The sequence below is a fragment of the Zosterops lateralis genome (assembly GCF_965231275.1).
Source record: "Zosterops lateralis genome assembly, chromosome: W".
NCBI classification, from domain to species: Eukaryota; Metazoa; Chordata; class Aves; order Passeriformes; family Zosteropidae; genus Zosterops; species Zosterops lateralis.
The window spans coordinates 5,397,989-5,540,542 of record NC_139801.1 but is presented as its reverse complement, the minus strand read 5'-3'; the positions used below and the strand labels follow the sequence as shown (position 1 = coordinate 5,540,542).

Here is a 142,554-nt window from a genome sequence, read left to right as displayed (position 1 = left end):
GCAGGCCCCACGAATGGGCGCCAATCTGTTGCTTCGCGTATCTGTCTCTCAGGTCAGCTCAGCGCCAGCTGGGCCACCCTGCTAGCTGTGATACGCCCGACAGTACCTTCGCGTGGGTTTTTGGCTCCGCAGCCCCTTTGCCTTAGCTGTCTCGGCCGTGGTTTGAAAGAGGGGACACTCCGGAGGCTCAGGGAGAAAAGGTTTTATTCGGGTAACTCAGGGGGCAGCCCCTGGTTCCAGGCCTGTACCTCTGGGGAGTGACCCCGGGCCTCGGTTACAGGGGGTTTTTGTTCCCCCAAAATCTCAGGGGTGGACACAAGTTACAGAGACCAATCACACAAAGCCAGGTGGGTAAGGTCAAAATGCAATACACAACATTAACAAATCAGGTGGATTTGGGATGTGGCCCTGGGAGACTCACCAATCCCTGTCAGACACCTCTCCTGAAGGTCTGGGGTCTGGGGGATGGTGGACATGTGGGGGAGAAGTACAATGGGATGGGGGAAAACACAATAGGACGATCGAAACCCAGGGCAGAGGATTAGAGTTGTCTTGGCAACTCTTATCAACCTCTGATAAGCACAATCCAAGACAGGAACTTTACCTGGCTAGGGTTAAAGTCCAAATCACATCAAACCTACAACTAAGAAACTTATGATACTATTCCAGCACCCCCACACCCGCATATCCAGCATATCTGATTCCATTTTCCACGAAGCTGCTTCCATCTGTGAAGAGTTCCCATTCTGGTTTTTCTAGAGGGATGTCTTTCAGGTCTGCTCTTGCTGCATAGGTGTACTCGATTACCTCCACACAGTCATGTTCTAGTGGACCTTCCTCAGCTGTGGTACCTAGAAACAAGGCTGGATTCAAAGGTTAGTGGTTTTCAGAGTCACGTCATCCTGCTCAGTCAGGGTTACCTGGAATCTCATCATCCTGCTTGGAGAGAGCCAGTGGCCCCCTTTTTGCTCCAAAACCATGGTTATCATATGCGGCACGAAGACATCTATGTGTCTTTGCATCATGAGCTCCCTGGCTTCTTGTATCAGCAGCACAGTAGCTGCCACTGCCCATGGACATGAAGGCCATCCAGCACTTACGTTGTCGAGTTGTTTGGAAAAGTAACCCACCGGCCTTTTCCAGCTTCCCAGTCGTTGGGTCAGGGCTCCCAGTGCCAGTTGCTGCCTTTCATGTACATACAGCTGAAAGTCTTTGGATAGATCAGGTAACCCTAGAGCAGGAGCAGTTGTCAGTGCTACCTTCAATTTCTGGAAGGCCTCTCTCTGTGGTTTTCCCCAGGTGAATGACTGCATCTTCTGAGCCTTGTACAAAGATTTCGCAATCAGTCCATAGTCCATGATCCACAGGTGACACCACCCAGTCATCCCAGGGAAAATCCGCAGCTCATGTAGATTCTGGGGTTCTGGAATGGCACAAAGAGCTTGGATACAATTAGTACCTAGTTTTCTTTGCCCTTGTGAGATTTTGCATCCCAAATAGATCACAGTCTGTTGGGCAATTTGTGCTTTTTCTCTGGACACCTTATATCCTCCCATTCCCAATGAATTTAAAATCTCCGTTGTTACCTTTATGCAAGTTGCTTCTTCCTCAGTTGCAATCAAAATTTCATATACATACTGAAGTATTAGGTATTGGTCTCTTGGCACCTGTCCTTTAGTCCAGATTTCCAGTTCCTTCTCCAATTGACTCCCAAATAGGGTGGGGGAGTTCTTGTACTTCATTGGTAATTGAGTCCAGGTGAGCTGGGTCTTTCTTCCACTTTTCTGGATGTTCCCACCCAAAGGCAAATAGTTTCCTACTAGCTTGGTCAAGGGGTATGCAGAAAAAGGCATATTTTAAATCAATTACAGTAAACCATTTGTATGTCTCTTTCACAGATGCTAGCAATGTATAAGGATTAGCAACTACTAGATGAATGTCTTTTTAGTTATCTCATTTATGCCCCTTAAATCTTGTACAAGTCTATACTCACCATTAGATTTCTTTACTGGGAATATTGCAGTATTGTATTTTAATTCACATTCTTCTGGAATTTGGTACTTTAGGAATTTATCAATGATTTTTGCTATTCCCTGTCGTGCTTCTGTCTTGATAGGATATTGTTTAATTTGCATGGCACTTGCTCCTTTCTTCAATTCTACCTGTATTGGCTGTGCCAATTTAGATTTCCTTAGTATATCCATTTCCCACACAGAGGGAATCACTGTTGCTTCTACTTCTTTAGGAATATTGGGAGTTGGTTTCTCTTTTACCATTAAAATCTTTCCTGCTTCAGACTCAGGTATCCTCATTACAAGTTCACCATTCTCAAAAGTAATCACTGCCTCTAGAGCTGCCAGAAAATCACACCCCAAGAGCAGAGCTGAACACCCAGGTATATATAAAATTCATGTGTTAAAGTTTTATTTCCAAAGCTTAGATCTAGAGGTTGCAGGAATGGCCGTATCTCCTCCTTCCCTGTGGCTCCAATAATTACAATCAATTTCTCCCCAATCTGCCCTTCTACATAATTTAATATGGAATATCTACAAGAAAAGTGACATCTTTCCCTTCTAAGAGCAGAGTGACCATCTGTTCCTTTGATCCTGGCTTCCCCTCACAGATCCATGACTCTGGCTATGCTATCCAACTGAGGCTGAACATACTGACTAAACCAGTTTGGGCACTCTCACTTTCAATGTCCTTCTAATTTATTTATTCTTAATACTCCACAGCCTCTGCCAAAACCACCTCTATTACTGTCCCGACCGGTTCTGCCACCACGTCATCGCCACCTCTAAAAGCTTGTCCAAACTTCTTAACTTTCCGCTTTCCAGTTTCTGTAACTTTTTCTAATGTCCTCCTGTGACTGGTCTAGAAAAATAAAGACGAGCTGAATCCTTGCTTGCTCACTATCTATCTGAAGACCAATATATTTCCTGGCTGCATCTGAGCTATCCTCTCCACTATCACTGCTTTCCGTTCTGTCCCTTCTGCATCTCCCTCCCCTTCATCCTCGCCCCACAGTCAAATCCTGATCGTTGTCAAGGATAGAAGCAGTGCGCAACTTGGGCAGAAGAAGATAGAGGGGACAGGAGCCGATGATATAGGCGTAGGTGGGAGAGGAGAGTCGGTAGAGGGATAAATCTTTGAGCAAGTGTCAGCAGAGAAGGGGGATAGCCAGGAGAAGCATTTTGGATAGGTGCAAGCAGGGGAGAGGAAACAGAATCTGGTGGGGTGAGAGTAAGTGGAGTGGAACTTAATGCTGAGGGAGCGTTGGTAGGGGCAGTGGGTCCTACAAATAAATCAGCTTCCAAATCATCTCCCCCCTTTTTTCCCAAAACCAGGTGTTCTACACAACACTTATCTTGGACGCAAGCCAAACAATGATTATTTTCTAAGACCAGTGCTTGTATTCTACATTCCACCAACCATGCCTGTTTCTCTTTTAAATAAAAGAAAAGATCTACGTATGGCAATTCATCAAGTTTTGATTCTCGTTTACAATTTGTCATCAGTTCTGATATAAGTTCCGATTGTAAAGACCCATTTTCTGGCCATCTCTGGTTATCAGGCAAAATGTACTCAAGCCACCACACAGTACAATAATCAATCAACTTATCCTTATGTCACTCTTGACCAAAGTTTCCTTCCTTCCAATGTGCCAACAAACAACCCAATGGAGAAGCATGTGGGATGGGGGCATTGCCGCCCAAAACCCTTTTAATCCTCTTAGCTTCTCCGTTATAACTACATAAAACCACCACCGCCGAACCTGCAATGCTTTCGCAATTGACTGATGGACGGCTGCCTAGGCAATACCAGGAATTCCTTAGCCCAACCACGCGCAGCTTTCGCCGCGTCTAACAGGCAGGCACCCATACCAAACCAAATAATAAAGCACCTTACCTCTTTCCCAGGGGACGTTGTGAGCGGCAGGGGGTCCCGGCGCGATGGGCTCCCCGAGAATCCCTCGGTGCCGGCTGGAGCGTGATCGGGTTGGGAGGTCCTCAGCAGCACTCACAAGGTCCCATCTTGGGTCGCCAAAATGTTAGCCGAGGAAAGGACACACAATCGCGAAATTGTATGCGGTGCTTTATTTCAGAGCTCTGGAAGCCGGGGGTCCAGACCCAGATCTCGGCTTGTCCAACATGCTTTATGGTTACAGTTTTATACTTTTCTTGTTACATAAGGATTCATGTTAATCATTAAACCCCATTGTTCCATTGATTCCATCCCGAGGAACAATAGTCTGTGTGATTCTTGCTCAAGATTCTGGTTGGAGAAAATAATCATATTTAGTTACCAAACTGATATTACAATTGACAATTCTGGCATGCGTCTTGCTAATGATTATATCGGTACAGATCCTCCTGACCTAACTTTATTCTTTTAGGGCCTATGCATTCTACCAAGGTTCCCCCTTTCTCTCCCCCTACCACCTGTGCAAAGTTATGCTTTATACTTCATTTAATTAGAACAATAGCACGGAATAACATCCTGGTCACAAGTGGAACCGATCCCTGTTTTTGGGCCCTTGCTATTTTAGAAATCAATTTAACCCTATGTTATCACCTCCACCCCCCTTTATTCCTTCTGCTTTTTTCACAGTGATTGGAAAATTCACCCCTGGAGTGTCACAGACAATCCCCACATCAATCCCCATGGATGACCTCAGCTGGCAGCTGCTGCAGGCATCAGCCCCTTTTCCAGAGCAAGGAAATGGCAAAGCCAGCACTCCTGGAGCTGAGCCTTTGGAAGAGCTCCCTGAAATTCCCTGCTCCCGGCAGCCTCCAGCACCAGGCACAGCAGCAGGGAAAGCAGTGAGGAGGATTTTTCATAGCAAGAGAAGATGGGGAAGGTGGGAAGATGCCAGTTTGGGGTTTTTTTCTGTTTTGTCTCCTAAAGTGTCCTCGATAATTCTACTTGCAGGTTCTCTCCCAGAGATCTGCTCTGCCAGCTGAGAAATGCTCCTTGTGCTACCACCTCACATGGAATATCAGTGCTTGGACCTTCCCTCTGAGGGTGGGAAACCATATCCATGCCAATCTCAAACTGAAGCTCATTAGCCTCAAACAAATAAGTAGATTTCAGTAATGGATACAACGTGGAGGTTTCCTGGAGGAGTCAATATCTGAATTCTTCACAGCTGCATCTCTGTCTTTTGCTGGGTGGGTTGTTTTTGGTTTTTTTTCTCTTTAGCCTGAAGTGTTCCCAATTGCCTCATGCAATGTGGCTGCTTCTTATTTGCATCCCAGACCTGATTCATAGCCCTGCACTGATATAAAATATATCAGATATAAAATACTCATTGAGGTGAGGGGAGTCCCTTCTGCAGTGCTGAGGACACCGATCCAATGGGAAGGGGATGCTGCTCCAGCTCCACCATCTTTGTGGCTGTAAGTGGAGCCCCCAGCGCAGAGCAGGGGCCCCAAGGCCTCCATCAAGTGAAAAACACAAAATAAAACAAAAAAAGGGAATGGAAACAATCACAAGGAATGGGCTTATTGTAGGAGAGAGCAAGTAAAAGAGGTCGTTTGGGGACAGGGAGGAAAATGCCAGATAGGAAAGAAATAGAGCTCTGAAAAGAGACAATGGAGAGCTGGAGTGAAACAAGTGAAGTCCCATGTGGACAGGGAGCAGGGAGATCACGGAGCACGGGTGAGCAGCTTTTCCCTAAGGTGCCTCAGCTTCCAGCACTCTCAGCCCAGGGATGGGCATCAAACCTTCCGTGCACAGGGCTGAGGGAAATTTTGGTGCCAATGTGAAGGGAAAAGGATTTTCACTCCCTAAAAGTGAAGTGGGGGAAGTTAAAACAAGTGCAGCAGCCAGAAAAACAAGTGAACCTGTGGGAAGGTAGGAAACCTGCTCCAAGTGCCCAGCAGGAAGGAAACAGCCCAAACAAAGGGATGAGCATCACATTACACCTGACACAATAATATTTCAGGTTTTATCAGTCCTTCACTGCTGAGGGTTCACCTGAAGCTCTCCTGGATATGCCCTTCAGAAAAAATTAAAAAAGAGATCAGCATTTCAGCGTTTCAGCAACTGAACTCAGCCTTTTGTCTGATGGAAAAAAAAAATCAATTCCAAATGTGGAGATTTCAACACTGGCTGTAATTTTGTTACAATTCAGTTTTATTCTGCTTGCTTTCTTTCTTTCTTTTTTTTTTTTTTTTTTTTTTTTTTTTTTTTTTTTTTTGTCCTTTTCCTCCTCTCTGTTCTCCTCTAGACATTGGCTCTGGTGCCTGTTCTGCTCTCCAAAAATCTTTCTCAGATGAATTCCATGCAGGGAAATGAGCCCCTGCCCAGCCCAGGGAGTGAAATTCCCTCTTTGGGATAAAAACCACAGGATTCAGGTGCTTCTGCAGCATCCTGGAAATGTTCTCTTCATGAAGAGCAGCAAGAGAGCACATCAGAGTTGGTTTGTTAAACAGCTTCACTCCGATTTATAAGAGCCTTATAAATGAACTTATTTTGGCTTCCTCCTTTCATCACCAGAGCAAGGATGATCATCTCCAGCTCTAACATATTTAAATGATGATTGTTTTGATTTCTGAGGCTCCAGTTCCTTGGAACTGTGAGCACATTCCCAGGTAAGCAGACCTGACCCAGTCATGGTGTCACTGTGACCGGGTCAGCTGGAGAACTGTCTCCATACCCATCTGGGAGCAGCTCTGCTCCTGAGCTTTCCCACTGCTGATACGGCTGCTGCACCTTCCCTGGGCTCTGGAGATGCTGCAACACCAGGGAGCGAGGCAGGATGAGCTCCATCCCACAAGGAGATCCTGTTTTCCCCAGCTGAACGTTCTGCTCTGGAGCAGAAGCCCCAGTAGGTGCTACATTACTTTCCAAGGCCTCTGCTTGAGCCTGCCCATTTTCAAAAAATTCTCAATTTCTCGAGGCACAGAGTTCTTCAGCCTGTTTGGATTTGGGTTTGGTTTTTTTCTTGTTTGCTTCTTGGTTTGGGGCAAGAGTTATAGATTTATAGCTAAACAGAGCCAGTGATTGGAACTGGACTGAAATTAGATGTTTGATTCCTATCAGGGTCCTTGCTGAATAAATTGAAGAGAAATGGAGCAGAAAGACCTTGCAGAAGGTGGGAGAGACCAGGCAGGTGTTCCACAGCCTTCTCCTCACGTAGTGGTGACAGCAGCTCCAGACTGGGGCTGAGACAAGTGAGGAACAATTTCCCTACTCCAGGTTTTTACCATTTACAGGTATCCAGTGGCAAGGTGGGAGCTCCAGCCCTCCCTACTGCACAGGAGAGGGATGAGGGTGAGCTCAGCTTTTCCTCCCTGCTCACAGAAAGATCTTCAGTGGGCCAGGGTTTAATTCCCGTTTCCAAACAGCCCTTGTTGTGCTTGCAACCTTCAGGATGGGGCAGAGGGAGGTGTGGAAGCAGCTCGAGGTCACAATATGCAGTGTTTGCTGATGGGCTCTGCCACATAATGAGTTAAGGAATCATAAACCAGGTGTTCCCCAGCACTGAACTTCATCCCTCTCCACCTCCAGCAGCCATAAACACCAGCAGTGTTTGTTGTGGGCTGCAGAGGGCTTTTGGTTTGGTTTTTATGGTGACTTTGTTCCAGCAGGTTTGTGGATTCAGGGCTGATGTTCAGTGGGATTTTATGGGAGCAGATCTGTGCCAGGAGTTCTTGGTTTGGAGTGAGGGTTCTTGGGAGGTTCTGGGTCCTGCTTGGAGAAAGAAGCACAGACAGCAAAATGTGGTGTCCACCTGCCTCTCCATCCCCTGCCAGGCTTCCCTGCCAGTCCATGCTGGCCTGTCCATATGGATGCCAAGCACCTGTATTTTCTTCTTAATACATCTCTTTTTTTGCTATAAAGCACCACCAGAACTGAACCAGGACTGAAAACCACTGAAAGGGCAGAGAGTTCTGTGAATATTACTGAACCCAGAAGAAAATCTCCAAACTTGGTGTAATTTCTTCAATTAAAATGACACCAATTTTAGTGACTGGTCACTGGTGCTGGTACCACCCTGTGCCTCTGCCAGTGTCACCTGTTTGTTTAGTGGGTGTTTAATAACCCTAAATAATTTCTGCTGGTGTTGATTCACTTCTGTGGTTCAACATCAAAGAAACAGCAGTTGGATGGGGCTTGGAACAACTTGGGGTAGTGGAAGGTGTCCTTGCCAATGGCAGGAGTGGAACTGGATGGGCTTTAAGGTCCCTTCTCACCCAAACCATCCCGGTGTTATAAATACATATTGTTATAAATGGGCGGAGATAATATTTTTCTCCTTAAAATGCCTTTATTAATCAGCTCTTACAATGGTGGCTTCAAGGGGTTTTGGCAGCCCGGTTCGCCTTTGAGGAGGAGGGTGCTGGTCAGCTCTGCAGCAGGAAGTTCAGCAGGGCTGGAGAACTTTTCCCTCGCTGGGAGTGTCCTCGGAGTTCTGAATTCTGTTTGTTTGCCTCGGGGTCTCACTCCTGGTTTGGTACTTTTAAGTTACAGTGAGTTACAAAAACTGGAAAAATCAGTTCCACTGTTGCTCTAGGGTACACACGGCCTAGTATTGGTTCTTGTGGGTTTAAATTTTACTTAGGTTTATTTTTATAAGGGGTTTTTGGTGTTAAAAGGGTCCCGAGATGCACCTGGGATTTTTAATTTGCATGTACGGGGTCGCTCTGGGGGCGCAGGGGCTGCAGGCTCTAACAGCCTCATGGCAGTTTCACTGGGGCGGGCGTCCCGTCGGCAGAGACATGCTACCACGGCGGCGGTTCGGTGGCCCGGTGGCGGCCCGGGGCCGCGGCTCTTTTTACGGGAGCCTGGGGACGCGCCGTCTTGTCAGCAGAGCCGCAGCGGCCGCGACCGCCCGGGGCGGAAGCCGCGCCGGGGCAGGGCGGCTCGGCAGCCCCGTCGGTCTGCAGCGGCAGCTGGCTGCCCGGCGGCCGCTCGGGAGCGGTTTGGGAGCCGGGGTCGGTGGCGACCGCGGGAGCACACAGCATTGCTCTAGCAGCGGCGATCTGGCAGCTGCCCGGCTGGTTGCGCCACGTGGTTTTGCGGGCTTTGGGGTTTTCCGCGCCGGGCTCGGGCCGGGGCGTGATGGGGCCGGCTGGCCCGTTGGTCCGCAGCGGCGGCCGGCCGCCCGGCAGCGGCGGCAGCGGCGGGGAGTCCGGCGGGAGCACGGCCCCAGCGGCGGTGGCGAGCAGGGGTCGGGGCCGGGGCGGCCCCGCTCACTCTCGGCTTCCTCGGCGGCAGTCCGGCGGGAGTGCCCGGCCCCGCGGCTGTGGTGGGGACGGAGCGTGGCGGGCTGGGCGCGGAGGAGGCGCGGGGCCATGCGGCCGGGCTTCTTTGAAGGGAGCGGGCGAGCCCGCTCCTGGGGTCTGTTGTAAGGTGGTCTGGGGTCTGGGGGGGTGCAAGCTCTCTCTCTCTTTTAAGGCGGCAGGCAGTTCACTCTGGGGTCGGAGGGAGGAGGCCTGCGGGCGGCTTCTAAGCGACTAGGCAACCCCCCCTTTCACTGCCCCCCGGGGGGGGGACCCCCGAGGTGGCTTTTTACTGTTACATTACAAAATAAACATTCAAGATATTAATACACTTATTACATAACAATCAAGGGTTTCAATTCTCTAAATTTCATTTCTTTCACATATTATATGATTGGCTTTTGCAAATATTAAAATTAATATTATGTGTGTTATGTTAGAAAGTTACTCTGTATTAATATAGTCTCTTTCAGTAGTGTGATAAATATAGTTATTAGGCTATATCATATGCTTTTTGTACCTAGTTCAAAGAGAAGTGGGAGAGGCAATTAAGAAATTCCTCACACCATCCTATCTGGATGAGATAACCGCAAGGACACCAAGAAACTCCAGAAGGAATAATTTATTGCCTCCATTATCAAGGGACTTGCAACTTTGTAGAGCCACTGGAAAGATTTATTTGCAAGAAAGTGGTGGGAAAGAAAAGTTACAGTCAAACAGAAACACTTAAAGTCCAAAGAAATGCTTAAATCATGTCCAAAATAGATGAATATGCAATAACCTATGATATTTAAAGGAAAGATCCTTTGTTAGCTGGTGTGCCTTGTTGTGTAATGCTAGGTACCCAGACGTCTGTAAACTTTTTGCTCTATATGTCTCTTATTGTCTTATTTTTTATTATTCAACTTTTAAAATTTTAACAAGAGTGAACCGTGTTTTTCACACCAGGATTCTGTGATTCCGTGGAACAGGGATGGGGATGAGGGCACATGGAGAGGAGCAGGTGTGTGACCTTTGAGGAAAACCCCCTCTCCTAATACCCTCCAGGCTTTCCCCATTGTGCTGCTCTCCAAACCCACAGCCCAGAGTGCTGGTTTGCTCCCTATGGAGCAGATCCCATAGCTGGAGAAAACACTCCTGTTGTGGTGTGCATTTTGGGTTTTCTAATTTCTGTATAATTTTTGCATCCCAGTTTCTGTAAGTGTTCATCTACCCCCACCCCGCTTTCCTTAATCATTGTTGTTAACCTCATAATAGCCTTGGCTCCCTCCATTGTATCTCCTTAATAGCCCTGGCTCAGGCTATCTATACCTATTGTATCTTATCTGTGAACACACCCAGGGTACTTGATGGCTGTAGACGAACCAGGTGGGTTGGCCAAGGCTTCAGGTATCCCCATACCCCTTTTACCCCTAAATGGCAATGTCAATGCCCCCTCTACCTTTGTCACTCCCCCTCATTTCCATGAGTAACGCCCTGGTACTTAAGGGCAAGCAAGAGCCAAGATACTCACTCACGCATTGAACACCTGGGCCTTCGCCCTGAATAAACACTTTCTTTACCACCAAGTGTGAGCCGCTCCTTTCCTCCAAGTAAGCACGCTTCTGCATGAAATCCGGACCTGCCTAAAACTTCATCATATCACGACAGAGCATAGCTAGCTGGTTGGCAGCTCTGAGTGAATTATTTAAAAACTGTGGATATTGATCTAATACCAATATCCAACTATGACGGACAAAGACTCTCTAACAGTTTAAAGTTAGAAAGTGTATGTTTATTACGATGCTGGGCAGCGTGAGGGATCGCTCCCAAATACACACGCGCAATTTACAGATCATCACAGGGTCTTTTATGTACAGGAGTATTGAATACCCAAAACACAAATGCATATTCATAACTCTGGTACATCCCATTCCCCGCTTCATATGGTAATTAGCCAAAAAGCCATTAAGCATGCGTAGTTTGTTCTTTGAAATGGGTCGGTGGTCTTTTTTATGGGCTGGGGTCCCAAAATGATGAAGAAAGATGGGTCTTGCTCTCTTTGACTTTTTAACCTTTAGTGTTACGTGACAGCTGAATCCTGTTTTTTCAGGACTGTTTGATTTATGATTGCATTGTATTCATGGGGTCTATTGATTATTCAGGATGCAAAAGCCTAGTTTGACAGGTTCCATGATTTATCAGTTCCTTCCATGATTTATCAGTTCCTTCAATCCGGCTTCTGTTAACAAAAGGGAAGCTTAGCTACCTTAATTCAGCAATATCTATTTTAACTAAAGTCTTTAATTCTTCTAAATCAATGCTTCATTACCACTTCTTTAAAGTGAGTAAATTCTTTTACTCAAAAGAGTCTTCCTCATCAATCTAATCTGTACAGCTAGTGTCTCTCAAGACCAAGCCATACGCCTTTGATAGTGAAGTTAAGGCTGCTACTCGTTGTAGCATCCTCCAATTCCAAACAAGTATCACAACAGATAAAACTAAACTTATACTAACCAAAATAAGCAACACAACTATAGGGTGGGATAAGGCTTTTAGTATACCGGTTGCTGTTGGAGACCACCCGAAAAGCACATCCCACCAATGATGAGACAAATGTTCCTCAAGCCTCTTAAATACTCCTTTGATGGTCTCTGTGCCATGGTGTATTGTAATTAATGTCCTTCTTCCCCCTTCCCTAATTTCCTTTAAGATTTCTCTCAATCTGGGATATTTCATCAATTGAGCGACTAAAGTCAAATTCATTCCTATGGGCACAGGCAGTATCTTCTGCACAGTGGTTAGGTTTGCCTTTATATATTGATGTGATATTACAAGTGCCCGGTAGGAAAAATCACATCCCTTAATTCTAACAAAATTGCAAACACACAAATTGAATTTGGTCTCATTTACAATTTGGTTGTCTATCCTTATGATGGGGCATGCTGTCCTTAGACAGTCACAACCTTGCCCTGTATACACCAGTGAAGTTTTCTGTTTGCCTGGATGCGTTTCAAAGTGACAGATATTCTGGTCCGTATCCAAACAAGTGTCTTTGTCACCTTCTAATGTCCCTTCACATATGTATCCTAACTGTCTTTTCACAGTACAGGGCTCTAGATTAACAGTTTGCCATTTTCCTTTAATTTCTCATGCCCACATCCTATGTTCAGAAGGGTACAATACAGTTCCCTCATGATTTAATCCTAAGGGGACTATTGGATGTATTAGGTCCACTGAGGCACCATGTATAGTTAAAACAAAGGCTGTCACTACACTAGTCACAAGGTTATAGGTGAAATTGACCAGCACCCACCAAGACTGGAGCTCCTTCTCCATATCAGAGGCATCGTCCCAAAAAATTTTGCGAATTTCAGCAGGGAATGTTCCCTCTCCGCCTTCTCTGATAACTGTGGCAGCCACTGATTGCATCCACAATTGTGCCTGAGTACACCCTAGAGCCAGAGAAATGTTTTCACTAGCTGTACCTAGTGCATTAATTATTACCTCATGATCTCGCTCTTCTGTGTTTTCCCATTCTGGTAGTATTTGGGTCAATTTCCAATGATTGTTACCCAATGCAAGTAGAGAGGATTGCAAAGGTTGCTGTAGGTAGACTAAATCATTCCCTACTGAGGCTAATTTATTCATCAGTACCTCTGAATCTATTGTATTTAGTACTCCCAACCCTGTTCCTAGCACCCCAGTGAGATCTCTCTTACTTCTAAAATTAGGAGGCATACTTCTTTGGAGCCAAGTGGTCCAGTCCATAAAGGGTTTTTTGAGAAATGGAGCACATTCTGGACGAGCGTGAGAAGCATTTACCTGTACTCCCATTTCTACTCGTTTTAAAGACCACTTTGGGTTAATTATCAGCTTCTGAACTCCTGTCTTTTTAATAGCATATGGCCCAATTTTGGTAATTACAGGAGTTATTTGTTCTTCTACTTCTGGGATAGCTGGCACCTGGGGGATCACAGCCTTTCTTGGCACTGGTGGAATCATCTTGGTTTGGTCCTTATGGAGCTCAGTACATACTTGAGTAATGTTAAAGTTGATGTCATACCCTCTTATTGCACACCCCTCTATTTTGAGTCTAAATTGAGGACATTTACTCAAGCATTTGTCACAGCATTCAGGACTAATCCGGATGGGTCTCATGGGCGGGTGGTAAGCCTCGTGGAACCCGTCCTGTACGAATGCATACTTACATCCCCAAACATTTCTTCCTTCCCATAAGCTTGCATTCGTAACTCTTAGCATCTTATTTAAAGCCTTATGAGAGTAAGCATCATAAGCTTTTCCTTGGCACCTGTTTATCTCAGTCACATTGTACCTACGTGGCATTGTGTTGACCCTTGATACAGTTAAGGTAATTACTGCAATAATTACAACTTTCCACATAATATCCATAATAACTATTAGTCCATCTATTCGTGGTTCCGAGTGAGCTTCAGTTTCAGTTCGTCATTGCCTGGTGTGATCTTCCAGATTCCTTCTGGGGCTTTCTTCACTCGGGAGTGATGGATCCAAGCCTTTTGTTCTTTGATCTTGATTGCAGTGAAGGTGGTGAGAAGCATCTGGAATGGTCCTTTCCACTGTGGTTCCAAGGTCTTTTCTGCAAAAGACTTAACATATACATAATCCCCAGGTTGTATATCATGTACTGGCCCATCTAATTCCCTGTTTTGAGCTCCAGCCACATATTTCTCAATTTCTCTAAGTTGTCTATTTAGGGCCACCATATACTTATGTAAGGTTTCCTCCCCTACTTGCATGGGTGCTGTTCCATTTTGAACTGCATACAGCCTTCCGTACAATATTTCAAAAGGACTTAGTTTCTCTTTCGCCCTTGGTTTTGTCCGAATTCATAATAATGCCAATGGGAGAGCCTGGGGCCAGGGCAAATTAACTTCTTGTCCCAACCTCACAATTTGTAGTTTAATCAAATGGTTCATTTTTTTCCACTTGGCCACTAGATTGAGGGTGGTATGGAGTATGCAATTCCCAGTCTATTCCCAGGTGGTTACTTATTTGTTGTACAATTTTTGAAACAAAGTGTGGCCCCCTATCTGAGGATATGGTGGCTGGAACTCCAAACCTCAGTATTATTTCTTGCAACAGTGCTTTGGTTACCTCTCGGGCCTTAGCTGTCCTGGCAGGAAAGGCTTCCGGCTATCCTGAAAAGGTATCAGTTAACACCAATAGATAACGATATCCTCCCTTCCTGGGCAGCTCTGTAAAATCAATTTGCCATTGTTGCCCAGGTCCACAGCCTTTCCCAATTTGTCCCATTTTAGGCTTTGGGGTATTTTTGGGATTAGTTCGGAGGCAAAGACTACACTGACGGGTTACCTGTATCACTGTACCTTGTAACTTTCTGGCCATAATTCTTTCCTTCAAATAGCTATACAAGGCGTCTATTCCCCAGTGTGTTTTCTCATGTTCCCTTTGCACTAATGACCATAACAAATAGGAGGGTACTACAAGCTTCCCTTCCTCTGTCACAGCCCACCCTTCCTGATTATAATTTGCTTTCTCTGCTTTAATAAGTTTCTTATCCTTCTTATTGTATACTGGCTTACCTTCAATTGAAATTTTTCCATCTGGAATAAGTGCTGCCTCAATTGTCTCATCAGGTACCTCACCTTTAGCTGCATCTTTTGCCTCTCTGTCCGCCAGCATGTTCCCTTCTTCCAATTCAGAGCTCACTTTTTGATGCGATCTGATGTGCATGATTGCTATCCTCTCAGGTAGCTGCACAGCATCTAGCAGCTTTAGGATTTCTTGTGAATGCCTAATGCTTTTCCCATGTGAATTTAATAGTCCTCTCTCCTTCCAAATGGCTCCGTGTGCATGGACTACCCCAAACGCATATATTGAATCCGTATAGATGGTAATTTCTTTCCCTTTTGCCAGCTCTAAGGCTCAGATCAAAGCGATGATTTCAGCCTTCTGTGCAGAGGTGTTGGTGGGCAATGGTCCAGACTCTATTACCGCTCTGCTGATGGTAACTGCATACCCAGCATGCCGCTTTCCACTGACAATGTAGCTGCTTCCATCAGTAAACCAGGTCTCAGCATCCTCAGTCAGAGTATCCTTCAGATCTGGGTGACTGGAGTAGGTGGCTTCGATGGTCTCCAGGCAGTCGTGGATCACTGGTTCTCCCATACTCCCGCTGAGGAAGGAAGCTGGGTTCACAATGTTAGTTACCACAATCTCAACATCATCTTGTTCTACCAGTATAGCTTGGTACTTTAGGAATCTCTGTGGGGAGAGCCAATGCCCCCCTTTTGCTTCAAGGACTGCAGACACCATATGGGACACTAGCACAGTCATCTTCTGGCCTAGGGTGAACTTGCGTGCTTCCTGGATGTTCACTGCCACTACTGCAACAGCTCTGAGGCACCCTGGCCATCCTTTAGCAGCCGTGTCCAGTTGTTTGGAAAGACAGGCCACTGCCCTCCGATATGGGCCAAGGTTCTGTGCTAATATTCCCAAGGCGATCCCTTGCTTTTCGTGAGAGAACAAGAAGAATGGTTTGCTCACATCTGGAAGTCCTAGGGCTGGAGCTGACATGAGGGCTTGCTTTAGCTGGTCAAAGGCTCGAGTAGCTTCCTTTGTCCACTGAAGTTCTCTGATTCCATCCATGATCAAGGCATATAGAGGTTTAACAAGCAATCCATAATTATAGATCCACAGTCTACACCACCCTGTCATGCCCAAAAGGGTTCTAAGTTCTTTCACTGTTTGAGGCTTTGGAGTCTGGCATATTGCCTCTTTGCGATCCTGCCCCAAAGTCCTTTGTCCAGCGCTCACTTCGTAACCCAGGTAAATGACTGTTTGCCTCACCAGCTGGGCTTTCTTTTGGGATACTCGATACCCCTGTAGGCCCGAGAAGTTTAGGAGGCTTACCGTCCAGTCCACACATGTCTCCTGGGTCCATGTGGCTATCAGTAGGTCATCCATGTACTGGAGTAGCTGTCCTTCTCCTGGTGGGGGTTCTCAAGACTCCAAATCTTTTGCAAGCTGTTCCCCAAATATGGTGGGGGAGTTCTTGTAACCTTGGGGAAGAACGCACCATGTGAGCTGAGTTCTTCATCCAGTTTTGGGGTTTTTCCACTCAAATGCAAAAATTTTCTGGCTGGCTTCATGGAGAGGGAGGCAAAAGAAGGCATCCTTCAAATCTAAAACGGTAAACCAGGTTAACTCAGGTGTTAAGCGAGTCAGCAGTGTATAAGGATTGGCAACTACTGGGTACAGATCTTCAGTTATTTTGTTGACAGCTCTTAAGTCCTGTACTAGCCTGTATGACCTGTCAGGCTTCTTCACTGGCAAGATAGGAGAGTTGAAATCAGACTGACACTCCCTCAATAGTCCTATCTTCAAAAAATTTTCAATAATTGGACTAATCCCTCTCCTATCTTCTTTTTTTTAGGGGGTATTGTTTAACCCTTACTGGCTGCAATCCTTCCTTAAGTTTGATCTGTACTGGTAGTGCATTCTTTGCCCTGCCTGGTATGTCAGAGGCCCACACTCCCGGAAACACCTGATCTATTATTTTACTGAAATTCTCTTCTTTGTTTGCAACTTTGATTTCCTTGGTTATCATCATTAAACTTAATAGTTCTACATATTGTTGATCCTTTACCTCCAAAATAATTTCCCCATTCTTAAATATTATTTTTGCTTCCAGCTGCTCTAGCAGATCTCTGCCCAAAAGTGCAGATGGAGCATTAGGCATATATAAAAATCGATGAATTCCCCATTGTTTCCCCAATTTAAACTTCAATGGTTTGCAAAAGTAAGCCCTCTCAGATTGGCCAGTCGCTCCTTTTACCATAACATAGTCATTGGTTACAGGTATTAGGGCCTTATCCAGCACTGAAAATGTTGCCCCTGTGTCTATTAAGAACTTCACCTCCTTTTCTCTGTTCCCTAGTTTGACTATAACCAGAGGGTCCCCTAGGGTGGGGCCCTCCGGTCCTCCTCAGTCCTCTTTGACATGAGCAACCACCTTTTCCCCTTTTTGACCACCTTTTCTATGTTCATCACCCTTTCCTAATTCTGGGCACTGGTTCTTCCAGTGCCCAGTTTTCCTGCAGAAGGTGCACTGGTCCTTTCCCAGTCGCGGTGGTCCCTGTTTCGGTGGGCCATGTCCATGTTTTCCTTTTTCCCTCTCTTTTGCTTCTGCTACTAATTTCTTCATCCCTTGTTTATATCCTTCTTCCCGGTTACTAAAAACTCTCCAGGCCTCATCCAGTAAAGCTTCTAAATTCCGGCTGTCTGGACCCCGGATCTTCTGGAGTTTCCACCTGATGTCTCCTGTAGACTGTCCTAAAAATAAATTTATTAATTGCCGTGTCCCTTCATTAGATCCAGGATCCAGGGTGGTGTGTCGGCGCATTGCGTCTCGCAGGTGATCTAGAAATTCAGAAGGTGTTTGGGAGGGGCCTTGTTTGACAGCATATAGGGCTGACCAATTTATGGTTTTGGGGATGGCTCTTTCTAGCCCCTTTACTATCAATTCCTGGTATCTCCTTAACCGTCCCAGCCCCTCATCCTTATTAGGATCCCAGCTTGGGTCCTGCAGGGGAAATACACCTTTGACATCTTCCTGTGTTGTTCTACAATCATCCTCGTCTAGATCCTTAGCTACTTTCAAAACTAATTGCTTTTCAGTCTCTGTTAAGGCATCAAGCAGTAATTGGAGGTCTGCCCAATCAAGTAAATGCTGCTTGATTATAAACTTCATTTTCTTAACAACCCCTATTGGATCACTTTGATAGCCCTTAGCACCCTTTTCCCAAATCTCTAAATCAATTGAGGAAAAGGGGACCTTAATCAGTTTTGTCTCTCCATCAGAGGTCATTGCTTGTCTTAGAGGTGCTTGTATGACCCCTCTGGTTTGTTTTCGGGTCCTTGATGCTATAGGCCCTTGTGGGGGAAGTTTGGGGGCTGACGGGGGAGGTTCAGGTTCATCCCACTCACTGTCACTACTAGGTAGTGGTGGATATAGTTCAGTTGCTGTCCTTCTAATGGAAGATGAAGTGGGGGAGGTTGTAGTCAATGGTGGTTCTGAATCTGCATTTTCCACCACCCTCCTCCTTTCCTGTCTTTTTGGGGGTGGTTTAAGTATGTCTGCTGTCTCTTGTTCCAAAGCCTCTACTTGGTATACCTTGTCGGGATGTGTGCACCTCTGATTTATCAAGCAGGTGCTGCAACACCGTTTCGGCTTCCCTTTAGTAGCTTTATTGTCCTTTTCAACGGCCAATACTAAAGGATCAGATGGTGGTCTCATTCCACAATCCCTTTGCCACTCAGGGTGATTTCGGAGGCTGAAAAACATATCTGCATAAGTCACCTCTGACCACTTTTGTTCTTGCCGGAGGAAAAGCATTAACTGTAATAGTGTCTCATAGTCCAGTGTACGATTCTCTGGCCACTTCACTCCCTCATCAAGTTTATAAAGTGGCCACCACTGTGTACATAACTTAACCAGCTCCCTCTTGGTTTCTGTACCATCATAGCCCGCCAGCTCTTTCCAGTGTGTTAAAATGCATCCCAAAGGGCTCCCTTTAGGGACCTCTCTACTCTAATTTGCCCCCATGCTTAGAGTGATTTTTTTTTTAAAAGTTTTCTTTAAGGTTTCTGAAATTCTGTCCCTGGGCAGTGGGAACTCTTCTGAACCAGCTTTTCAATTCTTGTGCCTCCTATTCCTGGGCATATAGTTTACCAGAAAAAGGGAAAAAACAGCTTGTTAATCTTAAAAAAGAAAAAAAGTTAGCAATATGTATTCTTTAAAACAAGGCTCGAAGCATCAGCTATTGAAGAAAGAATTTATGGTTACATAAAAAAGGGAAAAATCCTTTTTATTCAAAAGAAAAACCTCACACAATTACCCAGACACTTTATCCAAATTACTGGTTATTAATCACTCATTAAACTAATTTTTTTTTTTTTTTTTTTATGTTTTGCTCTGGGTATATTGCTACCAAAATACATTTGAAAATTGCAATCAACTTCACATAGCAATTTTCAAGTTCACAAAACAACGGGTTTTTGACAACTTCAAACCCACTCAGCTAAAGATCTTAACACAGTGTCCCCGATCAAAAACACTCCACAAATTTTTCTGCACTGAGGAAAAAGGGGGGGGGGGGGTCCCGATCAGGCAGTTCTGGCTCTTTTTACAATTAAAACTGCATTCCACAAACAAACAACAGTTAAAACAAACACATCAGGCTTTTTCAGAATTTCAAAGACACAGCCTGAGGCTACAAATCCTGGGTCCTTGCCGGTTACCGGGACAACTCAGATTCCTGCCCGATCACTGTGGTATGTTGGGAATAGACTTGCAAAAAGCAAAAAAGAACACCGAAAACTCTTTACCCTTGCTTGCTTTTCTTATAAACAATAAACAGTTTATTCACCCACTGATCTTTTTCTACTGCACAACACACTGTTTAAAATCACACTATCAGTTATGCAGTCAGAAATTACAGCGCTCTCCGTGACACCCTCCAGTCACGGCGTAAGCGCTCCGAATCCCTCCGCTTTTTCAGACAGAGATATCCTTCCGCGGATCGGCGGGAGTTTTAAAATCTCTTACAACTTTAAATTTACAACCCTTACAAGGGTTAGTAACAAGTTTTAAAATCACACAAACCAAAACGCCTACAACACAAACCTTAACAATCCACATCACATACAGTCACTTAAGCACACAACCAAAAAAAAAAAAAAAAAACCCAAACAGACACAAATTCATACGTAATACACACACAGCCGGTGCGCGGGACCGTGACCAAGACGGGACTCTCCGCGTCTCAAAACTCGGGCTAGTCTCTCAGATTATGGATTACCAAAGTGCACTTTTAAAATACAAACCGAAATTGGAGCCACTACACTCCTATAACCAAGACCAGCAGCTCTGCTGCCGCCGCTGCCTCCCCCACTCAGGATGCAGCCAACAGTGACCAGCTTTACCTGGAACACAACAACTATTACAACACTCCGCCGAGATTCCAAAACCCAGTCAGGCCTCTGCTTTGCATAAGACGTCTCTTATGACTTATAAGCTGCCTCTATTCAAAGGTACCTGCATTCAATACGTTTTTCTTTAAACAGACCTTTTGTCCGAATTTCCAGGAGATTCTGGTCTTTTCCCTGGGTGGACAGCAGGGTCGTAGGAGCCCTCAGCCCGAAAACTCCAGGTGGGCGCCCTGAGGCGGTAAAGACCCCACCGACCCCGCGGCCAGAAAGAGCAGCTCCTGCCTGGCTCACCAAATGATTTATTAAAAAACTATGGATATTGATCTAATACCAATATCCAACTATGAGGGACAAAGACTCTCTAACAGTTTAAAGTTAGAAAGTGTATGTTTATTACGACGCCGGGCAGCGTGCGGGATCGCTCCCAAATACACACGCGCAATTTACAGATCATCACAGGGTCTTTTATGTACAGGAGTATTGAATACACAAAACACAAATGCATATTCATAACTCTGGTACATCCCATTCCCCGCTTCATATGGTAATTAGCCAAAAAGCCATTAAGCATGTGTAGTTTGTTCTTTGAAATGGGTCGGTGGTCTTTTTTATGGGCTGGGGTCCCAAAATGATGAAGAAAGATGGGTCTTGCTCTCTTTGACTTTTTAACCTTTAGTGTTCGTGACAGCTAAATCCTGTTTTTTCAGGACTGTTTGATTTATGATTGCATTGTATTCATGGGGTCTATTGATTATTCAGGATGTAAAAGCCTAATTTGACAGGTTCCATGATTTATCAGTTCCTTCAATCCGGCTTCTGTTAACAAAAGGGAAGCTTAGCTACCTTAACTCAGCAATATCTATTTTAACTATAGTTTTTAATTCTTCTAAATCAATGCTTCAGTGGAGTGTGAGCAGGTTTGAGATCTTTCATCCCGAGGCTCATTGGAAACGAGCTGTGACTCCAGAAGTTTCTCCACCACTTTGCTGGAATGACCTTGTTAGGATATAAGATTCATTTTAAATGGAAATTTAAGGAGAAAAAAAATTGATTTAAGGAAAGGCTGGGGGGAAAGAAAAATAATTTTTCTGCACTGTGTTATTACCTACAAAGGAATTCTTGTCCTTGTCAAAGCTGGGGGGTCCAGGAGCTTTCAGTGAAAAGAATGCTCAGCATTCCCTCCCAAGGACCTCCTTTATTCTGGATATCAGGCACGGGACATCACCACGGGTGATCACAACCACCACTAGTCACAGTTTGTGAGGTTTAGCTGGCAATGGATAAATACCAAGCCTGGGAAGTCAAAACAGTCCTTGAATCTCTGCTTTCAGTGTCAAAGTTCATTATCCCATCTGATGGGTCACTTTCAGGAGATCTCCCAGAAATTAAGCCCAAGTATTTCACTTCAGAATGAAATCTCCTGGGCACTGCAGATTAGGAGTTCTGTGGAGTTCTAAGATTCCTGAGATGGAGTGCTGAAGATTCCAGGAATTCTCTCAAAGGTGAAATTAGTAACCAACTTTTTGTTCCTAAAGAAGGTCTGCACTCATTGAGTCCTGTGCTGGTCTGGTCTTCCACCTTTCCTGAGGTGTTCCCAGACTTAAATGGGAGCTGGAATTAAAAAATTCCATTTGGGGTTGTCATTGAAATTCAGAGTTTAATATCAGGGACAAAAGCATGGTGATGTAGAGAATAAATTGTTAGAAAGTTGATTCAAAGTTAAGTTATGAGTTAATAAGGATGGTGGGTTGTTGGTTGAATGAGTTGTGTAAATTCCCTTACCATCGGGTATGGCCCCTGCTGCTCCACTCTCCTCTGAGACAGTGAACCACTCAAGACCATGAGAAGGAAGATGACATCACCTAGTATTCAAATGTCAGATTCCCATGGGACTTAGGGGAGAGGGAATTCATCTACTGGAGACCCCTAAAAACAACAAGCCATGACCCCTGTGCAGGTAAAGAGCTGAAGTAACACTTCTAACCAGAAGAGACATCGGACGACATCAAAGCTCTAGTCAGGATCCCTCACCTTCGTCACCCTAACCAAAGTGAGCCAGGAGTGACATGGGGACCCTGAACCTGAAACCAGCAGGTGTCTTCATGTGAACTCTCATGAGGAAGGAAGGCCCAGATCTGCCAGATGACAGAGCTGACGTCCTCCTCCTCCACGCCATATCGGGAGCAGCAGCTGTGTGGGCGCACCCCACGGGCCCCCTTCCCAGACTGTTCCAAATAAAGCAGAAATCACTAAGGAGCTGGTCTCCTAGCATTCATAATACTGAGACTGAAAACAAAGGAGCAGATTATTTTTTCCCCTAAATTTTTGTCTGAAGGTCTCAATCTACTTTATAGGCAAATTTATAGGTTCTTATCAACCATAATAAAACATGGGATGTGCTGATCCACACTATTCCACAGGGAAAAAAATCAGGCCAGGAGTCACATGTGCAGGAAAACTTGTGGAAGGGGTAGAAAGAAGAGGAAATTTCAGTGCAGAGATTTTTTCCAATTATCTTGTTAAGAGGAAAAGGTTTCTCCTGCCTTTTCCACCTTGAATCTTCCATGGATTCACCTACAAAAATTTGCTTTTCAGATGCAACAGATTTTATGTTCTTTCACTGTTTGCTCCCAATTAGCAGGGAATATATTCATCATTTTATGGGCCTGTACGAGTAAAATTAATGATAAAGTTACTCTGAGAGTTGTTTTGGCCTTTATTTAACAAGGTAACCTATTAATTGCTTTAAAATTCAGCAGCCACCACCACTTCTGGCCTTTCTTACCAGGGCCTGCTTGTTTAAAAAGATGGATGTGAATTTATTTTAGTCCTGTCAGGCACAGGGTGTTCGTTCTGGCAAATCAATCCCTTCCACCAGTCTCCAGAGAGAAATTCTCTGACATTAAAGAACAATTTGATCATAAAATTTTCTATATTCATTATGAACATGTAGTGGTGTGGATTTGGTTTTCATGAACACATCTAAGACCAATTTGGGGGTAAACACAAGCCTATTCATTTTAAAAGGTTAGTCTTTCTATGTCTATTATATAGAATATATATACACATTTATTATATTGCATATAAATGTTGTGTGACCTTTTTCTGCTGTGATCCACAGTTTAGTGGGGCTTATATAAAAGCACAGCTGTCACATTTATTTTAGACCCACATGGAGCTGAATTCCACACAGAATATCTCTGAAATCGCTGCTTTAAGCAAGTTTGAGGCACATGTTTTAAAACACGTTAATAGAAATACATTGATGTAAACTGCCTGGTGGAAATTAGGTGAAGAGTGTAAGATTTATTGGTACATTATTTGCCAGGAAAAAAAATGGATGTTCCAGAGGGGCTCTGCAGCCCAGGAGGGTTTTTTTCAGCCTCTGCCCTTGATCCTCTTTGCAGCAGGGCTTGGGATGCTCCAAGGCTGAACATGGGAATGGAGCTGCCTGTCAGGATACACAGGATCATGGAATAACAGGAATATTCAGGTTGGAAAAGGCCCCCAAGACCACTGAGTCCAACCATTCCCCAGCACTGCCAAGGCCACTATTAACCCAAGTGCCACATCCACAGGGATCTTAAATCCCTCCAGGGATGGGGACTCCTCCTCAAGGATGGGGTCTCTGTGCAGGATGGGTGCCCTGGACAGCCTGTGCCAGTGGTGGACAACATTTTCCATGAAGAAATTTTCCTTAATATCCAACTTAACCTCCCCTGGCACAACCAGTGATTAAACCTCTCCTTCCTCCTCTTGTTGCCCACTCAGTCAGGATCATCCCCTCACTTTCATGCTGTCACCATTAAAGCTTTTTGTGTTATGACACAGTTTTAGGGTCAGGTACGCGCTGTGACCTCCCAAATTGTGGGGTGGAATGTACAAAGTGGGAAACCCCCCCACTCATCCTTGTCGTGGCACGGGGGTGGGAGTGGGGGGGGAACGGAGACTGGAGACCCCCGAGGGGGCCGGGACACGGTTTGGTGACACAGGTGGAGCACTGGGGTGACTGTGGGGTGACAAACAGTGCCTGGGGGTGATATTGCCCAAGGGAGACAGTGACCAGGGGACAGTGTCCAGGGGTGACAGTGCAGTGCCTGAGGGAGACAGACAGTGAGCAGGGCAACAGACAGTGCCTAAGGGACAGTACTCAGAGGTGACGGGCAGTTCCCAGGGGTGGCGGGCGGTGTCCGGGTGGGACAGACAGTGCCCAGACAGGTCACCCGCACCCAGGTGCCACCACCCCGGCCCGTCATGGCCGCCCCCCCGCGCAGCTTTCGGCGGGCGCGGGTGTCCAGGAGCCACGGATCCGCGCCGGCTGTGGTTGGCGCGCCTGCCTGCCCCTGGCTAGCGGTGGCTGGGTGGCGCAGGCGCGATGCGCGCATTCCATGATGGCGGCGGGCGCTGAGGCAGTGGAGCCCCCGGGGCACACGGTCAGTGCCGGGGGGAGCGCTGGGGTACTGCCGGGGGCCGCTCCCCGGGGCCTTTTCCCCGGGCTCCGCTGCTCCCGCGGGCGGCGTAGAGCGGCGATGCCCAGCCGGGGTGCGGTGGGCAGTGCCGGGAGCGGAGCCCCGCGGAGCGGAGGGCGGGAGGCGGCGAGGAGCCGGGCGGAGGCGGCTGGAGGGACAGGCGGGACCTCGAGGACGGGAAGGGTGTTCTGAGGTGGGGGATAGCCCGGGCTATGGGGCAGGTTCGGGGGTGGACGTGGCGCACGGGGCAGGTGGGGGCAGGATTCAAGGGGATCCGATATCCCGGGACATGGGGTGGGATGGGGCGACTGAGATGGGATGGCATGAGGTGCCCGGGATGGGTTGGAGTGCCTAAAGCGCATGAGGTGCCCGGCGTGCGGGGCAGTCAGGGTTCAGGGTGTCCGGAACAGACGGCCAGGATCTGTCCGGGTGCGCTGCCCTATGGAGCGCGGGCATCCCCCCAGGAGACCCGGCGGGTTCGGGGACAGGGGTTCTGGGGAGCCGCTCCTAAAGAGAGTCCCGATGCTGGGGGGGGCCGGACCGGGCCGGGCAGGGGCTCCCGGCTGAGCCTGCCCGGATGGGGTTAATGCCAGCCCCTGCCGCGGGTCGCGCTTCCCCCCTCCTGTTCCCGCTCTACTCCCCAGCGCACAGATTCTCCGTCTCCTTCTTTCCCTTTCCTCTCCTTATCCTTCTGTTTCGCGGGGCAGGAGGGACTGCGATGTGCAGTCGTCCCCCCTAGGTCCTCCCTGGCTGCCCCCCCCGCGCTCCCTCCCCAGCAGCCGCTGCCTGCGAATGCCACGTAGCCTTGTAGTTGTTCCCCTTGGCTGCTCCGCAGCTCCGGTCCCAGACACCTCCCCCGCGTCCTCCTGGGCTCGGGGCAGGGGGAGGTCACTCCTGTCAGCCCCTGCCTGGCTGGTGACCATCTTTTGCCCTCTCAATTCCCCCTGGGTCCCCCTCTCCGCCTTGGGGCAGCAGCAGTGGGGACCCCACTGGGGCCACTCTGCCCACTCCTATTTATGTGTTTCACAAAGAGCTGGGGACTTAAGCAGCAGATGCTTCCTTTCGGGGACAGTCTCCAGGGATTCTTTGCTTCCAGACTCAGCAGCTCCTCTGCCACCTCAAATATGATGTGTTTTGTGTGATAATCTCTGGAAACAGGGCAATGATGCATTGCTGGCAGGTGTGTTTGCTCCCTTCAGCAGCTTGCCCAGCTGGTTTCTGAGTTTCGTTTCTGTTCAAAACGTGGTTGGAATGATGGAAATTTTCTGTAATGAATAATTGAGGTTTCAGTTTCTGTCCGTTCTGCTGACACTGTATGTCTTCTCTCTGTCCCATGCTAGTTAAATTTTTTCACACTGGGAGCCCTTTCTTGCTTTCCCTGCTGCCCGATTGGGAATATTTGACACACAGATAAGTTCCCCAACAGAGTCCGTTCCACGTATGGCTGTGCCCTGTGATTCCTGATGTTTTCCTAATGTATTTATCTTTGCAACACTCCGTTTGATAGGGAAATACTGTCTCAGTCACAGATGGAAAGACTGAGGCACTGAAATATTTATGGCCCAAGGTTGCACAGGAAGTATGTGGTGAGGCAGGGAATTGAATCTAGATTTCCTGAGCCTCAGATTAGCATTTGAACCAGGGAAGCATCCTCTCTGTATTTTAAGCCAATAAATTGAGCTTGGAGTTAAGATCCAGTGTAGAAGAAAGTACTTTGTGTTTGGTTCAGTATCTGTGTGAGTAAGAAGCAAAGCCTGAGTTGCTTCCCACACTCCATTCTTTTCCTTGGTTTATGTAATTTGTGAAAAATGATAAGGTGGTAAAATGGGAAAGATGTTGACTTTCTCAGGGCTCTGTGTGTGATCATGGGTGTTGAAAAACAGCCACCTATTACACTCTCCTCTCTTTTCACACTTTTTACCTTCCTGTTTCCAAATCTTGGAAAGTTTTGGAGCACTGTTGTTGCCTGGGAATCATTTGTTCTCAGCTGGGATCAAACAAATCTCATTTTCTAGAGAGCTGAACTAATTCACTGGATCCCAGATCTCAGTTTGGGATCCTTCATGGAGCAGCCTGTGGATAAACAGGGCTGGGACTGATGGCTCACACACCTCCCGGAGCAAGCTCCTACAAGTTATTCCTTCAGCTGTAGCTCAGGATTGTTGCAGCAAGTTTTTGGAAAACTTGGCTCTAGCTGGAATGAAGCAGCACTTTGACAGTGCACTGGAATAATTTCAGCTCCTTGGGCTGGGGATGTGCACAAATACCACCTTTCCCTGCTCTTCTCTTGGGACAGCTGATATTTTTGGTGATTTGGTCGTTCATTTTCTTCAGTGGTTTTGAGGAATTGGATGTTAGAATGGTTTAAAACAATAACTCCTGGTGGATTCACCCTGAGAGAGAATAAAGATAACTGTCTACACAAATCCATTTCCTGCCACAAGCCTTGATCACAAACTGCATCTCTCTGATGTTGCACTGACACCAAATCTGGATATAAATGTTCTGTATAACTTTTCATGACCTTTTGGTTGTCATTTTTGGAGGTTGGTATTGGCATCCTGTTAACTGTGGGGCTTGTCCCACCCCTGCCAACAATTGTCATCTTTTATGGTTATTTTTAGGAAAGGTTTAGTGAGTCCTCAAAAAACAGTATTTCATATGGATTGTGCAGACAGGAAAAATTCCAGTATTCTGCTCCCATTCTGCCTGGCCTTAGGTGAATTTCATGCAAATTAAAATTTATCTTTAAAGCTTGAAAGAGTGGCAATTTTATTTGGTGACTTGCTATTTCCACAATTGGGAAACTTGTCAGATTTAGAAGGAAATACATGACTGGAAGACATAATATTGTTCATCAAAGTCAGGAGCTGGTATGAAATATTGTAAGAATTCTTTCCCTAGTTCCATATTTTCTTAATTTCCTGTCATGATTTCATTGAATTGGAGAATAATTTTAAAATTATCTCTGAAAGCAGATGAGAAAACCTCAGTATTAGTCCTGCAACAGGCAAGAGGCTTGAGGGAAAAATTACATTTCTCACTTCTAATTTTGGTCTGAAAGCATCAGGTCTGAACTCTCAGTATTTAAACCTAGGGTTGCTCAAGGCTGGGGGATGTGGGAGCAGGAACCTGTGCATTTTTTCACCTGTTTTTAGCACATTGTCATGAAGCTTCCCAAGGTCAAGATGGTTAATTTTCAGCTGTTATCTTTGCTGCAAGCCAGACCTTCACTGAAAAGTTTTGGATTCCTGAGTGAGGAGCACACACTGAACTCTTTATTGCATTCTTGAAGAGCTTATTGTAAAAGCAGCGATAATTTATTCTTTCAGTGGTGCTAACACAATCCTTTCTGTGTATTGACCAGCACAGACAGACCACTGGCTCCCAGCCCTTTGGCCCTTTCAATCCTAATGTAAATCTCCCCTTGTTCCCAGGATCTTGATTGATATGGAAAATGCCTCCTTTTGCCCAAGATTCACTCTGGGGCCTGATGCTTTATATTCAATATTTTTCCAGTGTCTCATTTAAAGTAGCTCAGGAGGAACATTTGTTAGATTGTGACTTCAGAAGCATCTTCAGTGATGTCATCAGTGTGACTTGAAGACAGTATCACCTTTTTGGTGACAATGCCAATGGATTACTGTGTGGGAGCTTCTCCAGGCAGTCTGAGGAGCCACCAGGACTGAGATTTCTTGGAGTGTTCCAGTAAAACTGCAGAACACACTGCACCTGCCTGCACCTTATCTTTAGGGATTCAGGAGGAATTTCTTTCTGGAAAGGGTGGCCAGGCATTGGAAGGGGCTGCCCAGGGAGGTTTGGAGTGCCCATCCCTGGAGGTGTCCAAGGAATGACTGGAGGTGGCACTCAGTGCTCTGGGCTGCTGACAAGGTGGGGTCAGGCACAGGTTGGAATTGATGATCTTGGAGACCTTTTCCAACCTTAATAGTTCTGTGAAAAACAATATTGGGGATTGACTAATCCCTGCAAAAACTTCCTGTGTTTGGAGGGCCAAAAGAGGGCTCAGTGTGCAAATATTTTAGGAAGTGTTTTTATGCTGAATGCAGTTTGAGAAAGGTAGTGATTTTTACATTACTAAATACAACATCTGAAGTGGTTTAACGACTCTGGAGCTGTTAATTTCCTTCCGCTGGAGCATCTTTAGTGGAGCACTTTCTAGAATAAAACTGTGCTGCCCCATAACAGCAAACTGGGATTGTATTTCCAGCTTTATGTACAATTTATGGCTTTTTATGTCCCTTATCAGAAGGGAAATGTGTGCATGACAATTTAAATTTGGGTATGTTTGGAACCTCATTTTTCTGTTTTTATTGCCATGTAGAGGAGTACAACAGGTATAGAGTAGGTAACTAAATAAATCCAGCTATATCCAAAGAACTCCAGTGGAGTTACCACTGCCTGTCCCTTCCTGGCTTCTGCTCTTTCCATAAATCTCTGGTGTTCCCTGCAGCTTGTTTTTCTTCAGATTTCATGTTTGCCAAGGCACTAACATGAAAATGTGGGGGTTTTTGCCTGCAGAAAGAAGCTTGAGGACAGCACACATTGCTCACTCTGCAGCAGGCACTGGAACACTCACCAGGAAGAATTCCAAGTCAGGAAAGTGACAACGGTAATTATACAGCATTTAGGATTCTCCCAGATTTTATGAAGTGTTCATTTTCTCATTAAGTCTCTAAGTAACACTAACTTGAAATGAATGTATTTGACAGACCTCTAAACTTAGGACTTTTTTTTCTGTAAGAAAGTTCTGGACAACTTCTTATCAAATGGAAAAAATGAATTAGGGAAGGAAGAACTGATTGAGTTCCTGAGGTAAGAAGAGTTTCAGGTTCCACAGGAACATTACTGATTTCGTAAGGTGGCAGCCTTATCTTTATTTTCACATTTCTTACTCTTTTTTCTCCCTTTACCCACTTAGCTGGAAGTTTTCTCTGGGAGAGAATTGCATGATTAGCTTTGGATAATGAAAGTCAATTCTGTTTTTAGCCAAATGCATTTCCTGTGTAGAGAACAGCTGGAATGGGTGACAGCATTCTGGTAGTGCCTTGCTCAGATCCTTTGGTTTTAGTTGGAGATCATGGAACTGGTCAGGTCAGGGAACTGATCTGTTAGAAAAGCAGAAAGGAATTTGTCAAAAACTTGGAGAGGAATGTTGGAAAGCAAAACACAATCAGCAGATGGATTTCATACAAGAGATAAAGAAAGAAGTGATAATCATGCTGCATTCCCTGGATCTGTACAGGTGTTTTGGGAGGAGCATTTTACCAGGTTAAATCCAGGTTTATAAATTCAGATGATGTTTTTTTCATCTGCTGTTCCATGCCCTTTATTAAATAACTTCAGCATTAATATCTCTTCCATGGGAGTCAGTTGCTTTCAGTTCTGCTGAGTGAGGTATTAAAGTGACCACTGATGTGTCATTTGGGTTTGTCATCTCCAGTCACTTGCAGGAGTGAAGGCAGTTTAATGATTGCATGGGAGGAGTTTTATGCTCCTGAAGGACTTGCAAGATGTTCATGTTGGTTTTAAGCAGATTCTGCTTAAAAAAACCTATAATCTGATCACCCAGGTGTGTATTTTTGTCCATTTCAATGTGAGGAGTAAGAATTATTTAGAGGAACTATTAAGATTTGGAAGATTTTATGTAAACAGCCTTTTCGGGTATTGTAAATTGTCATTTTGCTTTTTAATGCCTGGATTTTTTAAAATATAAACTTAATAAAAACTTACATAAACTTTCATCCTTAGGTTCTTCAAAACTGATAATTTCTACTTAGGCAGTTACATAAAAATCCCCAAACTTTCAGCAGGTTCGTTGATTTGCAAGTAAATATTCAAAGCTCAGATACAGAAGCAAATTATTTCAGTGTTGGCAGCCATCAGCTGAGCTGTGGCTGTGGTTCTGTGCTGCTCCTGGTCAGTCACCCAGACTGAGGGAAGTGTTCCTGCTCCAGCCTCATGGGGATGACCTCACACTTGCATTTTCCCCCTGCATTTTCCATGAACTAAAAAAATGCACATGGTCTGATGCCATGAGACTGCTCAGCTGTGGTAATTGCAGTCATTTATTGGTGTGTTTTAGCCCTGGGTTTAAGCGTAACCTGTTCTAACCAGCCTAATTTGACCCATTGCTCAGCTAAAGTGTTACAGCCCCAACCTCTGGTGTTGTGCAAGGAAAAGTCTTCAGCTGCTGTATCAAAATAATTCCTCCTTGCTCAGTTTTCTTAATCTGCTCCAATTTGAAGAAATCCTTTGCTTTTGCTGGGTTTTTCTGCTTGGTTTTGAAGCCCTGGTTTAAGAGGGTTGTTGAAAGAGAGGCCTGTTTGTGTTGCATCCAACACTGGTGATTTGCAGATCAGAGCTGGTGGAAAATCAACCTTTGCTTCCTTAGAGCCTGCAAAAACCTGGGAGCAAACTCCTGTTTGTTCCACCTGTGAAATCCTGATTTTCCTCCTGTTTTTTTTGGATTAGACAGCAGCTGACTGCTCTGAGCTGTCTCATGGTAGGGAGCCTTTCCTGGAAGTGGCCTAGTTGCTGTTGGTTTTCATAATCTGCATGATTGCCCTCCGAGTTGAGTTTAAAGTAAATAAATTGGTGGAGATGCGGAATGCAAGCATTTGGGGAAGATTTTGGATCATCTCTGTCTCATACCAGCTGTATGTGTCTGCCATCCCATAATGCTCCCCAAATTCATGGAGGTATCACTCAGCTCTGGCACTAAAAAGGACTCAGTTTTGATGCTTTCCTGGCTCAATCCCAGGAGGTTTCATCCACGTTTGGACACACATGGCATAGGACAAAGCAGAGCAGCCAAGCTCAGGGTGCACTTTAATTCCCCACTTTTCCTGGTCCTCACTGGAAGATTCTAAAAAAAGCTTTTAAAAATACTTTAATATTTATTCCTTGCCATGAGCTGGATGTTCCTGGCTGGGGGGAGGGACTGGAATGAACAAGATGCTGTGGAATGATGTGTTCCTGTTGGAGGGAACGTGTCTGCACATACAACAGCCATTCCTTTGGGTTGCTTCCAGGCTTTCAAACAGATTTTTTCCCCTGGAATCTGGTAAATGGGCAGAACTTTTTTTTATTTTCAGGGGAAAAATTATCATAAAATTCCTTCAGTTTTACCTTCCACTTCAAGACAAATTTGTCCCATGGAGAATAGCTGTGCTCAGTTATGCAGATCATTCTCCTGAATTTCAGAGCCTTGGGAGCAGGTGCAGCTCCCTGTAGGAACTTGCAGTTCCCAGCTGGCAAACCTTGGCACACTTGGAATCTCTTTGTTTCATCTGCCCAGCTCTGTGGTGCTTCCAGGTGGGAATTCCAGCTGCCTTTTTGCTGACCAGTTCAGGCCCAAGAGAGAATTCCAGGCACAAACAAGGGCTTGTGCTCTGTCTTGTGCCTCTGGGCAGAAGATTTTTGGGATTTCTTTTCCATGGACTGTGGTGTCTGTTACTTCCATAGCTTCCAAGTGATTGAGAGAACCATTTGGATATAGAATTTCCATAGTATATAGTTAATGTGTAAATAAACTGGTTTGCTTCAAGACCTAAAAAAAACAGAATAATGTGGTTTTAAATTCACAGTTTTACACTTGGAAAATAATATTTAAAACAAGTCCATTGTTAAATTGCATTTAATAAAGGCTTTTTCATCTAAGCTTGAAATTTTTTGCTTTGTGTAGCATTAAGACATTAAAATGAGCACTTTGGCTTATTCCAGAAAGTGTCACCTTTCTAACAGGTGGAAAAAAGGTAGTTTTGCATTTAATTTTTTTTTTTTTTTTGTAACAACATTTTTGCCACTAGGAAATTCCTTAATCCCTTTAGTTTTTAAGCTGAAGTAAGAATGAAGCACCTTAATGGCTCAGTCCTTTCAGGTGCTCAGTTCTCTGAACATTTGCAGAAGCAGGACTGGGATTAGGACAGGAATAGGACCTTTCAGGAACTCCTGGATTTTGGTTTATGGGACTGGTCACTTAAGAAGCAGCACACAAGTGCTCAGGATTCAACTCTGCTTTTCTGGCAATAAGAGAAAAGCCATAAAAGAACTGAAACAACAAAGGAAAAGATTTATCTAAAAGTTATGTCATGTATGAATTATAGAAACTGTTATTGCAAACTTTACAGACCTCCTAAATGAATAATGCTGAGGGCAGGCATGGCCTTAATGTGAGCATAATATTAAATAACAGCTCAAATCAAATTAATGCACTCTGGGCACTGACAGAGCTTTTCTGCCCAGCTCTTCCCAGTGGAGTTTCTTTTGGGAAGAGCAGCAGGAAGTTGTGTAGCCCCTAGAAAAATGTCTGTAAGCCTGGAGGATGGGCACTGGCCTTGTCTGTCCTCTGAAATCCTGAGGGATGGAGTTTCAGGCTGGAAAACAATCCTGGAGTGCTGGGGAGTTGCTGTGGGAGGCTGCAGGGGACAATCGTTTGATGGCTTTCCTGGCACACTCCCTCAGGAACCCGATCCAGAGGGATGAGGGAAGGTGAAAGTTGCTCCCGTGGCCTTGGTGTGTTGGATCTGCTGTTTATGGGTGTTTTTAGGGATTTTGATGTCTGGGAAATGAGAGCTTCCATCCCAATCTTAATCCTCCTCCAGGGAGAATTTTAGGAGCATTGAGGTCTCGTGGTGGCCTGAGGGATGAGCATTAATACTAAATTAAAAATCCTTCTGTAATTTGGTCAGTGCTAAATGCAAACACTTGGAGCAGAGTGTGGAAGCCTTGTCCTGTGTGTGTGGAGCTGGGGTGGAATTTTGTTGAGTTTTTTTTGGTTTCCTGGGATCACAGACCTCACCTAGGTCAAAGCCACCCCTGGATCAGGCTCTGAATAGTCACAATATTTGAGCCCATTTCTTGAATAAATCATGAGGAACATTTTCAGGCAGGCTCCCTCAATATTGAGAGTATTTGAGCCCATTTGTTGGGTAAATCACAAGGAACATTTTCAGGCTCAAGGTTGTGTTGCCCTCCTGACTGGAAGCCAAACTTCCCACAAGATGCTGCGGCCTAATTCCCTTGGGGGCCGTTATAAATGATTTCCAGGATTTTAATCAAAACATGGATTTAGTGGGGAACAGATGACTTATGGAGCAGGGATGGTCCCTCCAGAGCTCAGGTTGTAACTGAGCTTCTGTTAAATCTCTCTTTGCCTTAATCTTGCTCAGAGTAAACCCAGTCCACCCAGCAGGTCTCACGTGTGGTCCTGGGGCACAAACTATTTTAAGATTGGGATGGTACCTTCAACATCTTTTTAATGCTGTTTATTGGAAAAATATGGGTGGGAGAGGGCAGCTTGGGTCTTATTTCCCCAGTTTTTCCTGTTTTAGAATTGCATGGGGCATATCTGGGTTTTTTAGGAGTCATAATTAAGGTTGGATCTTTTTGACAAGATTATTCCTTAGCCTGAGGTTGAGGATGGCTTTGGGATGGCTCTGTGGTTGTTCTCTTTAACAGCCTTTGGAGATGAGTGATGGAAAATTGAACTGACAGTGGAGTATAAAATACTCAGAGTTTCAGTTTGCAGGTGATCTGGATTTTAAGGCATGGCAGTAACAAATAATGTTCTTTATCAGAGAACATGGGGTTTTCCCCCTGCTCAGAGAAAATATATTTGCTATACTTTTATATATTATATAATATTTATAATACTAATTAGTAATTCTGCCAGTATAAAAAGGTGTAAGTAAAGCTTTAGGTGTTTATACAATACTGCTTTTAGTAAAGAGCAATATTAGAGTAGTTTACTTCCTGCAATAAATAAAAAAATTAGGATCAGGCTGGCAGGTTGCATAAGGCACTGAACATGGAAATCAGGGAGTCTCTGCTGAATTTCAGGCTCTCCTTCCTGGATACATTCTTCTTTCTAACTCAGGCATGCTGTATTTTTTAAAAAATAAAGTCTCCATTTAAGTAATAAGCTCCTTGGAATAGGAACTTTCTCATCTTAATCCCAGCACTTACTGTAATGAAAATCCAGTCTTTGGGACAGCTTCTGTCTGGGGTTATAAGCTTATTTTTCACTGTTTATAAAATCTGTTTGGTTTCTTCTCTGGACAGTGGAATGAAGCTGATCCATGCCTGTCTGCAGTGTTCCTCCCATTTAGTCTGTGTGAGATCTTTCTGGAGAAAAATTTTTAATGTTATAGGAAAATACTTTAATGTGAGACAACAGGAACTTTGAAACTTGCTAAATCCATAATACTGCAACACATTTCCACAATAGATAATCTCACAATAGATAATGTGACGAGGATACAATTCCAGTGAAAAAGTTATTTTTTCAGTTTATTAATTTTTTCTTATTTTTTTATATTACAATTAAGAAATACACAACCTTTTTGTTCTTACATGTCCTGCACTAAATACCAGCAAATTCATTGTCAGTGCCTAAAGAGAAACACGTCTGTAAATTGTAGATTGTAAATTAGTGGTGACTGCTCCAAAAACTCTTGACAAAACAGGAATGATGTGTTTATCCAGGAAGATTCTTCTGGCCAGAACCTTTCTTCCAGATGTTGCTGTGACAATTTTGAAGTTGTTTTTCCTGTGTCATTCAGGTGAAAGTGACAGAGCTGACGTGGTGATTCATCCTGAGCTGCATGTTGGAAATGGCTAAAGGAGGGTCAGGAATGCTGGGAGTTCTTCCCAGGAGTTTACAAAACATTTATGGGGTCATTATGGTTGGAAAAGACCTCTAAGATCCCAAACTCCAACCACTTGTCTGTAACTGCCCCCATGCCCTGGAATTGCTCATTATTCCCCTTTGGATCCAAACCATCCAAGACAATTTTCACATTTCTGACTGTCTTGTGTGAATCCCTGACGTTTTCCAGGCTTGAGGCGGGATGATCCCGCATCAGACAGCCCTCCCGAGCTCCCTTTGCTCCGCTCCATCCGTCAGGGAGCCGCGGAGCTGTTTTCCATGGAAATCCGAGCCCGGAATCAATGAGCGCTGAGCGGCTCCTCGGGAGCTGGCCGGGCTCCAGCAGCTCTGCCGGGGAGGAATTTGGGCTGGAGCGCCGGGGAGGCCGATCCGGAGCCTTGCGGAGCTCGGCGTTTTCACTGTGGCAGGAAGTGAGGTCAGGCCCAGCCGCTAAGGACGGGAATTGTTTGCTGGAAGGGCAGTGCTGGAGCTTTTCTGTTTTTCTTAGAAGCCTTTGTAGGCTGAGAGCATCCCTGGAAAACGTTGCCTTCTTTTGAATATGGAAACATGACCATGTTGCATGAGATTGTTGAATTAGTCCAGAACACATCTCAGGGCCCGTTTTTACAATATTGATTGGGTTTATTTAGTTTAAAATACATTTTATTTTGAAAAATTACTGTATTTCGGCTTTTTAGATGTTGAATAATCTTTGAAAACAAAAGCTCAAGCTATTGAACTTAGAAATGTGCTACCCACTATCACTTCTTCCACCTTAAGGTTTTTTGTTGAGATGATTAATGCCAATTATTTTATTTTTTTGTGTCTCTGTGGGCTGAATTCATCCCTCAGCTCAACCCAGGTTTGGGAATGATTTTTAGCTGATGTGTAATAGAAACCACTGCAAAAAAAAAATTAATCAGGCCAGAAATGCCCTTGCAAAATATAACCTTTCTAAAATTTAATCTATTTAATTCCATACTTAATCAAAAATCTCCAGGACAGAGTGACAAAGCTGTAGAGACACCTCTACAAGTTCTGCTGTTGATTCCTATTTAATGACTCACTAAACTTCAGTTTATTCCTATAAATTACAAAATTTGCCTGGTCTTTAATGCTTCCAGATGGGATTTTTCTTGCTTATTTTTAGTCTAGAATTTAAGATTTAGTGTATTAGCTCATCTTTAATGTCAGTGCAGCCTGTGAATTCCCAGGACTGTACTTTTTTCCTTTTTTTTTCTTTTTTTTCTTGACCACTTGAATAGTTCCTAAGGTTGATAAATCCCTCACTGCCAAGAACAGACCATGGTAAAAGCAATTTGAGCTGCTCTTCCTGAGATTTGCTGGAATAAAGTGGCTTTAAGGACCAAGCAGCTCTTTGCTGCAGTTCTCCCTGTGAGTGGGTCCATGAACACACCCCCCCAGCTGGATTTGCCTCTCCAAGCTGACTTGGTTCGGGGTAAATCCAAGGGTTTAGAGGAAACCTGGAATCACTGACAGAGTTTTAGGGATGATGTGAAACTTGGGAGTGTTGGTGCAGGAGAGGCTGGACATGCCCTGGCCCCCAGAACTCCCTGATTCCAGGGTTTGTTCCCAGCATGGGCAGGAGGAAGGGGGGGAATTCTGCCCCACTCAGGTGAGACCCCACCTGCAGAGCTGCCTCCAGCCCTGGGCTCCCAGCACAGGAAGGACGTGGAGCTGCTGGAGAGAGTCCACAGGAGGCCACAGAGCTGCTCCAAGGGCTGGAGCTCCTCTGCTCTGGGGCCAGGCTGGGAGAGCTGGGGGTGTTCACCTGGAGAAGAAAAGGCTCCAGGGAGACCTCAGAGCCCCTTCCAGAGCCTAAAGGGGCTCCAGGAGAGCTGGAGAGGGACTTGGGACAAGGGGTGGAGGGACAGGACAAGGGGGAATGGCTTCCCACTCCCAGAGGGCAGGGTTAGATGGGATATTGGGAAGGAATTCCTGGCTGTGAGGGTGGGGAGGCCCTGGCACAGGTTGCCCAGAGAAGCTGTGGCTGCCCCATCCCTGGAAGTGTCCAAGGCTGGGTTGGATGGGGCTTGGAGCAACCTGGGATAGGGGAAGGTGTCCCCATCCATGGCAGGGAATGGCACTGGATGAGCTTTAAGGTCCCTTCCAACCCAAACCATGCTGGGATTCCATGATGCCTGAGTGTGGGAGTGTGGATGAAGGTGGGTTCAGGATCCTGGAATCTCCTCTCTGCCCCTGTGCTGATTGTCCTCCACCTTTCCCTTGGGAGCAGCCTTGCCCTGCAGGGAGGGCCAAGCAGGACTGGATTCCCACTCCAGCCCAGCTGTGGGAGGGTGTTGGGAAATGGGTTTTCAAGATAGAGCTCTGTCTTTGTTTTGTTTTGCAGGAAATTGTGCTGAGTATGTAATAACTTTGCAGAAATTATCTTTTTATTTACCCAAATACCACCTACTTCCTCAAGTGAAATGGAGACTTTGGGGAGGTGAATCCGTGGATTTATTTCCCTGGAAAAGTTTTACCTGTTGAAGTGGGGAGGGGTTGAGTCCCACATTCACTGACTGTGTTCCCTTGGAGGGCAGGGTGTTTTTGCTGCTCTTATCAGTGTTTTCAAGGAATGAAGCAGTGCTCAAAAGCCAAAATAACTTGGTTTTTTTCCAATTTTTCAGGACATCCCTCTTTGTCCTCAGTGTTCTGCCACTTGCAGCCACCCCAGCCCAGCTGCACAGGGAAATATCAACATTCTGAGCCAGGTCAAACTGCCCCAAAACCTCTTTAGATGGTTTTGTCCCTGTCAATACTTCTGTTTTCTCTGACCATATGGCCATTGCTACTAAGACACGAAATTGGCTATTTTTGGAGTTTTTCATTAACAGTTTAAAACCAATTATTTCCTGATACTCCAAATATTAAATTCTTCCTTGGAGAAATTAAGTTACAGCACTAAGCAGAAAGTGTGTGGAGGTGTCCATGTAAACCAAATCCTCCCTGTGTCATTAGGCAGGAGATGAAGGGTTCTAAAAACCATGGGGATGTTGGGGCTCTCTCTACAATTTGTCCTAAAGAGAGAATTAAATTCAGCCAAGGCGAGGGATGAGCAGAGAAACTCTGAACCTTTATTTGAAGTTGCAAGTGCCTTTGGGCCCTGTTTCAGAACATGTTTTTCTGCAGCTGCTTATTTGGGATAGTTGAATTTCAATGCAGATGGAGTTGCCTCTTGGTAAAGGGGTTTTCCCTTTATTTTAAGTACTAATTTCTGATTTCTTTGATGCATATATAAAATAAAGAATTTTCATTTTGCCTGTGTACAGTGAATTCCTGTTATGGCTCTTAATGCTTAGATCCAACCTCAAAAAATGGGAGAGATGTAGAGGAAGAAACATTTGCCTGAATTTTACTGTTCCAGGCAGGGGTTTTTAAGTGGAATAGTTTAAATTTGCATCCTTGGCAGAGGCAATTCCAAACCTGACAAAAAGGAGATTATTTTATTCAGGAAATAAATCCCATGCTAAGGAAGTTTAGTGTATTTATTATGTGTATTTAGGCCAAACGATGCAAATTTGGTCTTTGAGGTCCTATCCAGCCCTTGCACCTTGCAGTGATGTTTGACTTCTTAAAATTGTTACTGGAGCAGCCCCAGAAAATAATTTCCTTGTGAAAGGAGCTGGATTTTGGGAAGTCTTGAGGAGTTTGTTGTGCTGCATTTTGTGGCTGTGTGATTTCATCTCTGATTTTGAGATGCTTTTGCAAAGGAGGAATGGGGGTTTTATCAGTGGATTCCACCAGCTCCTTTACCTTGTCTTGATAACACAGGAAAAATCTTTGTAATTTCAGCTTATTACAGATTTTTCTGTACAAAATCAGTTAAAACCAGAAGAAATTACATTAATTATATGATATTTCTCCTACTGTTGCTAATCTGCTGGAAATGCAGTCCCACAGGTACAGAATTAATCAGTTTTTGTCTTTTTTCTTCCCCAAATATAGCCCTTTCCATGCTGCTTGTGGAGAACTGAAGAAGGATTTGACACTTTCAAACAGCCTGACTTGATTTAGGGGAGTGTTTTGTGGTTTGCCTTTTTTTTTTTTTAAGGAATTGGACTCTCCTAACCACGTTTTGCCTTCTGGTTTATGGGAGGCAATGGGAGAGGAGAAGGAAGTGTCAGCATTTCCTGTATCCTGTTATCTTGTGCGTTTTATGGATGGTGGATTAACTATACACTGAGAATTCCCAACCACTGGGAGCTTGCAGCGTGACTCGCTCTAATTGCTATAATTAATTTGTATCATGTGTATTTTGACTTGCTCTAATTACAGATTATTCCCTGGAAGCCCCCAACTCTGCAGCAGTTTTCTATTCACATTTCCCCATGGGTCTCAGTCAAAAATTTTGGGAAAAAGTGGGATTGTGTTGTCTTAAGCTTTGTTTTCACCCTGTTAGATTTTGTATTGGAGAAATTGCATGGTTTGGGTTTTTTTTTTTTTTTTTTTTTTTTTTTGTCATCACTAAAATGTAAATGTGGTATGTGCATTATTTAGCCTGAAGCTTGGGGTCTGAAGTGGAAGCAATTTAGGAATTTGAAGTGCAAATTTAGGAATCAATTGCTGTATAAATGTAAATTCTTCTACTGCGTAATTGCTGCACTGAGGTACCAATGCCAGCACTCATGGCTGAATATTCCTGGTAATTAAAGGGGAGAATTTTGGGAAAAGGTCATTTATTGCATTCATGAAAAGAGTTAAAAGTGAAAAACAGAATAATATTGGACTGTTTGGGTGCACTGGGAATATTCTGAGTTGGCAGGGCCCCACAAGTTGAGTTTGTCAAACAAACACAATGTTTTAAGGAAGGGAGAGCCAGATCTGACTTCATCCCTGTTTTTTCTTGGAGCAGGTGGTCGAGGTGAGCACGTGTCCATGAATGATCCCAAGAAATGATGGCTGACCAGCTGCCCCCCCTGGAAGCCACACCTCTGCTGAATGAAGTGCCACTTCTACCTCACATGGTCAACGGGGACAGCATCCAACAGGCAAGTGAGCCCTGAACTGGGAGCGACTGGGAACAACTGGGATGGTGGCTCCACAAAAACCAGGCAGCTCTGCCACTGATCTGCAGAGCCGAGGAAGGATGTGGTTGTGAGCACTGACGTCAGGAATTAAACAGAAGTGCAAATGGAGAGAGGAAAAAATCATTCCACTCCCAGCCAGTGGACAGGTGTGAAAAAGGGGCTTTAAAATGGAGCTGCAAACTCCAAAAATCAAAGGAAAAATTGGGAGGTTAATAAAAGTTTTGAAACTCCTGTGAAATAATGAATAAAGATTAGCAAGGTATTGCAGAGGAAATCTATTACAGGAAAATGAAAGGAAAGACCTTGGCTTCCTGGATTTAAGTGTCTTCATTAATAATTACAGTGCAGTGGTGAAACCTGAGTGTGTTTAGTTGAAACTTTAGAGCTTTATTGGACACAACCCTTCAGAATCCCTGGTAGGATTAGAAATACAGGTAAAAGTGGCAGCAGAACAATTTTGAAGCCCAAGTATGTGTAAATTGTCAGTAAATGGGAATTTAGTGTTCAGTAGAAAGAGCTGAGTGCTTTGTACTACAAATACTGGGAACTCTTTCCATTTGTTGAGGTCTGGTAGGCCATAAATGCTGAACGTTTATATGAGATCTTTTATAATTTGTCATTGTTGCATATAAGAAGGAGAAATCTGTGTTGTTTCAGTTGTATACTTGGAAAAAATGGGCTTTATTAAAGAAAAAGTCATTTTCCCTTTCTGCCTCAGACCCTGTAGGTGGAAGTACAATGAGTGTGTCTGGAAATGAGCAAAGTCTCCAAGATATTTCTGAAGTTCTGGCAGTAGAAGGTGAAATTTCAGCCCTGCCCAGCTGGGAGGTGGCTCAGGTGGTTCAGGTTTCATGAGGAAAAGAGATGAAGTAGATTTAATTGGCCCCTGTCCCCAGAGCTGTGTGTGGGGGACATGGAGGTGACAGTCACTGACATTTTTAGGACCTAGCGGAGACTTTGCAATCAGGTGAGATTAAAAAAAAAAAAAAAAAAAAAAAAAAAGGAAAATAATAGAGTTGTATTGTGGAGATGCATCTGAAAAGCAGATTTGAAGTTTAAATAGAATCTTTTAAAGAGAATCTTGACTTAGAATCTTTATTAATGCAGAGGATTTTTAATTATTTCTCTGCCAGTGCTGTGGAGCACAGTGCAAATACTTAATTATTGTAGAGTCATTTGTTTCTAGAAATCAAACCTGTGCATTTGGCCAATTCCAGTTAATCCATTAGTTCCATTTCACTTAAAGCAAAAGTTGGAAGTTTTCTGGAAGGGTTTCTGGATCCAAAGGTGTGTGAATAAGGGATAAAACCAGAGCTGTGGCTGAACAGCTTTGGCTGTGCTGGTGCCACCAGCCCTGGAGGGGTGCTCAGGACACCTGGAGGCATTGGCAGCTCCTGGGCTCAGCACTCCCCATGTCTCACTTGGCTCAGATCCACCCCTCAGCATAGCTCCAGCTTCCTGGAATTTTTTCTTGTTGGAAGCTGGCTGGGACTACATTTGCTTCATTAATTCCAGTGAGTCAGTTTGCTAAGACTTGGTTTGTGCATTCCTGGAATTCCAGGCTCCCAACTGCTGCAACCCTGTGATTAAAGCACTCGATTGGAATCCTTCCCTCATTTTTCTTGAGCTGATTCTGAGAACTGGAGTTCATGGAAGCCTGTTCTGAAGATGTGCCACTCTCAGAGGCTCTGAATCTCTCAAAGTATCCCTTTCTTGCCTCTGAGTTTTGCCCTCCAAGATGAGCCTTTTCCTGAGGTCAGTCCCTGCCTCTGGAATCCTGGATCCACAGCAAATCTTTTTCCTGTTTCTTGTGCTCTGGCAACCCCCCAGTCCATTATTGTCAGTTTTCTTTAAACAATTAACACCACTTCTCTCCCTTTACTCCAAGAAATTTATTAGCATTGATGTCATGCAAATGCATGACTTGCATTCCAAAGTGACAAATCTGCATAAATTCCATTATTAATGCAAATTATGCCACGTTTAAAGGCATTGTCTGCCATCTCTCCCTCTCTTGGAACCAATAATATTACTGAGTGCCTAAATGGCCTTTTCAGGGATTTTGGTGGCTTACTTATATCCAGAAACAACTCATCCACCCAAAGTAAAATTCTCCTGTACAAGGGAGGTTATGAAAAATAAAATCAAAGATTAATACACCAATATGCAGAAGCTGCAAAACTAGTGTTAAAATAGCATTTATCATTTATCCTTGGAGTCTGTAGTGATGAGAACAATGAAACTGGTGCCTGGGGAGTTCAGGGAGCTCTAGCACTGAAAATGTGACAGCACAGAAAAATTCATTCATTAATGTCATGTGTAGCTCATTTTACAAGGAATTAAATGACCAGGTGATTTCTTCAGGTCCCATCTACCTGGTTCAAATGTCACTCCATGAATAGTGCAAAAATATTTTATACAAGTTGAATGGAAGAAAATTATACTGATTCTCACACCTGCTTTAACAAATACATTTTATTTCAATTTTTACATCAGCACCAGCTGTCACCAGGGTGGAATTTTAATTGTGTACCTGCAGTTCTTACCTGGCCAAACCCCCCTTTTATTAAAGGATTAGCTGTGGAATATCATAGATGTTACAATAAAGTGCAGCTGCCAAAATTCCCCTGAGGCTGGGGCGGGATGAGGGGATGTTTTGGGATCCCAGCACTGCCTAAGGAGTGATCCTGGCCCAGCTCCACGTGGATTTGTGTGCAAGAGAACATGGCCATGTCCAAAGGGACCTGCAGGATGTCACTGGGGCTTGGATTCCTTCCACAAGGAAAACATACCTGGGCTCACAGGAACTGCAGGGCAGAGGTGGGAAAAGCCTGGAATGCAATGTGAATCTCAGGTCATTATTGCCTCAGTAGAAGCAGAAAAGGCAGTGTGAAACTTGAAATTAAAAGCTTTTTTTCCTGTGTATCTGGTGATGCACTTCTGGGAGTATCCACAGAAAAAATACAAGGATTTTATGTCAAAGTAGGAAGAAATATTTTCATTCTACCCATCATTCTACCCATTTTTCTTTTTTACTCCAAGGTTGCCAAAGCTCTGTTGTTGTTTGTCTCTAAAGAGAAGGGGTTTTCCCCCAGAGAATTTCTAAAATTTAAAAAGCCCCCAACCCCTCTTTTGTGTTTTGTTTCCTGCAGGTGATTCTTGTCCAGGTAAACCCAGGTGAAACATTTACAATTACAACTGAAGATGGACACATTCAGTGCATTCAAGGTAAAGGGAAGCTCAAGTCCTGAATCCAAATATTTTGGTTCTAGGGTTATTCCACTGGGTTTTTTCTGTGATGTCAGATGTGTTTTCTGCACTGGAATAAATCAAATTTTTCAGTTTGTGTCCAAGCACAAATGAGGAAACACTGGGAAGCTGCCAGGATTCCCTGCATCCTGCAGATTTTTATTCCCAAAGATGGGTTTGCAGTGATCCTTGACTAAGTGTCTTCCCAGGATCTTAACACGTGATTTCTGTGGCATTTAATCCACAATAATTTAAAGAACTTTAATGGGCACTGGGACCTCCCTGTGCTGTGAGATGAGGGAATCATTGTTTCACTCTGTACCTGCAAATTCCTTTTTACCTTCTGATTAAGTGACAGAAAATCCAAGTCAGGGCAAAATATCTCCTGTAAGTCAAGTTGAATTTATCAGTATTTCCATTTTTGGAGTATTTGTCACCATTTTACATGATATTATATAAAATGTGTCCATTCTGCTTTCATCAAATCCCCTACAGGAATACTTCCCTTGAGCTTAACATAAAAAATGATGTATTAAAATTTATTTTTTAAAGTTCCTACATCAGCTTTACCCCAATACCTGCATTTGCCTTCATTACTACAGACTTTCAGCTGTCACAAATTAAGAGCTAAAAATATTTATAGAGTTTTGTGCAATTAAAAAGACTGTTGGCCAAAGCGTGGTGGTTGGGATAATGCCAGTAATCAAACAGAGAATGGGATGCAATTCCTGATGTTTCAGGCTCCAGGGTGAGCTCCCACCTTTGGAAAAAGAGGTCTCTGGATGGGAAAAGCCTTGGTTTTTAAAAAGTGACCCCTTGTCCTCACCAGGTCCAGCACATGTCCCTATGATGTCACCAAACGGTTCCATGCCGCCGATTTTTGTGCCGCCTGGTTACGTATCTCAGGTACATTTATTTCTCCTTCTCTTGCAGTGTGGTTTTTGGGGAAATTTTAATAATTTTTTTATTATTTGTTGGTGATTTTAGCTGTGAAAAAGGCTAATTTTTCTATTGAACTTACCAACTGTTTCACTTTATTGTAGGCTTTGTCCCCTCTGTTACTGAGTAATGTCTAATCTGATGTCTTGGTTTAGATAGACAGGTATCTGCCAGGGAAAATTGGAGTCTCCCTTGGAATGGAGAATGTAAGCCCCCCCCCCTCCCCCCTTCCCCTTTCCAAATTATTATAAATTTGCAATTAAAAGGCTGTCAGGCAAAGATTTTGGGAATAGGTATAGCGGTTCTTTACTAGGGATATTAAAAATACAAATGTTGTAATACAAAAGAATAAACAAACAAACAAGGAATCCCAGAAAACCCTGACAGAGTCAGAAATACAACCTGATGCCCTGTTAGTCAGGGCGTTGGAAACAGTGCAAAGTCAGTCCTCCTGGAGTGGCAGATGTGGTCCTGTTGGAAGCAGAGATGGTCCTGTGGAGCCAGGGGTCCAGAGTTGGGTCCGGTCTTCCTTTGGGAGTCCTGTGGGAACACCGGAGTGCCTGATGACACTTGTGGCTCCTTTTTATCTAGGTGGAAATGATTTGGCTCCTTCTCCCTGGGTGGAGCATCTCACAATGGGATGATGAAATGTGTCATGTCATTGGTGAGCTTTAATGGTCCATTAACAGAAGATATTCTCATGGGGGTAGTGGAAGACTGAGCAGAGATAAGAAGCACTACTCCATCTGGTTTTAACAGCTGGCTTGGGAGGCAGTGGAAGACTGAGCAGAGATAAGAAACAATACCCCACCCGGTTTTTAACAGCTGGCTTGTTATCAGAAAGGCAGTCACCCCCTCCCTTCTGGAGTTACAACAGATAAAGAAAAAACACCTCCCAAAACAGGTTTCAACAGATGGAATAGAATAAACTTTTTTTTTTTTGTTATATAACCCAAGACATCTGATTTCCAGGATTTTTTTAATCCTACTCCCAGCAGTTAAAGATACTTTTTGTAACAAGGACAGCTCTGAATTGGCTGTTTGAGTTCCATGAACAGGATCCACATGTTTATTTTTCATCAGTCCTGTTTGCAGGGCGAAGCTGGGTCATGTGAAGAGTCCCAACTGGCTGCAGGTTTTCTATTTTAATATAAAAATTTATCCAAATTTTCAGTGCCCCTTTCTTTACCAGCCCTGATCTGAAATTCCAGCAAAGCAGCACTGCTAGAGCAGAGTGTGCAGAACGTGGTGGTGATGCAAACATTGATTCCAGTGACATGTTTGGGAAATGAGCAGGGCTCTGCCAGCTTTGCTTTTCCACTGCCATGGATTTTCTACTCCTGGATGTTGTTTGGGTCAGACCTGTGTGTTGTTACCAGAGATACTCCCAGTTCCCAGTTTGATTTATTTCTAAATTAATGCGTTTTAAAAGGAAATAATTAAAACCAAATGTGGAAACAGAACTCGTGTTGTAGTAAATGTTGGAAATCAGGAGTGTTCTGAGTAGGTTTGAAACCTATGAGTTCTTGGGTTCTCCAGCAGTTTCTTTTTGCACACAGGTGCATTTTGGGCTTCTGCTGTTCTTCAGCTCTGCAGACCTTGAGGAAAGATTCCCCCAGACAATTTCTGATCCCTGTGAAATGGATCCCAGGGCAAACAGTGGGCAAAGCTCTGGCAGCACTGAGCTGCTCAGCCTGAAAAACACATTTATTTGTTCTGTGTTTGCTGTCACCTGAAACCAGCAGGGTTGGGTTGTTTTCCTTTGGTTGTTGTGGCAGGGATTGACAAGTTGGAAAGCAGCTTTAAATCAGAGCTTGAGTTACCTGGACTGTTCTTGTCAGATGAGGTGATAACTTTGTGTTCTCTGGAGGAGCCCAGGGCTGGGTTCTCTTGGATTCTGCCAAAGTGGAGTGAAATAATTCAAAAGTGAACAGGTTGTAGACTCTCATCCCTGGAAGTGTTCCAGTACAGGCTGGATGGGGCTTGGAGCAACCTGTTCTGTGGAAGGTGTCCCTGCCCATGGCAGGGGTGGGATGAGATGAAGTTTAAGGTCTTTTCCTACCTAAACCATCCTGAGATTCTGTGATTGTTCAGCACTTTGGTGTGACTGACTGCCTCAAACTCCACTTTATCCCAGCAGTACCTGCCTGGTTTCCACTGGAATCCAGTCTGGTGTGCAAATCTCTGCCTGTCAGGTGCTGGGTGTGACCTGGAGCAGGGAAATTCCTTGTTAAATGTACAATATTTTAGAGGATTGTCTCTGGACTCACAGTTGATTTCTCCTGTTTCCCAGCAGGTGGTGGAAGAAAATGGAGTTCGGAGAGTGGTGGTGGTGCCCCACTCGGGGGAATTCCATCCTTCCATGCATCCCCCTCCTCCCCCCCATGTGCCCCATTACATGCACCACCCCCACACCCTGCTTCCACCCCCTCCTCACCCCGTGTTCCCCACGGTGCCTGGCACAGGAGAGCTCCCACCTCAGTTCATGCACCAGCACCCTCCACCACACGTGTTCCAGGAGCAAGGTGAGAGGCCAGGAATGCCCTGAATCCTGGGAAGGACAGCTGGCCCTGCCTCCCCACACATTCCCAGGGGTTCTAGTATTAACTTAGAACACCCCTGTGGGTCAGGTACTCACCATGTGCAGTGTGATTGTGTATCCTCTGAATTTTCTATTTGAATCCCCTGATTTCAAGGAATTATGCAAATTTGTACCTGAGAAGTGTTGAATTTTCTATGCATCCCTACTTTTGCCACTGTAAATCCCACAGCAGTGACTCTTAAAACTCTGCCCACTGAGTTTTGTCACTGCCTTGGCATGAAGTTTATTGAAAATGAACTTAATTTGATATATAAATATATTTTTCTTTTTAGTCCAAATATGACTGAAAAGTGAACAAAAATAACCCAAAAAATGTCATCCAGAGTGGAGGGTGAAGTGCAGATCCACTAAAAACTGAATGAAGCAGTAAATCAGTGGAGGACGAGGGTTATGTTGAATTAAACCAAGCTCTAATCCTTATTTTATAATCAAGACTTAAAACAGAAATTAGATTTAATAAGACCATTCATTGTCTCTCAAGCTTGAATTGGTAATTACGTATTTTGACTCACTCTAGGGTAAAACAGCATTCAGGCTGTGTTGGAAAAATTCAGTTTGGGTCCTAAATTTGCTTAATTTTTTGCAAATGTGTCTGTAGCAGAGAGGAAAGGCAGCTGTAAGGCAGGATCTGGAGCAGCTGACAGGAGAAAGGCCCAAAAAATTCAGTTTAAAAAGACCCCAAACTCCAAAATCCCTGCACTTCCAGACTGACAAAGCACAGGGAAGTTCCAGGGGCTCGGTTTTAGTGATTTTTCTAGCTTGTAGGTTCAGATGTCAAATGAATAATTCAGAATAATGAAGTTATTTCTCCCTTCTTTGCAGAACCTCGTTCCCATGGAAGGACAAACTTCATCCAGAGGGACGAGAGGAGTCTTAAAATGCAGGAACACCTCAAGAAGAGGCTAAAGGACAGACAAGCCAGTGGTCACACCAACAATAAACTGAACAGCCCTCCCTCCTCGCCACATAAAGTCCTTAATTCTTCCAGTGCCACAATTCCCAATGGGAATGGAAAGGGCCAGCAAGGGGCAGTTGGAGCACTAAAGCAGAAGCAGATAGGAAAAACAAAGGCCTGTACAGAGGCAGAGATGGGAGGTAGGTGGCATGGACAGGGGAAATCTCAGTTATTTTCTTATTTTCTATAAATTCATTGCAGAACAGGTTCTGAGAAAGCTGAATTTATAAATTTGTTTGGCTGTTCGGGATTAGAGGAAGCCTGAAATCCATTATGGTTAGATTTTATTTTTTCTCTAGGAATCATTGGAATATCAAGGGTCTTCAGGAAGATTTAATCTTAAACCTTTATACTTCCCTGCCGTTTCTGACCCAGGACTGATCAATATTCCCAGTGAGGATGACCCTTAGGTACTTCCAGAACTTCTGGTGTCACTGTTTGTGGTACTTTTTGGTTAACCAGGAGTGACTTAAACCTTCAAGAAATACAAAAATTTGAGCAGTTGTAGAGGCTACTGTTTAATTAGTTGTGATTTCAGCTTTTTAATATCTCGTGGCTACTAATAACCTTGTGCAGTGTCATTTGCTTTGCTTTGCTTTGCGACAGTGTTAGGGTTCTTCCAAACTGGGAATGTTTTGCCATAGAAATTCCAGGAAAACACATAAGGCAGAGATAAGATCTTATTGTCATTTTTTTTAACACCTCTCATTTTTGGAGGAATGTTTTTGTGTTGTCAAAGAAAACCCATTTCTGCTCCATTAAGAAAAGATCCCCTTTGTGCAGGATGTACTAAAAGGGTTTTTGTACCACTGTTGGTTTTGGATACTTAGTGTTTCTGCCCCTCATGCAGCCAAAACAAACAGGGGAAATGAACTTTGCTCAATAAGTACCATTGTTCAAGTCCTAATGAGGCCAACTCCACCTCATGGTGGCCTTTTGGTAACAGCCTGGGTTGCTCTCCGGCTTTGGGATAATCTGGTTTGTGTTTAAATTGCAGAATCTGACACAGAATTCAGGAAATGTGATACTCACTTGAACATTGGCAAGCCAGTCGTAAGTATTAGCCTTAAAATCCCATAATTTTCTGGGCCTGTGCTTCCTATAAAATAACTTGTGTTTTATCAATCCCTTTTTCTTTGTTCTTAATGGTTTATTTTAATAGAGAAGATAAATACAGTTTAGTTGTCAGAGGTTATAGTTGTGAAAGGGCAACCATGCTGGAAATGCACTATTTCTCAGTTTGCCAGCCTGTAATCCCAGAATATTCCACTGTTGCAGTTTTCCAGTGTATGTGAGGGCTTTACCTTGCAAACCAGGGCCCTGCTAAACTCTTGGAAGTTTGTCCACTCTTGGAACCATCCTTTGCTCAGCAGAGAGGATTTAGGAAGGTTGAGGATAAAATTCACACAAATAGATCCTCTTTTGATATTATATTGAGAAACTGGAGCAAATATTTGAGTAGAGACTTATTCAGGAAGGTGGAATCTGGTGATGGTAATTAAAATGTCTGTGTTTGATCTTGAGCAAGTTTATTGAGCTCTTCTCTGCATTATCCACACAGCAAACAAGGGTTGTGTTCCTTTGCACCAGTTTTTGAGGGGTTATTTTGGTCCTTTAGTACTTTTCCCCTGCTACTTCTGACATCTGTACTTAGAGCTACCACAGGGCTGTGTTGCCTTGGGCAGAGAGAATTTGAAGTGTTGGAATTGAGCAGCAAAAAAAATCAGACAAGAAGTTTTTAGTTTTACAAACAGAGCCTGTGCTATCCTTAGGATCAGTGATTGAATATTGTGTGAGGGAACTGTCAGAAAATGAGGTGTCTGTTGCCTAAATCTGATCTGGGGTCCCGCCCAAGACTCCCCAGCTGAGCATTTGCTCCAAAGGAGTGATGGAGATGTTGGTGCAGAAATTTTCTCTTCCTGCCCCAGTGTGGTGTTGATTTGGTGTTGGAAGGGAAAGCCTTTAGAAATGAAAAGAGGAAATCATGGCAATCCAAATAATGCCTCTATATTCCCACTCCAAAGGGAAAAAATTCCTCCAGTGAGGAGCTTCCTAGGCCAATTAGTGACACCATGTTATTGACTAATTAACCTTTTCTTGCAGAAAGCAAACTTACTTGCATTATTTATGCTTTTAATAGGTTTCTGATATACAAGCAAGATCAGCCGTTCTGTCCTGGAATCTCCCAGTTAGTTCACAGAATGGAGAGAGCCATAGTCATAGTCCAGCAGCATTTACATTTGAAGTAGCAATATCCAACAGTGGTAAAAATGGAAAATTTAAATCTGTCTATGTGTAAGTTTAGTTTCTTCCTTTAAGCACAATGTTTAAGCCATTAACCAATCAGCAATCTCTCTATCAGGAGCTGTTTGTTGACTTGCAGACCTTCCTACTTCACATGAAATAAATTTTAAGTAATGTCACTAAAGAGTTACATGGACAGTGGGAAACTTAAATGTGCACTACGTGGTTTTGCTTTTCAATGAGCTTTGAGCCCTGAGGTTTGAGGAAGAGCTGTAACTCTGCTTTCTGTTTGTTTTTGCCTTTTCACAGTGGGGAAGAATTAACAATTATACTTCCTGATCTCAGACCAGCCACTGATTATCATGCCAGGTATGCTACTGGAAAGGAAATAATGCTTTGGGGGATGTGGGAATTCCAGGGTTATTGTGGCTTCATGGAAAAGGGGTGATACAAACAGTTAAGAAATACCCTGAAAAAACACTATGCTGTGGACACTGGGTTTGCTATCTAAATTCCCATTTATCTTCTAACTTCATTAAAATACCACCTCATTTCCATCCCTACCACCTTCTCTGTCTCCTCAGATTTCTCAGTTACAAACTTTAAATTATTCTCTGCTGGTATTTTTTTAGAACAACACTGTAGATTGTTGTGGGCTGAAGTCAGTGGTAAATGAAATAATTTAGCCTTGAAATTGGATCTGAAAGTCTGACTTGTCAGCTTGATTTCCAGAGATGCTTGTCTGACCTGCAGCAGTGCAAGCAGGGAAGTGGGAATGGGCTGTAATGGGAAGTGGGATGGGATGTTCAGGAGTAAATGATCCTGACTGGAGGTGTTGGGCTGGCCAGGGAGAGAGCAGATGGTGAAACAAACCAAGGGAACACTAGGAAGAGCCACACTCAGTGCTGGGCCACAGGAGCAGATGAGATTAAAGATTCCCTGGAGCAAACTTCTGCTCTGAAGCTGTGGAAGAGTTCTGAGTGTGGGAAATGCTGGGCACAGCTCCACCTGCACAGTGGGTTGTGTTTTCCACAGAAAGAGGCAGGACTGCTGAAAACATTAAACAATTCCTATGAAAATTGTGATTTTATGATTTAGCCTGTTTAGTGCCCATAGTTCTGCACAAATGTTGGCTGTATTTGAATTTTAAGGTGTTTTTAGCAAAAGGTTCATTTCCAGTCAGGTATCCTGTTACCATTTGGGAACACCTGCCATAGTTTTCATCTCCTATCCCACAGGTATTTCAGCACTAAAATATCTCCACTGTGACAGAGAGTAATGGCAGAGTAAATGAAGAGTGAGAAATGGGAGTTTGGGGTCAGCAGGTGAACCTGTGTGACCCCCCACCCTGCAGCCACTGCTTGGGATTAAATTCCTGAAGCTGACAGCTCTTCCCTTAAATTTCCAGATGCCAGTGCAACAGCCACATCATTAATTACCCTTTGTTTAGAGTTTCAGCAACCAGCAGTTCCATCAAAGAAACCATTTCAGAACTGGTGAGCTTCACTACAGAGAGCTGTGAGCCAGACTGTCCAGCTGCCCCAAAACTGATTAACAGAACCAAAAACAGCCTGAGCTTGCAGTGGAAGGTGAGAACCAAACCTGGGGGTGAGTGAAGGGGAGCAGAGCACTCTGCTGGATTCCTGTGCAGTGTATTTAAATTAGCTTTGTCAAGAATTCAATGTGTGCTGTAGGTGTCGCCTTTTAAGTTGCTCAGTGAAGATTGATAATGAAATAATAATTTCCTTTCTCTTTTTTTCAATGTTTGCTGAGTTTCTTGCCTGCAGCTTTGGTGTGACAGAGTTGGTAGCAGGGCTCTTCTCTTCTGAACTGGCAGAGAGGAAAAAATGGATTTTTATTTATTTATATCTTTGCTTGTGGTCATGGATGATAAATAGATTTGACTTAATGTTCTTTTAGTTATTCTGACCCATTCAGACTAAATTTCTTTGGATGGTTTTATAGATTCTCATTTATAATGTGACTTTTGAATATAACCACTATATGTGAAGACTTATTGGTAGCTGTGTTTGCTTGGGTTTTCATGTTTTTCTTATGATTATGCTGGAAAATGGTTCCAGCTAAATGACTTTAGTGAAATTATTTGTAGAATCTGTGCTTAGAAAATGAAGTTCTTATTTCATGTGTCAGATGTTGCTTGTGTGACCCCTTAGATTGCACAGGCAGGTGGTGAGCACACAGTGCATGGCACAAGGAAAAGAGCTCTAAGAATATAATTTGCTTCATTTATAAAATAAAACTATTTATAAATTCATATTCTAAACTATCAAAACTAAAAGAAATAGCACAGCAGCCTTGTGTTAAACGGCAGTTGGTGTTTATAATATTCAGTACGTAAAAATATTTATAAAACACATTTACAACCACTTGATTTTTACTCTTTTTTTCACTGTTTCTTTATTTTCAGTCCTCAAATGACAACGGTTCCAAAATAACTAATTTTCTTTTAGAATGGGATGAGGTAAGAGCTTTTCTAGTACAAAAAAAAAAAATCATAACAACATCTGTAGAGCAATTACACTTAAAAATATCCTTTGCTTAGGTACAGCAGCTATTTTGGTGCAACTGTCCTGACAATTTTAAAGGGACAAATGATCAGTGGGAGTGGACAGTGTAAAACTGCCTCATTTGTCATCCAGAGCATCAGTAATTCCTGTGTTCTCTTTAAATGCATGAGCATTTGGCATCTTTGGGTTGTGTCACAAATCTCCCTCAGGTCTTGAGTATCTTGCTGAGATGTAATGCAAAGGGATAAAAACCTTCCATAATGTGTTTTGTTTTCAGCTCAATGGTTTATCACCATTCTGTCAAATCCACAGTGCCAAAAATAATCAGATATCTAAGTTCTAATGTGGTTTATTATCAAGACTGCTCAGGGTGACCATCAGCAGACTCAGGATGACCATGATACATTAAATTTTGCATTCTTGAGGCTCAGTAATTTCTTTTTTAATTACTGTTAAATGAGTGAAATGACATTTATCGTGGAAGGTGTCCCTGCCTATGGAACAAGATGAGCTTTAAGGTCTCTCCCAACCCAAACCAGTCTGAGATTCTGGGATTTAGGAAGGTGTAGAGGGAAGAGGGTGACCTTGGCAGGGATCAGGGAGTGACTCTGGATCTCCCTGTTTCCTAGGGGAAGAATGGTCCCTTCAAGGAATGTTACTACGGCCACCTGAAGCAGTATAAGCTCACCAGACTTGCTCCTTCTACAAGATACTCCCTGAGACTGGCTGCTAAAAATGACATTGGAATGAGGTAACCAGGAACCCAGGGATACCAAATGATGGATTTCCTCCTGGATTCCATCAGCTGCTGCTCACCCTTGTTCAAAATCTCCTCCCCAGTGGGTTCAGTGAGACAGTGACGTTCAGCACATCTGGGGTGGTGCCACTGGCCCCGGCACCGCCTGCGATGCTGGAAGCAGGAGTGACCTGGATGGCCCTGGAATGGAGCCCTCCTGCAGGAGGGGCCTTGGATGACTCCCTCACCTACAGCCTGGACATGGAGGAAGAAGGTTCTGTAAGTGCTAGGCTTTGTGTGGAAACTTCCTTTATAGTGCTGAAATAAAAATGAACGTTTTTTTACCTTCCGAGAAATGGTCGGCAAGTATTGCATGGAATTCATGGCAGAGAGAGAAAGCATTGAATTCATTATAAGAGTTATAATCATGGAATTCATTATAAGAGTTGAAGTATTGCAAGGAATCCACGGCAGAGATAAACTACTGCATGGAATTCATGATAGAGATAAAATATTACATGGAATTAATGGCAGAGATAAAGTATTGTGTGCAATTCATGGCACAGAAGTGAAGTTCAAGGTAAAAAAAAAAGTGATTTATCCACTCTGGGTTTTGTTTTACCTTAAAAATCAGTGACTGTGTTCATCTTTATTTTCCCTCCTTGCTAGGGCTATGGATTCCAACCCCAGTACAATGGAGATGAGCTCTCATGCACTTTAAGAAACCTGAGGAGGAGTACATCCTATAAGTTCAGGGTTTGTACCATAGTTTGTTCCTAATTTCATGTGTTTTCCTGGGCTTTGGCATTTTCCAGCAAATTTTTCAACTTTGTATGGAGACAGCAGGAATCCACCTGTTGTTAGAGCAGGTTTTGGGGAAGTAATAATACAAATCAGATTTTTTTGCACCAGCTAATTTTGATATAAATGATTGTCTTTATTTTGGTTGGGTTTTTAATAGAAGATTTTTTTAATCATCAGCATGTTTATCCTCATGTATTATCAACGTATATTACTGTCATTAAATAAACCATTTATTCTCTATTCTGTTCCCTCCTCCAACAGCTCTTTGCCTACAACAGTGAAGGAAAAAGCAGCCCCAGTGAGGTGGTGGAACACAGCACCAAACCTGACAGACCTGGAGCTCCAAGCAAACCTGTTGTAAAGGGCAAGATCCATCCCCACAGTGTGAGAGTCACGTGGGGTAGGTGCCTTGTGTTCCAGTGCTGCTGGGGTGTGGACAGCCTCTCTCTGATTAAATGAAAGGGAACTCAGGCTGATTATTTATCTGCAGGTATTGTTATTGCAGGAGAAATACTCAACATTACCCAAAAATGGTTTATTTTGGGGCTATGGTACCACAGTAGTATTGTTCATTCATTTTTGAGAAGCAGTGACTGCTGTCATGATACTCTGGGTTTACTGTGATTTTTAAATAATTCTTATGTTCACTTAAAAAATAAGAGCTGATACCTGAAATTGGGACTGTTTTCCCAGTTACTCTTTCTGGCATAATCATGACTAATAATAGGAGGAAAATTGCTCTGAAAAATGTATTGTCAATAATTAAATACACTGGTTTCTCTTGCTGGTTGACTTTTCTGTTTGAATGAATATGAATATGCTCACTGGAAAAGCTGATAACTAAATAATGCCTTGATATTAAATCCTCTGTAACTTAAGGTGTTGATTTCTTTCAGAACCCCCCAAGGATAATGGAGGATCAGACATTATTAAATACTTTTTGGAAATCTCCGAGGCATCAGTTGGTAAGGAATCACCTTTGGGTACTAATACAGTACTCAGTCTCCATCCCTGGAGGTGTTTAATTCACATTTAGATGTGGGACATGGTTTAGACTTGGATTTTGGAGAGGTTTTCCAACTTCAATGATGCTTTACTCCAACAGTCACTTCTGATTTCACATGTGTGTGTTGTGTTGTACATCTTTTCTGTATAATTAATAATTTCAAATTGATTCTCTGGTTTACCTTAATAATTGTGTGAGAGAATTTTCAGGTGGGATTTTAGAAAGATTTGAAAGGGTAAAGTGCTTTTCCTTCCCTCAGGAGGGAGGTGGGAGCCCATTTACAGTGGAGCCCAGCGGGAACACGTCTGTGACCACCTCAGGCCTGGCACCTCCTACAGGCTCCGGGTGTCCTGTGCCAGTAAAGGTGGGGAGAGCCAGGTGAGCAGCAGGAGGGAAAAGGTGCTTCTGGAAACCATTTCTGTTCATGTTTTAGTCAAATACTTTATGTCTGTGCTCTGCCATGTTCTGTATCCCTGGCAGGCCTCTGATGTCACAACTGTCATGACGGCAGCCATTCCCCCTGGGCCCTGTCTCACCCCGGCTCTGGTGGGCAAAGCCAAGCCCAAGGAAATCACTTTGCAGTGGGGTAAGCATCAGAGTTGGAGTAAAACACTGCTCTGATTTCAATCATCCAAATCAAAAATCTTTAGAGAAAAAAAGTAAAAATTATAGAGATGCTGTCCATGGCCTTAGTTGTATTTTGGGTGGGGTTTTTGTTTTGTTTTGTGGGATATTTTTAAAGAAGACCAAATCTTCTGTCCACCTCTGGTAGGGTGATACAGTGAGACTTAAGCAGACATAAATATTTTCCAGTGAGAAAGCTTCCTGTCTGCCCATGACTGACACCTGCTTGGCAATTTAAAAATCAACTTGATTTCTTACTGTTATCTCAGTAAAGGAGATAAGCAAAAAATAATGAAGATACACTCTTTTGTGAAGAAAACAGGGAAAATACATGAAAAAACCCTGATGAAGGCCATCTTAAACTAATTATCAGTACCTGGGGGAAAAAAGCAAGCTTCATAAGTGGTTCTGCTCAGATACATGGCAAGAGCCTGCCCTAACTTAGGGAATTTAGAAATTAATAGAAAAATCCAATCTCTTTGTTTGCCAGGCCCCCCAGCTGTGGATGGAGGCTCTGAGATCACAGAGTATCTCCTGGAGATGGCCAGCTTGGAGCAGGACGAGCGCAGGGTGGTTTATCAGGGCCCAGCAGCTGAGTTTGGAGTGACCAACCTGCTCCCAGGGAGAACCTACTGCTTCTGGCTCCGGGCAGGGAACAGAGTCGGGGTAACCACTGCACTCACTACATCTCCCTGACTTCACACAAGGGACAGGAGTGATGGTGCTGAGGGGGTTTTGTAGCCTGTGTTGTGTGAACCTCTTGATGTTTGTGCCTTCAGAAATGTTGGATGTGTTACCCCTGAGCTCAGGCTCTGCAGGTGTGGTGGGAGCAGCATCATGTGGAGAGGGGTGTATGCCAGCCATGCCAGGTTGGGAGAAATGTGGGATAAACGTTGGTGGCATAAAAGTCTTTGTGAAACAGTCCCCAGCTGCTGCTGGAAGGCAGATCCTGGCTGGGGGAGGGAGTTACAAAACCCTGGCAGTGGGAGGAGCTCAGATATCCTGTGAGAATGGGCCAGCTTCAAGTACCTGCAAGGAATCTGAAACTGAGCCCTGAACTCTGCTGTTTACTTCCCTGTCAAGTTAAAAATAGTTTGTTTGCTTCACTTGCACATCAGTTCTTGCCCTGGTGCTGTTGCTGTGTTCATGCAGTGTTGTTTTCCTGCAGTTTGGCCCCCACTCTGAGAAGGCAGAGCTTTGCACTGCTCCAGGACCCCCTGAGCAGTGCTGCAAACCCCTGATAACCTGCAAAAGTGCAACTTGTGCTGTGGTTTTGTGGGAGGTAGGTGTTGATGGCTTCCAGTACCACCCAAATTAGTGTTTGGCTTTTAGAATTGTAGTGACATTTATGATACACAAAAATGAGAGAAATAGTATGTGTAGAGGTGGAATATTTTAAGCCCATTTCTTTATAGATGTCTGCGTTGGGTTTGTAAACTTTGGGACTTATTAATTGCAGTCTTAACCGGACAAATTGGGTGGCATTTAATCCTCCTCATGCTGTGGTAATTAATATATAGTGAATTAATTCTTTTAAGTGGTAAGAGATTGTGGGTCAGTCAAAATTCTTGTGTGAACTGTGGTAGTGTTACAGCCACATGTCAACTTTTAACTTGAAATCCCTTGGAAGAGACCTCATGTTTCAACCTCAGTGCTTCCAAAGGTTGGATTTGATGATCTTGGAGGTGTTTTCCAACCTTTTCTGTGACTCTCACCCAGTGTCTCAGTGTAACAGAGCTCCCCCCCAGGTGCTGGGGGTGTGCTCAGCAGGAGCTGAGCAGAATTTCTCCCTCACCCCGCAGAGCCCGGCGAGCAACGGAGCAGAAATCACCGAGTACAGGCTGGAGTGGGGCCAGGTGGAGGGGTCCATGCACATCATCTACACCGGCCCCTGCCAGAGCTATGAGGTCAAGGGGCTCACACCTGCAACCACCTATTACTGCAGAGTCCAGGTAGGAAAAGCCTTTTGGTGCCACTGGGCACTTGCAGTTTGGGAACAAACTCCAGCTAGAGAGGAATAAAGTCATGTGCTGTCACCTGCTCATGCAATAAAGAAGGTAATTGGGAAAAACACTTCCCTTGTCCCCCAGTCACTCTTCATTCCCTGAATCTGGAAGAGTTTAGATCCAGTGTGCTGTGAAATACCAGATGCTTTGCCCTGTTGACAAATTATTCAGGAGATTTTCCACTCTCTTCCATGTTGCTTTTAAGGAAGGAAGGAAAGAAGGCTGAGAGCTGTGACTGCCTGGTTGGAAAACAGGGATTTGGTAACTCCTGTGTGGTGTCTTTCAGGCTGTGAATGTGGCTGGGGTGGGGCTGTTTGGGGACACGGGTGTGGTGACCACACCCCCATCAGTGCCTGCAGCCGTGGCTGTGCTCCACTTACTTGAGGAGGATCAGATGGAAATTTCCCCTCCTTTCTCCACGTGCCTTGCAATCCAGTGGGAAGAGCCCTGCAGCCACGGGGCAGAGATCACAGGGTACAACATTGAGTATGGGGAGAAGCAGCTGGTCACTGTGGGGAGAATCACAACCCATGTCCTTGAGAATCTGCTGCCTGACACCCTGTACAGGTAAGAATTATTCTGAAATCACATTTGTAGGATTTAAAAGTCCTTTAAGGGTAGTGCTTTAAATTTTTAGAGCATTTTTTCATGCAGCTTACAGACTATTTGCCTAATTCACTCTGCAACTCAAAAAAAAACACTCCTAAACTTGTCATATCCAGACTCCAACCATGACGTTGGCAGGAGTGAGATTGTGGTTGGTGTTGTTCGCATTCTGTCTCAAAGCCAAGACTTTAAGGTTTCTGGGTTTAGAATTTTTCATTGGGATGCTCAGGTATGTGGCCAGAAGAAGATGGATGGACAGGTAAGAGCAGAGAAGGGGTTCCTGTGACTTCAGTCTTGGTTAAAGCCGAGTTCAGATTAAATTTCCAACTGCATCTTAATTGCTTTACTGTTTGGAGTTATACTCTGTACACCTTTTAACTGTTGCTTTTTTACCCAGCACTTTTCCTGACCATGTGGCTTCTCTCTCCCATTCCCAGGATCAGGGTACAGGCCATCAACAGCTTTGGAGTCGGTCCTTTCAGTCATTCCATGAAAGCCAAAACCAAACCACTACCTCCTGACCCTCCCCACCTGGAATGTGTGGTCTTCAGCTACCAGAGTCTTAAACTGAAATGGGGAGAAGGGCCCAGCAGAGCTTTAATTCCCAACCCTACTCAGTTCAACCTGCAGATGGAGGACAGGTTTGGCAGGTGAGACCATTAAGGATCTTGTGGTTTTACCACTTCATGTCAAGTTTTTAAGGTGCTTTATGTTATTCTCCCTTCTGTTTGCACCAATGAGTCATTTGGGCATCCCAGAGTTTGCCCTTTTGCAGTTTTGCATCCCATCTTTCAACCAGAAATGCTGTCAAAAACTTGCACTTCTGCTGCTTGTAAACAGTAAATACTATTTAAAGAATAAGTACCACTATCCAGTGCTGGCAGGGTTATTTTTGAACATTCAAAAACAAAGTCCGGTCTGCATATAAGAAACGGGTTTGCCAGCTGTTCTTTAACTGGAAATTTCAATTTATTTTGGATATTCAAGGGTTGTTCTCTTGATTTAGAGGAGTTGGGCCCTGCAGCCTCAGTGGGAAGAAACCTGGGACACCAGGAATGCAGCATCACTTCTTTGTCCTTAACTCAAATCCGAGTGTTTCAGGTCTGATACTGCCCTACACATAGGTGACTGCTGGGTAACTCTGTGTGTGTTCTGTGTCCCCCAGGTTTGTGACAGTCTATAATGGTCCCTGTCACACCTACAAGGTGCAGAGGCTCAGTGAATCCACCACATACCATTTCCGCATCCAGGCATACAACGACGCCGGGGAAGGAGCCTTCTCGGAGGTCTGTGCTTTCACCACAACCAAGTCTCCACCTGCACATCTCAAAGGTGAGCTGGCACTGTCCTGGCAACTGCTGCAAGGCACTGGTGGGCAGGACTGGATCCTACAGCCTGACCCTCAACCAGTCTTTGCTGGGACAGAGACACAAACTCACTCTGAGGGGCTTTGTCTGGGTGTGAAAAGGGCTCCTTTGTTGTGATCACCTCCTGCACTGCAGCTCTTCCACCCCTTGAACTGAGCATTCCTACCTTTGCTCAGCTGGAAAGGCATTTTGCAGGGTTATCCATCAAAGTTACAGCAATATGTAGGCAAATGAGGGCACAGTTAATTCCTCTGATCTTCACTTTTTAACATGGACATTAAAGGTCATAATTAAAGTCACTGTGAAGGTCAGAGTGCTGAGTGCCTGCAGCAAAATTAATTGACTGAACCATGGTTAGAACATAATTTCAGCTCTGTACATGGACAGAAATGCTGTGTTCTGTAGTGACTTGAAAGTGCTGCTCCTCTTTACAAACATGGGCTCATCCTGGCAGCTCAAAAAGACCAACAAGTGTAACCTACACATAACAGTGATCATTTTTTAAGCTCATGTCGTCAAATAGAAGAAAAAGAAAGAAACAAATCTTAATTAAGTTATTGGAATGAGTTCCCTCTAAGCATGACAACTGTACATTTGTAGAGACCATTGTTCTTTTTCTAAAACACCAACAAATCACTTTATTTTCCAGCACCCAAAGCAATTCAGCTGGAAGAAAACACTTTTGAAATCACATGGGAGCCTCTACAGCCAATGAAAGGAGATTCCATTGTTTACATCCTTCAGCTTGCTGCTGGCAGAGAGTTTGATCAGGTACCTTTTATGCAGATTCAGGAATGTGAGGGTTTTTTTTACTGGGAAAAATTATTACAAAAAAAAGATGTGCATATTTCCTGTGGAAAGTGTCCCTGCCCATGACAGAGGGTGTAATGAGATGAGCTTTAAGGTCCCTTCTGACCCAAACCATGCTGTGATTCCACGATTTGAAGGTTGAAATTCTGTTTGGGGAGGTGACAGGAAGAATTTTCATTTCAGAAAGTGTGAAGTGGGTGAGCACTGGTTTATCCTGTTCTCCCAACAATTCCTTTGGCTCTTGATTCTTAATCCTAGTGGTCTGTGGTACCACTGCCTCTGTTAATCAGAGTCCACTTTGGTGGAGGAGCTTTAAGGAAGAATATGCAGGATGATTTTTTTCTCCTTTCTGAGCCTTCCAGCCCAGGTGAGACCTCAGTGTGGGGTGTGGCAGGAAACTTAAATGAATTATGAATTGTCCAGAGATTTAAGCTGCGATTTTATGAAGCTGGGGAGAGGAGGGCAACTTCAGGCTGTGCTCAGCACTGCACACAGCCCTGGACCAGGACAGGCAGTTCCAGGTGCTGGTGGTGGGTGAGTGAGGCACTCCTGACTGAAATGGCTCCTGTCTCCTGCCAGGTGTACAAGGGCCCCGAGCCATGGTTCCGGCTGCCAGCCGCGCAGACCAACTGTGAGTACCGCGTGCGCATCTGCGCCGGCCGCCGGTGCCACGACCTGCCGGGCTGCCCGGAGCTCTATGGCCCCTACAGCCCCAGCACCGTGTTCTGCTGCCAGCGCCGGGAGCCAGGCCCCGCCACCGCCGCCCTGGCCGGTGCCGAGCTGGCGCAGAGCGGGAAGCGGCTGCGCGAGGAGCGCATCATTGCCATCGCGCTGCTCTGCGGCTTTGCTGTGGTCGCCATCCTCTTCGCCGTGGTCATCCAGTACTTCGTCATCAAGTAGGGCAGAGCTGGCCCTGCTCAGCTGTCTGTACAGAGCTCTCTGAGGTGTTGGTGGGTAGTTCAATGGAAATCCTAGCTGGGAACCCCTTGCTCCATGCATTCCTGCTCTTGCTGCTGGCTGCCGGCGAGGCTGGCTCGGCAGATCCTTTCCAAATGCTGGACACAGATTTCCTGTAGAAAGGGTGATCCTGGGGCCTCTGCAATCAGGGTGAGCTGTTAGAGAACAGCAATCAACTGCCTTACGGTGCACACTGGGAGGGTGCGCACACTCCTCTCTCCCCATCCCAGCCAGTTGGAGAGGGAAGGCATTGCTAGAACAGTCCTTTCCCAGGACCACCAGAGCAGCAGGAGGTGATGGCTGTTCCATCAGGTTTCACTGTAGTTTGATATCCATGAAATCCAGCAGCACAAGTGCTTGAGCTTAGAGCAGAACTGCAGAGCCTACTAGAGCATACCACATTTAATAGTCTGTAGAAAGCAGAATATTGACTTAGTGATATTACTACTTTAGTTATTTTAATACTTGGGATTCCGTAACAATCATTTCAAGTGTTGGAGTAGAGGGTGCCAGGGTTTTTTAGGGTTTTAATCCAAACCAATGCCAGCAGGACGTGGCACTCGGCTGGGATGCCCAGGAAAGGCTCTGCCCAGAATGTTCCTGATGTCCTGAGCAGCTTTGGCCCAATCCACATTTCACTCTCAGTGCCTGAGAGAAAAGTAATTCCCTGTGCAGCGTGCTCAGAACAGCACAGGAGTTGTCTTTAAGGAGAAAGAGTGCATTTATGATAAATGTTACACTATTTGGCTCAAACTGAGCAAATGTTTTTGTACTATTATTAACCTAAAAAATAAAACATTCAGCCTGCTTTGGGTGCCCTTCTAACTTAACCCCAATGAGCAAATTGTACGTGAGAGAACCCTTTTTAGATAATGTTTATACAATGTTTTAAACTTGCTATCCCAGTGGTAGCAGCTTCACATTCCATGGTTTTCCTGTTGGGAATGTTCAGTCTGCTATGAACTTGTCTGAAACTCGTCCTGGTTGGCTGGGGGATATTTTTGTGGACACTGTGCACTACATTTGACTGTTGTGTTCCATCTGCTTGTGGATCCCTGAGGAGGAGCCTGGCAGCTCCTGGCTCTGTTAGATCAAAGCTTTTGAAAGCTGGAACTCACAAATTTCCAATGTTTCAGGATGGGTCTTGCCAACAGCGTTTGGAACATGCCACAGAACGGTAGATTTAGGATATTTTGCAAAGTCTATGGCTCCACTTTGGCCATCAGAGCGATGCACTTGTGGGTGGGAGGGTGGATGTGACAGAGCTACAGGCAATGTGTTTCTGGTAATTAATTAATCACTTTTAAGGGTCTTTCTCCTACAGCAGTTGAGGAATAATGTTGTGTTAGAGTTTGAGGCATTGTGTTGTATTTCAGATGTGGAAAACCTAAATTATGACCTAGTATCACTTAATCCTCTTCACAGTAGATTGATGGTGCAATCTGAAATTAATCTTTTCAAAATGTACTCTTTGTTTTTGTACTCTATTTATTTTAATTAAAAGTCCTGGAAAGAAAAAAAAAAACGTATGTTTGAATGTATTGTTCTACTTGTAGCAGAACTTTAAGTTAATCATTTATTATATCATAGAAATCTCTCCCTCCAGTGTCAGTTTTATACAGATATTAGTCTCTAGTTTGCAGAAGAGTTTATAATCTGTCTTTATTTTTCTCATAGTCTCCCTTTAGCAGATAAACTGCCTGCAGCAAATCTCTGTTGCCAAAGGGTTCTTTCTTAACTCCTTAGAACCAACTGGTAGAGGTTTATTTGGCAATAATAGTCCTGAAATTAGGATCGCAGACTAAATACTAACAAGTCACCACTGGTAAAAAATGAAATCAAATCCTTTTGTAATTGCCACAAAATGTTCATATTTCCAGAAAATATCCAGGATTTATACTGCAATATGGATTTTCCATCAGCTGTTGTCCATTCCAGAAGGATGTACCCTCATGGCATTAATGTATTTTAGATATCTTCAGTTTTCTTGTATTATCATTTTGAGGTATCTCAAATGTATGTTAAAGCTGCCATGCATTGTATTACTAAATTGTAACTATCAAATAGATAATATATTTAATACAGCTAATAAATAATACTAACGTATTCAAATTTGACTCCGAGCTCCTGTGGTTTTGTGGAATTTAGTCTCACTTGTGTCATGTGTAATTTAAGGGAGGGGAACATGCTCAGTGTCATTAAGAGCTGAATTAACTTGGGACCCTTGGAATATCACTTCCATTTCTCCTCACGCTGCAGGAAGGACCTGGAGTTCCCAGGTGAGATAGAACAGTTCTTTGATACTGGAAATTGAATCATTTGGGGCTGATCACTGATTTTCCATAATTTTGTGTTCACTCAGGGCCTTTCCCCCTTGAGCTCTTCCCCAGCATTTGCTGCTGAGTGTGGCATTTCTCCTGACGGTGCCTTAATGATCTGATGAAGATAAGATGGGAAAGGCTTTATTTGACCATCATTCCAAATGAGACAGCTGGACACAGCCTGGATAAACTTTCCACTTCAGGAAAGATCAGGGATGAGGAACTGGAAAATGCTGGGCTGGAGGAGGCAAGGGGAGTGGAGATCACCATGAGGGAATCCCAAGGCAACGCTCTGGGAAGCTGGAAGCTCAGGGCCAAAGGGAGCAGGGACACCCAGCTGCAGGATGTGTCCTGCCACAGTCCTCAGAATTCCTCCAGAACCTGAGAATGGGGCTCTAGCAGAAGTGAGAGAGATGTCAGCTACAAGACAAACCTCCTCCTCCTCCGAGCTCGGCTCTTTGCAGCTCTTCTGCTCCCAAGGACTGCTCAAAAGCCAGAGTTTTGTGGAGCCAAATAGTGTGGGATTGATGCTGGAAAGGTCAGAGCTGAGCACAGGCACCTCATTGTCCAGAAAATCCCAGATCTGACGTTAGGGAGATGAAACGCCGCGGAAAGAACTCCACAACTAATAGTAGTTGGTAGAGCGGTATGTATTTATCAACGTCAAGATGTGTGGGGAATAATTTCACCAAAGACATGCATACCCACCAGGGAACGTGCCCTTCTTATTATTTCCTGAGGTCTTACATATGCATGACATTCTGTGGTCCCCCTTCATACATATTAATTCACTGACCCTACCCATCTGCACTCGGTATGGTAATTACTCTGTTCTTTTGCTGTTTAGGCTAGTTCTAGTTTTTCTTCTGAGTATGCCGAAAGTTTTTCATACTTGTGGTGCTCAGATATATGCAAAAGGGTAACAGACCCAGCATTCAGTGTTCACTAAATGTCTTCTAAAATGCAATCTTATATATTTTAAAGTACTACTTGGAATACTTTCTAACATACAGTATATGTTCTTAAATTTACTATAAAGAATCAGCTGGGATTTTTTAAATTTATGTCTTAGGAGATTCCTGCTGCCCTTTCCAAGAGGCAGAAGCTCTGGCTGGGGTTGTTCTTGCAGATTTGGACACCTCCCAATAGGAAAAGCTGTCCTTGTGCCAGGGCTCTGCGTGGCTGCACCCTGAACACCTCAACAAATCCTGTCTGGGAAGAAATTCCCAGTGAAATTTCATAGAATCATGGAATGGGTTGGGTTGGGAGGGACCTGAAAGCTCATCTTGTTCCACTCCCTGCCAGACAGGGATACCTTTCCCTATTCCGGGTTGCTCCAAGCCCCATCCATCCTAGCCTTGAACACTTCCAGGGATTTAAAATTTATAGGATTTAAATCCTGCACCCTGAGCCAAGCCACGTGCCCAGGCTATGCTCCTGATTTCTCCAACAGATGATTCCCAGCTGACCAGCAGCTACCCGGGATGAACAACCCATGGCAGACAGAGGAGTTGGCACCAGGTCAGGACACACCATGACCCCATTTCCTGTTTTCCAATGCTGAAAACAACCCCAGTGTCTGAGCAGAGGCGAAGGGTGGCTGCTCTTCCATTGGGCTGGAGTGTGGTGCCCATGGAATGTGTCTTTCTGCATTTATCCTGGAGAAAAGGAGGCTCAGGGAGACCTTCTGGCTATGTACTACTCCCTGACAGGAGGGTGCAGCCAGGTGGGGGTTGGGCTCTGCTGCCAGGGAACAGGGACAGGATGAGAGGAAACGGCCTCAAGCTGCTCCAGGGGAGGGTTGAGTTGGACATCAGGAGGAATTCTTTCATGGAAAAGGTTGTTAAACATCGGAACTGCCCAGGGAGGTGATGGAGTCCCCATCACTGGAGGTGTCCAAGGAAGGACTGGATGTGGCACAGTGCTCTGGGCTGGTGACAAGGTGGACATCAGGCACACCTTGGACTCGATGGTCTTGGAAGGCTTTTCCAACCTCACTGATCCCATGATTCCCAGCACGACTGTGCCCCACAGGACTGTCCATGAGGAGAAGCATCCATGGCCAGAAGGCATTTGTGGCTCTGGGGACTGGTAGCTGCCCTGTGGGAACTGGCTCTCCCTGTCTTCTTCTGCTGCTTTCCTCACAGAAATCCTGCAAGTAGCTTCTGGTTGTACTTCCCAGCGTGGAAAGTCACCTGTGGAGAAGGTGGCACAGAGGAGGCAGAAGAGTCATGCACTGGGTTTAGGGATAAATCCTGAGCCCCACAGAAGTGCAAACCATAATTCTTTCCTGCCTCGGGAATAAATGGTGTGACAGCCCACAGCTCCATGTGCTGAGTTCCAGCCTGATCCCAACCTGTGGAAGAGCTGAAGAGCTCCTCTCCCCATCTTTCCTAAAACAAAGGGAAAGAAAAGTGGATTTTGTTTGTTGTCTAAGGTCAATGTCTGGAATTCCTCCTCCCTCCCTCCTCCCAGGATGTTTTTGTGTAACACATTCTGACTCATGGAAGTCAAATGACTTGGCCTCAGAGCTGCCTCAGCACAGGAATTCTAGCACAGGAATTCTGTGCCTGCCCCTTGTGCTGAGTGAGGGTTTTCCAGCTCCTCCAAGTGCTGCCAGAGCCGTGGGGCTGCTCCTATTCCCCCAGGCTGATCCCGGCACCCCCAAGCCCAAGGCGGGATTGGGATGTCTCTATCCAGGTTGGCTGATCCAGGTGCTTCGCGGGTATGGATGGAGAACATCAGAGCTGCTGCTGGAATGTTCCGCAGGGCAGATCAGAGGGAGCAGCTCTTGGTTTTCCCTGTCCCTGAGGACCTGAGATGGGAGTCCCCAGCACATGCTCTGCCTCCAGACCTGGCTGCAGTCGGACCATCCCGGATTATAATAGCACATTGCAACTGCTTCTGGAACATTGCTAATCACCTTGTTATAAATGTGTATTATAAAATTGGCTTTTCGCAAGATGTGTGCTATATGATTAATAACATAGTAAGGATATAGAATATAAGTTTTTATTTCTGCTATTAGTAAAAGAAGATTAGGCATAGTGGTAGTAGTTGATGTAAGTATGCTTAAACTGTCTATTTGCTTGGGATAACATCCAGTGAACATGTAAAGAAGACTCTGCTACTGATACACCAACTATCAGCATCTACCACCCGAAGAAAGTATGGACCAAGGCCCAAGCTGGAAGCGATAATAAAGACACAGCCACGAACCACGCATGCCCTAAAAAGGTGGACCCAAGGAGGGACCATGCAAAACAGTTCCTGGAATATGGAAACTAGTTTATGGAATTATATGAATATTCATAAACTGTTGTGATAAGAAGGGTATTTTAAAAATGTTTCTGAGATAGCAAAGTGTGGACTTGGCTAAATGCCAAGTCACCCGGCCAGCCATACTTGGCTTTTTTTTAATCTCCTAATTGTCTTAATTATTTTATTAAACATATTTCTTAAAATTTACCAAAAAGTGAACCTAGTTTTTCACAATTTGGGGGCTCTTGCTGGGATATACCTTGTCCCTGAAACCCCAGGAAATCCAGAGCAAGGGAGGCGCCCCACCTGGGTTTTTGGCGGCCCAAAACTTTGTTTTTCCTGGTGAGAATTGGGGATTGCAGGTAAACATCCAAAGAGACAAGCAAGGAGAAAGAAAAAGCAAGTAAGAAAAAGGGAAAAGGCTCCCTAAAACTGCAGTATTTTTTGCTCCATAAAAACCTCGTGCATGAAGAACCTGAGAAAGAAAACGGATTGTAAGTATTTTTCAGGGGAGCGGGTTAAAGGGGGTCTGTGTGGTGTGTGAATGGGACACTGGCTGGGTACCCCAGACTGGTGAAGCGAGTGTGGTGTGGCTTCTCATGCTGTTCATTATCTTGCAAGGGAAACGGCCAGTACAGAGGTGAAGCGAAAGATAAAAAGTGTGAATGTGACCCCCTGGTGGCTGGGACAGGGTCCCGAGGGAAAGAGGGGTTGTAAAACACCCTGGGTGGCTGGGACGGTCCCAGGGAGGGGTTGGACCCCTCAGGAAGGGAGCCAGTAGTTTTCCTATGCAATCCACTGGGAAAACGGGATACTGGGGGGGGAAAACGTTTGAACCCCCTGGTCCGGGACAGGGGTCCCAGGAAAAGGGGTTGGACCCCTTAAAGGAAGAGAGCAAAGATTTCCGTGGCACAAACCACTGGGAAAAATGGGATAATGTTCCGTGGTTGAGAGTCAAGCAAAGGATCCGATAACACTTAGACTTGCTGCTGAATTAAAAGGGTTACGTAAGACCCAAGAGCATTTAGAGTTTGGCCAAATATAGGTATTTTTGGTTTTTTGCCAGATTGAGGATAAAAACACAAAAAAGGCTTGCAGGTGTAAGGTCCAAGACACCTGGGCTTTAAAAAAGGCTGCCAGGTTGAGGAACACTAAAGGCTTGAAAAGTGTGATAATCTAAGAACATCTAGGGGTTAGTCAAATACCTGAGTAAATACCAACTAATAATAATAATAATAATAATAAGTACCAATCTTTTTGTGTTGTCTTTGTGTAAGGAGAAGTAAGTACAGCTGAAGAGGTGTGCTTGTTGTGGAGTTTATTTGTGTTAAAGAAGTGAATTGTTGAAAGGGTTAAAATGTCTGAATGGAAAGAGGGGAACTGTAGGCCAGAGTGGAATTCTGAGGAGTTGTGCTCACAGAGAGGGGGAATTGTGAGGGAATTAATGAAGAATTCAGGTTCAAGAAGGTTGTTTGTAATGACAGAAACGCGGGAAGCGGAATGGGAGGGGGAGGAGGAGGATTGGGGTCTCTTTGAAGCGTTAGCCCCTGTGCTGCTGCCTGCCCGCCCCTGCCCCTGCCCGCAACTGGCGCCGCCGCCTGTGCTCCCGTTCCCCTCGGCCCCGCGTCAGCCCTAAACCCACCGAGAGCTCGGTCTCACCCAGCCTTGGCTGCCCTGACCGCGGCCGCTCCGCCTGCCACACCGGGGGTCCCATTGACTCCGACCACTCCACCGCCGTCCACTTTCCCCGCAGCCCTGTCCTCACCTGCTTATGTTACAACAGAGGTGGTTCACACCCCCTCGTTCTTGGAGGGCTCGGCGTGGAGTCCTGTTTTTCTCCCCTCTGCCTTAGAAGAATTAATCCATGAAACAGATTCTGTTCTTACATCTGTAATGAATGACTTTCTCTTTGAGACAGGAAGCCTAGTTAGAATCCAAAATTGTCTCGATTGGAGTTTTGAAGACAGAAAGAAGGGAGAAAACCAAACTCCGACAGAGTTACATCTAAAAGAAAAACAAAGAGTTTGGTTTTCAAGAGATGAATATTTTATAAAGCCTTTAGTGACTTTAAAAATAGGTCCTAAAGAGGAAGTATTCCAATTTTCAGTTGATCTTAAAACAGAGAAAACATGCATCATTAAAAACCCCATAGGATGTAAGGTAAGTAAAGAAATCTCAGAAATAGTGACTGCAGAAGGGAAAAAGTTTGAAGCATCCATTATAAAAAACATAGTAATTAAAAGAAATACCAACATATGGATGGGAAATATATTATTAACGCCTGAATTGTGTCTTAATGTGTTGGGAAAAGATCTAAGAATATTATTGGGAATGAAGGCTATAGCAGAAGAATAATGAAAGTTTGGCAAAAGTAAAAATCCTCTTAGAAAAAGAGAGAAAATGTATTGATGGTTTGTAAGAAAATCTTAAAGAAAAGAATGTGACTTTAAAAAAGGTGTAAAATGTTTACTGATTGGGGAATAATACATACCTAGGAAAAATTAGGAGAAAAAGAGGGCTGTTTAAAAAAAAGAGGATTAATGCAGTTTTACAGATTAATGGGAAAATTCATTTTAAAGAGCTTTTATTGTTGTTGTTGTTCTTGAGTGAATGTATGTGTAATATAGACTGCTGAAAAGGAATTTTTGTTTTGAAAGACAGTGCATGCAACACATGGTACTGTACTACTGAGATAATGAGTTTTCTGTGCCTCGGCGGTGAGGGGAAAAAGGGAAAAGGTGGTGTTCAGGCTGTTAGATAAGAGAAAAGAGACCAAGCAATAACTAGATAAAATCCTGAAAGTGGGACAGAAACTTAGTAAAAATCAGAGTTTAAGAAAAGAGCAAAGAAAAGAGTTGCCAGTAGAAATACCCCAAGATAGCCCTTTGGGAGTTATGTTAGCAAATTGGGATCTGGATCCTTGTACAAGAAAAAAAGACAAAGTAAAGATGATTCAATACTGTATGATTGAATGGACAAAAAGGGAAATAAGGTCTGACCATATTTATTGGCCCAGATATGGTTCTTTTGAAGGATGGATTTGTCAGGCTTTAAATATATTTGTAAATTCAAAAGAACCGTTTAATCCAGAGGAGAAAAAAAAAAAAATATATATATATATATATATGTATGCTGCCTGCTGGAAAGGAGACATGGACCCTATGGGGATAAGAATTTTTAAATTATCAGAAACCCCAAAGACAGAGCAAGAGGGAAAAAAAATTTAAAAAAAAAAAGAAAGAAAAAAAAAAAAGAAAAAAAAAGAAAAATGCTTAGATGTATTGAAAATTTTGCCTCCTCTTCCTGGAGGACTCAGCCCCGGGGCGGACCCCTGCCCCATCCCTCCCTCTCTGCCAGGCGCAGCCACCCCTGCCTTTGCCACTGTCCCCATGTAATGACAGCTGCTACTGGCCAGAGGACTTCTCTTAAAGGGGGAACACCATACCAACATAAGGTTACAAAACAGGAAAACTGGGATAAAGCAATTAATTTATTTCCATTACTAGAAGTTCCTATGGAGGGGGAAGCACAGGGTTTTTTAATGACCCTTTGACTTCTTCAGAAGTCAGAAATTTAAAAAAAAAAAAAAAAAAAAAAAGGAAAAGGGTTGATACATGAGAGTCTTATGTTAGAGGTCTTGAAGTCTTATGTTAGAAGTCTTGAAAGGTTTTTTTGAAAATTTTGGAAATTTTTAGAGGTCTTAGAAGTTGTTTTTGTTTGGTTTGGGTTTTGGTGGGTTTTTTTGGGGGGGACATTGAAATTGCCTAAAGAGATAGCTATAAGACATCAAATGCTGGGGGGATGACCTCAGAAATAGGAAGGAATAGTTTTAATGGAACAGGAGATTGGAGTCAAAAGAGTTGTGAGAGTTCTGGTGTTTGATAAGAAGGAATTAGAAGAAGAAGGAATTATGGATGAAATTAGATTTTTTTTTGTTATTGGGATTTTTTTAAACAAAATTAATGCTCAAATGCCATGAGTAAAATGTATATTGGGAGTCCAAATGCAACCCAGATTGGAACCTGAAAGTAACACCCTATGAGATAATGTCTAAATTATGAAATAAAGAGAAATTAATGTTAAAAGGGTATAGCTTTACAATTGCACAATGGGAGGGGAAGTTCTTTAACCCCACAGTGGGAAGATGCTTTTTCAGGTATTGCAGGCAACTGAAGCTGCGGTATGGCTGAAAAACTAAAGCTGCAAGTTTTGAATTAACATCAGCAAAATCAAGAGAACCCAAAGATGAACTGTAGCATCTAAACCAGGTGAAACCAAGTTGAATTTTAAACAGAGCTGAGTGGTCATGAACTGGAAAAGACTCAAGTAAATTTGGAAGTTTTGGACAAAGGACTTTCTCTGTTTTACTTCTCTGCATAACACTTAAAAATCAGTCTGGTCTGTCAAATCCTCCTACCTCTGTTTCTTCACAGCTACAAAGAAAATGGACTTTCAAGTAATTCTACAAGTGTGGGGAATTGAAATTGAAATATGTAATATTGTTTTTTGAAAGTGTTTATGTCACTCCACTGTATAATATTGCAGGTACATGAAAATCACAAGAAGAGGACTGGCTCCATATCCCTAACATTTTGGCTAATTTATTTTAGGTTTTATATCTTACAGAACAAACAATATGGGGGTTTTTGCCTCTTTTATTTTCCCTATTTTTGTGTGTGTTTAAGGTAGTTCTTTCATACTAACTTAAAGACATTTTATTACTTATTAATCTGTCTTGTTTAAAGAAGGAGGGCAAAGAAGAGCACCTATGTGAAATACCAAGAGGATATGTTAGTGCTCACAAAATATAGGGTGAACTACTACCCGGCAGAGTGAGAATTAAGGAAAGAGTTTTCAACTAAACTGGTACTGTGTCAGAGTTAATACAGTAGCTGTGATTCCTTTGTGTATACACACAAACATGCAGATATTTGTAACCAATAGGGGACATTCTTGAGTTATGCTGGCAGTGTTGTCCCCACAAAAAGGTACAGATAATTACTGATAGAAATCTAGTTCTGTCAGGTTTATTCTCAAGAGCAAATTTTTCTTCTACTATTTAGAAGTCATGAGAAGAGATATAAAGATTTGCTCTTCAAGTGGGTGGATCAAAAATAATTTAAGGTACTGATTATATAACTTTATAAGGTGGAAAAACTTTGTCATTCGCCTCTTAGACAGAGGTTGAGATGTAGGTATTGGTTGAGAGGTTTTTTTGGTTTTTTTCTTTTTTGGGCAGTTCTTTGTGTGTCTTTGTTAAGAGACTTTTGAAGGTGTTTTGGTTTTCTTTTTTTTATATAAGAAGATGTCAGATTTTCTTGTGGAGTATAAGGAGAGATAGTATGAATGACAAGATACTTGCTGCTTGGAAATATTATTGTGGTGTATGCAAAATTTTTTTAGTAATTTCGTTTATTTCCCTGCTTGATAAGTTACTCTAAATTTTGCAGAAACTGTTTTGGAAGTTTTTACTTAGTTTTCTAGCTGGTTGCAGATGAGACCTATCTCACAAAACTGGTGGTGTTAATTGTCAAAGGGGGTTCTCATGGAAGTTTCTAAGGAGTATCTAATCTCTCAAATCAATGCATGTCAAATTGAGTGAGTGTTTTTGCCTTAGATAGAAATAAATCCTATAGTGTATGTTTCTTTCTAAGTTCTCCTAAATAGTGAAGGAAAATCTTCTAGAATAGCAAGAATTCATTGTCTTCCTGCCCTAAGAATAGGCTGAGCAGAGGATCTGCCCACCAGAAACCTTCAATATGATAAAGCTCTAACATCAGAATATTTATTAAGTTAACAAGTTAAGACTAGTCCATAAATACTTCAATAGAAAAGAAAGAAGTAAAGAGGTAAAAGAAGTTTCTGGTTTTTTTCACTCTGTAGTTTAAGTTATTTTTTTGTTGAGTAAAATTTTTTCTCTCTCTTTAAATTTCCTTTTAACCTGTCCCTCAATCCTAGTTACAGTTAAAAAGGTGGAAGCTTTCAAAAATTAAATGGTATCAGAAGTGATTCCCCAGAGAGGAAGATGACACCCTAATTTCAGTAAAATGATCATGCAGAAAAGTCACAGTACATGGAATAGCTGAACTAAAGATGCAGTTTTACTCGAAGTGCAGCTCTGGCCAGCATAATTAATTGTCAGTTCTAAAAAGGCTTTGCAGCTGGCCTTTGGATTAAAAGACTTTACTGCCTTTTAGTGATGCATGTGTACATATATCCCAGTAAATGGGGATTACCAGTGCCTGTTGAGTGGGAAATACCTGAGGAACAGTGGAGAGAATTACGGTTAAAAATGTCAAAAGCAATTTGTCTGAAAACTAACAAACAAACAAACAAAAAGAATTGACAAGGAAATAGAGGGCAAGACTGGGTTGGCTGCTGTACTTGCCACCAAGAAGATCATATACTCCTGCTGTGGGTAGCAACCCCATAGGCATGGAGGGTGGAGGTATAAGCCATACCAGACCTCTGTTATTCCTTTTTCTGTCACTTCACTCATTCTTTGTCTTTTGCCTTATAGGATATTGGCAAAATCATGCTACAGATACTATTGAAAGTTCTAGATGAAAAGACACCCAGGTTCCTTTCTTATTACACATACCCATATCAACAGTCACTGTTATAACCCATCCAAATTAGATAATTGTATTCATAATGGGGAAAATATTAGATTGCGGAAAACTCGAGGACCAGTGGTGACTGGTTGGAAAGTAAGTGTCCATAAGAGGAAATAATGGAAGCTAGAAAACAAGGAATATGGCTCAAAGCCAAATTAATTATAAAAGAAGGAGTGGGGTTTGTTATAAATGTGTATTATAAAATTGGCTTTTTGCAAGATGTGTGCTATATGATTAATAACATAGTAAGGATATAGGATAAGTTTATTTCTGCTATTAGTAAAAGAAGATTAGGCATAGTGGTAGTAGTTGATGTAAGTATGCTTAAACTGTCTGTTTGGTTGGGATAACATCCAGTGAACATGTAAAGAAGACTCTGCTACTGATACACCAACTATCAGCATCTACCACCTGCAGAAAGCACGGACCAAGGCCCAAGCTGGAGGTGATAATAAAGACACAGCCACAAAACACGCATGCTCTAAAAAGGCGGACCCAAGCAGGGACCATGCAAAACAGTTCCTGGAATATGGAAACTAGTTTATGGAATTATATGAATATTCATAAACTGTTGTGATAAGAAGGGTATTTAAAAAATGTCTCTGAGATAGCAAAGTGTGGACTTGGCTGAATGCCGAGTCACCCGGCCGGCTGTACTTGGCTTTTTTTTAATCTCCTAAATGTCTTAATTATTTTATTAAACATATTTCTTAAAATTTACCAAAAAGTGAACCTCGTTTTTCACAACCTGCCTGACAAAATCATAACAAAACTTTATTTTTGCTTCTGTTTTGCCTCAGAAAGTGAGAAACTTTGACAAAACTCACATGGAATGTGCTCTAAATGGCTTCCAAATCCAGACATCTACCATGAAAACCAGCTTTAAAAAGCTTTTAAATTTGCTTCTGAAGTGGAACCTGTCATTTTCAGAACAGTGGGAACACACTGTCATTTTTAGTTAATCCTAGGAATGCTGACAATTTAAAAAGGGACTTCAGAACTGTTAATGAAATAACAAAACATCCCCTCCTGCATCACCACAGGGCAGATGGGGGACACTGTGCTGTCTGCAGCAGGTGGAGTGGGAAAGCAGTCACTTGAATCCAGCAGATTTGGTCTGTGCATCCGTTGGCCTACATGAATATTTATAGTAAAATGAATTTCTGCCCTGCCAGGCCCCATCTCTATGGCAACCACACTAGGCCACGCCTCCATAGTAACGCCTCCCTCCCGGCCGCCGTAGCCACGCCCCTTGTGTCACGTGACCGAAAACTATGGAGGTGGCCAAGATGGTGTACCCCAAGAGTGCCCCTAAAGACGCGCAGGTACCGCGGGGCCCCGGGGGATCCAGACGGGACTGGGGGGGACCAGGGGTTTGGGCGGCTGAGCGGTGCCTGTGTCCCCCCCACAGGTGATGGCGCAGATCCTCAAGGACATGGGCATCACCGAGTACGAGCCGCACGTCATCAACCAGATGCTGGAGTTCGCCTACAGTAAGCGGGGCCGGGCAAGAAGTGCGCGGGGAAATCCCGGGTGGAGCAAGGATGTGTTGTCTGGAGCAACAAAGTGCTCTGTGAATCCATGTTTCCACGGGGGCTCCCTTGTCAGACTCGGTGACCATGGAGACCTTTTCCAGCTGTAATTCTGTGACACTTTAAAAGTAATCACAGAATCACAAATCCCAGGATGATTTGGCCAGGGGCACGTTCCAGGTTGCTCCAAGCCGCGTCCAGCCTGGCCTTGGACACTTACAGGGATCCAGGGGCAGCCACAGCTTCTCTGGGCATGCTGTGCCAGGGCCTGACAGGGAAGAATTCCTTCCCATTATCCCATCCAACGCTGCCCACGGGCAGTTTGAGCAGTACCCGGAGGCCGCAGAATTTTCAGTGCCAGCCGGGTGAGATCAGGATGGGGATGGGGAGTATTTCATTTAACCCAGCCTCAACCCAGAGCCTGTATCACCCAGGATATGTGACCATGATCCTGGAGGATGCCAAGATCTACTCAAGCCATGCCAAGAAGTCAAGCGTGGATGTGGATGACGTGCACCTGGCGATCCAGTGCCAGACTGACCAGTCCTTCACATCCCCCCCGCCCCGGGATGTGAATACAGCCAGGGCTGGGCATCCCAGACGGGGCTGGCCGGCAGGACACAGGGATGAGGGCAGGACACGGGGTTGTGGCCATTTCTCTGCAGTTCCTGCTGGACATTGCCCGGCAGAAGAACCAGACGCCGCTAATGCTGATCAAGCCCTACTTGGGCCCATGGCTGCCGCCCGACAGGTACTGCCTGACTGCCCCCAACTACCGCCTCAAATCCCTGCAGAAGAAGGTAAGGATTGCTCAGGGGTTGGGAGTGGTGCTAAATTGTAGTTTTCCACACCTCTGAAAGGTGTGGGTGAATATTGGCCTATGCGCATCAACTCAGATGTTTCCAGACTGGATTTGCAAATTGTTGTTGGTTGATTTTAAATGGGAATTTTAAAATATGGGAAATGTTAAAATATGGGAAAATTTAAAGTATGGGAATATTGTAGTGTTAAAGAAATACTGCAGAATCCCAGAATCATTGAAGTTGGAAAAGCCCTCCAGGATCATCAAATCCAACCTGTGCCCGATCCCCACCAGAGCACTGAGTGCCATGTCCAATCATTCCCTGGACACTACCAGGGATGGTGACTCCAACACCTCCCTGGGCAGCCCCTTCCAATGCCTGAACATCCTTTCCATGAAGAAATTCCTCCTGATGTCCAGGAAGAACTGTCAGGTTTAATGTCAGGTTGTCAGAGGCACAAGTGTCCTGGGTTGCAGTGTAGGATGTACACAAAGTATTTATTCTATCACCATCTTCATGAACTGTTGAAACCAGGTGGGCTAGTGTTTTCCCAAGCCCCCTGCCTCTTCTGCTACTGACCTTTGAGGTGTCTTCTGCTAATGGCCCATTAACGCCTTTGGGGTGTCTTCTGCTAATGACTTTTGGGGTGTCTCCTGCTAATGGCCCATGAGTCACAGGTAACTCCCTCCAGGGGTTATCTCTGTTAATGGGCCATCAAGGACCCATTTCACACTTCTCATGCTATTGTGAGATGCTCTGCTCAGGGGGAGGAGCCAAGCATTCTCACCTGGATATAAGCTGGTATGTGGGACAGTGCAAGGGCACTTATCCACTGGATTTCCAGAGGAGCAGAGCTCCCAGACCTTTCTACAGGATCACTGCTTCAGGAAGAGCACCTCACCTGGACTGCTTCCACCATCCTGCTCAGGTTGTATTCTGACTCTCTCAGTGGTCCTTCGTGTTATTGCATTTATTTTATTTTACTTTTACCTTTTTACCATTCTTGTTATTTAATTATATCTCTGACTTGGAGCCTCTCATTCATTTTGCTTTCAAACCACAACAACAAGTCAGGCTTTGGTGTAGATATTAAAAAGTATTTTTTACTTCCACCTCAGTTGTTACTGCTTTAGTGGGAAAATATTTCCTTCGCTGGGAAGCCCTGAATGCCTCAGTGGGGGAGACTTTCCTGTTTATTCCAAGCCATTCCCTGATTCCCTGGTTCTCTCCCCACAGGTCTCCTCCACAGCAGGCAGGATCACAGTCCCTCGCCTGAATGTGGACGCTGTCAGCAGCAGGCCCAGCACTCCCACTTTGGGTGGGAAACAGCTCCACAGGAAATTTCCACCTTTATTTTAGGAAGGAAAAATAAAGAGGAATAATTTAAAGCACTTTTCAGACCCTGAGGGAATGTCAGGGACTGCCTGACCTTATATTGTTTGACAGCATCAGGAAGTTAATTTCATAAATTAATCTTTATTATTACACTAACATTTAAACATAAATGCATTACAGATGTTCTGTATTTGTGATAAATTCTTTACTTAAATTTAGGGTTGTTTTCCTCAATGTCAGTATGATGCTGAATTAAATAGCACTGGGAAAGATCCATTTTTAAAAGGACCTTAAAATTTAGAGCTGTGCCCTAAAAATTAGTGTGTGTTTATAGTCTGGAATTCCATAAGCTTGAGGTAAATGTGGGGAGATGAGAAATGTGCAGCTCTGCCTGGAAATCTGACTCCTTATATCTGGTGTCCTTGTGTTCCCGTGCATTCCCACTGTGTCTAATAACAGGTTCCACTTGGGAGGGAGTTTTAGGAGTGTTTATGGATTTATTTGGATTTATTTTGGTGGGGTTATGTTGAATCCAGGTACCTCCTCAGCCCAGACTGTGTCGTTGTCAGCCAAGGTGGGAGCGCCGGTGTCACTGGCGGGGCAGCACTTCACTGTCCAGATCCCATCCTTGCAGCCCGCTGGGAAGTCAGGTATTCCTGGGATTCCTGGGGATGGAAACAGGGATAATCACACCAGCCACAGGGTGCCTGGCTTGGGAGGGAGAAGCTCATCCAGTCCCACCCCCTGCCATGGACAGAGACACCTTCCATGCTGCTCTAAACTGGCCTGAAACACTTCCAGGGATGGGGTGGCCACAGCTGCTCTGGCCAAGCTGGTGTGGGAATTTCTTCCCTTTTCCCTCATTCCAGGAATTTCCAGTGTTAATTCCCATTCCCAGCTCAGCAGTGGCAGCCAGAACATCGCCATCCTGGGCAGCTCCCTCCCACCCTGGCTCCTTTTTCCCTCTCCTCCTTGTGTCCTCATCCCCTCCAGCATTTCCCCATCCTCCCTCTTGGATTGAACCCCCTGGAACGTTCTGGTAATGCGGTGCTTTATGAGCCTGGAATAATGCAGGGATTGCTCCAAGGTCTCAGTGAACCCTTTCCATGATTCCCACAGCCACTCCCACCACTCCCATGGTGCAGAACGTCCTGATCAACCCATCCCTGATCAGCCCCAAGAACATCCTGATCACCACTAACATGGTCCCGCCCAGCGCCGCCGACCCCAACCCGCTTAAGAGGAAGCATGAGGATGATGACGACTATCATGCCTTGTGAGGGCCCACAGCCCTTCCCATAGTATTCATGAAGCCCTTCCTGTGGGATTCATTGAGCTTTTCCTGTGGGATTCACATGGACTCCAGATGGTGGGAATGGGCAGGAAGGCCCCGTTTGACCCTCAGGAGTGTGGAAATAAAGTGGAGAGTGTTTGTAACCCAGCCTTAGTGTCTTGTGCACACACCTGGGGGAGGAGGCAGGGGGTTTTCTATGTATTTTCTATATTTTTTATGTATTTTAATATTAATTTTTATATAATCTATATATACACACCTATATTTACATATATTGTTTATATATATTTGTATATTTCATACATATATGTGTATATATGTGTGTTCTAGGGTGACTTTATGATGCTTGTATCCCCAATCCTCTATTCTGTTTACGTTGGATATTGTGTTCTGCACCTTTAAGACTGGTTCCGAGAGAGAAGCACGGAGAAAGAGAAGCACTGAGTTTGTTTCCAGAAACTGCACTCACTCCTCCACATTCTTCTCCTGGACTGTGTTGTCTGCAGCACGGACAGACAGTGGGACAGAGATCTCCTTTGCTTTTAGTTATTTTTTAGCTGGCTGAGGCAGAGAAGTTCCCTAGACTGTTTTTTTCTTTCCTTTTCTTGGAACTGTTCAAACATGCTCTGGACTGAAAACCCAGAAGAGCACCAGGAGCTCACACCTGTGGCCCACCGAGGCCTGGGCCTCGGCATTTTCCAGCACCAGAGGGACTGATAAGAGACTGAGCGAGCCGAGCTACACTCCACAACAAGGACTTTCTGAATTTGCCATCTCTTTGAACAGCAAAAGGTTTTATTGTTTCATATTATTAATTTTTTATGCTTGTAGATACTTTGCTTGTTAAATAATTTTTTCCACTTTTCTCCAAGGAAATCTTTTCCTGAACCAGTTGGGGGAGGGGCCACTTGAATTTGCTATTCTGGAGGGACCCCACTCAGAGGTTTTCTCCCAAATTTGCCCTAAACCAGGACAATGTGTTAGATATTTATCATATACACACACATGTAATTGCCTTGTACACTCAAAACTCACCCAGACACTTATTTTTTTAATATATATATATACATTTTTCTATACACATACATAGATATTTATATATACATACATATTTGCATACACACATATATAAAATATATAGAATATAGCATATATATATAGAGAATACACAGTAGTTTATGCATGCACAGAAACACTTAATATATAAATTATATTTTTATGGTATATTAAATAATGTCTACATTATTTAATATATAATAATTATAATGTCAATCATATAATTAATGTATTTTATATCCCAATATACAATATATATATCAATATATAATAAAGATATAAATCTATAAAAACATAATATATAGAAATATATATAGTAATACATATAAATAGATATAATAATACATGTAATATATATCAATAACTTTTGTATATAATGTTGTGGTTTAGGTTTGGTTTCCCGGCCAACGCACCATTTAATGTGGTGGTTTCACATTCGCCAAATTTATTCACTAACTGGGAAATAGAATTCTGGGAGAAAAAGGCAAAACAGGCTCAACTTAAAAGTAAACAGTTTATTAACACACGGAAAGGAAAGGAAAGGAAAGGAAAGGAAAGGAAAGGAAAGGAAAGGAAAGGAAAGGAAAGGAAAGGAAAGGAAAGGAAAGGAAAGGAAAGGAAAGGAAAGGAAAGGAAAGGAAAGGAAAGGAAACTTTCAAAACCCTTCTCCTCCCCCCACAGGTGTTCACTTTCCTACAAACAACATAGAGACAAAACCTGTGACATTCAGTCAGTTTGACCATTTAAATATAGTCTTTCATCAATTCTTCAGGAGAGGAGTCTCTTGTTTACCATGGAATTCTCCCACTGACAACCTAGAAAAGTTCTCTTGTGGGTTGGAACTCTCACAGAAAGGGGAAAACCTGCTTCCATGTGGTTTCCTCCCATTAGCAGTTTCCCAAGCTGCTTATGGGTCGTGGAACTCAGGCATCTGGGGTGTCACTTTTTAAAGATAAGCAACTTCAAAGGAAAGGATTTCTCATCTCAAGGAACAGAGATGTCTTCTCACTTCTTTCACTGGTGGGAGAGCTTCTCATACAGTCCATCACAAACACCTTTGCTCAAAAATCCACAGATCATCTCCCCAAATGCATATTTTTTCCATGATTTAAAGGACAATTTACCAACAGAGTTCAGTTCCATAGCTCAAATGAGAAAGTTCAGCCAACAGGCAACTCCTTCATCTTTCCTCTAATTAATCTTTCACTCACTTTTTCCATCTGACTGGTATGCTGCGTCCTCTTTATGTTTACTCTGTCTCTCTTCTCTCTCTCTGGGAAGAGTTAACTCTTAAAAGCTTCATGTTGGCAGGAAAGAGTTAAAACTTGCCCAGGCCTGCAGTGGTCATGTGAACTCTGCTGGGCAGCAGCCAGGATTTTCAAAAGCCACGGGAATGGGGGAAAAACTCAGGCTGACAGATCTCAGAGCAGCCCGGCTGATGAAAGGCTCCTTGCCCCCACCCCTCGGTCTCATTCAGGGTGGGCCCAGCTTGGAGCAGGCGCAGGCTGCAGGCTCCCCTCCCCCTGCTGGGGAAAGGGCTCAGGCCCATGGCCAGGCCTTGGGCCAGCTCCCCCCATAGGGGAGCGGCAGGGTGTTTTACAGCTGCTAAAAAACCGATCCAGGCCGGGATGGGGGCATGTCATCCCCTCCCCTGGCCTGGGAGCCACCGGGCCAGGCGGGCCTCCCATGAAGGCCCGGGCCTGGACAGGCTGGGCCATCCCGGACCCCCAAAGGAGAGAGCCAGGCCAGCCTTACCTCTTGTGAAGACGGAAGCAAGAGAGCGATCCCAGCCTTCCTTCTAACTTTTAAGGCTGTGTGTTTCCCAGAGGTGTATCCCTGCATGCAATTGGCTATTTTGGTTGTCAATTCAAAGGAAACCACCAATTGCACCTCACCATCTGTGCTAAACCAACACAAATATATAATACCTTTATATAAACACCTTTTATATATAATATTCCTATACACTTGTATTGTACACCCACCTCTTGTATTTCGAGTCTAAGATCCCCCTAATTAGGTTTTTTTCCTGTGCCAGGGTTTAAAAGATGAATGGAACTTGCAGCTCGGTTTTAAAAGGAGTTTATTAAATTTCTTATCTCAAAAGTCTGCGCACTGCCCTACACCAAGCTTAGTGTGCTGAAAGACACCGCTGCCAAGAACACGAGACCTGGTGTTCAAGGTCTTTTAAAGGTTTCTAATCCAATTAACTCTTAAAACGTACTATATTTACAGTTTTATACCAATAATCACTACCAATTATGGACACGCAATTTTCTACATCACATCCATTCTACCAATGTCTTTGTGCCACCGTCACAGCAGAAGATGGAGTCGAAGAAGAACTTAAGGCTCTGCCCAAAATTCTCCATCTTGTTCCTATCTACTTCCATTCTAAAAATCCAAAACTAGAAATTTTCACCCTGTGACAAACTAAACTACTATCTAATTTAAATTTTTGTTGTTTTCATTTCATCCATAAGTGTTGGGAGTTTTTCCCATGGACTAAGGTCAAAGGCACTGCTTTCTTGGGGTCCCAGCAAGGGTCTCGAAGCCCCCAGGGCAATTTGAGGGATTTTCCCTGTGCCCTGGACTCCAACACCCACCTATTGGTGATTTCTTCATTTCTATAGGTCCCTGTGTTTACAGTCTCAGCCCCTCTCCCACACCAAATTTTAAGTTGCAGCACTGACCATTTGCCCACTGTAGTGGTTTGAGTGTTTACTGGAACTTTATTATGAGATAGGATTAAGAGAAAAAGTAAAGTAGGCTTAAATTTTAAGGGGTGTAAAGATAGATTTATTAACATACATTAAAAGAAAAGAATGAGAATTAAAATGAAACTTTTAAAACGCTTTTCTTATAAACTGTTTACTTTCTTACTAGTAACAAAGAAATAAAACTTGTGATTTTTAGTTTCACTATTTAAAAATAATTTTTATTAGTTCTTAGGGAGAGGAGTCTTTTAGAACTTTTATGGAGACATTGCTATATGAAAATAGTTTTTTGGTGTCTTATGTTATAAATCTACAGCTGCTTGGAAAAAATTTTGTGAACTGTGAATTTTTCTCTTAGTAGCTTTTTTATGATTGCATATAGGTCACAAACACTTTGGGGTGTCATTTTAAAGATAAGCAACTTTAAAGGTAAAGGATTTTCTTTATCTTATGGAGCAGAGGTTTTTTTTTACTTCTTTACTGATACAGAGAGTTTCTTATCTCTTTCTGTTCAAACATTTTATGGGATCACAGGATCACAGCCACTAATTTAATATTTACTTAGTCAATTACAGATACTTTTGTTCAAATCTATAAATTTGAATAATCATCTTTTTAAAATGTATTTTTTTATGGTTTAAAGGGATATTTTAATATATTATAGTTTATTACTATGGTTTATAAGAGAAGTTTAGCTTAAACGAGGTAACGCATCCTTTTTCTTACTTAGGACTTAACTTTCTTTTTTTATTGACTTTTGTCGAATGCAGTGCTTTTTTATGGTTCACTGTCCTTTTCCTCACTCTGAGAAGGATTAGTGCTTTGAAAGTTTTATTTGTGTAAGGAAAGAGTTAACATCTTTCTTAGGTTTATAGAGGGCATGATGGTTCTTCTTGGCAGTGACCGAAGGTGGTAGGATCAGGCATCACTGGGCTGGGACAGAGTCTTTGGGTTCTGGCTGCTGCAGGGCCCCTTGCCCAGCTGCAGGGCCCCTTGCCCAGCTGCAGGGCCGCCTTTGGTCTCAGCTGCACGATCTCTTGAGCTCTTGAGCAGCTGGGCTTTTCCCCTCTTTTTTTCTTTTTTTTGCCCAGGAGTCACTGGAGGAGTCTCGGCCCTCGCAGCTTAGTGGTAGGATATTTTATAGCTGCCGGAAACCAATCCAGGCTGGGACAGGGGTATATTTTCCTCCTTTCCCCCAGCCTGGGAGTCACTGGTCTCAGCAGCTTCCCGGGAAAAGCTTGTCCTGGGCAGGGGCCAGCCAAGCCCAGATTCCCCCCCCCCCCCGGGAGCCAGGCCCAGATTACCTCTTCCAAGGTAGGGAGGGGAAAAAAGGCAGTTTCCCGGGATCCTCCGATATTTAACCCTGTGTGTGTTTGGAGAGATATATAATTTCTCTAGTGGCTATATTAGCTGTCAATTTTAAAGCCAGTTACTGACTGGTTTTGCTACAACTTTCTGAAAAATCACTTTCTTGCTAAACCACCACACCCATATAAACCAAATAATGTGGTTTTTTTTTTAATTGACCACACCAACGCTCTCAAAGACCCTGTTCTTACAAATACATTGTTCATATTTATAGATTTCTATATAAATAGAACTATGTGATACCCTCTCATGTTAATTTTTTAAAATATTTTATATTTATGCATTTAAACAGCCACATCTAGAATGCACCCCTCAGAAACTCATTTCTATTTATAACAACACCTCCTGTAGAACAATCACAGCAGGGTTTGGAGCTGCACTGTCTATTGGTACTTTATTGATTATTGCCTCATGCACCATTCTATAACTGCTGTGGATATGGGCTGTGCTGCTATATCAGGACATTATTTCTAATTACATGTTCCATATAGGACCAACCCTCCCAATCTGGTTTCTGCATGCACAGGCTCAGATTGATGGGTGGAAAACTCTAGAACTCAAAGACAAAGTGAGTTTTAAAGTAGGTGTGTAGTTTATTCATCAGCTGCGTGCACAGGGATAGCTCCTCCAAAGGCATGTGAACTCACTCGCTCTCCTGCGTTCTCTTTTACCCTCTAAATCATTACATATGCACCAAGTTTCACAGTACTCCTTATGCATATTCATTCCCCGGCTTCTCCCCATCCAGCTTCATATGCTAATTCTCTTATTAGTCTTTTGTGCCTAGGCACTTGTCTCTGGTGGTCCTCTCGGTGGTCATAGATGATGAAGTAATGTGGTCTTCCTCGGGGTGACCTTCTCACCCCATCTTCTTGTGCATGCTCACTGGTTGTTTGGTCAGAGTCCAAACCATAAGGCTGATGTCCTCTAGTTCTGGAGGTCCAAGGAGCTCCATTATCTCAGTATCCTTGGGAGTTCAGCATACTTCTGTCCTGTTCCGCTGAACATCCCTCTCCTTATCACCTATCCTTGCATTCCTTCCTGCTGCTTTCGCATATACGCCCTGTCTTTTTCTCACAAGCAACTAATACTGTAAAACATGCAGCAGCTACTAAGCAATACCATGTCTATTTCTAATCAATACCTCCTAATTTCTAACCATGTGTGTCAACACCTCACCTTGTGTAGAGTCTCTAGAGAATAGAATACATTAATATATCTATTTAGTATAACAGATACAATATATTACGTTATATATTTTTTATACTAGGTATAGTATAATCTATAATAAAGATACAAAGCAATTTATAATGCACAACAATTCTCACGTGTATCATAGCTGTCTTTTATAAACATACACATATCTATAGCTATACCTCTATCTACATATATTTTACATATATATTTTATATAAATATATAATATTTATATTATTATTATGTATCTTATATGTATATTCCTATATATAATATATAGTTTATGTATATTATGTGTAGTGCTATATTTATGTATTTAAATATATATATTTATACTATATATATATTATGTATTATGCAATATATAGATCATTAATATATTACATTGCATATATAAAAATATAAAATATATATTATATGTTTATTTTATATATTGTGCTATATTTATATATATACACTATATAAAGCAACATGTAACACTGGTCTACATAATGCTCATTATTTCTATATGGTTTATATATAGAACTTAAATATATGATATGTATAATATCCAGAATATTTATATAAACATATAGATCTCTCTAAAATATAGATTAAAAATTTACAAATATATATTTTTACATAATATTGAATATATAATACAGAAAAATACATATTATTCATAAATATACATATCTCTAAAATAATTATATATATATAAATATCTTTGATATATATAAAAGTATATATAGTATATAATACATTGTCTTAGGTTGCAATGCAAGATGTAACCAAAAGTATGTATTCTATTACCATCTGGGGAGGCGGGAGGGATCTGTTAATGGGCCAGCTGTTAAAACCAAGTGGAGCAGTGTTCTTTATCACTTCCATGACCCATCCTCCCTCCAGGGGATATCTTCTGTTAATGGAACATTGAGTCTCACTGCATGATTGATAAAATTACATCATCCCATTGTGAGATGCTCCACCCAGCAGGAGGAGCCCAGCATTCCTACCTGGATAAATTCTGTGAGTCAGAACACCAGGACAACCTGTTTCCACTGGATTCCCAGAGGAAGACTGGATCCATCTCACCACCACTGGACCTTCAGAGGAAAACTACACCCTTCTACAGGATCACTGCTTCAATAGAACCACATCTGTCACTCGAGGAGAACTGCAGCCACCATTCTTTTATTGGACTGCTACCAACACCCTGACCAATAGGGTGTCAAGTTGTATTCTGACTCTGTCAGTCGTTTTATTATGTGCTACTGCATTTTTTAGTTTAATTTTCCTAGTAAAGAACTGTTATTCCTATTCCCATATCTTTGCCTGAAAGCCCATTAATTTCAAAATTGTAATTTGGAGGGAGAGGGTTTATATTTTCCATTTCAAGGGAGGCTCCTGCCTTCCTTAGCAGACACCTATCTTTCCAAACCAGGACTGATTTTGGTGCCCAATGTGAGGCACGAGGGCATCAAGAGAAAAAGGGTGAAAAAAGGAATAACAGTTCTTGAGTGACCTAATTTTTTGCGTGCTGCATATAGAAACCTCATTAGGTGGCATCATGTGGTCTAGCTTACCCTGGTTCGGGTGGCATGTGGTCGTGGCTGTATTTCTCCCATTTACAGGCCCTTATCTAAACATGGTCCTATAACTAAGGCTACTGTGGCTTTTATCCAGTTTGCTTTATGGGTTAATAAGGTGAGGAACTCATGGATTTTTAACTTCCTCTGGAAGGCAGGCACATGGATTCAGAGCTATCACACCCTGTATATTTTTGGAGTTACTTTAATAATGGTACCTACTGTGAGAAAATGACACCAAGGGAAATTTTTTCCCAACCCTTCACCCAGCTCTTTTGGGTCTACCCCACCAGTTTCCGAAGGGTTCAAATCTTCTCTAAATGCTAATGGTATGTAGTGGTTTTACGTTCGCTGAATTTAGTGTCTGCTTTTTTTTACTTTTGGGAGATAGGATTTTGGAGAAAAAGGCAAAACAGGCTCAAACTTAAGGTAAACAGATTGATTTTATTAACACACGCTAAGAAGAATATAAGAAAAGGAAAAAACCACAAATGAAATTTCTAAACCAACTCTTTCTCTTACTACAAACTGTTCATTTTTTACAAACAATGTAAAGAGGCAAAACTCAGAACTCTAGATCAGTACTACTTATAGGACAGTATTTTATTCAGTCTTTGAGAGAGAGAAGTCTCTCCTGTTGTTTGGTAACTTTCCACAAGAGAAAGAGTTTGCTTGTGGCTTTTAACTTACACAAAAGCAGCTGGCCCAGGAAACTTCTGCAGTTGTGGAAATTCTCATATTATGTAGCCTTTCCCGTGACTACATATATGGGCCATAGACTTACACATATATATATTGGGGTGTCACTTTTTAAAGATAGGCAATTTCAAAGGCAAAGGATTCTTCAACTCAGGGAATAGAGATGTCTTTTCACTTCTTTTGCTGGCACAAAGGGCTTTTTCTCATCTCTTTCTGTTCAAACCTCTCATGGGACTACCCTGTGGGTTTGACCCACACTCTGAGGGTCCAGCCTGGCAGAAAAGTGGCTATAGTTAATTTGAGCGAGACTGCTTCTCAAAGGTGTTTTGTAAATCAAAAGGTTTAATAAAAAAAAATAACAAAATAACAAACGTTACAGACAACAAGCCGCGCACAGGCGCCTGAGAAACCTCAGACACCTTGCTACAACATCTCGAAAAGCCTTTTCTTCCTTTTGTGCTCTTTCTTAAATACTCAATGTTTTAGGAGAGATAACCTGGCTTGCAGCCAATAGAGAGGGTTACAGGGTTTGAAGAACAATGACAAGATCCAATAGATGCTTCTTTCTTGGTCCTGAGCCAATCCTTCTCAGGAGGGTATGGAAGAATCTGGGTTCTTTACCTTAAGGGGTGAGCCTTAAACTTTCCCTATATGGAAAACACTTGCTGGGTGTGTGGAAGATGCTTTACTACACTACCCGAATCACAACTACTATGTTGCTTCGCGTATCTGTCTCTCAGGCCAGTCCAGCGTTCGGCTGGACCACCCTGCCAGCTCTGATACGCCCCAACAGTACCTTTGCGTGGGTCTTGGCTCCGCAGTACCTTTGCCTTGGCTGTCACGGCCGTGGTTCGAAAGAGGGGACACTCTCAAGGCTCAGGAAGAAGGTTTTATTTGGGGATCACAGGAGCAGTTCCTGGTCCCAGGCCTGTGCCTCTGGAGAGTGACCCAGGGCCTGGTTTGCAAGGGGCTTTTGTTCCCCAGAAATCTCAGGGGTGGGCACAAGTTACAAGACCAATGAAACAAAGCAAGGTGGGTAAGGCCAAATGCAGTACACAACATCAACAAATCAGGTAAATTGGGATGGGGTCCTGGGAGATCCACCAATCACTGTCCGACACCTCTCCGAGAAGGTTTCGGGCCTGGGAGATGATGGGTGGGGAGGGGAGATGCATTGAGATGAGGGAGAAAGACAATGGGATGACCGAAACTCTGGGCAGAGGATTAGGTTGCCTTGGAAACTCTTATCAACTTCTGATAAGAACATTCCAAGCCAAGAACTTTACCTGGCTGGGGTTAAAGTCCAAATCACATCAAACCTACAACTAAAAAACCTATGAAACAATTTCAGCACCCCCACACCTCCCCCTTTTTCTTTTATTTGTGTTACTGTTCTGGAGTGTAGATATCTGAATCACACTCGCTGCTGGAGTCAGAGTCTGGTGGGAATTCGATGGCAGGTGCCACTGAATGCACTGAGGGGGTAGTAGTGGGGAAAATTGCATTCATGATCAGGCTTTTGACCAAACCAGAAGCAATGGCTACAATTAAAATGATGAACAGAAAAAGCAGTCCGGTTTTGACCCACGAGCTGGCAATGTTAGAGAGTCCAACACCTTTGAAGAGGTTGTCAAACCAGTCCCCTGTTTCTTGCTTGATGGAATCGACCATTGCTCGCAGCTGCTGGATTGATTTTTTGACGTTCTCTGCCTTGGATGATAGAACTCAGAAAAAAGGGGTTAGTTAAACAACCACTGAAAACATTCAGCTGGAGGAAACAGCTCTTCTGCTTCCTCTTCATGACAGAAAACCCAGGAGGGAAGAGTAATTGGGCGAGGAGGACTTGCCTCTGGGCCCGCTTTCTCTTCCTCCTTTTTCCTCCTTCTCCAGGAGGCCACAGTGACCTGGGGTACTTTTGTTTCTGAAGCCTTGGGGACATAGGGTCTCACATTTCTGGAGGGGATCCACCGCAAACCGGTGGGAGTGGAGACGCAGGCGTACCCGCGCCCCCAGGTGACCAAATCGTGAGGACCCTGTATCCTCAAAGTTTCTGGATCCTTGACAAGGACTTTTGGCCTTTCCCGGGGCTCTAACTGTGAGCTCCCCCGAAAGTGCCTTGTCACCGGCGGGTTCATGGTCTCAAAGGAACAGTTAAGAAAATTCAAAGTGAATACAGCACGGACTAGTCTTACAGATGGTGGTTCAATTTTGAGGATCGGTTGCTGCTGGCTGAGGACTCTTTTGAGGTTCTGGTGAGTCCTTTCCACAATCGCCTGACCTGTCGGAGAGTGGGGGATCCCAGTTTTGTGTTCCACTCCCCATTGCTGCAGAAAACTGCAGAATTCCTTGGATCTGTATGCTGGACCATTATCTGTTTTCAGGGACCTTGGGATGCCCAGGACAGAGAAAGCCTGGATGAGATGCTTGATAGCATCCCCAGCCTTCTCCCCTGTGTGGGCAGAAGCAAAAACAGCTCCTGAGAACGTGTCCACAGAGACGTGCACGTATTTCTGCCTCCCAAAGGGGGCAAAGTGCGTGACGTCTGTCTGCCACACTTCACAGCTGGACAAACCACGGGGATTCACGCCTGTGGGCATGGATGGGATGGCATACCTGTGACATTGCGGACAGCCAGTCACAATCGCTTTGGCCTGGTCACGGGTTAAGTTAAACTGCCGGACCAGACCTGGCGCGTTTTGATGGTGAAGCTGATGGCTGATTCTGGCTTGCTCAAAACGGTTTGGCAGAGGGGCCACCTCCACAGGGGCAGCGAGAGCATCGGCTCTCCTGTTTCCCTCTGCTATGAACCCTGGGAGCTCTGTGTGTGACCTGGTGTGCATCACATAAAAGGGTTGCTTCCTGTGGGAAATCAGTTTGACCAGCTTGGAAAGCAACTGAAACAGCGTGACGTTGGAAACCTCCTGCAGCACAGAATGTTCTGCTCTAGAAACTATCCCTGCAACATAACTCGAATCTGTTACCAAATTGAAAGGTCCAGGGAACGTCTCAAATGCTCTAACGACTGCGGCCAACTCAGCGACTTGAGGCGATCCTTCCACCTCAACAACCTCTGATTCACACCTCTGGGTGAGAGGGTCCCGCCAAGTCATAACTGATTTGTGGGACTTTCCGGACGCGTCAGTGAAGACAGTTAGAGCCTTAAGAGGCTCCTTGCTTTGGACACTTTTTAACTCCAATCGAAATTGGGCATCCGAATTGAAAATTTTGTGGGCAAGCCGATGAATAGAAATTTGGCCAGGGTAGTTATCTAGGGCAAACTGCAGTGCTTCATTCTCTTGAAGCAGATGCTCTAACATTGCTTTTGTAATTTGACCCGATTTTAATTTGATTGGCATGTGAATGCACTCAAAGTCACAACCAGCCAATTCCCTAAGGCGAACTCTGGCTTTCCGAATCAGGTCAGCCATAAATTCTTGTGGCTTTGTCATTCTTTTGGTCCTGTGGTGGCTCAGAAAGACCCACTCTATAATAGAGAGAGGATCTTCTTTGCCTTGGACCTCCCTTGATTTTTGGAGGGTTTTGCTGTTCCATTGGAAAATCATCCCATGGAGATGTGGCAGCTTTCCTAGAATGATGAAACGAAAAGGCAGGTCAGGTTTACATCTGTTGGCCTGTCTGGTGGACAATGCGTGTTGAATGTTATCAAGTGCAATCTTTGCCTCTGGGGTGAGGGCCCTGGGTGAACTCAGTTCAGCTCCCCCTTTTAACAAATTGAAAAGGGGGGCCAGGTCTTCGGTAGAAAGACCCAGCCAAGGTCTCACCCAATTCAAAGCTCCACACAGCTGATGGACATCTGCAAGGGTCTGAATTTGGGTCTTGATTTCCAATTTTTGAGGAACAATAGTCCTCTTCCCAATTTCCAGCCCTAGGTATTTCCAGGGTGGCATCTTTTGAATTTTGGATTCTTGCAGTTCAAAACCTGCATCAACCAGTGCAGACACTGTGAGGTCGAGTGCATGTGCCAACAGGTCGTCTGTTGGTGCGGAAATCAACACGTCGTCGATATAGTGATGGATTATTACTTGGGGCACCGCTGCACGCACAGGTGCGAGCAGGGAAGAAACATACCTTTGACAGATCACAGGTGAATTTTTTAAACCCTGCGGAAGAACTTTCCACTGATACCTCTTTCGCGGAGCCTCTTGGTTCAAGGTGGGCACCGAGAAGGCAAAGCGTGGGGCATCATCAGGATGGAGGGGAATGTGGAAAAAACAGTCTTTTATATCAATGACAGTCAAACTCCAGTTTTCGGGGAGCATGCTTGGGGCGGGCATCCCTGGCTGCAGGGATCCCATGTCCTCAATTACCTCATTAATTTTGCGGAGGTCGTGTAGGAGCCTCCACCTGGTCTTATCTGCTTTCTGAATGACAAACACTGGAGAGTTCCACGGTGAAGTGGTCTCTTCAATGTGGCCTTTTTTCAGCTGTTCTTCCACAAGCTCATTGAGCGCCTTTAACTTTTGCTTAGAAAGTGGCCACTGCTCTATCCAGACTGGTTCATCTGACAGCCAATTCAGTTTCTGGACAGGGCGCTCCTCAGTGACCACTGCCCGAAAAACCTTTGGAGGGTCAGGAATGTTAATTGTGACCCCCCATTGGGACATCAAATCTCTTCCCCACAGAGGTTCGTCAAAATCCAAAACGAAAGGGCGTAGCGTGGCCAATTGCCCTTTTGGCCCTTCAATTGTCACTGCCTTTTTTGACTGCTTGGCCAATTGCAAGCCTCCAATACCGTTTACATGTTTGACAATGTCCTGCAGTTCCCAATGTGATGGCCACATCCTTTCTGGGACGACCGTCACATCAGCGGCTGTGTCCCAAGCTCCTTTAAGGAGTTTGGATTCCCCACCCATGGAAAGCTTACAGTAATCTTTTGGCCTGAGCCTATCTTTTTTACCACAGCGACAGTGGTGTCTTTGTCGCTTTCTCCTTTGCCACTTTCTGTGGCACTGTCCTCTGGACTTGCTTTTACTGCAAGCCCTTGCACTGCTGGGATGGCCTGGGCAATAATTTGCCCTTTTGGTAGGAAGGTGGGTGGGTTTTCACTGCGGAGCCACACAACAAATCGCTCTGGGTCAGTTGTGATTGTCCCAGGGGCGATCTTTATGTCTGAGGGGGTGAACTTACAGTCTCCGATGACCACGAATTTTGTCTCCACCATGTGCCACGTGCCGGGTTCCTTTGAGACCATGGCTGTTTGCCACTGACTGGCCCGCAGGTGAAGAGGCTCAGCCAACTGGAGCCTAAAGAGCTCATACCTGTCTGTTGTTGTCAAGGATCCTGATGGCTCAGGCAATACTATGTGCCTCGGTTTCCCTTGTTTTGTCAGGTCCTGTGAAGAGAGAGACAAATCTGATTTAGGTGACCTTTTTTCTTTTTGGGTTATTTGGGCTGCCCGATTGGGGTCTTCACGCTGGGCAGTCCCGTGCTCCCCAATCAGTTTTTTGACACCCTGGTGTTCTTTTTGTTCTCCCTCCCCTCATGTTCCCTTTCCTGTTTTAAGATATTGTCAAATCGTCCCTTCAATGGACACTGATTGATCCAGTGATCGTTTTTTCCACACAGAAAACACGGGCTGTTAGCTCGTGCAGGAGTGTTCTTCTTGTGTGGTTCTGGTGTTTTAGGTGTTTCCACGGCAGCAGCGGTGATTTTCTGGCGCGATTTCCCCTCTCTCAGGGCTGGTTTTCTGCAGTGTGGGACGACGGCGCTCACGGCTTGCAGCATCTCCTTGAGAGGAGGTGTCGAGCCTGGTTCTCTGGGTATGAGATTTATGGCAGCAGTGCATTCCTCATTCACATGAGAGAATGCTAACTGCTGTATCACTTGTTTCTGTCCCTCTTCTCCAGCAAACTGCTGTTCCACAGCTGATGCAAGTCGCTCCACAAACTTGACATAGGGTTCTTGTGGTTCCTGAAAAATGTCTAAGTAATATTGTGAGGGGCCATCTGGTCGCATTTTTAAAAAGGCTTTGCAAGCTTAATTAGCTACAAACTCAGGGACATTTTGGGGAATGTTGGTGGCCTGATCTGAGGCTGCTTTCCAATCACCTTCACCTAACAGGTGGTTTAGGGTAATAGGATTGCCCGCATTGTCAGTTGCTGTGGTTGAATCCTCCAGCAAACCTGGCAGTGCAGTTTTCAGCAGTTTTCCCCAAGTGACCTCCCAAAGCTCAAACTCCATTTTGCTTGAGAGGCACTTGAAGATCTGCCTCAAATCAAATGGGACAACTGTGATCCCACCAAAGGAAGTAAACAACATGCCTTCGAAGTAAGGGCTATCTCGCCCATACTCCTTCAAGGCCTTCATGAGGTCTTTAACAAGCGTCTGTGACAACGCTTTCCAGGTGGCAACCGTCGTTCCCTGTCCTCGACTCCTGCGGTATGTCACCGGAGTAACTGTGGGCACTCCACCTGGGTTTGCACCCCCGGGCTTCTGATTCCCTCCCTCTGGGTCCCCAGTCGCAGCATCAGCTGCGGGTCCTGGGACAGCTGCCGCTTTGCAGCATGTCTCCGAGCCCCAGCTGTAAGCTGGGGGTGGCTCCCAGCCTGCCTGTGGCACGGGCAGATGGAAGCTCGGAAGAGCATTCCCCAAAGGAGGTGCAGTTGGGAAAACCGTGTCGCCAGGTGGGGGGTAGGGCGGGAGTGGGGGGGCAGCAGCACTCGCGCTGGAAGGGGGCTGTGGGCTCCACGCTCCCATCGGCATCGGCAGCGGCTGGTGGGAGGGCGGTGCTGGGGTTGGGGCAGCGCCGCACGGCAGTGAGGGAGGGACAGAAGCTCCGTCCGCGCCGCACAGGGGCTGCGGGGGGGCGGGCTGGGGCAGGGGCGCCCCGGCCGTGCTGCACGGGGGCGACGGGAACGCGGGCTGGGGCAGGGGCAGCGCCTCGCTCGCACCGCGGGGGGCAGGGAAGGGGTTCCACGGCGCCATCGGGGGCTGCCGCAGCGGGGGAGGGGAAGGGGGGGGCCACGCGGTCTGCTCCGCCCGGCCACGGCTCTGGGAACGCGGCAAACGCGGCGGCGGAGCCGGCGTTCTGGAGGGCAGGGGGAGCAGCAGCCGCGGCGTGCGGCGGGGGAGGGGGAGCCGGCCAGGCGGCGGGGGGAGCGGGCGGCCGCGGCTCCGGGAACGGCGCCGGTGGCGCCGGGAGAAGCGGCGAGCCCCACGCTGTTTGGGCTGCGCCGTGATCTCCTCCCGGTCCCGGGAGTGGGACCGGCACGGTGGGGGGGTGGGGTGGGTACGGGGCTTCCCCGGGACCGCACGGCTTGGGAAAGCTCAGCCCCGAAAAAGTGCAGGGAGGGAAAAGGGGTTGGGTCGGGTACGGGGCGGTACCGGCCCGGCACGGAGCAGGAACAACCCACTCCGGGGGCGGGGACTGCAGGGGGAAGGTTCGGGGCGGAGTCGGGGCGGCGCCCGCACAGTAGGAGGAGGGCACACCCCACCCCTGGCTCTGCGGGGGCGGGGGAAGGGGCGGGGGAAGGGACGGGGGCAAGCCATGAGAGGAAAAGAGGGGTGGGTACGTGGAAGGACCGGTGGGATTCTGGGAGAAAGAAGGCGAGGGGGGAAGGGAACAAAGAGAGGATGGCTGCTCCTCGTGGCTGCCGCCATTACGGGGGCATATTTCTTTGTTCTCTGAAGAGGGGGGGCCCTCTGCGTCTCCCTTTGGGGGGTTTTCACAGCCGTTTTCGCTGCCGGTCCCAACAGGGGGTGTTGGGGGCTGGTGGTCTTCCTCGGCAAATGAGAAACGGACTCTGGGTTTGTTGGCTGGGCAAATCGGGGGGGTAGTGGGGGGGGTTTGGGCATCCTGGCCAGCCAGGCTGCCCCGGGAACCCCTCGCAGCCCGGCCGTTGCTGCAGGGGGCAGGGGACCCTGGAATTCTGAAAGCGCCCGGACAGGGGGACCCCTGGGGGGCCGGAGCACTTTTCAGGATACCTGGGGGGGTTTTGGGGGTTTTAGGGGACTTGGGGGGCTTGGGAGACTTGGGGGGGGGGGAAAGGGGAGACTTGGGGGGTTTGGGGGACTTCGGGGAGGCAGGGGGATGAGACAGGGGGGGCTGGGGAGACTCGGGAAAGGCAGGGGGAGGGGGAAGGGGGGAAGGGACTGAGGGAATGCTTTGAGAGGATGCAACTTTGTTATCTTGCATTCCTGTGATCTCTGTTAAAGCGGCTTTTATCTGCCATGGCCAAAATGCAAATTTTGAAGCTAGGACATCTCCTGACTTCGCTAACTGTTCCAACTTTTTAGAAGCATTTTCCCAGAACCAAATGCTGTTCACTTGGTCCGAATTAACATTCGGAAAATGCAAAAACAAATACCTAATAAATTTTTTCAGTTCCTTTTTTGAGTATTTAACTTTGGCGACAATTAAAACTCCAATTAAACTTTTAAAAACCTCTTTCTGGGTGGTGTTTAGTCCGTTTCCCATTCCGACTAGCTGTTACTTTTTTCACCACCCCTTCCCAGCAAAACCACCCCAAATCCCTGTGGGCGTCCTTTACTAGGGGTAAGGGCTTGCTCAGGGCGGACCCCCGGTCCCCCCTGTCCCGTCCCTCCCAGGCGTTGCGCAACCTAGATCCCTGAGGCTTTTCCAAGCCTCTGTGGTGGGTATCCTCCCCTCCCTTTGAGGAAAAATACTCACCAAGCCCTCGGGACGCTGGAGACGTTGCTGGGGCAACCACAAGCCAGAAAGGGACTCCTCTGGGCAGGAGCTGTTCCCTCCGTCCACCAGGGGCACTTTTTGAACAACCCCAGTGGTGCCTGGAGTGCTGAAAACCTCGGGACACGACAAAGCGACGTCCTCTCAGAAGGTCTCTGGGTCACAGGGTCCGAGTCTTCCTCGGGCCTCCGTGTCAGCCCCCACGGCACAGCCAGTCAAAAGGCGTCTGCAGGCCCTGCGTTGGCGCGCCAATCTGTTGCTTCGCGTATCTGTCTCTCAGGCCAGCCCAGCGTTCGGCTGGACCACCCTGCCAGCTCTGATACGCCCCAACAGTACCTTTGCGTGGGTCTTGGCTCCGCAGTACCTTTGCCTTGGCTGTCACGGCCGTGGTTCGAAAGAGGGGACACTCTCAAGGCTCAGGAAGAAGGTTTTATTTGGGGATCACAGGAGCAGTTCCTGGTCCCAGGCCTGTGCCTCTGGAGAGTGACCCAGGGCCTGGTTTGCAAGGGGTTTTTGTTCCCCAGAAATCTCAGGGGTGGGCACAAGTTACAAGACCAATGAAACAAAGCAAGGTGGGTAAGGCCAAATGCAGTACACAACATCAACAAATCAGGTAAATTGGGATGGGGTCCTGGGAGATCCACCAATCACTGTCCGACACCTCTCCGAGAAGGTTTCGGGCCTGGGAGATGATGGGTGGGGAGGGGAGATGCATTGAGATGAGGGAGAAAGACAATGGGATGACCGAAACTCTGGGCAGAGGATTAGGTTGCCTTGGAAACTCTTATCAACTTCTGATAAGAACATTCCAAGCCAAGAACTTTACCTGGCTGGGGTTAAAGTCCAAATCACATCAAACCTACAACTAAAAAACCTATGAAACAATTTCAGCACCCCCACACTACTAATTCAATATTCACTTAGTAAATCACAGATACTTTTGCTCAAAAGAATCCACAAATAATCTCCCCAATTCATATTGTTTACAATTTAAAGGATTATTCTATCATATTCATATTACAGTCTGTTACCAGGACTCATAGGAGATTTTCAGCCTAGAACTAAAGCTACTTGTCATCTCTTCCACTTAAGAGGTCACTCTTCCTTTACTGACTTTGAGATCTTTATATTGTCTCTTAAATGTCTCCAATTTGGTCATCTTTCACACTAGGGAAAAGTTAGGGCTTTGGAAATTTCATCTGTGCCAAAAAAGAGTTAAATTTTGCTCAGGTCTTTTTTTTCCGGGCTGCGGCTGACATCAAGGCCACGCTGGCTGCAGAAATGGGGGAAGGGGGGGAAGAAACTCACACTAATTGGAGCAGCGCAGAGCAGCTTGGGCAGTCAGGGATCTCAGCTGCAGCCTCCATCTCCACCCCCAGCAGCCGATGAGGGGCCCGGAGGCATGGTAAGACCAAGGCCAGCTCCCCCCACGGGGGGTGGGGAGCAGCGGGGCCTGGCCAGCCTGGGCCTCCCCTCAGGGCTGTGTTACCTTCTCTGTCCAGAACTAAGAGAGAGGCTTGGCTTGGGCACACTCAGTTTATATGGGTATTACCAAAAGCCACTTTCTGTTTTCTCAGTAGTCAAAATACATGTCAATCCCTGTCCTTTCCAAAACAAAATTTCAGGTTCTAGCAGGGCAATATTTCATTAACCAAAACCCAAACTGTGTTAACTTATGACGATATCATACAGTGGCTGGTGTTGCAGATATGCCTGTTCTGTTTAGCATTCAGAGATAAGGGGAGATTGACCTGGATAACCACCCTGATACCTACCCCAAGAGAATAGGGATGCTGCCACAGAGCCTGAAACGGCCCCACAGTCTAGGGATACTGCCCCAGAGTCTGACCCTGCCCCACAGCCCACCTTAGAAATTAACCACCCGGCTTGGGGGAAGGAGATACCTGAGATGAGCCGGATGCTGAAGGAGCACATTTCCCCAGTGGTGGCCTCATTAGCCTCATTAGCCCCAGCTGATGGGAAACCTTCCCCCTGGCTCGCAGAGGGAAAGTCTAATGGTGCAGCAGTGGAACCCACAGACATTACAACTGTCCAGGTTCCAGCTGAACCACAGGGGAAGTCACAGCCAGCAGCAGTCGCCTGTTGCTTCGCGTATCTGTCTCTCAGGCCAGCCCAGCGTTCGGCTGGACCACCCTGCTAGCTCTGATACGCCTCAACAGGACTTTTGCGTGGGTCTTTGGCTCCGCAGCACCTTTACCTTCGCTGTCATGGCCGTGGTTCGAAAGAGGGGACACTCTTAAGGCTCAGGAAGAAGGTTTTATTCGGGGATCACAGGGGCAGTCCCTGGTCCCAGGCCTGTGCCTCAGGAGAGTGACCCAGGGCCTGGTCAGCAGGGAGTTTTTGTTCACCAAAAATCTCAGGGATGGGCACAAGTTACAAACCAATAGAACAAAGCAAGGTGGCTAATGCCAAATACAATACACAACATCAACAAATCAGGTAAATTGGGGTGGGGTCTCTGGGTGATCCACCAACCACTGTCCGACACCTCTCCGAAGGTTTCGGGCCTGGGAAATTGATGGACAAGGGGAAGAATATACATTGGGATGGGGGAAAAGACAATGGGATGACCAAAGTCCAGGCAGAGGATTAGGTTGTCTTGGAAACTCCTATCAACTTCTGATAAGAACATTCCAAGACAGGAGCTTTACCTAGCTAGGGTTAAAGTCCAAATCACATCAAACTTATAACTAAAAACCTATGAAACAATTCCAGCACCCCCACAGTCGCCCCTGTGGAAACAAGGAAGTATAAGATAAAATCAGAGCACCCAGGTAATAAGGATAAGAAAGGAGGGCCCTCACAACCTGCAGGGGAGCCACAGGTTGAGATCATCACCGAGTCCCTGTCGTATGAAAGTCTCCATAATCTGTAAAAAGATATTGCACGATGGGGGCATGAGGCTTATACAGCCTGGCTACTTTGGGTCTGGGACCTTATGGGTACAGGTGTACAACTGGATGGTGGTGAGGCAAGGAATTTGGGATCCTTGACCTAGGAATGAGGTGTGAATCAGGTATTCGTAAGGGAGCCAGGGCCCCTTTCCCTCTGGAAGTGGCTTTTAGTGAGTGTAAGAGAGAGGTTTGTCCATAGAGAGAATGCAGGAGCACCATCATACAATGGACTGGAAGACCCTTGAGGAAGGAATCCAACAGCTGAGAGAAGTAGCAATATTGGAGGTACTCTTTGGGAGGGGTGGACAGCATGATAATGACCCCAATAAGATTAGGTGCACAGGGCAAATGTGCAATCTAGCAAGTCTAGGGCCATCTCAATACACCACCTTCGTTGCAATAATTAATGCCAAAGATAACTGAGAGACAGTGGGTTCTGTAGCCAACAAGCTTAGAAATTACAAGAGTATGATCAGTGGCCCAATGCAGGCTCATGTCTCTGCTGTGGTTAAGGAACTCAAAGAGGAGATAAGGGAGGTGAGGGAGGAGATGAGGAAGAACAGTTCCCATATGGCACCAGTGCAAGTTACAGGCCCCAAAGTCAGAGCCCAATGCCCCCCAGCTAAAGAGAGAGGGTACACCCCATGAGCTGACCTGTAGTTCTTTCTGCAAGACCATGGGGAAGACATGGGAATGTGGCATGGGAAACCCACTTCTGTCCTGGCAGCTCGGGTGCATCAACTCAAGGAGGGAAACACTAAGCGAGGGAGTTCCACTAAAATGAAGGTAGCCTCAGGCTCCCATGACCAAGCTGCCAGGTATTACAGGAGTGAGGATGATCTGTCAGATCTCCTTGAAGGAACCTCTAGTATGTATGCCCAGGAAAGAAATGGTAACCAGGACTAGAGGGGCCCTGCCTCTAGCCAGGAAGAAGCAAGGGAAAAACAGGTCTTTTGGACGGTGTGGATCCAATGGCCTGGCACATCAGAGGCATAGAAATATGAAGCTTTGGTCGACACTGGGTCTCAGTGTACTCTAATGCCATCAGAACATGTGGGGGCAGAACCAATTTTCATTGCTGAGGTGATGGGGGGATCACAGGAATTGACTCTGTTGGAAGCCGAGGTGAGCCTGACCAGAAAGGAGTGGCAGAGACATCTGATTGTGACCGGCCCAGAGGCCCTGTGTATTTTGGGCATAGACTTCCTCAGGAATGGCTATTATAAAGACCCTAAGAGTCTCAGATGGGCTTTTGGAATAGCTGCTGTGGAGGCAGAGGGCTTCAGGCAATTGAACACCTTGCCTGGACTATCAGAGAACCCATCTGCAGTAGGACTCCTGAAGGTAGAAGAGCAATGAGTACCAATTGCCACATCGACAGTGCACTGCCGGCAGTATCGGACTAATCAAGCCAATTTCAAACCAAGACATATATTTAATTTTTTATATATGAACATAACTCAGGCACATATTGGGGTTTATATATGTTGCAAGATTCCTCAGGGAAGGAGAACATGATTTATATCTAGATATTGAACTACCCTGACTGAGGCCTAACCTGAGGCCTTGAAGCCTGTGACACAGGAGAAAATTCTCAGTAAGCTGTGGCGCAGCTAGAATTAGATATTAAGGTGTTTGGGAAAGATAATAAGGTGTTGAAGGTCACTGAATAGAGTTGTTAGTAAGCACGTGTTAGCCACCTTAAGAGTAAACCAAATAATGTGTGTTTGCATTCTTCCCTCTGCTGTGTGCCAATGAAAAGGTTGTTACATATATAAACTATGTAGAATGGTATATAAACTGCTGCACTGCACGTAATAAATGGACTACGTAGAATTAACCATAGTGGTCGGATCTGCGTCTGTCTCAGTCCAACTCTAATTATCGATATCTCTGGCTTCGTAATGGTGCCCGAACAGGGACCGCTTTGCTTAAATGCGTTTGTTCGCTTAGATGTGTTTGTTTGCTTGGATGCAGAAATCGTCTAGACGTGTGTGTTATGAGAGCTCTGTTTTAATTGTGGTGAGAGTTCTTGGGTGGATTCTGCCTTGCATGTAGGAAGAACCCACAAGAGTTCTAGCTTAGATGTGGTAAGAACTCATTAAGCCTCCTTGCTTGGACCTGAATCGGAACCGGCTTGGATGCAGAGCGAGCCGAGACCGAACAGACTGAGCGGAAGGAGCAGAGGGTTGGAGCCGCAGGGCCGGCCGTTCAAAAAACGTCAGCGCCATCCCGTGGCCAAAGGTAAGCCGCAGTGGGGAAACAGCTCAGAAACAGCACAAAGACAAAATGGATGCCGACCTTGGTGCGGCAGTGCGGCTGCTTTGTAATATCCTCTCTAAGAGAGGTGAAAAACTGAAGGAGAGTGAGTTAGAGCAGTTAGCCCTGTGGGCTCAGAAAAATGGGAAGTTAAATAAGCTGTCCTTGCTGTTCAGTGCCGCGGAATGGAAGGAGGTTGGAGATTTGCTTTGGGAATCGACCGATTCCGAAGGGGAAAACAGGACGAGTGCCCGTGAACTTGGTGTTGTGTCGCAAAAAGTACATCGTACCTTGCAAGTTGTCACAGTTGAGAAAAAAGCGGCTGCAGCAGCTGCAGCAGCGATCGAGGCTTTAGAAGGGGCAGAGCAGACAAATCCAGAAAATCCGTCCCTTCCATCCCAAAAATCCGCCAGAGTAAGGAAACTTTTCGGCATTTGCAATCGCCCGATTCGCGGCTTGAGCGCACCCATCAGCCCCACCCCGCAAGATATTTTAGATCAGGTGACTCAGGCAGAGGACTCATCTCCTCGGCCGCTGAGACAGTCTGAGAGCGAACCAGAAATAGCTCAGCCACCCAACTCTGTGGGCGTGGAGACAGGCGGAGATTCAGGCGGGGCTGAGGGCGGAGATGGGCAGTCCCAAGTGACGCGGCACGGAGGCGGAACGCAAGGCGGAGTGCGAGGTGGAGACCAGGGTGACATGGCGGCGCAGGCGGAGCAAATCCAGCATCAGTGCACGCGGGCGCACAGCGACCCGGAACAGAATACGCCAGTCACCGGCGCGTGGCGGCATGCAGTGATGCTGAACTCTCGTTTTCCCCCGCGGGGGAGACGCTGGCTCCACAGCGCCTGGCAACCATGGCGTCCATGACAACCACAGCAGCAGCGGCTGCGCCCGCAGAGACGCCGGTGTGGTCGCGCAGCCCCAATTTAACGAAATATTCTCTTCTTTCTGATTTTGATTAGGACTCAGAAGCTTCAAACAATCAAGTCACAGTGTTTGCAGCACGTGACAGCACTCGCAGAGACAATCGCAGCGTGTCACTGCCTCACAACGCAAACAGCATTCATCCGAATTGCATCAAGCTCTCTCCAGATTTGTTTGACTGTCACATCATCATAACAAACAAGAGCAACAGACAGCTGCAAGCTCTCAACCTAGAGCCCAGAGAGACCATAGCCTTTTTCCATCTCCACCAGCAATGCCACCTGTTTCTTCAGTGTCAATGCCAGCCTTTTCTAGAGTGTGATTGCAGCATAGTTCTCATCAAGTCCAGCTAAGACTACTTCTGGACAGTGGAGCAAGTGTTTCTACCCTAAATAAATTGTGTTGGCCTTCTGAGTGGTCCTTACAGGCTCTGAGCAACCATATCATCAGTGAGTGAAATGAGAATTTCTGCAATCAGCACAGATCCCATTCACATCATTTTTGAAGACAATCAAGTTATTGTAGCATGATTGTACGTCATGCCTTTGCCTGTCAGGCTTCCAGGACTGTTGGGCAGAGATGTGTTATCCCAGCTTGGCTTGGTTGTAACCACAGATCAGCATTCTGAAGATCACTTGGTTAACTAACAACCCTGTATGAGCTGAGCAGTGGCCAATGACTGAAACAAGGCTGCAAATTGCAAAACAGCTGATTCAAAAATGACTTAATACTAGACATATTAAAAATGCTAACAGTTAACAAGTTTGTGCCTCCTCAGCAGAGCTTCCTTTATTCAAGTATCAGATGCTGTTTTCTGGAGTGTTGAATGATACAGAAACAATCTGTGCAAGTGCAGCTACTGGTGCTCCTCTGAGTTTTTCAGTCCAGAGCAAATTAAAGATACGAGTATGATAGTTACCCTAAAATATGCCCACTTGCCATTGTTTTTCCATGGCAAAAGAAAAACGGGGAGGACCGATCTGACCAAAAATTCGATTCTGCAGCAAAACTGGCCACTCCAATCCATCCTTCAAGTGACAATGGCCTTTCCTGTTCTTCCTAAACCGTCAGTAATGACAGTGCACTAGTTCCTTCTCGAGTTTTAATCTGGATTTTCTCACCCGAGATTCCAAGGCTGGTGGTTCATGTGGGCTCGAGGGAGTGATTTTCCCTCTTGACCTCTGAAGGATTTAGGGTCTGCTGTCTGACTCTGTGTCTCTGTGTTCTATGCTGAGCTTGGTGCTCGGTGTTCAGCGCGAGAATGATGAGGAGTCTCAAGGTCTTGGTTTTCTGGTTTCTCGCGTTGTTTATCAGTTCTTATCTTAAAATTCTCTGTGTCCGGCCAAGATGTTCACAGCAGCCTGGACACGAGGTGACTCCCCCCGTGATGGGAGGTTGCTACCTCTTATACAGATAACTACGTACCCATTATTTACAATTCTGTGCCAATGTCTATCACCTATACTAACAGGGTCATTTCTATTCTGATCCAATCCACTGAAGCTACTTTGTGCCCACGTCACTACAGAAGATGGATGCCAAGGGAGAAGAAGAAGAACCCAGGGCACCACCCTAAAATCACCATCTTGTCCCTTTGCATCTACATTCTAAAAACCCAAACTACAAAATCTTCTGCATGGTGATAACTACACTACTCTCAGTAACACCTTTGTGACTTGCAATTCTTCTCTGTGTTGGATGTTTTTCACATGGACCAAAATCAAAGACTGTCTTCCTGGGCTCTGTGCCAGGCAAACCCCCCTGCACAGACCCCAGACCCTCTTTTTCGGGTCCCAGGCCTCTCTACCGAGGTCTGTGACTTTCCAGGGCGCCCAGAGGGATGCCCTGGACTCCAACAGTTCCTGAGTATTATTGAAGAATTTTGCCATGTGCAATAGCTCATGGCTGAGCAGATGAATGGCTGGGCGGATGAAAGAATTGTGGAAATAGACAGAAAAGAACCACCAGACTTGAAATAGCTGTTGAGACACTGTTGCACTGCAAGAAGCGTTGTTGGGTTTTGCAGGTGTGGTTCACAATAAGCAGCCAAAAATCCAATGTGGCATCGTCGTGTCAGATTCTTTGTACGTGGTCAGAGTTGTGCAGAGAATCGAAGATGCACTCCTCAGACAAACCCAGAATCAACGCCTTGGATAACTGTTTTTACAACTGAGCAGTGTGCTGAGACAACGTCATCGTGTCTTCTGTGTCATGCACATTCAAAGTCATCAGTGCAACAGAGACGCTGATCCTGTCTGAGTGCCAAGTTGAGTTACCCATGCATGTCCTCCAGCAAAAGTACCATCGAACAAGAAAAGTGATCCAGATGATAACAACCTACCTAGAACACCTTCTGATGCTCCTGAACTTGATTTAAATTAATTCTATAGCATGTGAAATAAGTAGTTTGTATAATTATATTTATAGAAATTAAGCTAAGTAAGCTAAGAATAAATAAATTAAGTTTTAAGATAGTAAATAAGTTAAATTTTAAGTAAGTTAAAGATAATAAGTATATATTTTATTAATTTAAAGTTTTATTGTATGTAGGTTTTAAGTTTTGTCAAAATATACTAATCTAATTTGCAAGATTTAGTTGGGTTTTTTTCAGAAATAAGAAGGCTTCAAAGGACACAGCTGTGATGAAGCACTGAGAAGTGTGTGAATGGAAGAGAAGAAAATTTTTTACATCATGATTGTTATAGGTTGTAAGCTATTTTGTAGGGGTTTTGTGTTGTGTTTTAAATTAAAAAAAAAACTCTTAAAATAGTAAGTAAGTAAGTAAGTTAAGATATTTATAGCCGATTTCTTATGTGCACTTCCTTTCTAATTATCCATGACGTGTCTCTTCAGGATTCTCTTCTATGTTTTTTAGTTGTTTAAGCATTTTGTAATTATTATTGTTAAGAGCCTTGTTCTAAAATTACATTAAAAAATATCACTCTAGATAAAGGCAGGGTTTTGGCCACACCTTGACTTTAACTAGAAGAGATATAATCATCAATAAGCCCAGATGGTTTTGCACCAAAAACTAAATACAAGTCACTTTGACTTGACAATTTGACCTTATAAATATAACAGCTGGACAGACTTTTGAAGTGAATTTGGGAGCCTTGCCTGGCAAAGGACACCCAGGTCTTCACTGGAAAAAAGGTTTTTCAGCTGTTGCAGACTCTGGGAAAACAAAACTATATTTTGGTAATTGACAATCATTCAAATTTACATGTGTTGTTGTTTGACAGTTGTTAACTGTTTGTCATTTGGGAGATTTTCAGTTGTTGCATGTGAAGCTTTTCCTGATAGATTTCAGGCTTAAACAAGAGTTGTGCATTTTTAATCAAAGTACAGTTTGTTACTAACCTATGGCAAAAAGCTTGCTTGTGTTTTTGGACATATAAAACACAAGAAAATTTCTGCAATGAATGTGAAAATCATGTCAAGCACAGAATTTCTAACAGCTTTAAGAATGGAAAAGTGAGCACACAGAATTGAGCAAGTGTCAAGACTGCAACCATTTTTTTGTTGTTTGTCCTGTGTGCAAAGACTTATAGCTTGGGTTTTCTTTTGCTTTGTGTTGTATAAATCTGTTTGACCATTTTCAATCTACAAGCAGTTTTGACAGCTAAAAAGTAAGATGGGAAAACTTGTAGTTCTTAATACTCCTTTTGATAAATGGCTCAATTTATGCAGTTTTGCTAGTTGGATCAAAGACTTAATCCATTCTGGACTCATTTTTTTTCATTGTTATTATAGTTATATTAATAGTTATGCCCCATGTGTTAAAGTGTATACAAAATGCAATTAGCCACACCTTTGACTCAGTCTAGGTAGTTCAAAAGAAAAAAAGGGGGATCTGTTGCAAGATTCCTCAGGGAAGGAGAACATGATTTATATCTAGATATTGAATTACCCTGACTGAGGCTTGACCTGAGGCCTAACCTGAGGCCTTGAAGCCTGTGACGCAGGAGAAAATTCTCAGTAAGCTGTGGTGCAGCTAGAATTAGATATTAAGGTGTTTGAGAAAGATAATAAGGTGTTGAAGGTCACTGAATAGAGTTGTTAGTAAGCACGTGTTAGCCACCTTAAGAGTAAACCAAATAATGTGTGTTTGCATTTGTCGTGGTTTGAAAGCAAAACGAGTGAGAGGCTCCAAGTCAGAAATACAATTTTATAAGAAGAAAGGTAAAAAGGTAAAAATAAAATAAAAGCAATAACACAAAGGACCACTGACAGAGTCAGAATACAACCTGAGCAGGATGGTGGAAGCAGTCCAGATGAGGTGGTCTTCCTGAAGCAGTGATCCTGTAGAAAGGTCTGGTAGCTCTGGTCCTCTGGGAATCCAGTAGGTAAGGGCTGCTTGCACTGTCCCACATACCAGCTTATATCCAGGTGAGAATGCTTGGCTCCTCCCCCTGGGCAGAGCATCTCACAATGGGATGAGGAGTTGTGAAGTGGGTCCTTGATGGCCCAGTACACAGAGATAACCCCTGGAGGGAGTTACCTGTGAGTCATGGGCAAGGCGTTAATGGGCCATTAGCAGAAGACAGCCCAAAGGAAAGGGGCCTGGGAAGAACACTGCCCCACTTGGTTTAACAGTTCATGAAGATGGTGATAGAATAAATACTTTGTGTACATCCTACACTGCAACCCAGGACAGCATTCTTTCCTCTGCTGTGTGCCAATGAAAAAGTTGTTACATGTATAAACTATGTAGAATGGTATATAAACTGCTGCACTGCACATAATAAATGGACTACGTAGAATTAACCATAGTGGTCGGATCTGTGTCTGTCTCAGTCCAACTCTCTCTAATTATCGGTATCCCCGGCTTCATATATATATATATGAGATATATATATTACAATATTTATTTAATTAGATTGTTAAAATATTAACAGAATACTAAATCTGACATTAAATATATAAAAATATAGAGATATATAAATATAATAGGTATATAAACACTTTTTATAAACATGTAGAGAATATAGAGTAGTTAATTATGCATACATATAAACACTGTTAAATATATACAATTCAAACATGCATTTATAGATCTATTTATATAATATATAGTTATATTTTTATGAATATATATGTAAACATGAATATATATATACATAAAACTATTGGATGCTCTCTCATACATCCACAATTTAAAAATAATAATATATAGAAATACATTTCCTTACACAATTGTGTTACTGCCTACTGTTGGCAGGCACAAATATGCATATATTGGTTATAATTAGTATAAAATCAATATAACAATATAAAGGAATTTAAAACAATAGAGATAAGATAATTCTCAAATGTTTTCTAGAATTATATATTATTTACTGTATAATTTATTACAGGGTGGGATTGTTGGGGTGTGCTGTGCAGGGCCAGGAGCTGCATCCATGATCCCGGTGGGTCCCATCCCACTCAGGGTCTTCCGTGGCTCTGCTCCAGGTGCTTGGAACTGCCCCAGTGCCAGCAACCCCTGGAGTGCCCCTAGGGCAGAGCTGGACTCTGGGCAGCCCCTGCTGTCCCCTCTGTCCTGCCCCTGGTGCCACCTCTGTCCCCATCCCACTGCCAGGGGATGCTCCCTCATCCTGAAGGACAAGCTCCCCTCAGCCCCCGGCATTGTCCCCGAGCACAGATTTGGTGCCTTTGTGCTGTGTCTGTTCTGCAGTCTCAAACTCCTGACTCAGGATTGAGCCTAAAGGATGGGCTGTAGGATGGAACAGGATGGGCTGTGGGGTGCCATGACAATCTTCTATTAGGGCATAAACCCTCAGAACTTCCAAGCTCATTTAAATCACTTGGAAATATTTTACAGCTCTCAGGGCCTTTATAGACTTGGAAAGCAGGGAGAGGACTGAAGTCCAGGGTGAGGGGAGATTTTGGGAAGGAATTGTTCCCTGTGAAGGTGGGGAGGCCCTGGCACAGGGTGCCTAGAGAAGCTGTGGCTGCCCCATTCCTGGAAGTGTCCAAGGCCAGCTTGGATGGGGCTTGGAGCAACCTTGGATAGTGGAAGTGGATGATCCTTAAGGCCCCCTCCAACCCAAACCATCCTGGGATTCCTTAAGTTGGCAGAGCCCTCATCCAAAGGGTAAATAAAGAGGATTCTCAGGTCAGGGAAACTACAGCCCAAATCCCACATCCCTATGCTCATCCCAGGGAAGGGCTGGATCACCACCATTGGCAGTAGAGGAAAAATTAAAATTAACAAAGTTACATTTATCACCTTTTCTTCCTGCTGAGACTCATAACTTAGGGCTGAGGGCAAGGAAAAGCAGCAGGACCCTGTTTGGGGTGTCTGGACAGAAAGACCTGAGCAGGTCCCAGTGGCAGCAACTCCTGGACTGGTTTTAAGAAGTGCAGAGAGCCCAGGGGAGGCTGGGGGGTGTTGTGCACAATAATTCCAACTCCAAGCAAGGTTTCTTTAGTAATTCTTTTATTAAAGCTACAAACCAGAGTTAAAATTCCTACATTGTTCACATAGGTCAAGTTTCTAAGTTCATTGAATAAGGGCAGTCCAGTGGCCAAAGGGGTCAGAAAGCCTGACCAGTTCAGAGCTGCTGGTTTAAGACTTCAGCCAGGGCCTTCTCACTCCATGGATCTCCCAGGACAGCTGGAAAAGTTTCTTCAGGCTCTGTGAGAAGAGGCAGGAGCAGATCTCCAGTGCAAAGGCAAAGTTCTTTCAAGACTATAGGTGAAACCATACCCAGCGTTCACAGCTCAGCAGGAGGGAGGGAGCTGAGAACACCCACCTGAAAAATCACCTCCATTCACTCCAGGAATTTGAGAGGAAAGATTCTTACCCGCCCCCTGGCCCAAACACAAATATTTACAGAGACAAGACCAGCAAGAAGCAGAGTTTGACTTTCTTGCTGAGGGAAGGAGCTGCTACTCCAGCAGGAGAATCCAACTCCCTTGAAAGTCACCAGGAATGTGGCCTAAAGGGATGGGAAAGCTCTAGGTCAGGTAAACTCCCTGATGGGAGTGCAGCCTGAGAAGAAGCTGATGTTGCTGCTCAACATCCTCTTCTTCTTCCCAAAGGGGTTCTGGTTCTCCCGGGACTCCTCATCCCTCCCGAGCAGGGAGGCAGCAGTGCTGGGAATCTTCAGGGGCACCTCCTGGTCTGTGACATCCTGCAGGACCTGTGGGAAAGCAAGGGACAATCTTTGGAGTTTAGTCACTGCTGGAGTGACCCACCAGAGGCGGCAGGACACCAAGTGCCAGGTCAACCTCAAGAGTTGCTTTTTTTACTCAAGTCAGGAAAAAGACAAACTTTTAAACAAAATATTAAGATCCAGCAGGAAGAGACAGCAGTTAGAATAGTGGGTTCCCATGGGATAAAGGAATTTATTTAGCTGAGCCAAAATGAGATGTGCCAGGTCAGAGAGCACAACAACTTAAGGTCACTTTGAACATGGACAGATGTGATTTTATCCTGCAAGCTCCTCACTTCCCTTCTCTCCTTGCTGAAGATGCTGCAGGAAAATGTGGCAAGCCTGTGGCATCATTTCAGTGTGGAAACTTAGGAATTCACCACACTCTAAACTTCCACACCACCTGCCTGGAGCTGTGCAGAGTTTTCCAGCAGCAGCTTCTCCTCTGGGGTGATTTCCCTCCAAGATCCCTCATTCAGCAGCTCTGCTCTCCCCTGGGAATACCTTTAAGGTTGGAGTGACATACATGGACTGGAAGAAGCTGTCTTCTGCTTTCATCTCCATGGGGTCTTCCAGCTTCAAGGACCCTTCTGTGCTCCTCACATGTGGTTTCCTTGAGGGGCAGCAGAGGGTGAAGATCTTGCAGAACATCCATCCCTTCCTTTCCCTTCCCACCACAGCCCCCTGCTCTCCAGCTAGGAAGTTTTCCACAGTACAGGATGCTGCAGTTCAGGCTAGGCCTCCATAAAATAGGCAATAATTAGAGCACTGTGGGATGTTCCTGCACCACATCTCTGACATCCAAGAGCAAAATTCCCATTAGGAACATCTTCCTCAATGAACATCAGTTTTTCATGGACTTTCCTGCTGCTACAACCCCTTCCCCAAACCATCCCTTCCATTCTTAAAAAGAAATCTGGGAATGAGTCAAGGTTTTGTGTTGTCTGAAGGCAAAGACACAACTTTAAATTACTGAGTTCAAAAGGAAAATTGAAATTATTTGTCCTCAGATTTGTGGATGAGAAGTGGGAGCATGAAAATCTCTGCTGTGAATCTCCAAATGTCTGTGCTGAAAGGCAGAGTCTGGACCCGCAATGGAAAATTGTCCTCAGTTACCAAAGAGGCACTAGTGACATTCACTGAGTTTCAGCAAAGCGCACGTGCTCCGCCTGGACCAACTATGCTTGTGTGGGAATTATCCCTTCATCCAGCTTTGCTCCTGCCCAAATCCAGGCCCTGCAGCCTCTGTGGCCCCCCAGAGCCAGCAGCACTCACCAGGCCCCAGTCCCTGTTCCTGCACGTGGCTGTGGCGCAGCTGCAGCCGTTGGTGCATCCCAACTTCTGCTTCCTGCAGCCACACTGCCTGTTCCCACAGTGGCCCTTGCACGAGCACTGCGGAGGGAAGGGGGATCCAATGGCCAGGATGCTCCTGGAATGCTCCAGGTCCTGCCAGCTGTGGCATCTCAAGGACAAGGACATCCCCAAGCTGCCCCCTGCTGCATTTCGCTGCCAGTCCCACATCCCATAATAATTTTCTCCCTCATGTCCAGAAAAAAATCCTTCCACCTTCAGATCCATCTTCAGGATCTACAGGATAAGTTCGTTCAGTTACTCAGTGCCTGACTTCAGGTTATGCCAAAGGATCCCAGTTTCTGTGCCAGACTTCCACAAAAAAGGGAGTCCTCACCCCAAGACTCAGGAATTTTTTGAGCCACAGGCTCTGAAGCTTCAAACTGACACACAGAGGAAGCTGAGGCTCTGTCAGGAGTGGAAGCTGCAGATTCCCAAAGGGAACGGGGATCTGCAACAGGCCATCTTTTTTTATTGGGTTTTTTTTCCCTAAAATTGGCTCCCTGGATGGATCTGGCTGCTGTTGGGGCTGTTCCTGAAGTAGAGGCCAGCTCAAGCATGGGCAGCAGGACAGAACATGGGAGAAGGTGACTTGGACAGAAAAATCCTGTCCAGGAAGGTGTTGCTGACTGCAGACAACCTTTGCTCTGTCTGCGGGAAGGTCCCAAATATCCCCAGGCACCCAAATAACCTATTCCTGCCACTTTGAGAACAGTGGAGGCACCACACCTCACAGCTCCATACCCAATCCTTGGACACAACAAGTGATTCCCTAACAGACACTGGATCAAGGGCAGCTGGATCTTACCCCCATGAGGTTTGTCCTTGCTCCTCTGCCTGCTTTCCCAGGAAGCCAGTCAGAATCCTCCAGTTCCCCAGGGTCAGAGAGCAGCTCCTCCACATCTGCCTCGGGGCTGGGTGCTCAGGGCTTGGCCATCATCTGACGGCACCCCTTGGGCTGCAACACAGGAGCATGAGGGGTTAGGCCACCAAAAATCACACAGATTATATTTTATTAATAATTACTATATTTTAATAAGGTTTTACTATGATTTATTAAGGTTTTCAGAGTCCCTCACAGCCAAGAAGGTTGTGAGATGAGGGAGGGAAAAAAAAGAACCAATTGGCAGGATTGAAAATTGAATCAATTTAAACTATTAATGACAAATCCTTGGAAGTCTGAGTTGATGTCACATCACATGACAAAAAACAAGTGTCACACTCCTGACCAAAGACTTTTAAATCATTTCTTCCTCACAGCACTAAGATTTGGCTCTTTGCAAAGCAGCAAAGTTTGCTGTGACACGTGCCTTGCTCCATAATTCAGAGACTGGGAATGCTACAGAAAAACAATCTGGATTGTGAAGGAGGATACAGAGTCAGAACTACAGTGAGGAAACAGGTTTGGGGGTTTGTTTGTCTTTTTTTAAAATCAAAGAACTAATGCAAGGTATTTGAGTCTTCTGGAAAGGACTGAAGGGGCCACTTCAATGAGCAGAACTTCAATGAGTAGAACAAGTGTCTGGTAAAAGCAGCTCAGCAGAAAGAAAAAAACACATTATCAATAGCCAAGATTAACTTTGGCAAAGAATTCAGGTGCAATACAAACTGTGCAGCCTCTTACTTTGGGTGGAACATAATCAAAAGAAGAGTCTGGAGACTCAGGTGGCCTTTGCTGGATGTGCCGGAGCTTCTGGCCACTGGCAACTTGGAGGAGCAGCAGTTTCTGTCAAAAGGGACAAGAATTAGCTTTGCAAAATCCATTAAACCCAACTGCCATGAGGCTCTGGTGTCTGTACAAGACTCTACCTGTTTCAGTGTCATTTTCCTGGAGGAGTTGCTGGTTTTTCTCACAGATCTCCCTCATTTTTTCCGGCTCTTCCTCCTGTTTGTAGGACAAGAGGAAACTTGTTTCATTGGAGATACATAAGAGAAAATCCCTCAGGGTTATTCCAGCCTGCACAGCAACCACCCCATGCAGGCTTCTGAAAAGGGAACACACAATCTTTCTCCTAATTCCAGATATCCCAGAGGATCCCACCCTCTCCCAGCCACTGCACCTGGAACCGGAGTCGCTCCTGCATTTGTTTCTCCTGCTCGTTCAGGGAATCTTCTAACCTCTTCTCTGCTGCTTCTTTCTGCTGGAATTGCCTGAGCAGGTACAGAACCTAAAAGCAAGTTGGAATAAACAGGGGTGAATTCCTGAAAGGAGTACTTGGCATCAAAGTCCAGGCTCAGGGAAATTTCCTGCCACTTTCAGCATAATTCCACCCTGATCTACTTGAAAAGTGATCTTGTTCTCAGGTGTAACCTCCTCATTTAAAGCAGGAGGAAAGTTACTGAATAAACACAGAGATTTCTTTGGCTTTTAATGAACCATCTGCAAAAATCCAACAAAATCTGAGTTGCTATTTAGCACCAGCTTCATTTCAGCACATCCCCCCTCGCCTTCCTCTCTGAGCAGACCTGGAGATCAGATTCCAAGATTTCCATGAGCTGCAATTCACCTTTTCCTGGTGTTGCTGTTCCTGCACCAAAATCTGATTTTGGAACTCTGCCTCCAGCTCTGCTATGTGGTTTCTCTCTTCCATCAGCATCTTCTGCATGTCAGAACAGCTGGCCTGGCTCTGCTCCAGGCTGCTCTGCAGTTTGCTCTCCTGCACTTTGAAGGAGATCAGCTGGAAAACAAGAGCAAGGGATGGCTTGGGACAGAGATTCCCTGCTGGGACAGGTGCTGCAGTGTGGAGGGGAAGCATCCCTGTAACTTCCAGCCACCCCAGGAACTGGACCAGCCCTCAGCACCAAGGAAACCAGGAGAGATTCAGAGTCAGACACTTGGGAAGTGCAAACTGGGGAGCTGAGGGTCTTGTTCACAGTTCTGAATTCACCTCCCTTCCTGCAACACTCAGAGTATTTTCCTTTTCACCATTTTCCTTTGATTTCCAAGCACCAGGGAGCAACAGGTGATTCTGTCTTTCAGTTGCTCTTTCCCTGATCTCACAATACCCCAATTTCTCTTTTTCCCATCTCAACAGCAATTCCACTGCTTCCCCTGACCTCAGCCAGCACTGCCCTTGTTTCCCTGCTTGTTCAGTAAGTATTTTAGGTACTTTTTCTTCTCTTCCACTTTTGAAGTTTGCCTTTTCCCTCTCCCATGCAAGCATTTAGCTGTTATCTCCAGACCCTCATCTATTCCACTTCCCTCTTCCCTGTTTTTCAGATTTCACTCCCCAATATAGATTACTTTAATCCAAACTTGAGAAGGAAATAAACTTCATCCATTACAAGAGGGCTCCACTGAAATTCCTTTGGTAACTTCCTTTTATTTGTGGCTAAGCAGACTAACAGCCTCTGTTTTCAGGGATAAAAGAGGAAAATCCAGGGTTTACCTCTCCCAGGAGATACTTCAGAGCACATTTGGCCTCCAGGATGGTGGCAATGCTGATGCTGTCACAGCACTGCTTGGCCAATCTCCACTGTCTGCATCCAGGAGTTTCTGCTGCAGATCTGCTATCTGGGCACTCCTGGGAAAGAAGAATCCATGGATTTGGGGTTACAACAGGAGAAAACCAGGGGTGGTTTCTGAGCTAATGTTACTGTTCCCAGAATACTAAGTAAAAAAGTATAAATTGAGATTTTTTGCTGCTCAGTAGATCACCTGGAGCCTGCATTGCTCCCCTGGGGAGTTTTACCTCCACTCCACATTCCCAAATAAAAGTGCAGGTTTTTACCCTTAGAGGTGTTCACTAACAGCTCAAAACACCCAGTCTAAGTGCCTGAGTATTTTCCCCACATTTCAGAAAAATTCCAGCCAGGAAAACCCACACCTTTCCCTTATCATTTCCAGTGTCAGTCTGTGTGTTTTACATCCTCTTCCACCTCCCAGAGAGTTGGGATGGAAATGAGAAAAAGCCAGAGGCAAGGCTGTGTGGATGAGCTTTGTGGCAGTGCCTTACCTGAGTTTCATCTCTGTTTACAGGCTCTCAATCTGCTTGGAGATGGAGAGATCCGTGTCCTGAGCCTCCAGGTCAGACACACAGTATGTGCACCTCTGGAATCACAGCACACAGATCCATGGCAGGAACAGGGGAGGAAATCACACATTTACAGATATTCCAGCTAGAAAAGCCTCCAGGCATCTCCCCACAGCTTCAGTTCTATTGTTCCTTCCCAAAAGCCTTTGCTAAGGGGAATAAGCCACTCACATCCCTCAGAATCCTTGAGGCTGGAAAATCCCTCCCAGAGCATTGAGTCCAACCATTCCTCCAACACTGATGGGTCATCCATGTCCCCAAGTGCCACATCCAGACATTTTTTGGACTCTTCCGGGGATGGTGATTCCACCACTTCCCTGGGTAGCCCGTTCCAAAGCCTGACTGTCCTTTCAGGAAAAAAAAAATATCCCAAATTCCATTAAGTAACAAGTTCCTTCAGCACCTCTTGTCCCTGACATGTCAGAGGACAATAACATTAACCCTTTTTCCCAGAAAGGTAGCCAAGGGTAGGATCCATCCCCACCTTCTGAGGGAACAGGTCAAGTAGGAGTGAGAATAATGAATCCAGTATTGCTGAACAGCCAGAAGAGTGGGGTGGGAAAAGGGGAATTTCCCTCTTACCCAGAGCTTTGGAGGGGGTTTTCTCCAGTATCTTTCTTCTCTTTCAGCTGAAGGAGCTCCTTTGCCAGGATTTTCCTGTCCTCCAGCAGGTCTGCCAAGTGTCTTCGAGCTTCCTCAGTGCTGACAAGAACCTCGACTTCATTTGCAAGTCAGTTCTAGAAAAATAACCCCCAAAACCCAGTGGTTGAGCTCAAATCCAAGACTGAATCCTCTGTGAAGGCATTTCAGAGAAACTGAATAATCCCATTGCAATTCCCTGGTCCTCCTGCTGTGCTCCAGCCACCAAGTCCAGCAGCACCCACCCCAAATCCCAGTTTGCCCAGTGTTGGGATGCAAAAATGCTGCTAGCCACTTTGACTCATGCAGCAATTCCTTCCATGCCCCGATTTTGGGTCTCCTTCCATTTATCTGCCGCCTTCTTCTGCTTCTGCAGGGCATCCTTGAGGCGTTTGTTGGCAGCTGCTGCCTGGAAAAGATGCCACAAGGAGCTGAACAGGGACGACTGCAAATCATCTGCTAAAGCTGGAAAGACCAGGGATTCCCAGCCCAGGGCAAACACTGGGACAGTGACAGCACAAGGTTAATAAATCTCAAGTTATCTTGGTTTAACTCAAGGATTCCTGCCCTTGATTTATTTCCTTTGCTACCATTCCTCCTTTTAAGAGAAGCTCCTTCTAGGCCTGAAGGTAGAAGAAAAAACCCAAAATGAGGGGTTGAAGATGCATTTGTTTTACAGAGCCATGCTGAAAGGATTTTGAACTGCAACCTTGTAGATCCACCACCCAAACTCATTTCCCACTTCCTACCTTCTGCATCTGCATGGATTTGCCACAGGAACCTGGGACTCAATGTCATTTGGTATCTAGAGTAATTTGGCCTTTAAGGAGCAAATTTAACTGGGATCCCTCAAAGGCCCCAGGGCAGAAATGAGGATTTCCCTACAGAAAGAAAAAGCTTTTCTTTCCAGCCTCTAAACTTCCTTTAAGAGGTGTCCTGGGTTGCAGTGTAGGATGTACACAAAGTATTTATTCTATCACCATCTTCATGAACTGTTGAAACCAGGTGGGCTAGTGTTTTCCCAAGCCCCCTGCCTTTTCTGCTAATGGCCTTTGGAGTGTCTTCTGCTAATGGCCCATTAACGCCTTTGGGGGTGTCTTCTGCTAATGGCCCATGAGTCACAGGTAACTCCCTCCAGGGGTTATCTCTGTTAATGGGCCATCAAGGACCCATTTCACACTTCTCATGCTATTGTGAGATGCTCTGCCCAGGGGGAGGAGCCAAGCATTCTCACCTGGATATAAGCTGGTATGTGGGACAGTGCAAGTAGCACTTATCCACTGGATTCCCAGAGGAGCAGGGCTACCAGACCTTTCTACAGGATCACTGCTTCAGGAAGAGCACCTTACCTGGACTGCTTCCACCATCCTGCTCAGGTCGTATTCTGAGTCTGTCAGTGATCCTTTGTGTTATTGCATTTATTTTATTTTGTTTTTACCTTTTTACCTTTCTTCTTATTAAATTATATCTCTGACTTGGAGCCTCTCACTCGTTTTGCTTTCAAACCACAACAAGAGGTTTCTGTGTATCCTGTTCCTTCCCCTAGCCCTTGGCAGACTTTAGGGATTGGTTTGGAATTTCCAGGAGATGTTGGCTCCTCACCTCCTCTGTTTTGCGCTGGAGGACATTGGCCTGTTTCTGGAAATCCCTCTCCAGCTTGAGGAGCTCATATTGTCTCTTTTGGTCCTGCAAGGAAAAACAGCTGGAAAAGTCACATTTTCCATGACAAAGGCAAAGTTGCAGCCCCAAAATTCCAGCCTGAGCATCCTAAGGCATTGAGGGGCAGGAATTGCTGTGACACCAAACTCCAGGTGTTTGCTGGCCATTGCACTCAGCCACCACAAGCAGCCAGATTTTAACCTGCAGATCCAACATTCTTTGGAAGTTTAAAAACCTCCCATGCTGAGGCCAAACCCTACATCTTTAAATCCTTCAAATATTGACTATTTTTGCTTTCTCCTTTAGAGCAGAGTCACAGCTGGGGCAAGAGCTTGAAGATCTCCAGCCACAAACAAGTCCAAGTGGTGAAAAGTGGCAGCCACATGAGTCAAGCTTCTCTTCAAAGCATTCCCAAGCCCTTCTCAGATGCTTCCCAGTTAAAGAAACTGCAGCAGCCCTTCGGAGGGAGGAACAGTGTGAGGGGCTTGTTTGCTCACCTTTTCCTTCAGCTGGATTACTTCCTTGTCCTTCTGCTGCTTCCACTGCCTGAATTTCTCAGTGTCTTCTTTTATCTGATGCATCAGCCGCACCCTTTGCTGCTTCATTTCCTGAAAAACACCAGTGGCTGGAAGAATTATCCAGGATTTACATCCTAAAGAGCTTCAACCTCCATTCCCTTCTGTGCCTGCCTGGTGTGGGATGGGTGTGCTCCCACTCAGGACACTCTCAAAGTACTAAAAAACAGGGATTATTTTTAGGCATAAAGGGAAGACCAACACAGGCACAGTTTAGGGAAACCAAAGAGGAATCAAATTATTTGACTGAGGCAATAAATTAGAAGTGCCAGAAGATATTTTGGACTCATTTTCCTCCCAAATCTCAGTAGTAACATACCTATTGTGGTCATGTAGCCAAAGGAATCTTGCCAAAAACTATTTTCTGTCTGACTAAACAGAAAGTGGATTTGGGATTTCTGGGATTCCTGCCTGTGAGCTGCTTTGCCCACACTGGCTCAAGTCAGAGGTGCCTGTTGGTTACCCTGATCTCCTGGTTCAGTTTGGACACTGTGTGCTCCATGGATTCCTTCAGCTTCAAGAGCTTGGATTGCTCATTCAGCTTCTTCTTGAGCTCATTAATTTGTGCTTCCAGCTCCTGGAGCCTTTTCCGGTGCTGCTCGCTCAGCCTGGAGAGAAACAACAACAAATCCTCTCCAGCTTCAGAGATACCTCATGAAGAATGTCACCTCTGTCACCTTTGCTGCTGAAAGCCCACAGGAGGCTTCTCTGCAGCTCCTGGCATGTTTAAGGGACACTTTTACTTAAAAAAAGAGCTTTTACAGATCATGGAAGTGCAAGACGTATTTTCAGACACATTAACAACCCCCCAAAGCTGCAGGCAGAGTCCTCTTACTTGGCCTGGTTGATGTCTTTCTTTGCCATGTGCAGAGCAAGGACCAGTTCCTCCTTTTCCTTTTGCAAATTGCTGACCTCCAATTCCAGATCCTTGATATTGATCTAGAAAGGACAAGAAGAACAAATCTCCAAATAAAAAACTTGGAAAGACATCCTGAGGCAAAGCTTTAAGACATAGAAACCTTGAAAAACCTCATTCCTTCACAGCAGGCTGCTAAACCACCTTATCTAAGAGCAATGTGAGGGTCACGGGCTGGCCCAGCATACTCTGGAGCTTTGGTGGGCACAGAGTTGCTGGGGCCATGTCCTGACTGAATCATTTCAGAGATGAGAGATCCCAGCACAGCAGGGAAAACTGCCCAAGGGAGCAGGGACCCAAGCTTAAGGAATAGATCCAAATCAGAACAGGATCCTGAAGACAGATCTCCCTTCCCTCCCCAGCAAGATTTGGGGAAAACAAACTTACTAAGGAGGATTTCAGCTTTACCTGGTACTGGGACTGAATGGGCACCAGTTGAGTATCATTTTGAGACTTTTTTTTTGGCCAGGGCCTCTTTCAGAGTCAGGGCTTTGTTGAGCTCCAGCAGCTCCCTGGAGAGCTGTGCCTGGCGCAGGGCGTGTTGGATGCTGAAGTCATTGGAGGCTCTCTTGGATTCCTGGCCCACTTCTGCTTCCTGCAGGAGAGACAGCCATGAGGAGAGGCCAATCCAGAGCTCCTGAATTACATGATCTCTGTTTCTACAGAGCGCTTCAAATTCATTCTTATGTAAAAAATCAGATATGCAGAAATGAGAACAGGTTCTTGACTTTGAATGCATTGAGTTTAAAACAGCACAGATAAGAGTGATGATTTATCAAGCATTTGGGTTAGAAAATTAGCAGGAGGGAGCAGATAAAAGTGATGAGGAGATAAAACCATGCCCCAGTGAGGTGTACACTGCTGAGTCCCTCACTTACACCTGGAGAATCCTGTTCAGAATTTGGCAGCTCTGCAGCAGCTTCTGTGGTGGCAGTGTTTTCACTCTGGTGGACAGAGAGAAGAAAATTTGGGTGTAAAGGGAAATATGAAATAAAATGAAGGAAATAAGAGTCTGTTGGCACATTATGGCAAAGCACAACGTGATTCTCCTCTGGCCAGAACCTCTCTGGAAGGAGACCATCATCCTCCTCCTCAAGGAAAGTGAGGATATTCCTCCTTGTCTAGTTGGAAAAGCCATTCCTTGAAATCTTCCCTGAACTCCAGCACTGGAGAGAACAGGAAAAGGAGGAGAGAACAGAGGAATGTCCAGTGAGGGAGTGTAGGAGATATTGGGGCCCACAGGACAGTACTGCGAATTTAATTAGCATAGTCAGTTTGATAACCAAGATGCCTTGGTGTTGCCCCTGACTTTCTTGCTTTCAAGTGTTTGAACCTTTGCAGCAGCTTTCTCACGCTGCTTCACATAAACAATATTGTATTCTTAGAATTTATCAGTATGTTTTGCATACTTGTTCTCTGAGAGAGAATTTGACTGATGGTCATATTGACCAATAGAGTCAGGAGGTTGTAAATTCCTTGGGCCAATCTGGGCCCACTGTACAAAATGTATATAAGTAGATTGGAGTCAGATAATAAGGGGCCTTCCATGTTTGACCCTGCTGCTGCCTGCTGTCCTCTGTGAGGGTCCACACCACGTCGCAACGTGTTGCCCCTCTAAGGGCAGGGGTAACACCTTGGCAAGAACAAACAGAGCTTTGAAGATTACAAGAAGATTGGATCAAGACTGGCAACAGGAAAAGAAGATTAAATCAACCTCTGCAAACAAGAGATGTTGCAAAATGTATACGTTTGTTTGTGCGATGTTTAACCTAATCATTGTAGTAAAAAATTACTAGCCTTCCTAGAATGGTATATAAGCATATGTAGCTCAGTAAAAAACAGATTCTGGTCACCAGTCAGTCTCCACATCTCTCTATCAATCGTTGATAATTTGTGCCTCGTGCGAGGAGAGAAGGACCGGCTACCTGACAGTAATCAACAAAGCCTCTGGAACTGATCGTGACAGTGAGAGAACTGTGTTTGGGCCCACAATCACCTGTATGCTGTGACGTGACAGGTGAGCCAGGGGAACTGAACTATGGGATAGAACACGTCCGAGGAGAAAGACATCTATGAAACCATGCTTGCCCTTCTGAGCAAGCATGTCTCTCCCATCCTAAAGCATGACTTTAAGTCACTTCTACAATGGGTGTCGTGTGCTTCCCGATACTAACGCTTCTTCTATTTTTACCCTCCGCTACTGGGACAAGGTCGGAGTAAAGCTCTACGACCTGGCTACGCTGCCTGGCTGTATAAGAGAACAAAGAAGCGTGAGGCTTATATAGCCCCCTGCTCAGAGAAAAGATAGCTGGACCACAGCCAATCAGGTCAGAGAAGGAAGGGTCACTCTGTGTGGTAAGGGACTCCAGGAGGTCAGGAAGGAGAAACCATTCCCCCAGAGAATTACAACACCTGGCCATGAGGCAGAGCTACGAATGCTTCCTGCTTGAAGGGCAGTCATGGACACCATTAAAAAGCAGGGAGGGAGCAAGGCAGCCTGCAAGGCTACTGCTGAGACAGCCCTGGCAACCATGCTGAACCGAAATCTGCCCAGGTCACACTCCCCGTCCCCCATCCACATGCCCTCCCCGACGAGTGCCAGGGATAGAGTCTGGTCACCACCTACAGTCCCACCGTTATATCGCCAGCGATCCCAGAGCTACTGAACACTTATCACTTATAGCACTGAAGAGGAGCCTTTCAACCCTGGCCCCGAAAAAGATCCGGACTTATTCCCTTTGGATACGCATAACTGGTTAACAATGAAAAAGAAAGCCCTTAACGCATAACTGGTTAACAATGAAAAAGAAAGCCCTTAGGGACAGAGACTTTGATGCTGCAGCAGAAATTTTTGTAGCCTCTGTGCAACTCGGCCTGAGGGGGTAAAATCCACAATGGGAGCCCTTGGGCCACTCAGAAATTAAGGAAATGCGCCGCACCACGGCAGAATATGGTCTGGGGTCCCCTTCAATAATTTATTAAGAGCAACTTTCACTACTCACCGCATGACGTCTTTGGCAAATCTCTTGCTCACCCCAACGCAATATGGAATATTCATGGCGCAATAGGAAAACAAGACTAGAGAATTTAATTGTAACATATGCAGGACACACAAACCAAGCCCTAGCTGCCTTAACTATTGACCCCCTAGCATGGGAGAGGGTGCATACCGATCCTAATGGGCAAGCCGCCTTACCAAGAGAAGCACTAAAAGGGATCACGTAGGCAGCTCATCTGGCATTTCTTAAAGTTCCTGATGCCAAAACCCCGCAACAATCCTTCATAAATATTAAACAGGCTCCCCAGGAACCCTATATGCAGTTTATGGACAGATTAAAACAGACACTGAAGAGACAAATTGATGATGATCAATCAAATGAAGTTGTACTCCTCAAGCTGGCTATAGAAAATGCTAATGAGGACTGCCAACACCTCTTGAAAACCCTGCCCCCCCCCCCCCCTTCCAGCCCATGTTGCTTCAAATGATAGAAGCCTGCAATCGCTCAGGGACATAACATACCACAACAATCACCTATCAAGCCATAGGGCAAAGCATAGTTGATGCTTTTGACGCTTGGAAATTAGTCTCATCCCTGGAAAGCAGTTGGTTTGTTTTGGCTGTGGGGAATCCAGGCACATTAAAAGAGACTGCCAAAAAGCACAAAACCCCAAAGCCCTGGGGTATATGCCCTCGCTGCTGGAAAGGTCCTCACTTTGCTAATCAATGCTGCTCTAAGTTTCACCAGAATGGCCAGCCTTTACAGGGAAACTCATCTTGCAGCACAGGATGGCAACATGCGAAGACACAAATCCTACAGTCGACACAGTTGCTGACACAGTAACTAGGAGCAACTTTCAGCTTCCAACCAGCCCAGCCCTCACCCACTGGACCGCCTCTGACCTACATGCAGCAACTCCAGGAAGTGCAGAACTGGACATATCAACCAATAACATGGTAATATTGTCTGATCGCTCAGTTTTTTGTCTCCCTACAGGAATCTATAGACCCTTAGAACCTGGTTACCATGCCTTGCTCATAGGTCTCATTGATACTGGTGCAGACCTGACTGTTATCTCAGAAAGCCAATGGCCCAGTTATCGGCCATTAATGACTGTGCCTCAGATGCTCTCTGGCATGGGTGGGAATAGTCAAAGCCTGCAAAGCTGACACGTGGTGCAAATTGTTACAGTCAAATCTTTTGTGCTGTCTGTCCCCCTAGTTTTGTGGGGGAGAGTTATCTCCCAGTGGGGTTTTTCAATCAAATTTTTAGTGGGGGTCATTAAAGCACAGGACACTTTAAAACTAACCTGGAAAGCAGAAAAACCAGTTTGGATAGATCAATGTCTCTTAAGTTTTTAGTGGGAGGGGGGAGCCAGGGATGGCACCCCTGCCGAGACTGCAGAAAGCACTTTTATGTTTTCAACTTTTTGAACTGTTCTTTGATAGACCCTAGCCAAATAGTTACTGCCTTTGAGCGAGAACTTAATGCAGGACTACTTCGCTCCTTCCCTTGTTTAGTTTGTCTTACTGGGCATCATCAAGCCTGGGTTGAATGCAAATGTGTTGAATGTGGGATACTGTAGTACTGTGCATCTCATAAAAGACAAGGTACTTGCTGTCAATGTGATCCAATGAGATGCAACAGAAATAACACACAAATTCAATAATTAGTGTGTGGGTATAAGTTTGGTCTACCTGAACAATTAGAAATTACTCCAGAGCAGTGGCTTACTGCTATTGAGAATAAGGTAAATTATGATTTCCCAAATATTATGGTATTTACTGAGAATTGTTTCTAGTGCTCAGACATAGCCTATTAACCAACCAAAACCAAATGTTTGCATAACCTTAGCAAATGTTACAGTCCAAGATACATTGTGTTTGGCCACTGCATCCCCTAATAATCCTTTTTCAATGTACCTAGTTGCTCTGCCCTTAGGCAATTTGCCTTGCCTGAGTCAGGCAAATACAATGTTGCAGAGCAGCAATCATGATGATGCCTGAGATCAACAGACCCCTTATCTCTCCCTGGTGTTATAAATGTATATTATAAAGTTGGCTTTTTGCAAGATGTGTGCTATATGATTAATAATGTTGTGGAAAGAATATAGGATATAAGTTTTTATTTCTGCTTTTAGTAAAGAAAATTAGGCATAGTGGTAGTAGTTGATATAAGTATGCTTAAACTGTCTGGTCAGGATAACATCCAGTGAACATGTAAAGAAGACTCTGCTACTGATATACCAACTATCAGCATCTACTATCTGAAGAAAGTATGGACCAAGGCCCAAGCTGGAGGTGATAATGAAGACACAGCCACGAAACACGCATGCCCTAAAAAGGCAGACCCAAGGAGGGACCATGCAAAACAGTTCCTGGAATATGGAAAGTAGCTTATGGAAAAATATGAATATTTATCAAACTGATGCAATAGAAAGGGTATTTAACAAGTGTCTCTGATATAGCAGGTATGGACTTGGCTAAATGCCAAGTCACTCGGCCAGCCGTACTTTGCTTTTTTTATCTCCTAATTGTCCTAATTTTTTATTAAATCTATCTCTTAAAATTTACCAAGAAAGTGAACCTCATTTTTCACACTGGCATCCCTTGAGCCTCAAGAGTTAGAACTCCTGGGCTCAGTGAAACCAGATCTTTGTGTAAGGTTTTATTATTATGGGAAAAATTAGTCTAAGGCTTGGGATGTTTCTCCTCATCACTCTGTGTATAAAAACACGAGCACTTGGTGTAATTATACATCCAGGATTATTTCTCACTTAACCAATGCTCCATTACTTTTACCTCCTGGAGTATTTTTAATTTGTGGGGATAGGGCTTGGCCTGCCATACCATCACATATTAAAGGAGGACCATGCAGCCTTGCACAATTATCCCTTTTAACCCCAAACACATCCATGATTTTTCAACATAAATATCCCCCTAGAATTAAGTGAAACTTACATGCTTTTGACAAAGATTGTGATGACCAGTTTGATTTTTAGTTCAAAGGATTCCCCATGGAAATATCTGGGCTGGTGCATAGGAATGCGCTCTATTTCGGCACAATCTTTGCAAATTTTAACTGAAATCAAAACTCTGCACAATGCACAAAAATTGCTAGGGACCATAAGTTAGACTCTCGTCCCTTGCTCGGAATCTCAAATGCAGATTTGGAACCATTGTTTACCCTATTAAAGGGAGAGCCTGACCTCTCATCACCTAGACGTTTAAACACAAAGGCACAAGCTGCACTTCAAAGAGTAGCTGATGTTATCTCACAGAGGCGCTCAGCTCACTGAGCTCCAGAGTTACCACTATGGTTAATCATTTTAAACCCTGATAGGCAGCCTCATGCATTGATATTTCAGTGAGACTCAGAAAAAAAAAGACCCTCTGCTAATTATCGAATGGGTCTTTTTGCCTAATAACATGCCCAAGACTATTTCCATGCAAGATAAACTTATGGCCATGTTAATTGTCAAAGCTCGTCAAAGACTGACCTCCTTGGCTAGAAGGGATTTTGACCATATCTTTTTACCTTTTACAATGTTCTGTTTGAGTTGGTTACTACAGAAATATGAGAAATTGCAAATTGCTTTAGCAGATTACCCAGGGCAGATATCTATCCATCCACCTAAGCACAAAATGTTAAGCTGTTTTTTAATTTACTCCCGAAGCCAAGGAGAAGTGAGATCCCTTTGCAAGCTATGACAATATACATAAATGGTTCGGGTCACTCTCATAAATCAGTGATAGTATAGAGAGACCTCTCTTCTAGTGCCTAGAGATCAGATGTATCCACAGCTGAGGGATCCCCCCCTAATTGTCAAACTTGCTACTGTTGTCAAAGCTTTTCGAAAAGTTTTCTGTTTCTTTTAATCTAGTAACAGATTCAGCTTATGTAGCAGGAATCATGATGAGAGCTGAAGCATCAGCCCTGGAAGAGGGTGTAAACATGAGACATTAATTTTTAAGAATTAAGGACTTTAGTTAAACTAGATATTGCTGAGGTAAAATAGATAAACTTCCCTCTATTAATAGAAGCTGGATTTAAGGAACTGATAAATCATGAGGCCTGTTTATGTATTCTGACTAATCGATAGACCCCAAGAATACAATACAATCATAAATCAAACAGTCCTGGAAAAACAGGATGCAGTGGTCACGTAACACTAAAAGGTTAAAAAGTCAAAGCTGAAGAAGACCGTCTTACTTCATCATTTTGGGACCCTGCTCCATAAACAGGACCACCGACCTATTTCAAAGAACAAACTACGCATGCTTAATGGCTTTTTGGCTAATTACCATATGAAGCAGACAATGGGATGTACCAGAGTTATGAATATGCATTTGTGTTTTGGGTATTCAATACTCCTGTACATAAAAAGACCCTGTGATCATCTGTAAATTGCGTGTGTGTATTTGGGAGCTATCCCGCACGCTGCCCGGCGTCGTATTAAACATACACTTTCTAACTTTAAACTGTTAGAGAGTCTTTGTCCGTCATAGTTGGATATCGGTATTAGACAAATATCCATATTTTTAATAAATCAAAAAACCTGCAAGCAGATGATGAGTTTAATTGGCTGAATCAACTCCTAGGAGATTGGAGACTCAATGGGTGGATTAGAAACTTAGTTAAAATAGGTGTATATGTATTAGGTATTATATTACATATTGTTATAATTATTCCTTATATTCTACAGTGTGTAAAAAATTATTAAAATTAAGAGAAATGGCGGAGATGTAGGAGATATTGGGGCCCACAGGACAGTACTGTGAATTTAATTAGCATAGTCAGTTTGATAACCAAGATGCCTTGGCAAGAACAAATAGAGCTTTGAAGATTACAAGATTGGATCAAGACTGGCAACAGGAAAAGAAGATTAAATCAACCTCTGCAAACAAGAGATGTTGCAAAATGTATAATATAAGGGATTTTTGAGCTGTGGAAGAACAAGCCTCATGCTATCATGGTCAGCCAATCTCGCTTTATTTCATTTGTCTTACATTTTTATACACTTCATAACTAGCTCATACATATTGCAAAAGTATAGCTCCTTATTGGCTCTTAGCCAATGACGCACACGTTGCTAAGTACTAATCCCACTGTTAGTGTTATCCTTATCTTTATGGCTTACTCCTTCATTCCTTAGGAAGTTCTGCATTTTGTTAACTAAACCAGATCTGCCTCAAGGACACTTTGACCTTTTAAACTTTTACTAGCTGCATAGTATCGTGTCCTTTGGCACGTAGCCATTCTTCAGTCAGGCTCTCTACAGTATAAGTTTGTTTGTGCGATGTTTAACCTAATCATTGTAGTAAAAAATTACTAGCCTTCCTAGAATGGTATATAAGCATATGTAGCTCAGTAAAAAACAGATTCTGGTCACCAGTCAGTCTCCACATCTCTCTATCAATCGTTGATAAGGGAGAACTTAAATTCCTCCATTAGACAAAAGCCTGGAAGCTTCCATTTAACAATTTCAGGTCCCTGCAATTTACATTGTCCATAAAAATCACCAAGTTTAGAACACTCCATCCAATTTCAGGACTGTAAATCCATGCCAAGCTCCAGTATCAGGTTTTTTCATGTAGACTCCTCTTTCCCTCCCACTCAGGAGCAGCACAAGTGGCCTTTCTGCAGCATTAAAGCACAACAGGACAGCTTTGAAGTAGATCTCAAGAGTCATTTCACACTTTTAATTCCTGGGCTCCTTGAGGGAAGTTGTTGGAGTGGAATCCCAGATTTCCTGAGTAAGTTGACACAACTCCTCCCTCCCTGGGTTCAGCCTTACCTGCAGCTCAGCCAGCACCTGCTGCAGGTTCCGGATCACCTCCACATTTTCCTTTAATTCATCATCTTCCACAGTCTTCACCAGTTTCTGCAGATCCAACTTACACCTGGAAACATGGGAACAAGTCCATGGCAAGTTTGTGCCAGGGAAGAACAACTTTCCTCACTCAACCTCTGAATTGATTCTGGATGAACAAATCCCAGCTGATTGGATCCAGTTTATCCCACTGAAAACATTGGATTCCCAAGGACATTATCCCAGGAGAAGGGTGTAGGGACACTGACACAGCGTGGTGCTGGAGCTGCTCTAGTTTTGCATTCATCTTCTCATTTTCTTGCTCTGTCTAAGAGAAATTAGAATTATACTGATTTGTAGAAGATAAGAAGCCAGAAATCTGCTGATTATTTTGCAGCAAAAGATTGGCAGTGTGAAAATCAATGCACTGAAAGATCTTTCAATGGTTGGGGCCACCAGTTTGGATTTCACAGTATTTTTTCAGGGACACACACTGCAGGCAATATGAAAAAAAGCAGGGTGGGGAAGGGAGAGCACAAGTGTGCAAGTGCTATTTAAAATATTAAAATGAAATATTTAAAGTATTAAAAAGCTGAAAGATTCAGGTCTCTTTTTTCTACAAGGAAACTAAAGGCCAACACATTCTAGCAGGCTTTTGGTTCTGACTGATTTGGAATCAATGTGAAAGGAACATTTAAGAGAGATTCTCGATATGTCATAAATACAGGAGCTGCTGTTGATTCAAATCCCAGCAATTTAGAGCTCTCCTGGGATAACTGAACTTACCAGGATGATCCTCTCCAGCATCTGTGCTGTTTGCCCAGCAGCCTCACTCAGCCCCTGGCTCAGCTTCTGGTTCTCCTCCTGCAAGGACTGGTTCTTCTCCATCAGGGATTGGAGGCTCTCTGAGGGAGCCAAACCACTGCAACATCAAGGCGCAGTTGGGTGTGAGTTTGGGCTTTGGGACAGCACAAAAGTCACCTCCAAAATTATTATTATTCCTTAAATAATTTACAATAAATAGCCCAGAATGGTTTGGGAGGGAAGGATCTTAAAGCTCATCCAGCCCCATCCCTGCCACAGGCAGGCACACCTTCCACAGACCAGGCTGCTCCAGGTTCTGTCCAAGCCTTGGACACTTCCAGAATGCAGGAAAACCCTCCAAACAGAGGTTGTGAACTCCATGTACTTGGTTTTGAAATATCCCCAGAATACAACACATGCACAATCTAACTCTGTCCCAGATTTTGTGCTTTTAAGGATAATGGAGGTGGAGCTGCCCCACATTTAGGGGTAGAGGGGTGAGGAGAACAGGGATGGATGGGTCTCAGAGACAGGAATTAATTCAGGAGGTGTTTCCTGGTTCTTCTTTTACTTCCTGCAACAGATTTTTTGCAATCATGAGGTGTTTGCTACAAAACTAAATATCCCAGGGAATTCCAGTAAGGATGACAAAAAGAAGGGGGAGAAAAGCAACCAATTTCTCCCCTCACTCCACAGCACTGCCCAGAGCTAAGGAGATTCAGAGACTTCTCTGGAGTGTGATAAATATACATCCATAGGACATTAAATAATAAGTCTTACTTGATAGCCACGGGCAGGGTCCCTCCATGGGCCTGGAGCAGCAACACCTGGAGCTGCTGGACCTACAAAGACAAATAATTATTGCTTGTAAATGCAGCAGCTCCATGGATCCTTGGTCTTCCTGACTACCCTGCTCCATAATTCCCCTTTTACCACTGCCTGTGGAAAGGAGTGGTGTTGTTACAGTATTTCAAGTAATTTACTCCTCAAATAAAAGGTTCTTCATTTCCCTCTAGGATCACCCCAGGGAAAACTCTTCCCTTCCCACCATGGCTGGGCACAGGCAGATGTCAGGAAGGCACCAAACCATCTCTATATTTCTAATTCTTCCTGTAGCTCACCAGGCAATGATTTGTTGGGTGGAAGGGAAATTTAAACCACACCAGCACCATCACTTTTCTACGGCTACAGCAAAACTCCAAGAAATATCCACATATTCCCTTCCCATCCATCTCCAGAGACGGAGCAATGCACGTTAGGAATGTTTTGCATTTTTTGTGAGGTTGTGCCTTCCCTTGGGGTTTGCTGAGCTCAGAACCCGAGGGGATCCCCCAGTACCTGCTGCTTCAGCTGGTGCACCTCAGCTGCCTGGGGGTCCACACTGACAATGGGTTTGTTTTTTATCTTCCTGGCCCTGTCAGTGTAATGTAGTGTTCAGGGTCTCCTCCAGGTTGGAATCTTCTGGGCTCACACAGGTGATCATCAGCATGTGGCTGTTCCCACCCAGGGAGTCTGGGAAAGAAAAGAAACAATGTCAAAGCTGTCAGAGCAACAATGACAGTGAAACATCATTCAAGGGTTCCAACCCCATGAGTGCATCCCCAAAATGCAGATTAAACAGCTGGATTGTGGTGCCAATCATTACTTTCTCCTCTGCCCACTCAGTTCTGTATTAAAGTGGGTTTTTGAAAGCTGAAGTCAGGCTTTGAAAACAAAGATTTCACCCCAGAAGCCTCAGTTGTTGCCCTAATAAATAATTTCTTTATGCCATTTCTGGCCTGGTTCTTTCAGGTTTGCCCCTCCCTTCTCCCCCCCCAGTAACAAGACCTCCATGAATATCCAGAATTTTCTCCAATATAAGGAATTATTGGCTAAGAACCGATCACAAAGCTGCATGGAACTTCATCCTTTGGCTTTATACAAATTGGTTCCTTAAAGCTACTGATCAGGAAAAAAAAAAGGGCCCCACATCCAGCCCAATCCAGGTTTTAATGAGGTACTTTCAGACATGGAAAATACTGAAAAGCTTTTGCACCAAAATGATGTAATTACCATAAAAATTCCAGTAATTTCATTACTAAAGCTGTGCCCTCACCCAGGGAGTTGCTATAATTAAGGTACAATAATAGATCTCTGCTCCCAGACTTCTCACCAAAAATATGCCCTGAATTTGTCTTATTTCCCCCTGTCACACAAAGTGCAGGAAAGCAGGACTCGTTTTGAGTTCATCTCACTGCATTTGCAACCTAAAATAAGAGTCCAGGAAAGGCCTGGCTTCAGTGAGGAATTAAATAAACAAATCCCTTTGCAGCAGCAGCTCTGAGCTGTGGGGTTATCTCCTGCTTGGTTATTTAAAAAGCACCTGTAAGTTTAGGCTTTGTCATCATATTCTCTCACCTTGCAGCAGCCTGGTCAGCTTAGAGTCTCTGTAGGGGACAAACCCTCCCTTTTTATTCTCATCTCCCAGAGCACTGAAGACATTCCCCAGGCACAGGAGGCCTCTGTTGATATTGATTCCTGCAGACAAAGCTCACAGTGAGCAAAGCCACCTCAACAGCTCCAAACTCCTCATTTCCTGCCCTTAGTAAAACTTTAACAAGGTTAAAAAAGCAGATTAAAGGGTTAAAGAAGTGCTTTGCTCTTTTATTAACTCCCAAGCGAGAAACTCAAACTCTACCAGTCCCATCCCACAGACCTTCTTTGAGTCTGTCTCCCTTAGCCTTGGTCTTCTTTTGTCTCTCAGAGCCAGCAAGATCCACCAGGTGTAGCTTGCAGTGAAAACTGCAATTCCTAGGGCAGAAAGAAACTGTTTTGCTCTCCCAGGTAAACTTCCAGGTAGAAAAGGAGCAGCCCAGGAGCTGAAAATTCAGAGCCAAAACCTGAACTGCCTTGAGAAGCAGAACTCAGGACCAGGATGAAGAAATTTTGGGAAAGTAACTCTCATCAGCTGCACAATGACACTCACTTATCATTTTTCTTCTTCTGATCAATGCAGATGGTGGAGATGGCGTGGGATCTGGAGGACTGGGAATTCATGGCTGTGGATCCCACAGTTCTGGAGTTGTTCCCCTGCTCTAGGCAGGACATGGTCTCTTGGGCACAGGTGACATTTCTTTCTGTCAACCCCACAATCTGTAGCCAGGAAGGAAACATTGTTTATCCTCTGCTTTCTCTTCATCCCACCTGGGATCAGAAAAATCTCCATGCACCTCAGATTGTGCCAGCCCATTCCCAAGAATCAGTGTCACCTCCAGCCAGGGCCTGGCATGGCAACTCCCAGGAAAAACTGGTTCTGAATTTCACTTCAGGAACATGGAATCACATCACCTGTTCCTAAACACCCCTTAAGTTTCTCTGCCTGCTCCAGAGCCAGCTGGGCTCTGGGATGGAGACAGAGCTCCTCAGGGCTCCAGGGACAAATCCATGGATATCCCAGGCCAAGCTGGGAGCTGAGAGCTGTGCCACTCACAGGAAGGGGCTGATGGGGAGGGGATTTATGTGAGTAAAGTACTGGTGAGGTAACTCCCAGGGACACAAACCAGAGAGGTGATGAGCAGGAGGGATTGGATGTGCTCCTTGGCAAGCTGTGCTTTCCCTGAGGATCCATCCCTCTGGATCTCTCTGTGCTACTCCCAACACATGAATGAGCCCCATGCCACTGCTTTAGGGATGACAGAAAACTCCACATAAACCCCTTCATTCCCCAGCCCTGCTACCCTCTCCTGCTCCCACATCCAGCAGGGCAGACCTTGATGCCTTCCTTGGGGTCCTCCCGGATGCTGATCTGGGAACGTTCCCGGAAGGAGCACAGCAGGTCCAGGATGTCCTCGTTGTATATAGGGGATTATGAGCCGTGGAAGAACAAGCCTCATGCTATCATGGTCAGCCAGTCTCGCTTTATTTCATTTGTCTTACATTTTTATACACTTCATAACTAGCTCATACATATTGCAAAAGTATAGCTCCTTATTGGCTCTTAGCCAATGACGCACACGTTGCTAAGTACTAATCCTAATGTTAGTGTTATCCTTATCTTTATGGCTTACTCCTTCATTCCTTAGGAAGTTCTGCATTTTGTTAACTAAACCAGATCTGCCTCAAGGACACTTTGACCCTTTAAACTTTTACTAGCTGCATAGAATCGTGTCCTTTGGCACGTAGCCATTCTTCAGTCAGGCTCTCTACAGTTGTAGATCTGGAAGCAGCAGAGGAGCAGCTCAGAGTTAACAGCCAAGGAAAGGGGCAGTTATGCTGAAATTAGGGCTATTTTGGCATCATGTTTTATGCATTTCACCTTTAGGGAAAGACACCTTGGACCAGAAAGGACTGACAGAACCTCCTGGAGTCTTAGGGGTTGATTTAATCAATATCTGTTACCTGAAGGAGGTGACCTCAAAGCTCCCTTTATTCCTAACTTCACAGAATCACAAAATGTGTAGGTTGGAAGAGACCTTCAAGATCATTGAGTCCAACCCAGCCTTAACACCTCAACTAGGTCATGATATCAAGTGCCACATCCAGTTTCCTTTTAAACACATCCAGGGATGGTGACTCCACCACCACCCCGGGCAGACTATTCCAGTATTTAATCACTCTTTCTGTGAAAAACTTCTTCCTAATATCCAACCTATATTTCCCTTGACGCAGCTTAAGACTGTGTCCTCTCGTTCTGTCAGTTGCTGCCTGGAGAAAGAGACCAACCCCCAGTTGTCTACAACTACCCTTCAGGAAGTTGTAGAGAGTGATAAGGTCACCTCTGAGTCGCCTTTTCTCCAGGCTAAACAACCCCAGCTCCCTCAGTCATTCTTCATATGGCTTGTTTTCCAATCCCTTCACCAGCTTTGTTGCCCTTCTCGGGACACGTTCAAGCATCTCAACATCCTTCCTAAACTGAGGGGCCCAGAACTGGACACAATACTCAAGGTGTGGCCTCACCAGTGCCGAGTACAGGGGAAGAATGACCTTCCTGCTTCTGCTGGCCACACCATTCCTGATACAGGCCAGAATGCCATTGGCCCTCTTGGCCACCTGGGCACACTGTTGGCTCATGTTCAGCTGGCTGCTGACCAGAACCCCCAGGTCCCTTTCCTCCTGGGCACTGTCCAGCCACATGGTCCCCAGCTTATAACGCTGCAGGGGGTTATTGTGGCCAAAGTGCAGGACTCAACACTTGGACTCATTAAACTTCATTTTGTTGGACTCTGCCCATTGACCCAACCATTCCAGATCTCTCTGCAGAGCCCTCCTATCTTCCAAACAGTCGACACATGCTCCCAGCTTTGTGTCATCTGCAAATTTACTAATGAAAGATTCAATACCCTCATCCAGGTCATCAATGAAAACATTGAACAGAGCTGGTCCCAGCACAGACCCCTGAGGAACACCACTGGTGACTGGCCACCAGCTGGATGCAGCAACATTCACCACCACTCTCTGGGCCCGGCCATCCAGCCAGTTCCTAACCCAGCAAAGAGTGCTCCTGTCCAAGCCCCGGGCTGCCAGCTTTTCCAGGAGTATGCTGTGGGAGACAGTGTCAAAAACCTTGCTAAAGTCCAAATAGACAACATCCACAGCCCTTCCTGCATCCACCAGGCGTGTCACCTGGTCATAAAAGGAGATCAGGTTGGTCAAACATGACCTACCTCTCCTAAACCCATGCTGGCTGGGCCTGAGACCCTGGCCATCCTGTATGTGCTGTGTGATGACACTCAGTATAAACTGTTCCATTATCTTGTCAGGTACTGAGGTCAGACTGACTGGTCTATAATTACTGGGATCCTCCTTCCCACCCTTTTTGTGAATGGGTGTCACATTGGCCAGTTTCCAATCTTCTGGAACCTCACCAGTGAGCCAGGACTGGTTGTAAATGATGGAGAGTGGCTTTGCAAGCTCATCTGCCAGCTCTCTCCTCACCCTGGGATGAATCCCATCTGGGCCCATAGATTTATGAGTGTCCAAGCATCTCAGCAGTTCTCTGACTGCCTCCTCTTGGATAATGGGGGGACCATTCTGTTCCCTGACACCATCTACCAGCCCAGGAGGACAGTTGTCCTGTAGGCAAGTCGTCTTCCCACTGAAAACTGAGGCAAACAAGGCATTAAGCACTTCTGCCTTCTCCTCATCAGCAGTTACTAAGTTCCCTTCCTTATCCAATAGAGAGCAAAGGTTAGCCTTACCTTTCCTTTTACCATTAATGTATTTATAGAAACACTTTTTATTGTCCTTTACAGAAGTTGCCATTTGGAGTTCAAATTGAGCTTTGGCCTCTCTAATTTTTTTCCTACATTCTCTAGCAGCCCCCTTAAATACTTCCCGAGGGACCTGGCCCTCCTTCCAAAAATGATACATCCTCTTTTTATTCCTGAGTTCATCCAAAACCTCCTTGCTTATCCAGGCTGGGCGTTTGCCTCGTCGACTGGTCTTCTGGCACACAGGGACAGTCTGTTCCTGTGCCCTCAAAAACTGTTTTGAAGAGCACCCAGCTTTCCTGAACTCCTTTGTTTTTAAGGGCTTCTTCCCAAGGAACTCTCTGAATAAGTCTTTTAAAAAGGCCAAAGTCTGCCCTCCGGAAGTCCAATGTAAAAGTCTTATTGATGTACCTCCTGATTTCACCAATTATCGAGAACTCTATAATTTCATGATCGCTCTGCCCCAGTCGTCCTCCAACCACCACATCTCCCACCAGCCCATCTCTATTTGTGAACAACAGATCCAACATAGTGTCTCCCCTGGTGGGCTCCCCTACCAGCTGTGACAAAAGGTTATCATCCATGCACTCTAAAAATTTCCTGGACTGTCTCTTTTCTGCTGTATTAAGTTCCCAGCAGATGTCTGGCAGGTTGAAGTCACCCACAAAAACAAGGGCTGATGATCCTGAAACAGTCTCCAGCTGCTTGTAGAATAAGTTGTCCACCTCTTCCTCCTGGTTGGGTGGACGATAACAGACTCCCAGTATGATGTCAGCCTTGTTGGCTCTCCCCTTAATTCTCACCCAAAGGCATTCAACTCCATCTTCATTAGTTTCAATACCTATGGAGTCAAAAGCCTTCTTAATATAAAGGGCCACCCCTCCACCTTTTCTCCCTATCCTGTCTCTTCTGAAGAGCTTGTAGCCATCGAGTGCAGTGCTCCAGCTGTGTGAGTCATCCCACCATGTTTCTGTGATGGTGACTACATCATAGCTTTGCTGTTGCACCATGACCTCCAGCTCTTCCTGTTTGTTACCCATGCTGCGTGCATTGGTATACATGCACTTCAGCTGGGCTACTGATTTCACCCCTAACTCAGGCTTAGCACCCTTGGGCCTGCTTCCAGGCAGCCCAGCAGCATCCCCTTCCCCCTTCAAACCTAGTTTAAAGCCCTCTCAATGAGGTCTGCCAGCTCCTGAGGCAAGAACCTTCTACCCTTAACAGAGAGATGTATCCCATCTGGTTCCAACAGAGCAGGTGCCGTGAAAGTTGCACCATGATCAAAGAATCCGAAATTTTGTCGACAACACCAACCTTTAAGGCACTTGTTAATGATGTGAGTTCTATTTCTTCCATCATTTTTCTCTGCCACCAGAGGGACTGAGCAGAACACTACCTGGGTCCCTGTCTTATCAACCACATGAACCAATGCCCTAAAGTCCCTTTTAATTGCCTTGACACTCCTCGATCTTGTCACTGGCAGCCTGGAGTATCAGCAGTGGGTAATAATCAGTGGGCTGAATCAACTCAGGAAGTCTCTTAGTAATATCCTTTATCCAGGCCCTAGGGAGGCAGCAGACTTCCCTGTGGGATGGGTCTGGGCGACATATGGGGCCCTCTGTTCCCTTCAGAAGGGAGTCACCTACTACAATTACCCTTCTTTTTGATGTTAGAGGTGGAGATTCATCTTACAGATGAATCCAAATAAGGAGGCTCACTGGACAGATAATGTTCCTCTAAATTATCCAGCTGGTTCTCTAGAGCCAGGGCCTCATATCTATTCTGAAGTGGCACTTGGCCGGGAGATGGAGGTTGGGAGAAGTTTTTATTATTACCTCCCCGAGCAGGGACCCTTTTCCATTCCCCTTCATCTACCGGGTGCTCTTCTATTGCCTGGGAGTGGGCGTCATACAAGTCCTCTGAGTCCAGATGGGCATCCCTTAAAGATGGAAGGGCTGAACTCCACCAGTCTATTTCCCTTTCACTTTCCCTGATACTCCTTAATTGTTCAACTTCCTCCCTAAGCTCAGCCATCAGTGAAAGAAGGTCATTCACTTGCTCACACCTCAGGCACGCCTCCTTCACATTATCCCCGGAAACAAATTATAATCTCAAACACTCTGGGCAGGAATAGGTCTGTACAGACACATCCTTTTTAGAGGGCTCCACTTGGTTACCTACACTAATACCAACAACAGTTTTTGACCGTGTTGAAACCATTACCACAAGACCAAAGAGCCAGTAGAAACACCTCGAACAACACAACACACAGTACTCCTTGCCAGCAAGAGAACAAGAGAACTAGAGAACTAGCAACCCTGCCTGCTTGCCCTGCCTGCGCAAACTGCCGCGCAAACTGCCTTGGCCATGCCCCTGTTTGCCCGCTTCTGTTTGCTGTGCTCCAACTTGATAAAAACCAAACTTTTACCTCCAGATAAGAAACTTTGAGGACGAAATCCCAACCCTGCTTTTGCTGTTTCTCCTCAAAGAGCACCCTGATGACCCTGGGGATGACCCCCACGCTGGGCTCATATTCCTGGTTGGCACTGTAGGTGCCTGCCATGGAATAGGTTTTCCCTGACCCTGTCTGTCCGTAGGCCAAGACAGTGGCATTGTATCCTGAGGGAACAAAGGGCACCTGGATGAGTCACGTGAGGACAGAAAACTGCATTTTTGAAAACCAGCCTTTCAGAAAATCATCAGTTTACACCAGCTTTAAGCATAGATCACAGTCAGGAACACTGAGGAAAAAAAGGCAATTAAAACTCCATAAAGTACAGATAAAATTATTATTTCAGCTATTTTTTAAGACTGGATAATTTATTAGAGCTCAACAGAAACACAGTACAAATGCTCTGCCATCCCAGCTCCACTGCAACATCCTGGAGCAGGATGTTTATCAATTCATTGTGTTATTCTTAAGGAGGGAGAGGAACTTTTCATAAGGGCCTGGAGTGACAGGACAAGGGGGAATGGCTTCCCGCTACCAGAGGAATATTGGAAGGAATTCTTCCCTGTGAGGGTGGGGAGGCCCTGGCATAGGGTGCCCAGAGAAGCTGTAGCTGCCCCATCCCTGTTAGTGTCCAAGGCCTGGTTGGACGAGGCTTGGAGCAACCTGGGATAGTGGAAGGTGTCCCTGCCCATGGTAGGGATGGTACTGGATGAGCTTTAAGGTCCCTTCTGACCTAAACTCTTTTGGTATTCCATGAAATTTACCTCACACAGGCAGCCTCAGAGAACACATCCCCCTCGTTTTGTGGAGAGGAACAGGTTCCAAACAGACGAGATCTGGGACAAACCTTTGAAGATGCCTCAGACCAGAAGCGACACCACTGTGTTGAAAACCTGCTCCACGGACGGGTCGAACATGTAGTCGTAGGTGAAGGCCTTGTCATTGCCCACCACGACCTGCGGAGGAGAGGGACGGGGCAGCGCTGGTAACCACGCCTGGGCTGCAGGACCTCCGGGAGTCCCCCAAGCCTCACCTGCGTCTCCCTGGGCACGAAGGACAGGCACATCTGGCAGCCCTCACTGGTCTCCTTGGGCACCAGTGGCCGGCAGCGCAGCGCCACGCGCACCGGGATGCCCTTCCCGTCCTCCCGCATCATCGCCAGGCTACGGGACACAAGCGCCATGAGCCGGGCCGGGACACGGGAGCGGGGATCGAGCAGGAACTGCTGCGGCCCTGCCCGGGATGGGGGTAGAGCGGGGGTGAAGCGGCTTTAGTGGGGCTCTGGGATGGAGAGGAGGTTAAGCGGCCCTGCCGGAGCTCTGGGATGGAGCGGGGATAGAGCGGAAGACCCGGGCCGGGTGTGGAGCGGGGGCGGAGCGGGTCCGACCCGGTGTTGCAGGGTGGCCGCGGGACTAACCTGGAAGCGCTACTGCCCGTTCTAATGGCGGCGCCGCAACGGCCGTGATTCAAACTGGGCCGTGCGCCGCCACGGCCAGTCACCGAGCGGGGCGTCAGGCGGGGCGGAGCCGCGGCCAATCGCGGGGCCGTGCGTCACAGAGAGCGAGGCCGCAGACAACTGCCGAGCGGTGCGTTAGGTGGGGGCGAGGGTCAACCGAGGGCGAGGGTGGGACAGCGTGAGGGGCGGGGCGAAAAGCGGAGAGGAACCAATCGCGTGGGGGTGCGTCAGGAGAGGGGCGGGAGGAGGGTCGGGTCGAGGCCAATCGCAGCCCGGTGCGTCGCGTGTGGGGTGTGTCCTGGCCGTGGCAGAGCGGTAGCATGGAGGGTCGAGTGCCCTACGACGACTTCCCGGTGGTTTTCCTGCCGCCCTATGAGAGCCCGCCCGCCTGGGTCCCGCCGCACGAGGTCAGCCCGGGAAGGGGGGGATGGCCCGAGGACGGCGGCGGCGGCCGCGGGGTCCCACCGGGCGGGGGAGCCCGGTCCGGCCCCGGCTGAGCCGCCGCGCGTCCCCCGCAGCGCGTGTATCACCCCCGACTACAACAACGAGCTCACGCAGTTCCTGCCCCGCACCATCGTCCTCAGGAAGCCGCCCGGGGCGCAGGTGAGGCGAGCGGCGCCGGTCCGACGCTGCCTGGACGCGGTTCCCAGTGTTTCCTGGTAAAAAAGGCGCTGGGATTATGATATCCTGACTGGCAGCGTCCTGGCACAGGGAATTGTTGTGACAGGCGTGGGGCGGACAGGGTGGCAGATTCCAAGGCTATGGGTAAAGGGAGGGTTTGTGTTGTGGTTTTCCCGGTGTCGCTGGCTCCGGCCAGCCCTGGCACCACCGCAACTTGGGGGTCTTTGAGTCAGTGAAACAGAGCCACTGCTAAGGCGCAGATGAAATGAGAGACGGGACCCTCCGACGAAACAGCAACTGAGGTTTTATTCCAACCCCAGGGCCGAGGCTCCAAGATTGAGAGATGGAGAGCAGGAGAGACGGAGAGACCTCGAGCGCCTGAAGGGTTCAGTTTTTAAAGGGGGAAAAAGAACACGTGGGACAGCAGAGCATGGGGACCAATGACAGGAATTCAGGGTACATAATTTAACTTGTAGGAGGGGGAAACCCTGACTCCAACCAATCACCCAGGACTCTTCTTAGAAGTTTCCAGACACTGGGAGAGGTCTCTGGTTGACTGGCAGGAGCAGGTGCCATGTAAACAACAAGATTGACAGGTAACTGCTATTTGGTCCTAAGAATAGGAAGAATAAGGGGTAACAAGGCATGAACTATGCAACATTAACACATAACATATCAGCAAAGGATAACCATCAGCGCTCATCAACCCACCGCCACAGGTTTGTTCCCGATGTGGTATCTTGGGATGTGGAGCTGGTGGAGGATGGGAGCGGGGGCCCCTCAGGTGTTCCCGGTGGCAGGAATTAGGAGAGAAGGCCTGGTGCTGCTGCCTGGCTGAGCACTGCAGCACCCACGCCTTGGATCCATCTGGGAGACATTGCAGGGAGGAGGGTTCTGGGGAATTGGAAGGGCCCTGGACAGGGAGAAGTCCTGGGGAATGGAAACAGAACTTGCCCAAGGGAAGGGTCCTGGTGACTGCATTTCCCTGCTGGTTTTTTCCACAGCTGGACTTCAACATCCAGGGAGGAAAAGCCTCGCAGTTGGGAATCTTCATCTCCAAGGTGTGTCTGTCCTTATGCCATTCCCACCTGGATCCTGCCTGTTCCGGTGGGAGCAGCTGAGCTGGCTGGGTGTGCAGGGAGGCTCTGGCTGCCTCACACCCCCTGATCTTGGGGCTGGGATTTGCCATAAAGTCCTCAGAACGTCCTGCACCACTCCCTGATGTCTTCCCATGTTACAGATTTTCTCAGGAAAGGAGGTCATGATTTATATTTAGACCTCCTTGAACTACCCTAACTAAGGCCTACCTACCCTGACTGGGGCCTGACTTGAGGCCTGTTAAGGCCTCCAAGCCTGTGGCACAGTGAAAATTCCTAGTGAGCTGTGGTGTAGTTAGAAATAGATATTAAGGTGTTTGGGAAATATAATGGGGTGTTGAAGGTCACAAAATAGAGTTGTTAGTAGGCATGTGTTAGCCATCTTAAGAGTAAACTAAATAATGTGTGTTTGCATTCTTTCCTCTGCTGTGTGCCAATGAAAGAGTTATTACATATATAAACTATGTAAAGTTCTATATAAGTCACTGTGCAGCATGTAATAAACGAATCACGTAGGATTAACCACACTGGTCGGATCAGCGTGAGTTCTGTCTAACCCTCTAACATTATTAGTGGTAACCCTGGCTTCATTCCCAGCCCCTGGAATTGCTCCCCGGGGCAGTGTGGGAGGGGAGCTGTGTGAGATCCACTGCTGCCATCCCTGCTCTCCCTTCCCAGGTGATCCCAGACTCAGATGCTCACAGGGCGGGGCTGCAGGAGGGGGACCAGGTGCTCTCAGTGAACGATGTGGATTTCCAGGACATTGAGCACAGCAAGATGAGTGCTGGGATGGGGAATCCACCTCCTTCCAGCCTCTCAGCCCAGCACAGAACCCATGGTGCTCTTTCCTTGTTTTCCAGGCAGTGCAGATCCTGAAGACAGCACAGGAGATCATGATGCATGTCTGGTACTTCCCCTACAGTAAGTGCCCAGTTCTGGAATGCTCCTTGGGAAGCAAACTTCCATAAATCCCTGCCCATTCCACCCAAGTTTAGCAGCCCAAGGTCACTGACTTGATTTGGGATCAGGCACCACATCAGGATAATGAGGCCTGGCCTCATCTGCCCACATAAGAAAACTTAAAGAGCAGGAAGGTGGGATGGTTGGGGAATGGAAAAGTTAGTTTAGATCTCAAAAATTTAAGCTAATTATCCTTGAATAACATAGGAACAAGCTCTGGCACAAGTGCCAATGGTGGATATCCCTCCCTAAGGATGTTTGAGCTGTGAGTGAAGGGAAGGACTGGGTTCACTCCCAGTTTCTGCTTCTGCACCCATAAAGTTCCAAGATTTAAGGGATAAAAAAAGGGATAAGTCAAGCCAAACAAGAATTCTTCATAAAATGGAAAGTGGCCATGAAGAAGAAAAAAAAGGTAATAGGGGAAGAGGGGGTTTCAAACAAATAATTTCAAACAAATAATTTTGTTCTAAATGCCCTAAAGTCACTTGAAATGACTGGTGGGGGTGCACTTTTAAAGCCAGAGGGTCTCAAACAGTGTCTCCACTTGGGAATGTGTGTTTTCCTGAACATTTTGGGTAATTCCCCCTGGCCATCCTTTCCTTGTCCCTCCCTCGCAGATTACCAGTGGCAGAAGGAACGGACAGTTCACTAACAGGGAGCTTCATCCTGCCAAAACCTCTCCATTCCTTTTTCCCAACATCTGAGATGACTCCTCACATTTCAGCTTTCACTGGAGGCACCACTGTCCTTCACAGGATCAGCTCTTTCCCACATGGAGAGATGCCAAGGGGCTGGAAGATGGATGGAGATTGAGCTTGTGCTCCTGGGAACAGATGTTGGGAAAAGCTGTTGTGAAAGTGGGTCCTGAGGGGCAGCTGCTCCAGCAGGATCCAGATTTTATCAAGACTTAAATTGAGTTCTGGGCTGGTTCTGGATCCCTGATTGTTGAGCACCCCTGAGCAGGGCACAGGCATTGTCCTCCAGGAAATTCACCTGTTCCACTCTCTTGTGCCATGGAATTCTTTCCTTCTCTGTCCCACCTCTGCTCTGCATTGCAGGGTTTGCTGGGAACTCCAGGAGTAAAATCTAGCCCCAGTCCATGCACAGCTCTGGCTGTTGGTGGCTCTGCTGATAAAACCCACACAATAATAGGGCTGGGATGTTTGGAAATGTTAATTACCAAGGAAACACGTTAATTATCAGCAAATTCAGGGGCAAATGCCTGGTGGGATCACATAATGGCTTCAGGACAGCCCTGGCTCTGGCCTTCTCTTCCTTGTGTTTTCCACTTTTTCTGTAAAAACAATCAATAAATCAATGTTGTGGTTTGAAAGCAAAATGAATGAGAGGCTCCAAGTCAGAGATATAATTTAATAAAAAGAAAGGTAAAAAGGTAAAAAGTAAAATAAAATAAATGCAATAACACAAAGGATCACTGACAGACTCAGAATACAACCTGAGCAGGATGGT

At 45.1% G+C, this 142,554-nt stretch overlaps 2 protein-coding genes and 2 pseudogenes across 13 annotated transcripts; 3 read left to right on the top strand and 1 right to left on the bottom strand.

Moving 5' to 3' along the window:
• The first annotated feature begins 24,561 nt into the window (after positions 1-24,561).
• On the top strand, positions 24,562-63,943 carry LOC310922037 (fibronectin type-III domain-containing protein 3A-like). 5 transcript variants are annotated; one of them, XM_083882326.1, is made up of 28 exons: positions 24,562-24,637; positions 29,213-29,303; positions 39,312-39,381; positions 40,220-40,354; positions 43,546-43,621; positions 44,472-44,548; positions 46,875-47,106; positions 48,006-48,278; positions 49,136-49,191; positions 50,279-50,433; positions 50,692-50,751; positions 51,833-51,971; positions 52,811-52,864; positions 53,540-53,661; positions 53,751-53,925; positions 54,316-54,402; positions 54,712-54,850; positions 55,347-55,415; positions 55,716-55,834; positions 55,937-56,042; positions 56,571-56,746; positions 57,249-57,362; positions 57,883-58,032; positions 58,373-58,653; positions 59,130-59,342; positions 59,858-60,024; positions 60,709-60,830; positions 61,449-63,943. In XM_083882326.1, the coding sequence occupies exons 4-28, from the start codon at positions 40,259-40,261 to the stop codon at positions 61,767-61,769; spliced, it is 3,579 nt and encodes a 1,192-aa protein (XP_083738452.1). In that variant the 5' UTR covers positions 24,562-24,637; positions 29,213-29,303; positions 39,312-39,381; positions 40,220-40,258; the 3' UTR covers positions 61,770-63,943. The 5 variants fall into 5 exon arrangements, with proteins under 5 accessions (XP_083738452.1, XP_083738455.1, XP_083738451.1 ...); XM_083882328.1 differs by lacking the exon at positions 24,562-24,637 and adding an exon at positions 24,772-24,866; XM_083882329.1 differs by lacking the exon at positions 39,312-39,381 and having other exon boundaries at positions 40,219-40,354; positions 46,878-47,106.
• An 11,340-nt stretch (positions 63,944-75,283) lies between these two features.
• LOC310922117 (transcription initiation factor TFIID subunit 9B-like) lies at positions 75,284-81,818 on the top strand. Of its 6 annotated transcripts, none has more exons than XM_083882488.1 (7): positions 75,284-75,350; positions 75,437-75,518; positions 76,223-76,357; positions 77,205-77,288; positions 78,232-78,345; positions 78,815-78,971; positions 79,320-81,818. In XM_083882488.1, exons 1-7 carry the CDS (start codon positions 75,300-75,302, stop codon positions 79,330-79,332), a joined length of 636 nt encoding a protein of 211 aa, XP_083738614.1. In that variant the 5' UTR covers positions 75,284-75,299; the 3' UTR covers positions 79,333-81,818. The 6 variants fall into 6 exon arrangements, with proteins under 6 accessions (XP_083738614.1, XP_083738613.1, XP_083738617.1 ...); XM_083882487.1 differs by having other exon boundaries at positions 77,112-77,288; XM_083882491.1 differs by lacking the exon at positions 77,205-77,288.
• A 27,512-nt stretch (positions 81,819-109,330) lies between these two features.
• LOC310922072 (chromosome-associated kinesin KIF4-like) lies at positions 109,331-138,106 on the bottom strand (annotated as a pseudogene). Its single transcript has 30 exons — positions 137,984-138,106; positions 137,817-137,906; positions 136,927-137,136; positions 132,059-132,148; positions 131,276-131,442; positions 131,006-131,100; positions 130,708-130,827; positions 129,649-129,822; positions 129,091-129,152; positions 128,293-128,428; positions 127,776-127,834; positions 127,492-127,597; positions 119,574-119,639; positions 119,104-119,290; positions 118,615-118,718; positions 118,243-118,387; positions 117,702-117,812; positions 117,148-117,231; positions 115,841-115,954; positions 115,489-115,643; positions 114,829-114,923; positions 114,262-114,396; positions 113,380-113,550; positions 112,933-113,040; positions 112,682-112,757; positions 112,497-112,598; positions 111,681-111,830; positions 110,798-110,914; positions 110,027-110,161; positions 109,331-109,510 (listed from the first exon to the last, which is right to left on the bottom strand). The product of its transcript is annotated as a chromosome-associated kinesin KIF4-like (transcript).
• Positions 138,107-138,726: 620 nt separating this feature from the next.
• LOC310922248 (PDZ domain-containing protein 11-like) lies at positions 138,727-141,736 on the top strand (annotated as a pseudogene). The gene is made up of 6 exons: positions 138,727-138,813; positions 138,925-139,009; positions 140,032-140,088; positions 140,803-140,905; positions 140,989-141,045; positions 141,702-141,736. The product of its transcript is annotated as a PDZ domain-containing protein 11-like (transcript).
• The last annotated feature ends 818 nt before the right edge of the window (positions 141,737-142,554 follow it).

Bases quoted from the DNA above. Each gene is read 5' to 3' on its own strand.
- LOC310922037 (XM_083882325.1), top strand. From the start codon at position 40,259: ATGATGGCTGACCAGCTGCCCCCCCTGGAAGCCACACCTCTGCTGAAT. The intron at 54,403-54,711 runs GTTTGTACCATA...CTCCTCCAACAG, and splicing joins GTACATCCTATAAGTTCAGG to CTCTTTGCCTACAACAGTGA. The intron at 57,363-57,882 runs GTAGGTGTTGAT...CTCACCCCGCAG, and splicing joins GTGCTGTGGTTTTGTGGGAG to AGCCCGGCGAGCAACGGAGC.
- LOC310922117 (XM_083882486.1), top strand. From the start codon at position 75,300: ATGGAGGTGGCCAAGATGGTGTACCCCAAGAGTGCCCCTAAAGACGCG. The intron at 75,519-76,222 runs GTAAGCGGGGCC...ATTTCTCTGCAG, and splicing joins GATGCTGGAGTTCGCCTACA to TTCCTGCTGGACATTGCCCG. The intron at 76,358-77,124 runs GTAAGGATTGCT...TGCTCTGCTCAG, and splicing joins TCAAATCCCTGCAGAAGAAG to GGGGAGGAGCCAAGCATTCT.